We start from the raw sequence: 117,422 nt of genomic DNA, 5'->3' as shown, positions 1-117,422 counted from the left end.
TCTTAGTCATCGGTGATAACTACGTACTTTATTACCCTCTTCGATTCTGTTTGGGCAACTGTTCATTTATTAGGACATTGTCGGGGTACTCAATTATTTAAAAATCAAGAAAAATGATGCATCTTCCAAAAATTTTAATCGAAAGAATCTTTGAGCTTTTAAAATTTTTAAATGTTTAAAATAAAATTGTTGACAGGAATGAATTGTTTATCAGTTTGGAGGATGATTCAAATGAATGGTTTCGGAAGATATAACAAAACTAAAAAATCAATGTTTAGTAATATTATTATTTTGATATGTTTTAAATAATATGATTACGCGTGATTAACTAATAATGTGAAAATTGTATATATAGTTAACAAAATTAAACTTAAAGTAATAAATGATAAAAAGAAGACAATAAGACATAAACGATGAAGTAGGAAAAGTGAAATATTATGAAGATTCCCAAAAGCAACAATTAATTGTGTGGTACATGCAATGTCGTAGGATTATTTTCTCTGCCACGGTTATTGCATAGAAAAGTTGGACGTGTAAGAGTGGTTGCTTTATATTATCGTAACCCTATCCCACTATCTTCTGAATTGGCAAAGGTATTGACAAGTTGAAGTATAAAGGACAGCTACAAGAAAACAAGGTTGTTAAGATAGGTGAGCTTGTATTGACACTAGACATATTCATTTGTCCCCTTCAATTATGTTATATCATGAGATAGATTAGACAACAACATTTTCCGAAAGTAAGAAAGTTTCGTTAGTTCTGAGTTGTTGCATGGAATCAAAATTGTACTAAGTACTAATATATTATGATTGGGAAGCAACAAACACCTATGTTTAGTTCTTGTTTCTTTGCTATCACAGAATGAACTTAATATTTTTTTATACTCCACCAGATTTGGTGAGTTTTGTTCATCTTTTATCGGTGCGTTGGAGCTAAGTTTTGTAGATAATTTTATAAATATATTATTTTTAAATTTATTGACGATCACATCAATTGTTTTTTTTTTTTTCTCTGTCTACCTAATTTCACTTGGTAGGTTTTTAAAGTCAATATATATCCAGGAGTTGTGAGCAATTACACTTTCTAAGTTCGCTGATAAGTGTATATTTTTAGATTTTCACGTCGTTGATTTTAACTAAAGAAAAATTCAGAAGTTATATATAGCATCTTTGTATTAAACCCTAAACCAATCCATGCACATATAAAATATTATAAAATCACATTAGAACAGTCGATTCATAATTGTTTGATTATATGTAAAAAAAAAAAATTGTAATTTAACTTATCCTTATAAGTGTTATCATCAGATGGTGGATAAGTCTAAAAATAATTAATAATTATTATAATATAAGTTCTAATATATTTTCACACTATCTTAAAAAAATAATTTAAAATTAATTCATTCTTACAAAATTAATATATAAATGAGGAATTGATCTTCACTTTGATCTTTACTTATAAACATTATTATATAATCTTATTTTTAAATGATAATGTAGATAGTAGATTGTGCCTTTTAGTTAAAACTTTTCATAAAAATCTTTTCCTAATTTAATTAATTAATTTATTAATAAAAAATGATCAAAAGAATTAAGAAATTAAACATAAAATAGTGGTGTGAAGTGATACAAAATTTGACGATCGATATAATTTTAGAAATCATTGTGGTGTCATCACAGGCTTGAGGCTTCCTTAGAAGTGACTCTTGGGATTCCTGAGCTTGTTTTAAGCCCAGAAAATAGAAATTGTGAATCACTGCATGTCTGAATCTTGGAACCAGGCAACTCTATGGATGTCTCTGACACTCATTGACAGGTGTCAAAAGCTGCAGGCATTACAGAATTGGGTGATCATGAATTGATTGGATGGGATAGCATCACCTTCATTGCGTTCTTGGTCGTTAGGTACTTTTCATTCCATATCTCTGACTCTCACTATATTTGTTGTCTTTGCAGCTCTAGCCATACGTGTAACACATTACTTTAACAGATTTCCTTCTGTTCTATGTTCTATAAAAATAAAAATAAAAATAAATCAATAATGTTGTGCTTCTAACAGAATCATACCACTATTTTTTATTATTATTTATTTTATCTCTTTTCCATCACATTACACGTCTTATATTTTTGTGTAGAGGAGGGCTTAAGGCCCAAAACAAACAAAAAAAACCAAGATGAATCCGCTCCTGAGAACTAATAACAAATAAATAAATAAATTAAATGAAAAGTTCAAATATTCATAATCGAATCTTATCACAAATGATCAATATAAAGATACAGAAGTTATGTAAAAATAAAAATTTAAAAATTTTAAAAACTCTCATGACTCTTTTAAGTGTTTAATGAAAAAATTGTTAGATAATATTGCATTACTAAATATATATAGTTTCAATCAATTTCTATATAATATATATTTAATTTTTTAATTTATAAAAAATAATTAATAACATTCAACTATATATCATATAAAAATTAGTTAAAAGTTATAATGATGTCGAATTACTTAATAATTTCTCGTTCACATTAAATATTTATAATCTATGTATGATTAGATAACTCATTTTTATTTTTCTCATTTTCATTAAATATGATTCTTTCACTAAATATAACTGGATACGCGTATATATAATTTTCTCTTTCCCCTTGCCACCAAGAATATCCATCATGTTATCTTTTTTTTTTTTTTAACAGCCATCATGTTATCTAGTGTGTTAGGTCGACGAAAAATATAAAAAGAAAAAAATATATATTTCAACTGTATTTTATTCAAAATTTCGAAGAAGAGGAAGGAATATAACAAGACAACTAAAATCCACTCTTCTTCCTTTTAACAAAGAAAGAATTTGAAAGTGAATATTTGAAATTTTATTCCATCTATCATATTACTATTTATAGTGCCATAATGTATTATTTATATTTTTCCTTCTTTTTCCTATCAACGGTAATATTTTTCCCCTTCCTACCATTTCCTTCAACCAAACCAAACAATTTGTTTACGTGCACTTCTTGTTCTTGATCGATAATCTTCAAAGCTTTGACAATGACCACTAATTAATATGATAACTGTGAACTAAACATTGCTCCTCTGCCAGACTTTTGGTTTAACTAATTAAATCAAATTCCTAAAGTGCCACAACTTTCTTTGCATAGCTTATAGTCTCAGAATCTGTCTGGAAAATTTCTACAACCTGAGTAGCAATAATAATATATTTTAAAAATAAATTTAAAAAAAAAAAGAAAAAAAAAACTTCAGAATACATTTAGGGGGATGTGCAAGGCCCATGCAAGAGCCCAATAGCAAGATAATGTTATATATTATTTCCCCTTCTTCTTCACTTGATCCACATGGGTCTTCCCAACTATACTGCTTCACGCCCATGTTCACGTTATTAGCAGGAAAAATAGACATTTCTTACTTCTTAATTTTTAAAAAATTATAAATAAGTTAATAAAGAAATAAATTGAATGGATGGTTGTTGATGGTTACTTAAAAAAATATGAACAATTATTTAATTATTTTTTTAATAAGTGAAGGGTATAATGATCTATTAGAAGTGAAGATTAAAAATAATTTTTTACTATATATTTCAATAGATATAGATTAATATTTTTTTTATTCGTAAGTGTGATACCCTCTATCTCATATATTATAATAATTATAATATGGAAACGCTTAAATCAAAAGCTGAAGTCATACATAAATAACCAATTAAACAATATCAAATCTGGAAATGAATATCATATTACAACTAAACATATATATCACTACACCAATAGTAGTCTCTAAATAAAACATCATGAAATAAGTCTAATGTTATGTGTCCTAAGATACGAATAAACATCATGATGAGCCTCACTTACAATCACATATATACTAGAATAACATAGAGTAAGAAACATTTCACTCTATTTCACAACATAGAATAAGGTCGAATAGTAAAAAAACACAACAAAATATAATATCATCATTTATTTTTTATATGTATATCACCCAAGTTTGCAATTTAAAATTGAGTTCATCATATGACTATACAATGATAAGCATAATGCAATGGACACAAACCTCATGTACGTATGCATGTGATGCTAGTCAAATATTTTAACATTGCTCGAGGGCGAAATTTTGTGTACGATTGTAAAATGGTTCATGCACATGATGCATGCTCTACATAAAAGACTCAATGCTATATTATATTATCAAAGTATATTATCTCATACTCATAAATACAACTCATCTTAAGCAATTAATGAAGGTGGTAACATTAAAAGGATAAAAAAGATAAGGAATGAATGAGAAAAACAAACAAAATGATGAGTCACTATAATGACTCACCAATTACAATCGTGACACTGGTCAAACCTATCATTAGCTCAATGTTTCTAAAAAGGTAATGATCAGGACAGATCATAGTCATGACCCACCAATCACATCCACGATGTTGATCACGCTTGTGATTGACCAATCAAACCTGTTACGAACTTTAATTATTCAGACCTTGTGTCTCATCTCATCACAAAATTTCATCAAAAGTGATCATTCAGTTGATAGAATCATATATTAAAAGTCTAAACTCACTGTATTAAGTCATTAATTACATATATTCATATGTTCATACCAATTCCCTATACAAATACCAAAATGCATTTTCTTAGGATTCTCATATGAACCTATGAGTAATCCAAGATTAATTTAATGTGCGAATTTAACCATGCATATATGTTAATGACATCAATTAGAGTACTGAATAATCATATGGAAGATAAAAATGTTATATAAGTCACAAATTGAGATTCTCCTTTATACAACACATACAATAGAAAGGAAATTGGGGTTAATCTCACAACCCAACAATTATCTCATACCTAGAGTGAGATTACTCACTCTACATTACCTTAGTGAACACTAATTGAAGGATTCAAATCTTCAGGTGATCTCCAATGATTTCTATTTCTTCCCCTAAATCTTCAAAGTGCAAATGTAAAAGTAAAATAAGAATTATAAAAAAAATAAGTTATGGTAACCCCTCCCTTCAAACCTTAACTCACACTTAACCCTTTAACAAACAATTTTAATTATGATTCACTTCCTTCTCTCAAATATTAATTATAACATATTGATAAAAAAAATCCAAATATTTTATATAAATAAAATACATTTTAAAAAAATCAGCCCAAAATATTTTATCAAAATATTTTTTAATAATAAAGTAAAAATATTGGAGTATTACAATAAAAATCAAATTTAACATAAAAAATTTACAATAATTAAAGCACATCGTTGATTGTTGAATTAACTAAATTAGATTTCTTAGTTATCTATTATTATTTACACGTGTATAAACTGTATTTAATGCTATAAAAGAAGAAGAAAAAAAACTTTTAAAAATTGGTTAACCGATAAGAGGTAGAGACCAACACTCCACTCCATCAATGACCACAAGAGAAGATAGATGCTCTTCCACGCTTCTTCATTGACATTGCAAAAATGATGGGTATTGTAATTAATAATCTAATTTAATTTGATTTGGTTTATGATTTAGTTTTCATTCAAATCAACATTCACATTTTATAAACTTTTCTAAATAAATTAAACCACGGGATTGTATAAATAGAAGAATATTAATGAATTAAATTTTAATTTGTAGCTTGATCAGATTTTTAAGTTTAAAGTAAACTACACTTTTTATAGTAGGTTTGAATAGGGTAGGTTTCGGACACATTTAGGCCTAAAATTCTAAAATCGATTAAAAAAAAAAAAAAACCTCCTTCATTTGTAATCCATAACCAAATGATTATTACATTGGGTAAGTCGAACGATTTTCAAAGGTTCATTGGATGGGTTATTTAGTTTGTCATAAAATTCCACAGCGGAACAAAGCAATAAAGGGAGAGGGATATTGATGGTTTCATACTTCATTTGTTCCAACTTGAAATTGACGGTACTTAACCGTTTTTAATGTATTTTCAAATTGATTAAAATCCGTAACTTGATTATTTCGCACTTAACTGTTTTTAATGTATTTTTAAACTGATTAAAATTCATAACCTGATTATCTCCATCTAATTTCTTATTTCTTTTCGGGTTTAACAGGTCCAGTCGGGGCAATAAATATTGTTCAACCCTACTTTATAGTACTTTGAAAAATATATGTGAATTCATTTTGTTTATATATATTTACAACAATGGTGAAATTGAAGAAAAGTAAACGTTTAATTTTTACATAATGTGAGTGTAAAGACTTTTAAAATATCAACTAATTATCAGATGTAATAATGAATAAAAGAATATCAAATTTAAATTAAAAGGAATTTAGATTTCATCAAGTCAAATCATAAATTCTCAACTTTCATGAATAAAATGACTACATATAAAAAAAATTAGACTTAAATATATTTTTAGTTTTTTAAATTTAAGATAAATTTATTTTTGATTCTTTAAATTTAAAATTAATTTTTTAGTCTCTATAACTTTTAAAATTATTGTTTTAATCATTCAGATCATCAATAACATATTTAAAAGTAATAAATTGAGACAGTTATGCAGAATCAATCATTTAATATAATATTTTTACTAATAAGAACATTAATATCTAAATTTTATACAATAATATTTGATATATTTTCTCATAAAATTTAAGTATAAAGATTAAAATAAAATTTAGGGTTTAGGATTTTTAAAATAAGATTTTAAAAATTATAGAAAATAAAAAATTACTAATTTATCTAATAATAAATTTATTAATTTTTTTATAATACTTATCTTAAAAATCAAACAAACAATATGGATTGATAATGGAAAAAAAAAATTACACCAAGATTTCATCATATTTTAAAATTTCAAATTAATTTGTTGTAGTTATGAAATTTTGTAATACATATAATGCTCGTACCCCCAAACAATAAGCGACCTTCTTGTAATTATGAATCGGTAAAGTTACTATTTATTTATTTATCTCTAATGCAATCTTTTATATTTTTTTTTCTTCTTCTTGAAACTAGTTTACCATTGGGTGATCCAAACTAAAGTACGATTAAATTTTTTTCAAAAACTAATTAAAAATTCTCAAATGATATTTAAAATTAAGAAAATAGAATTTAATATTCCTAAACTTTATTTTTTTAACAAATAAACATTCTAAACTCAAATCTTATTCTAATTGATTTTTAGATTTTTTAGTTAATTTTTTTTGACACCTTCATTTAAACTAATCTTTAGAACTTTTTTTTTCAAATAATTATTTTCTTCAAATTAGGATTAAATTATTTATATTAAATTTCATTTCTTCATGAATATTTATCTTTTTTTTTACAATTTTTTTTCATATATTAAAATATAATAAAATACAAATTTAGAAAAGACTAATAAATAATAATAATAATAATAATAAGTAAAATGATTAATTTTTCAATTCTACATTTTATTGTGTTTTGATGTTTGCAAAAGTAATTTATAAAGATAATAAATGATTGAGATTAAAATAAATAAATGAAAATTTAAATTTAAAATGAATAAATGAAAATTTATTTTGTTTTTAGTAATTTAGTATGAGAAATAATAAATTATTTATATATAAAAAGATATATTTTATGAATTAATTAAGATGACATCAAAATTAAAATGTGTATGTATAAAAGAAATTTAATTCCTTTTTAGACATAAAAGTCACTTAATTAGAATATGTCTCTCTATACAATATTATACATATGCATCTTCTATAATAAAACTCCTATTAACATGTGTAAGAAGCTTAACTATCAACTAACTTTAATAGACTGTGAGATAAAATTTAAGAATTAATTAAACAAATTCGACATAAAATTCACTTAAATAAAAATATGTATCTTTATAAAGTATTATACATATGCATATTTCATAATATAACTCCTATTAACTATGGACTAAATTTAATGCACTTTAAGATGAAATTTAAAGGTCAATTAAACAAATTAAGTTTAAGATATTATTTGAATAAAGATACAAACCTAAAGGGTGTTGTTTATTTATAAAAGGATAATGTCAGATAGAGTAAACATAATTTTTCCTATAATAATAATCTACAATAACATATTAAAGATACTTTCTTTCAATTATTTTTGTCTTTATTTTTAATGAGACTATTTTATTCTTTACAACTTTCTTAACAAATAAATTAATTTATTTATATTTAAATTTTTGGTTTTATATTTTAAATTTTTTAATCTTTTTTAATAATTAAAAGATATATCTCTATTATAAATGAAAACTTTTTACTATTCATATAATTTTTTTTTCTTACTATAATTGATATATAATTACTTTTGAAGTTTTTTTTATTTATAAAAAATAAATAGAAATATGAAATAATTCGAATCCAAATAATAATAATAAGTACCACATTATTTTTTGAAGTTAATAATAATAAGTATTATTCTAAGTAAGATTGACATGGATTAAATGATTAAGGTAGATTAAATATGCATATTAATACTCATTAGAGATTGAAGGAATAAATCTCATTATATAAACATTAGTAAGATTAAAGTACTTCATATCTCTATTATATATAAAATAAAAATAAATAAATATTATAATTAATTTATTAGTTTCGAGTTTTTGAATTTAATTAAAAATATTAATTTTTTTTAATTTTTTAAAATAAAAGAATATATTAATAAACTGTGGTAATTACTTAAAAAAATATATTCCTTTTATATATTAGTATCGCAGCATTTTCCAGAACAAATATAAGATTATAGGAAAATCCTAAATTAATTTATTTATAGAAAAAAGAAAAAACTTTGTGAGCAGAATGATTTAGATCAGAGTCGTGGATTCACTGGCGCCATGTAATACTAATAGGGAGTTGGTTGAAATTCTTCTCCAAATACAACACTGATCATTCTATTTGCAAATGCACAAAGGAAAACTGGATTCTGTCTCCGTCCTCAGTTCCCTTCCTGAAGATGTTGCCATCAAAATTGCTTCGATGCTTCAGGTTCCCCCTTTCGATTCTATTCTGATCACCAATTTCAATTTACCTGACATCCGAAAGCTTTGATTTTTTCCTGACCCTTCTGTATTGTTTTCAATTTGATGCAAAAAAAAAAAAAAAAAAGGTGCGGGATTTGTGTGCCTTAGGTTGCTGTTCGAGGTTCTGGAGGGAACTCTGCTTCTCAGATTGCATTTGGGAGTCTCTTGTCAGAAATAGATGGCCCTTATTCTCTTCCTCCCATTGCCCTTCTTCTTCTTCTTCCTCTTCCACCCACTCTCCCAATTTCAAGGTATTAATCAACTGATTCTGTTCTTTTTTAAGGAACACCCTATTTGTTATTCAACCTTAATTAAACAAAGTTTGGTACTTTTCTTTATTGGTTTCTGAATTGGGATTCTGGGTAATCATCACCTTAGCCCTAAATTTGTTATTTTTTTTCCTAAGTCGTTTTTTTAATCTTTGAAGGAAAGAACATGGCCCCTTGTTATTTAATTGAGTAAATTGTATGTAAATTAACGGTGTAAAAGATTGTTATATTGTCAATGAATAAGAAATGGTGATGTATGGCAATATTACTGACTTTTTACAAGTCATTCTTAGCTTGATCGATCTCTGATTAGTTGAGTAAGAGCATAAGCTCTACTAAATTATGGTTCTATGGTGTTGATGTTTTGGTGGTTGAATGCATGGTAATTGTTGTTTGGAAATTGGGTTACAGAAGTGGAGGAAATTGTACTTGGAGAGGCACGTGGAATTGGGTGTTAGAGCAAAGTCTGTTGAGAAGTTTCTCGAAGCTTGTTCACGTTCTGAATCACTCGAGGTTGGGGACTATCTGAAAGCTGTTGACACCTTGATTGGTACGAGGTTTGGTTTTGAAGACGTGCAGAGATTTTTGTTCAACCCTCAAATGAATGTGCTGATTAACTTGGTTGGGGTACATTATTGCCTCACAACCCTTGGGATTCGGGTATTCTCTTTCTTTGACACCCTATTTTGATTTAGTTTATTTACAATTTAACTAGATAAACTCCTTTTTGAGATCCCATATATTTTTGGTTCCTTTATAAGGGAATTGCTTCGAGTGTGTTTGGAACTCAATTTAGTTAAACTAAACGCCAATGAATCAGCCTCATTCCTTTTACATTTGCTGCTTTAGCAAGTGCCAAAGTGGTAACTTCCGTTTACAAGGTTGGAAATGGTTTCCAAACACACCCTTCACCTTTGTTTAACTTGCTGATAATATGGATAATTACTATGCATCAGTTAATTAAACTGTCTTTGGCATATTGGCGACGGTATACATGCTACAGTTAACTTTTATTTGCTGCAAGGCTGCAACTAGAAAACATGATTAAATAAGGTTTGGCATTTTCCAACTGTGAATCCGAATGGATGTTTTATTGTGTGTATCTGACTTTATTCAAGTTTAGCTCAGCTAACCATTTGTGCAAAATTTATTGTGCTTGTTTCCTTTACACCACATTTAATCGAGAAAGTTGTTTATTTGTTTCCTCAATGCTTCAATTTTTTCATAGCTTTTCATAAGCTTCTAATTCTATCAATCAAATAAAATATCTTTTGGTCAGTGTTAATATCATTGGGTAATAGTGTTGTGTGCATTTTATGTTTGTTGAAAATAAGATAATATGCCATTTAACGTGACAAATCTTTTGTCATTCGTTGCTCTTTTCCCAAGTTTGTACTGTTGAAACCTTTAGTAATAAGTGGTGTCTTTTCATCTTTTACCTGTTTCCTTTTCCTTTGAATTTCATTCCTATCCTTTATTCTTTGATCGAGAAATATGAGAAATACATAGGATAAAGTTGAACAATGTTCTGTAATATATGTTTTCTCGTTTCTCTTTTCTCGTTCCCAATAAATCGTTTACATAGAAATTGTTATATAAGATGGTACAGCACACGGTGCATCGAATATTTAATTGAATAGATTTGTTTAGGGTTCTGGGCACTTGAAGTAGGTAAACAAGTGGATCAAATAATGTAGATACCTCTTAATGTGGTTGATCTAAATTGGTCTCATACTCTGTTACACATTTAACAATTAAGCCTATTTAACACTCGAGTCTTCAGCCTTGATGATGGAAAGCATATGAAACCTTTTGAAGGAGTAAACCAGAGTGTTATGTATTTTACATGCAAATGTTTCCATTGGCAGGGTGATAATCTTGTAGAAGCTCTTCAGACACGCGAGATATCAGATCGGCGTGTCTGCGTGAAGTGGTGGAAAGTTGGTAGATGGTTCTATGGCTTCCGTATGAGGGACGAATCACATTCTAGGTGGGTTTCTTTGGCAGGTTTGGCAACAGAAGATGATGAACATGTTCTGGGAGTGCTTCGCCGAGGTACTATTCATGAGGTTTTACGTGTTCAGATCTCTGTGGTTGGTCGTACATCAACATCTTGGTCCTTCCAGGTTACCCAAAGATTGGAATAGCTGTAGGGAAATCAACTAAAGTTTTAATGTCTTTCGGTATTTATGTGTATAGTTGTTGTTTTAAAAATTCTGTTGTAACTTGTAATATTACATGTATAGTATGTCATCAATGATAACACAATAATAAGTTCATAATTTTTATTATCTTCTTCACATGGCATATTTGAACTCCGTATCTCGTTGTATATAACTCAGACTTCACCAACTTGGCAACTTGATTCATTGCAACATCTCATAAAATGAAAAAAAATGCATGAAGGTTTGGTAATGTTTACTCAAATTTAGGAGTTATCTTGTATAAACATACTGCAAATGCTGTAACTTGTGTAGGGAAAATTCTCATTTTGTTTCTTGCATTGGAGAGTAGAGAGACCGACCAACAACTACAGTGCAAATCATTAAAGATATAAAATCTGTTTGGATAACTTTATCAGGATCAGGATCTACTTCTAGAAGAAAAAATAGAAAAAGTAAAATATTTTTTTTTAAGTTAAAATTAGTTTATGCATAGTTTAATTTGTAAAAGTTTTCTCATGTTAATTTCTTTTAAAATGTATTTTTAACTTGTACATAAGTTATTTTTAGTTCATGAAAAATTTATCTTATTTTGTTTTTTATTTTTTCTCTTAGAGGTGTAACTGAGTGATTTTATCTATTCAGTGAATTATTTATCCTACTTTGTATTTGTGCGAGCATGTAGAATTAATAACTTCAATCATTTATGGCACGAATGACATGTAAAATACAACTGAGTCCTTATACTGAATTACAAAAAAAAATAATTAACACGATTGAAGCAACACATTAAGTCATCTACACACTTGACAATTACTGAGAGAACACTAATCGATGTTCCTTCCATTCCATCTACTTGGGGACTCGGCTATGAATGCTGTAAGCTGAAAGGCAAATGAGCAAGACTGTGACAATGCTTCCAAACAAACCCACGCCTACGGCGCCACCAACATGCCTACAGAACTTGTCAAAAACATTGCAAATTTTGTTCCAACCATTCACGTGTTTATTTCCCTTCAAACCCAAATATGCCATGCCCCCTGCTGTGCCTACTGCTGAGGCTATTATGCCCAGTATCACCTGCCAACACTCATGTTGGTTATGCTTTGATTTTGATTTATAAATAAATGAAACCAAGTGAGTTGAGAAAGAAAGATTACTTACCGCATCCCACAAGACATAGTAGAGGAGCAACTTCGTTTTGAGGGTTGGATTTTTAATAGCAGAGAGTGATGCAATAGTTGTAATGATGCTGTAAAGGCCAGAAACGGAGAATGCAGCCACAAAATACCTGCACGTATATTATTACATTATAATATGTCAAACTACAACCAACATTGACAATACTTGTTTGACAAAAAAACATCTCGGTCAAAATAGGGCATTTTAATAAATAAATTGATAGTTATATGTAAATGGAAAACTTTGGATCTATAATTAACATAAATATAAAAACAAGCGAATGCCTTAAAATCATGACATCAGGAAATTAGAACAGAGAGAGAAAAAAATGGACATACAAGAAAATAACACATTGAATATTGAGCAAAGCCATCATGGACGACTTTTCCTTTAAAAGGGGATTTTAGCTTTGCAACTTGTGTCAAGTTTTAGATGCTACAGAAGAAACACAACGGCCGTTTGAAAATTTCATGGATGTTCACAAGGAATCAAAAAATAAAAAATAAAAACTTCCCCCCCCTTGGAAGCACTTAATTATATTAGATATGATAGACGTACGGCGGTTTGAAATTTCATGCACGTTCACAAGGGCAAAACATCAAAGCAACAATTCCCCAAAAAGATGTAATACTAAAGAAAACCAACATGTGTTGGTCTGAAATATGGAACTTGCGTCCTTTAAGTACATAGTGTGTGTTTCGTTCAAATTCTGGATATGATTTGTCACGTCAAAATGGAAATCCTCAGTTGTAACTCTTGCACCATGGATGTGAATATTTATGATCCAATCCATGTTTTGGACATATTCCCAAACACGCATTTAGTCTTGGATTCTCAAGATTCATATATGTAGGGAGAAAAAACACTCTTGACAGAGGAAACAATTCATACATATGTCTTTTTTGTCGTTAGCAGGTATCCTTAACATTCAAATCGATTCTTATAATTGGTTCTTCATGAAAATAAATGTCATATCATATGGTCACATGTTGCAAATAAGCACAATAAAAAGGCATATACTCACATATATATCAAAGCAAAACATTAGCTTGCAGCACTTTGTTTGCATGAAGAAAAGAAGAGTTATAATTAAAATAAATGTAGTAGGAATTTGGAGGGAACATACACAAAGGATGGTGAGTATCTGAACTTGGCTGACAGTGGCAGAGGAATATTTAATGTTTGATTACCCGTGACCATGACCACAACAGATACCAGTGATGCTGCAAACAAGAGAAACCTTAGGATGACATCAAATTTAAAGTAATCAACACCAGCGGGAGCTGAAGCATGAAGTACTGGAGTTGAAGATGATTTGTATTCAGATTCAACAGGCTTGTTTGTAGAAGCCATGTGGTTTGAATTGACGATAATCTTAGAGGAAACAAAGTGGTAGGAGATAAAGGTAATGGTATTGTGAAAAAATATATATAGATGGATATGGGAAAGGCAATGTAAAAACAAATGAGTTGTAGTTTCCTACACGCAAGAGTTGGTGTGAACGTGATGAGCCTCACCCACACACAGCTGATATTTTATATTAGAATATTTGAAATGCGTAATCTCAAGGTTTACATGGAAAATTAATTTTAGGGCATACATTTCAAACAAATGATATGTTTGAACATCTTCGTTCTTGCAATCTTGTATTAGAATCTTGTATAGACATAAGTGTTGCATTACATGCATGACTAACCTTGTGGCCCTCCCTCTTAAAACAAGTTTCTTGTAGAGCTAGCTTTTCTAGCTCCCTGGCTAAATTTCTGCTAGGAAGATAAGAACTCATTGTCTTATGTACGTGGCATCCATTTACAACATGAAAACAATTTAGAGTATGGATTTTCTACGTTTTTCAGTTTTCTTTTCCGTAAAAGGAGAACTAAGTCAAACGCGCTCGAATATGAATCCATAAAATTAAGTTTATTTTTATATAAAAAAAAAGTGAAAAAAAAAGTAATTTTAATTGAACTAACTTTTAAAATTAAACTACATACCTAATTAGTCCCTCGAGCTCTCATCTTAAACTAACCAATGCCTTAAAAATAAGCCACACACTTTAGTTTTCCTCTGACCAGACAATGAAATGAAACTTTTAGTTTAAATTAAGTTTTTATGTTAAAATTGTCTAAAGTTCTTACTTTAATTTTAAAAAAATTTAAAATTAAATTAATATAATTACTACAATGGACCTGGTGTGCGATTGAAGTAAATACATAAATTTAAATTCGATTCTCGTTATCGAAGTTTTAATTTTTCCTACCGATAGAAAAATAAACTTAAATTTAATAGACCTAACTGTATTTAATATTGAATTAAATAACGCAAGTAATACTATTTATTATACAATTTTGATGATTAATATTATTTTGGCTAAAAACCTAATTTGGTCCCTTATAATATTTTAAAGTTTCAATTTAGTCCTACTTTAATTTTTGGTTTCAATTTGGTCTCTAATAATTTAAATTACTGCAATGTCAGACTTTCGTCCAAATTTCTTAAACGGAGTTAACTGTTGATCATGTGGATGCTACGTAGATGCATAGGTGGCAAGGTCCCATACGTATGTTGTTGTCCTCCTATGCATTCTATGTGATATCTACGTGGCATCCACGTAGCTAATAGTTAATTCCGTTTAAGAAATTTGGACGGAAGTCCGACATTGCAATAATTTAAATTATTAGAGACAAAATTAAAACAAAAAATTAAGGTGAGACTAAATTAAAACTTTAAAATATATTATAAGAGACCAAATTAGATTTTTAGCCTAAAATATATTTCGTGAACAATAATAATTAAAAATAATAATTTTATAAAGGGACAAATTTACTTTGAGGGTAGTGGGGGCACTTGCCCCACTACCATGTTACCCATACATATTTTTTCTATCAAAAAATAATATTTTAAAAAATAAATTATATTCTAATAAAATAAATATATATTTAAATTATTGTATGTATAAAATATAAATCTAGAACAAATGTTCATTTATTTGATATTTGTTAAACTTTTGAAAGAGATTAGTTATTATATATGATAAAGAATATTTTTTAATAATGAATCAATTTTTTTAAAGTTTAATTATAATATATATATATATATATATATATATATATATATATATATATTAATGCTCACATACATAATGTAAAATATTAAAAATTTTAATTTTTGATAAAATAAATTTTACAACATGCATATTTACCTTTTGTGTTTTCTAATTATTACATATTTTGATTAAAAAAATAAAAATAGTAAAGATTGTAAGATTGTATACATTGATTAAAAAAAATCAAAATAGAAAAGATTGAAAGATTTATGTTCTATTTAGAATTTTTATTATAAAATATGTTTTAAAATAAATTATTATCTAAAAATTTATATTAGATATTTAAAACATGTTTATATCATAAATAAATTAAACTTAATTTTTATAAAATTTAACATACTTACTTTTATATTTTTATTAGTGCTGAATTATTATAAAGTAAGTCTTTAGGATTATAGTTTTAATCAAACATTTAAAAAATATATCTATAACAAATAAATAAGTAATATTTAGCACATGTATTTTTAAATAAAGTTATATTCAAACCTACTAACTTATAATATAACTTAAACTGGTCTAATTTATTTTCATCCTTAATCGTAATCATAAATATAAAAGTTTGTAAAAAATAATTATAATATATATTTACAATTTTAAAAGTTATATGTAAAAAATTTAATATTTTAAATATATGAATAAGTATTGTCCCCACTATATAAAATTTATGGATCCGTCACCAATTTTATAGATATGTAGTTGAATATAGAATAATTCATAATATTTATTTTATTTAATAATTATATTAAAGAATATATCTAATGAACATGACATTTGAGAAAGGTCATCATTCTAAAATTTTGAAAAAGAAAAACACTTCCAAGTTTATGATACATGGTTTAAAAAGTCACATGAATGATTTAATAAAGACAAACCATGGATAATTATTTTTTTTATGTGAATTGTTTAAGAATCCTTTTGTTATAGGATTGAAAAATCCTAACCTTATCTCTTTCACTAGGGTACTGAAAAATAGTTTAAAGTCGACTCCATAGTAAAATAAAGTATTTTTAAATGAATAATCTCATTTTAGGTTACAATAATTGATTCTCTTCGAGTGAAGTTGATTCCTACAAAGTGGAATCGAGTTATAAGTAAAGGAACCAATTTTTGAACATAGGATTTTATAAGATAATCAATTCCCTTTGGAAATAGTCGATTCCCACAAAAAGGATTTCATTCCATCCTAATAGAATTGATTTCCACAAGTTGAACATTTTTTTTAAGAATACCTTTATCTTTTCTTTTTCTAGTTATTTCGAAATAGAGAGATATAATTAATACTATAAAGAGATGTAGTTGATAAAAATATAAGATATATAAATAACATTTTAGCATAGACATGTTTATTATATATAATTAAAATTTATAATAAATTATATATAAATAAATATTATGTTTGAATATAAATTATATTTAAAATTTATATAAATAAATATTTTTAAATATATAAATTATATTTTTATTTATAATAAATAACTTTTATTGTTGCACAAAAATATTTTATGTGTTGATAATTAATTTATAAATATTAAAATTTAATTTATAAATAATTATAAAAAAATTAAATTAGATAAGAAGTTAAAAAGAAATTCTACAGATTATCTCGTTGAAGAAAAGTATTTTAAAACATTTATATATAATATAATAATTAATGTTTAATATATAGGAGTTAATTAAATTAGAAAATAATTTTATTTCTAAAACACTTCTACTGAGTTTAGTGGAGAGAGTAAAAGTTAAAGAAGAATGAAAGTCAAACAATAGTGCTTCAATTTATATAATCTCTAGTTTTTAGAATGGTGTCTTGCTTTGAAGAAACTCCTAGGATGGGTTCTATTATTGGTGGTTCTAAGCATTAGTAAAAAAGTGAGAAGCATCCTGAGTTGGGTTGTTAAGATGAGTTCCTTAATTTTATAAGATTTATTATTCTGAAAACTGTAATCAATTAGCCAAAAAATATCTCAACTGTGACGTCAAGACCGACTGTAAGCCTCTCAATTTGGACCAAACCAATATAAATTATAATGTAAATTTTCTAACCCTTATTTTTTTCTTATTGGTCCCTAACCGTTTTACATTATTAATTTAAATTGAATTCTAAATTAAAGGTTCCTTCTAAATCAATTCACTCTCATATTGACTTATTGAGGACACACACACAAACAATATATATATATATATATATATATATATATATATATATATATATATAAGTTAAAATTTAATATGTATATTTTTTGTTTCAAATATTAAAATATATGTAAAGGAAGCTTGAACAAATTATAGTTGACAATTGAAACTTTAACTTTACAATGGTCCTTGAATGAATGTAATTAAATTTATTAGACCTAATTGAGTTTAATGTCTAATTAAATTCATCACAACAATGTTATTTATTATATAATTTTGATAACTTAAATATTAAATTTTTTTTTAAAAAGTAACATATTGCTCATTTTTTTTAATGAATAAACATTAATTTTAATATTAAGTAATTTTTTTTTACTATTTTACTACTAGTGCTGACTCTTTCTTTTAATTATTTTCTTTAAAATATGTTTCATGAACAATAGTAGAAAGTGGTGATTTTATAAATATGTTAAATTTTAAAATAAATCACAATATGTTATTGTACTTAATGACAAACGATTGTTTTCGTAATAACATCTTTAGGAATTTTTTTTACAAGATTGTCTTTAGAGATTTTTTTAATTTCATATCTTATTTGATTTTTTAATTATCATAATTATTTATAAACTAAATTTTAATATTTTTAAAATAAATTATTAATAAATAAAAATAATTTTATATAAATTATATATAATAAATCTAAAATATAATTTATATGTTTAAAAATATTTATTTATACAAATTTTGAATATAATTTGTATATTCAAATATAGTAGTGTTTATGTGTATATTATTATAAATTTTTAATTTGTGCATTACAAGTATTAAAATATTAATAATTAAAAATATAATTTACGCACATATATCAGTGTTTATTTTTTTATAATTTAGTTATTAAAATGTATGTTAAAAGAAACTTAAACAAAAATTAAAAGTTGATTAAAACTTGTGCTCATATTAACATTAATAGTTGATTGAAAATTTAAATTTACAGTATCCCATTTAAAAGGAAGATGATATTTCTACTTACAATTCTATATTCAAATTAAATATCAAATCTCAATTTTTTATTAAAAAAATATAAATATTAAACTATTTAAACTAAGTACCTAATTATATTTATGGGTGTAAATTTCTCAACGAAGAACAGTAAATAAAAGTAATAATTTTAAAAATGATATTTGTTTAATATAATAAAATTAATACTTTTTAATGAAATTATGAGTGTATTTTTTACACAATATATATTTATAATTTAAATATTTATAAATAATAAAAACATTTTTCATAATAATCTAACCTTACCTATTATTTTAACACAAATCATAAAATAAAGATCAATCCTAAGAAGACATTTGTTTCAGGTTATCTTGAAAATATAAAAGATAACAATGTTTATTCTCATATTTATTAAAAAGTCATATAATAATATTTTTTAATATCTTTTATTTATAAAAAAAATTGATATTTTCATAATAAGTAGGAGAGGTTTATTCCCATGATAAAGAAGTAGATAAGTGATATTTTTATAAAAATATTGAAAATTATTTTTTATAACCATTATAACTTTCATTTTTATTTAAATTATTTTAAATTTTAAAAGATTCTCTAAATAAATATTAAAATGAACTAAATATCTTTTCTTATATTCTTTAAAGTAACATTCAATCTGAGTTATATTAATCTTAAAAATATGATTATCAAAAATATAATATCATTTCTTAGAACAAATGCTCCTAAATTAGCAGAAGCAATCACGAACTTTATTAATATCCTTTGATTATTGTTATATTTTATCTTCAGATGAAGAAACAATCTAATAATATGTTAATGGTTAAAATCTTTATTTGGTCTCTTATAATATTTTTTTTTTGTTTTAATTTAGTTCTATTTTAATTTTTTTTTTCAATTTGGTCCCCAATAATTTAAATCATTGCAATTTGGGACTTCCGTCGAAAATGATCTAAACGGAGTTAATTGTTGGCCACGTGGATGTCAGGTGGATGCCACGTAGATGCATAGGTGGATGCCAAATTTCATGAATACACCTGGAACCAGAACAACCCGTTTTGAAAGCAGAACGACCCGTTCTGCTTGCACATGTTATGTGTTAATTTTGTAACTGGAACGAGCCGTTCCAAATGCAAATTTAACACACCATGAGTGCAATAGAACAAGTCGTTCCAGAACGCCAACTTTATGCATACGTTGACCAAAATGCGGCAATGTGATTCAAAAATTGAAAATAAAAATTCATAACATATCATAAATTCAAAGACAGAAACATGGTTCAGAAACTGAAAACCAAAATTCAGAACATAAAATATACTAAAAAAGTTCAAAGAAATTACTGAGAAAGGAAATCATCTGGGTAACGCTGATGAGAAACCCTAAACCACAAAAATTCAGGTTGTACCTCCTCAAGAACAGGTTGTTATTATTGGGGTACATCGTCAATGACTTCAAGGAGAAACACTGTTTCGTTTTCATCCTTGACTGTATAGTGTCAATTTGGTAGTAAGTGGTTCACTCCAATTTGACTAACAATGAAATAAAACCTGCTACCATTGTCCTTAGTGATACACTGCATCGTCCTTAATGATACACTGTATAGCCCAAATGTTTAGCAATTGAAGTTATCAATCCTATTAACAATATTACCAAATCTAGTGTTTGAAATACTTTGTACCTTGAGTCTTTTTCCTTGCACGATTCACAACTGTGAGATATAATCATCGACTATTTTGGATCAGAACGACCCTTTTCTGAAACTAGAACGGCCCATTCTGGTTACACTATTGGTGTGTTAATTTTGTATCTGGAACGGCCCGTTCCAGGTGCAAAATTAACACACCCAGAGTGCAACCAGAACGGGCCGTTCTGGTTTCAGAACGGGCTGTTCTGGTTCTAGGTGTATTCAAGAAATTTAGCGTCTACCTACGTATTTACGTGACATCCACCTGGTATCCACGTAACCAAATTAACTCTGTTTAAATCATTTGAACGAAAGTTCCAAATTGCAATAATTTAAATTATTAGGGACCAAATTAAAACAAAAAATTAAAGTAAAACTAAATTGAAACAAAAAAATATTATAAGGAACTAAATAAGAATTTTAAACTATGTTAATTTAATCAATAACACTATGTGAAATATCGGAACTTAATTAATGTTGACTTGACGATGCTGCGTATTTAGACCAGACCATCAATCTTATATCATCCTATGGTTCTTTAATATATATTAAAAATAAACAAAGACAAAAGAAAGGGAAACCAGATTTTATATATTGGTCCCAAAAAAAGAAAAATGGAATCTCCTTGTTCTCCTTTCAAATTTTCTTTTCGTTCATCATCATAAATTTTGAATATACGCATTTAACTATGGTTTCAGTTAATGTTTGAGTCGGCCAGTTTTTCTGGATTAAAATTAATAAAGTCTGCCATTCTTTTTGTGCACCATTTGTAGACTTTCAATATGAAATTCAACCATCGAGGAAATCCAAAGATTATCTATACGGATATATAGCACGATCATTGTCCAACACAACGGTGATTGGTGAATGTCGTATGCATAACGTCACAGTAGGATAAGTTCCATCTTCCTCAATTACATGTTGAAAGATACTTTTGTTTTTCAAGCATACGGATAAAAATTTGATGTCTCAAGTCTCGACTATAGAAAAAGTACCAAATTATTTTAACTTAATTAATAATTTTTAATTTGGATATTGAATAAAAATATTTAAGAGGAGATATTTTTAGTAAAAACAGAAATTGGTTTTCACTTTCCAGATAATTTGATGTCATGTACTTTTTTTTGATAATCATAATATTCAGTAACCATAATATTGAAATCTTAGATATTTGAATTAAAAGTTAGAAATTGCTTTTATCTGTATCAACCAACATTAATTATATCGTGTCTATATACTGTATATAAATACATTAGGCCTGGTGATGGTTGAAGGACAACGCAATTGAATTGAACAACTATAATAGTTTGGGCCACATTGAGCCAAATGACCAAGTCTCGTAGGGTATGTTAATAAAATAATCGTGGGATGGGTACAAATTAATCAATTAATTTTCCCGATACGTTCACACTGACACAGGCAAGAAAGTTGACCAAAAACTTGCATTGACATGTCATTTTGGTTAAGACTTGAGAACTGGGTTACATAACTCTAGAAGCAAAAGAAAATATAATATATTTAATTTGCATATATGGATAATCGCTTTCGTTGTAGGATTTCTAGAGTTTCGATGATTAATTGCTTGTAGTTTGAAATTTGGATTTTGTTTGGCTAGGTTTCAGTGATCAATTATGAAGAGTTTCTCATCTCACCCAACATACAGATAACACTGAATTGAAAGTGGAAAATAATGTTAGTTGTGCGTCATAGTCTTCATCAATATATGGTAATAAATATCAGGATTGAAGGTTTGACACTCATCACACAGATACTACAATTGGACTTAGAACACATCTGCATAATTGGTGGAAAATCTTATTAAAAATTAAAAATGAATTTGCTACAGCTTAGGTTTGGGAATGTAAGAGTGGAGAGGTATATATCTTACATCATAATCGTAATAATTAAATAACACCAAGGTAGACTTATTCCATTGTTGCATAATCGTAAAGTCTGGCATCCATTGTAGCTCACAATCATATCATAATTATTGATTGAAGAAAAAGAGATGTGTTGTTTGCATGCGTTGACAAATCAACCTAGCCATGAGAGGATTTGTAATCTTGATATGAAAATGAAAATAAATAAGTTATGTATATGTGGAGGTGAAGGATGATACGATGCCATCACTCATGACTCATGAGATATGCTTTCTTTTAATTGCCTTCACTGCCATGCTTTGCTATTGCCTGGCAACCGCCAACTGGGCTAATTTAATATGCTATCATAATCTTTTATTTTCTTATAAAACATTCTTATTAAGTTATTTCTACTCAAATACATAATAATTTGGACACTAATTTAATATGCTCTACTGTATTCTTAATTTTCTTTTTCTCTTCTTTCATTTGCATGTACATTTTGCACACTATTACACAACTAGCAAATTAACTGACTCATTTTTTTTTCATCATTTACTCTTCTAAATTATTTATCCTTTTCAATCTATTTTTTATTTTTCTCTATCTCTAAATTGTATTTCAATAATTTTTTCTTTAAAGATTGTCACAGGACGATAAAAATATATTAAAAAATAGGAAGTTTTTATTAATGTTTATTTTAAGAATAACATTGAAAAAATCATATAATAAAACAAATTCAAGTTTGGAATTCAATTATGTGTTGGAAAAATATTAATAATTGTGTTTATTTTATTTTAATGAAAACTAAAGTTATTATTATCATAATTGTTATGAAAAAAAAAGTATCAATAGTACTATTTTTTATTTTATGGCTTGATAGAAATGATTTTTCTACTCTTATGTATCTTTATGTATAATGAAGAATCATAATCACATAAATCTTTTGATAGAAAATAATTGTATGCTAATTTTTTATTTAAATGTGTTAAATTTTAGAATTTATGAATTGTCATAGTTCATGCGTCTAATTTATAAAATTGACAAAAATATACTATCAAATCAATCTATTTGAATATTTTAATCATTATTTTTATAATAAAAGGATTATAAAAATTAATCAAATGAGAAATTTGAGTATTTTGTCCGAGTAAGAAATCTTCAAATTTTCTAGAAACTTTCCGATTTAGAAGCATTTAGTAAGGATAAACTCTTTATTTTTTGGAGACGAGGAAACAACAAGATAAAAGGAGATACATACAAGGTATGACAATGAAGATAATAAAGAATGACTTGTTATGCAAGTTAATTAAATGAATGTTTCAAAAGATATGGTTTAAAATTAAGTCAATTGACAAGTTAAATTGTGAAAAAATTTATATTATTGGACAAAAATTAATTAACTATAAGTGAGAATGACTTCTTCATGTTATATTTGATTATTTTTCTTGTGTTCCTCTTTCTTCCTTTTTTTCTTTTGAGACATTGCATGGATTTGTTGTTTAACATCTTTGAAAGAAAATAATCAATTTAGTTAGTTTTTTGTTTTGTTTTGCTAAGCTAAAATGACATTAGTGAACAATCAACTGAGTTTTGATTTAAGTGGATAGAGTAACCTAAAGATGGTTTTACAAAGATTAAACATCAACATGCAAAATATAAGTAAGAAAGATGATTAGATATGCCTAAGGAGTGAATTTGCCTATATCATTATTACTTAATTTGAATGATGCTCATGTTTTATTCCTGAATGTCATGCAAAACTATGAAATTATTGAACACTATGATATATATTTTAAGACTAAATGTTAAAGTGAAATGGTGAGCCTAACTTAAATTAGATGAAGAGAATATATATATTTTTTTAAAACTTATAAAGTTAATGACGACACTTACAAATTTTAATCAAAGCATCTTATCATAAAATACAAATATGCACCCAACTTCTAATCCACCTAACTTGCAAAATGAATAATTAATTAATATATATATATATATATATATATATATATAAAACAATAGGTTATTTATCCTATGATTCAAATATAAAACATATTCACAAAGCACACAAAATATAATATGCTTAATGAAATAAACTATATACAACAAAATAGACAAGAAGGAGAAAATCAAAGGGTGAGATAAATAAATTAAAAGTTACAAATAATTTACTTAATTAATTTTGAAAAGGCTTGTCTTTAAAAAATTATCAGTGTAGCAACCAGGATCACCACCAGACAACAAAAATATATTAAAAAACAGGGAATCATTACCGATATTTGTTTAAATTTTTTTGAAAAACCCATATAAAATAAAATGGTTTACCAAAAACATATTTGAGTTCAAAAGTCGATTATGTATAAGAAAGATATTAACACTCTATAACTTACATCATAAAGATGATTATCTCTAATTAATTAAATAAATTATTTATAATTTTTAAAATAATTCTCACACAAATTAATTATGACAATTAAATATAAAATTAATTATGATATTTAATATTTTTTATTTAACAAATGTGTTTATTTTATTTTAATAAAAACTAAAATTATTGTTATTATTATTATTATATAAGATTGTTATAAATAATGTGAGATTTTTAGTTAAGTAAAAAATAAAATAGAACTTAAACATTTATTTAACAAATGATTAATTTTTATAAAGAAGATAAATTTTAGTTTTTATACTAGAAATAATAATTATAAATTTATTGTGAAGCCTCCCCAATGCAAATAAACTGCGTAAAATACTGTAATTATTTAGAACTATCATACAATGAGTTATGAGTAGGACCCAATCCTAAAATCAAGGGATCATGAAAACAAAGAAAGCCACAAATGAAAGACCTATTCATTTAAATGAACATGAAGTGGTTGACGAAGTAGGAGTATATTTATTGGTTTCGCAAAACTTAGGTAATGCAATTAAGTCCTCGTGATCTCGTAACATGCAATTTTTCCTCACTAAATTAACGTCACCAGCTTCAGTTTAAATTTCAAGAATTTAAAACAAAAGAAAATCATCTAAATTTGTGCAATCGTCTTTTATTTTTCTTTCCACCTCTATTTCTTTTAGACAATCTTATTTGAAATATCGGTAAACATTAATAATTTTTTCAATAAAAATAAATCTTACTTTTTTTTTTACATTGTGAAAGCTTATAATCAATATTTTAACTTGTATATTACATAAAATAAATGTTTATTTTCATGTAACTGAAATTCGTAATAAATAAATAATAAAATTATATTATAACTATAATTTATAATAAAAATATCTTTAAATATATAAATTATATTTTATATTTATCCTAAATAATTTGATACACATGTATAAAAGTTATTGACAAAGGATAAGATATTTACTTGTTAGAAGAATCTGGATACGGCCTCAGTGATTTTATCTATATAGTTTTTTAAGGATATATAGGTACGATGACATTTATTTTTTCCTGTATAATGTTATCATATTTGGACTGAAAAATGATTTAATTGAGGCATTGAGTTAAAGAATCATTGGTTCAAAGTAAAAAGATATATAAAATAATTTAAATATATAAATATTTGATATATATGTATATATATTTATTTATATATTTATACAATACCGTGGAGATATTCTTGTCCAAACATTTTATTTTTGAAAATTTTCACACATTCTCTTATAAGAGAGTAAAATTAAATTCCCATAGATCCTACTACAATTTTCTCTTAAATCTAATTATTATCTCTTCCACACATTAATTTTTTGATAATTCCTCCATTTTTTTTTCATTCCTTACTAAATCTCCTCTTCTAAACATATCATAAGTGTGAAATCAATAATTACGGAACCATTCATTATCATCCCAAATGTTCTAAGATGACTGAAATCAGAGAAAATAACATTAATTGAACATTTCATGATAAAATAGAATAAAATTTATGTTAAATGGCTTATTAATATTTCTCTATAAACTTTTAATGAAATTAAAATAAAATATTTGTGCATATTAATCACAATATTTTTATTTAGAAAATGTGCTTGAACTAATTTAATTTTAAAGTTACTTTTCAGTTTTTTTTTAATTAATTTCTACCTAAACACTAAGTCAATGATGAGTTACTATATATATATTTTTTCAGTCTGTTTAAAGTTTTTTAAAAGTGCTTCTTAAAAAGTCAGAAAATAAATTTTTAAGAAATAAATAAAAATTACTTCTTAAAAATTAAAAAAGATCTTCAAAAATAATTTAGACAAGTGTATGAAAACATATAGAATTGCTTATTTTATTAAAAAAAAATTTCTTAAAACATAAATACTTGTCTCTTATTTAAATTATTTAAGTGGATTAATTAAATATATAACTAGAATATAGTATTCAACTACATAATATATATTTATTTTGTAATATTTGGTTGAACTAAATATATATTTATTTTGTGTGTGTGAATCTTTGTACTTTTGTGTGGACTCCTGCACCCCTAAACGTTGCACTGTCCCATTTGGGCTGTATCAATCTTTACGGTTGGCAAGTTGGAAATGTTTCTAAGCATTCATTCATATCAATTGCTTTGCTTTGCCTACTCTCTCACTCTCAGGCCAATCACTGCTTATCCACACCTACAACGTCTTTTAATTAATTGCATCATTTCTTTTTCCTCTTAAATGCCTTTCCACATTTCTCTGAAGCAGCTTAGCTGTCAAAATAAAAAGGTGGAGGTATGTATATGTTATTTTGAATAGCTAATATGGGCAAATTAAAGTTCCCTTTCCCGGTTTGTATTGGTTGAAAAAATGAAGACCCCCCTTGTCCTTGTGTATTTAAGAGGGATGGTGCCCCTTTTCCACATTTGAGTCATAAAGTTTGTAGTGTTGCGTTGCTAAGATGGAAGGAGAGCATAAGAGCAGCAGTTATGGGGTGACAAAAGCAGGTTCTGTGAGTGTTTGTGATTTGCTTATGAGGCTTTTGGCCTTAACACTCACTCTCGTTGCTGCTATAGTTATTGGCCTGGATAAGCAGACCAAGGTTGTTCCCATCAAATTTATAGATTCTTTACCACCTCTTCATGTTCCTCTTACTGCTAAATGGAACCAAATGTCTGCCATTCTGTAAGTTCTCTCTCTCTCTTTCAAACTAGAAATAAAAACATTTTTTTTTAATTATCTAAAAAACGTCGACAGCAGGGTTCGAACCTTCAAGTCTGTCTCCTTAACCACTCGGACATATCGACTATGATTTGTTTAGAAATAACAGTCTAAATTATTTAAATGTATTTTGCACTCAGAGTATTAGCCTCAGTTGTTGGCTGACAAATCAGTTACTGTTTGCCCATGAGGTTTCTAGTTCTAGCTAGCCTCTTGTTTGATTTGACCTCTTTATCTCTTCCAAAATGATAATAATAATTTGTCACTATATTATTTTATTAGAATCCTTTCTCAAAATTATGTATTTCATATCCAGAAAACTCAAATCTAAAATCGCAATCAGCAGATCTAAACTTAATTACTCAGACTATTCACTTGTTATTAGTTTATCTTGATCAAAATTGGTTATGCTATCAGAATCATATTAAAACAAAAAAAAAAAAAATTGCAGGAGAGATCCAAATTCTATTATACCAAGTTTTTTGATACAAAGGTGATTAATTGAGATAGATATGTAGGTGAATGTTAACTTTGAGTTATACTATGCAGGTACTTTTTTGTGGCGAATGCAATAGCATGCACGTATGCAGCCTTGAGTCTATTGGTTGGCGTGGTAAATAGAGGCAAAAGCAAAGGGCTATGGATATTGATCGTTGTCCTGGACGCATTCATGGTGGCTTTGCTCTTTTCCGGCAACGGTGCCGCCGCCGCAGCGGGTGTCCTTGGGTACAAAGGGAACTCTCACGTGCATTGGAACAAGGTGTGCAATGTCTTTGACAAATTTTGTCATCAAATGGCTGCTTCTATTGCCTTCTCACTGCTTGGATCATTACTATTCCTCTTACTCCTCCTTCTTCCTGTCGTAAGGCTTCATCGGAGACCTTAGTTAATCAATTCAAAAATAATAAACCTTGTTTTATTTTATTTATTAACCATCTTTCTTACTGTAATGTGTCTCAGAATTTTTATTCTTGTCAACTCAGGTTCCCGTCTATTATGTATTCTCTATAACAGACTTGTTCAGTAAATTGTTTTAATTGCTCCAAATTAACTATTTACTCTATTTAGTGAATAAATATATATATTTATCTCCATTTTATATTTCAAGACAAATTTAAATATTATCTACGTATATATAAATTTAGTTCTCATCTCTAGGATGAATGAATGGGTCATAGAATGGGCTCATGGGATCAAAACTGGGCCCCCTAGTAAGCCACACGCTAAGCCCAATGCGAAATGCATGGCATTCTAGACTTGTGTCACTTTACGCTATTAACGTAAGGAGAAATGGAAGGGAAAGAAATGCATAACACGATGGTGATATGATTTAAAATTAACCAAAAAAACAGCTAAATAGTCTCGTTGAACCGTTGAATTAGTACAATTTTCTGTTGTGTTATTTCTTGGCATTCTAACTCCCATCATTGAGAACTAAATTGGTTGAAAGCTTGAAAAGGGAACTGATCATCAGCCTCCAAATAAAACCTCTCCTTAGAACTACAAAATTATCAAGAAGGTAACAAAAGCAATAGACATGAACAAATAAAGGGAAAAGAAAATTAAGTAGCCTGTGCTTGTCCTTACATATTCCGATTGCTTTATAGGACAGACAATAAAATTCTCATTCTCATCTCATACAACACGACACACAAGGAATAAGGAATTAAAGTTTGTAAATTTTGAGCATGAAAATGGATTCATTTAATTTCGTTCTTAAACATGATTCAAATCCATTATTTGAAGAAAAAGTGACTACTAAATTATGAATGTTTGTCAAGTTAATAATTGTATGGTACAAAAAAAGTAACACTTAACAAGTAACCAAGGTAATTTTTTTATAAACCAAAATATTAGTAATTTGATATAAAATATCTATTGATTTTGTTGATATTTAAATTTTATCAGAAAACTTGATTGACTATATTTAATAGACCATCATTTTCCAAATTTTAATCATGAATATTTTTTTTATTTACAATTTTGTTTAAAAAAATTGAACTTAATACTACTATTTCCAACAACTTGTAGATAAACAAGGTTAATAGAATGTAATGTAATAATAATTGACCAATGCATTTTTACCCAACTTGCTTAGACGATCTTGAGATGAAAACAGCCCCCGACACCAGCAATTGGCCTATGCTATACTTTGTTTCCTTGACTTCCCATTCCAAAACAAACTTCTCTTTTCACTTTTATTGTTCATCACTTTGTGGGGCCCACGAAGTCTGTTATTTTAGTCTCTGCTGCTTTATCCCACTCATACGGTTACTCTGCGATCTGCATGGATGATGATAAAGGAAGGTGTCACTGTCACATGGCCATGGGAATCTAATCAATTACCCTCTCTACCTATTTCCCTACTGTTCCTGCGTAAGAACACTCCTCTCCTTGATCCTTCCTAGCTGCCTCCAAGTCCTTCTGAATCTTCCGTGCCGACCGAACACTAGCTCCGAGTGGTGGGAGAGGGTACCTGCAAAGGCACTCCGACGATCAAGTCAGTGTTCGGTTCAGAGCAATAAATGCATTAGCGGGAATAGTAACGTACCTCATTTATGTCACATCACCTGTATATTTATAGTGACATATGTGGGCCTGATGGACCTTCATCCTTGGGAGATGAGTAATACATGACTTAACCTTAATCCTGTCTTAATCTGGTATGGTAATTAATGCATAGTAGGCATTTGGCTTGCCACGTGTTTATCATAGGCTCTTTCTTCAGGTTTTCGGTTAAGCATAAGGCCGAAGGGGTGCTCGGCCAAGCTTGGGGCCGAAGGGGTGTTCGGCCAAGCTTGGGGCCGAAGGGGTGTTTTGAATAGCTTCAGATCCCTTCTCTTTGGGTTTTTGACTACCCACGAGACCGAGGGAGTGTTCGGCCAAGCCTGAGGTCGAGGGGGTGTTCGGCCAAGCTCGGGGCCGAAGGGGGTGATGTGTTTCATCGGCTAGGGCACCCCTTTCGGTCTATTGCCTGACCTGAGGGGTTAGTTGATGCGGTTCCTCGGTTCGGGCCCCCCTTTCGGCCTATTGTCTGACCGAAGGGGTGCCAATTAGTGCGTTTCATTAGTTTGGGCACCCCTTTCGGCCTATTGCATGACCGAAAGGGTGCTTACTAGTACACCTACCCAATGGAACCATTTTGTGCTAGTGTCAAGCCCTAACATTATAATACAGTTTTAGAATGGCTCTTTCCTTAATTAGTTTTATTTCAATTGAGAAAATGAAATCCTTCCACGCAAGTATAGACTATAGATAATGACAATAACAAACATAACATTAATAGAAAATAACGAAAATGAAGAAGAAAGAAAAAAGCATAATATCTCCCAAGAAGGAGCATATATCTTTTTACTGCAATCATGTACTAACAGCACCCTTAATACAAAATCGTTTGGTATATAAACAATATAAACATAAGAGGGGTGAGAGAATAAGAGAGATAAACGAAATAAGATGGAAGGGCACACTGAAACAGACTCAACCATGCCACCACTCTCTCAAATCCCACCTTCTTCTTCTTCTCTGCTCGGTCCTTCAATAACCAATGGTGAAAACCCCAGAAAGCGTGTTAGAAGATTGGATGACACCAATTGCGAGAGCCTCAACATGGAACGTGAAAGAAGGTCCAAGATGACTCACATGTTCACTCAGCTTCGAACCACTATCCCCGGTGTCTTTCCTCAGGTTCATCAATGCCCTTTTCAACATTTTATGTGGTTTCAATAATACATGTCACATATTGCATGTTTTGTACGTTTTGGTTACATGGGTTTTGAATTTTAATGTCAAAACTCAATATTTGATATTTTCTCCCTTTTGGGTGTATTTGGGACACATAGGCAACAAGGGAGGTGATTATAAACGAGACGATTCGGTACATTAAGGAGCTTGAGAAGAAGAAGGAAAGGTTGGAGGAGTTGAAGGAGTCGATGAAATTGAAAGGGGTACAAGGGTTGAGGATTGCATGCGGTAATAATAATAATAATAACAACAGGAATTGCTCCATCACGGTTACTGTGTCTGCCAATGTTGTATTCTTTGGCATTCAATCCTTGGCTCGACCCGGTTTGATAACGGTAATTTTGAAGGTGTTTTACAAGTACCAAACTGAGGTTTTGGCTGCCAATGTATCCGTTGATGATGGGAATTTGATATTGGCGATCACGGCGTTGGTGCAAAATGGTGGTGATGGAAACGATGTCGTTGAGAATATTAAAAGAGAAATTATGAGTTTGTAGGTTCAACTTGTTAGGATATTAATTACATGGTGTTTGATTTTGGTACCATGTGTGTGTTTGGTTGCACACAGGGAGATACAATACAACCCAATATACAGAGCAAAGACCATTTAAGTTGCTTTTGTCCTAAGAAAGGCGCTTCAATTAATGTCCAAAATCCATATTATGGGATGGACTCCACAGACATAATACGCCTATCTCTTTTTTATTTTTGCTGCTAATAATACCCAGTAATCGTATTACAACTTTGTAACCCAAGATGAAGCCATTACTGTTCAACTTTTGTTTTCCAACAGAAACATATTCAATAGTTTCGCTGTTTCAGGGCGACCTTTTTTGGGGTAAAATGTTGAAATAGACTAAATCCATTTTAAAATGTTTCACATTGCGAGATTTTCAATTTTTTTTTTTAAATATTGTGTTCAATAAAACATTGATAACTCATTGTCTCATGATTTTGAGATGAGTGTATAAAAATATAAATTGTGAGAAATATAAACAATTATAAATGAAAGTATATATTGTATATTAAACTTTTTTTAGATGTATGGCAACAATCACAACACCTGCAACTTTTAACTAACTAACTGTTAGAGAATAAAAAATTAGGGAGAATGTAAAAGAGCATTTGAGATGAGAAGAAAGAAAAATAGCAGAAATAAAAGTTGTTTAATTAAAATGAAATAAAATTGAAGTTAATTTTTTTAGGTTATTTAATATATATATAAAAGGAGGAATCACATTATTTTAAGAATAATTATAATTAAAGTTACTTTGTTTAATATTAATCATGTATGTTAAATTTCAATGATCTAACTATTAAATCAAAAGTTCTTTATGTCCTACAAATGTTTAAAAATTTTGAAAAATTATTTAATATTTTATTTTATTAATTTAAATTGACAGATAATTATAAAAATATTTTATATGGTATTTGAATTTATATAATAATGTATTATATGATTTTCAAATTTTTAAAAATTGATAAACTTATTTATATATTAAGAATTTTTAATTTAACAGTTGAATCATTGAAATTCAACAAAATTATGTCTAATTTTGCCATGATTTTGCTTTACGTAGATCCCCCAAAGAATCGACTATAGTGTCTTCCCCTCCGTAAATGCGTGTTTGGCAACACAACCAAAAATCGATCCATCTTAAGTAAAACAAAATACTTTCCTTTTTTTTTCCCCAAATTTAATAATTTTTTTTTAGAATCTCGAGTTGGATAAACACACCATAAGAGATGTTGCCTCGGTAGAACCACTCATGCACCAGCTTGTTTCAATAGCTCTTAAACTCTGGTTAAACTTTTGCATGGAAATGGTAGTTAGACATGCGCATGTTACAATTTATGTACCCTGCAATTGTAATTTTAACTGTATTGAAAATATTTTTCTCTCCCAAATCAAACTTTTTTGTTTCTTTCATTTTATTCTATTATTCACAATCCTTTTACCACATATTCCCTCGTCTCAATGCCGGTCATTGTTGGTGAGGAAGGCAGCTCCAATAACTTTGGGACAACGGCAGTTAACATAGTGGTTCTCTAGAGGCCGTCGTAACGAGGCATTGAGTAGGTCATAAATATCTGCAATGGAAATGGTAGATTTGGTTAAAATTAGAACCTAGAATGAGTTAAGGACAAGACATAAAAAAATTTTGTACGATTTTGCTTCTTGGTCCATGAATCCAGCAACTTGCCTCACTTAGATAAATGTATTCAAGTGGTAAATGAGTCTATTAGAGAAATCTGATTCTATAATTTCTATTTCAATGTTGTTAGTTAGATGTGATGGTCTAGCTTAGGTTCCTAGTTATGGAACGGTATTTTTAGTTCACATGTAATATTTTATAATGGGAGGGACGGAGCCAGGATTTCAATACTGGGGGTGCCATATAGGGGGTGCCATATAGTAATATACATATGAGTTTATATTAAAAATATGAGTTTATATTAAAAATAGGGGGTGCCATATAGTAATATATATGTATATAAAAAAAAATTAAAATTGTTGGGGGGGCCGTGGCACCCGTAGGTCCCCCCTTGGCTCCGTCCTTGGGTTAGAATACCCTTTGTACTTCTTTTATTTTCAATTATTTGGATTATCAAAAAAATAAAAAGTAGGCCATAACTATAATTATTTCAGGGCTGAAAATTTTGTTTGGCCTAGGAGAAATGGATGGTTTCGAATTTAGATTGAGACAACGGCAGTTAACATTGTGGTTTAATGTTCATAAGATGGTGTTACAAAATTGTATTATTCTCTTTTGAGATCTAAGAGCTCCTTTGTATGTGAGTATTGTTGGGTTGCCCTTTGAGCTTTTCAATCAAGGTTCCTTTGACCAAAAAAAAAACTTGGGTTGACAAAGGAATACGTATGCAGTAGGCCACTACGAACACAATCATTTAGCATTTAAATAATCAAATTAACCCATATTACCTAGAATCCAAGAAGAAAAAAAAATTTAGTCGTTCAAGACTACAAGTCGAACAATTTAATGTTACACCGGACATTGCTCGACCGGTTCACAAAAATTGCAAATTTCAGATCTCAAAACACTAACTAAATCTAACTGATATGCTACCAAAGCCTCAAGCACTTGTTGGACATAAAATAACAAATGGTAAGAATGGAAGCAAAATAATAATTTTAATTTAGTAATCAACATTTGCTATGATCGCAGGCTCGGTATCAAACCAGGGCTAGAAAGCATCCTGCTAAGGAGTTACTCCGCAAACAAGCACATTCTAAAACATAATGTCATCAAATTCTGAGCTCCATGCTATTGTGGAACACCTTCCTTCTTGTCTAGGTCTTCCAAACTTACATTTGCCTCAAGCCCCAAGCTCAGTAACTCACTAACCATAGCAAGGATATCAGATTTCAAAGAGGCTGCTAATGCCTGTCGGAAAAGCCACTTGTAAGAGTTATAACACCACAACTGAACCAAAACGTAAAAAGAAAATTTTCTTCACGACCAAGATAGTATACCTTTCTGTCCTCTTCTTTTTGGTGCTTAATAACTTCCAAAGGCCACTCAGATACAAGCTTCTGAAGTTCACCCTTGATGCCTGACTTTTTTGCATCAGACAGGGTCTAGCAACAGTTGATTCAAAAGAAGTAAATTATATATACCAAACAATGCAAAGAAAAATATGAACTTCCATTGGGTATGCTAGCAGACATTATAATCAATAGTTCAATACAACCATCACGAAATTGAACACGATATAATATATGCGAACTGTGAAGGATTAACATTATCATAAAATCAATCCAATGCCTCACATCATCCAAGTCATACCTACTCAATTCTATCATAAGTTCATCACCTACAATGATCATATTCATATCATATCAAAGCCAGGCAACAACAAACGTTTTAACAAATATAACTAATGATATATAGTTCCTTCAATTCCATGTTATTGGAACTAATTTGATTTTGAAGTTCCTTTCCGAAAAACTTATAAATTTAGCTACAAAACATATGGCCTTATCTAAACTGATTTTTATTTCAAGCAACGTTTTCAGGGTAATAACCTAGCAATTTTATCTCCCATTGTTTTACTTCCTATTGCAGAAGCATTTCTTAGTTTCACTCTTTAGCAATGAAATTTATAACAGGTGAACATGTTCAAGAACATACAGTCCATACCTGATTTAGAACTTGAATGACAGCAACTGCACCACTGGGATTACGTTCCAACAGATGACCCTGTAAAAATATTAAAAAATAAAAAGCTTAGGCTTACTTCCAAGAAATGCGGGTATGACCCAGCCCATTCACTGGAACCTTAAATGAGACAAATGTAATATTAGATAAACAAATAAGAAAATTAAGAAGCATTTTTTTTCAAGAGCAACTAAACTATTTTTAAGGATAACATGTTAATGAATTAAAACAAGCCAAAAACACGAGAAACTTTGTGCAATATGACATGTTTTCACAGAGCACAATATCTACTGCTCAAAACTCATTGAAATTTTGTGTAATATACAACACATAGCATCTAAACCTGGTAACTGCAATATAATCAAAATTAATTGTCAAATCAGGCAATAGTGTAGATGGATTTGCTACCTTGGCACAAGAAAATCCAGTTGCCAAAGTGTGTGGCTTCATTGAATCAGATCTCAATTTTTCTATTTTCCACAATGACTCGGTGTCTCCTACAAAGAAGATAATGAAATACACAGATGATTAAATCAGCATAAAGATATTCACAGAGCTTTTTTATCTGGTACTATTCAATAAGTCCAGTGTTTTTCAAAACTAGAAGACACAAACGGATGAACACAATCAGTTGATCATCATCCTTCAAATATTTAAAGTGTTTATCAAGTAAGCCAAATTTACTATGGATATTCTATTAACTAGGTTACAAACTAGCTCATTTACATATCTAAAACAAACTTCCAAATGTCTATACAGAAGACAATATTATAAGGCCAAAATGTAAGCTATCAAATAAATAAAGTGGAAGAATTCAAATCATTTGTCTAAAACTACGACATATCCCAGACCCACTTAACAAAGTTAGCACCTGCCCTCTATTGCCACCGAATAACAGCATAAATCAGTTATCTAAATTTTTCTACAACCAAAACCCCACTTGGGCTAGCTAGAGGGCATTCATTTGAAGAAAAATTGCATGAAACCAGTGCAAGTGCAACAGCCGCCAGTAAATTAAAATACCAATGGTAGAGCCAGATCTATGTAGTCTATTTTTTGGGCTTCTGACAATTTTTTTCAGGAATAAGAAACAACAGCTTTGCCACCATAACAACTGATAAATTTCCATAGGTTTGTGGGTGTCTCAATGTTCAATAAAGGAATCCACTTGACAAACTTATATTGCATTAAAGCTGAAAAAAGCTCACAAAATTAGGCAAACAAGAAAAATATGAAATAGAAAAGAAATCTCAAAATATGTATACCTCTTTTGGCAGCGAAATTCATCCATGTTTCAAATGAGGTTTGTCGCAATTTTACACCAGCCTTAACAAACCTTTTTGCATACTTATTGATCAACTCCCAGTCATCTGTATTATAACATATGCTGCATATGATCAACCAGGGTAATGGGTCAGAGGCATATATGGAGGAGAACAGAAGAATCATAACAAGAAGGCTTAACCCAAATGAGTATAATATAAGTTCCTGTACTTATATCAAATGCTTTAAGGTCGGGAAATATCAAAATATTAAAGAAAACCTTTGTAGGTGCGAAGAAAAGGCTAAGTTTTCTCTTTTTGTCTTGATTTGCTTAACTTTCAGCTTCAAAGAAAGGTTTGTGGTACGAAATACATTGTATGATGATGCATTCATGCTATTGCAATCTCAGAAATTTATACAAACCAACTGTATTTTTGACTTATAACCTTCCACATATACAGGCACCAGTTGCTTTCACACAATCAATATACTGTTTTGGGGGACTAACAACAAGATAGGATTCGAAATGAGTGTATGCCAGCTAGAAACTGAGAGAATAATTATATCTAATAAAAGTTTAGTGACTAGTTTTGGAGGTAAAAACCACATTCAAATTTAAAAGACTACTCTTTTACAGAAGACCCTGTGCACTGCAAAACAAAAGCGATAAAATGTTAGAATTTCAATATACCTGAAAACTATATCTGCTGTGCCTGGTTGCAATGGTAAATCATTCCTTCTAATAAGTTTCATTACATCCACCAATAGTTTAGTATCATTGTGGTCCTTAGCATACAGCTGCAGCATTGACAGTAACTCACAAATTAAAAATCAGATACAGAGTCAAAGAACTGAGAACATCAATACGCCAACAATACCAGTAAATGGTGAGCAGATGCAATATTTGGGGTCAGACCAAAGACATTATGCTTCCACAAAGCCTTCTTTCCTGTGCACACATTTAAGCCACACAGCCTCAATATCTCATGTGTTTTAAGTTTCACAAATGGAAAAAACACAAGTAGAGGCACCAGTAAAATGCGCATACCAAAATCAAGAGCTCCTGCATGAACACAAGCCTTGGCAACTTCTCGACAGAGATTGCAATTAAAATTGTCATGAATTCGAAGATTGGACAACCTCTGCTCACAGAAAAAAAAAAAAAAAAAAAGGTTAAAACTCATGACCAAAATAACAATAATTTGCAGCAGAAAGTGAACGAATAGAAACTAACAAATCTGCGGAGGTTCTGCAAAATGTCGAATAGAAGGCTAATATCGTGATGGTGTTTGCAATTTGCAATCATTGACCACAGCCAAGCATTCGGAGGCATCGACCGTTTAACCTTTACAGAGTCAATCATTTTATCATATAATTCCTTCACATCCTCTGCAGCGACATTCAACATCATATAAACCAAACATAAACGAAATCTGAAGAGCAATTTATGCGAAACGAGCGACCGAAGAACCTGTAGGAGCTCCTTGAACGGTATCCACTCCAGTAGAGTAAAAAGCCTTCGACAAGAAGCAGTGTATTGGATCAGTTGACACTCGCCGGCAATCACGTTGCGTAAACCCTGTCTAATTCAGTAACTATCGTATTATTAAATCGTTCGATTGAAAAATGGATTTCAAAAAGTGATTGGTTAATTTTCTCTATGAGAGAAGAAAGTAGAAGTGACCTGAGAAAAGGGAGAGAGCTTCGGAGTTTCGGAGATGAGGCGAAAGGAAGAGCCGAGAAACTCGGCGAGCGTTGGAGACGACTTGCATGGTTCAATGTGAAGGAAGCGAGTCACGACTCAGTTGGCAGTTCCGGGTGGGCGAACTCGGTAGGTTAAGGGAGGAAGATGCTACGAATGGAACCCTTTGGGTTCAGGGTTTACGAGACAACGGTGAAAGAGAGAGCGATTTGGTGGAACAGTCTACATCATTGTTAACATGGACTCGCATTCAAATTACACTTTTTTCTTCTTCTTTTAATTCGTTATTTCAGCAATATTTTAACTAAAATGTGACTTTTTATAAATAAAAATATTATAATAATGTTATGGAAAAGTGACTATTTATCTTGATTATTATTTTTTTAAAACTTTTTATTTTTCTTATATTATTGACTTTTATATATTAAATACGAATCATTATAAATATTTTTTTAAAAATAGATTATAAGAAATTTTTTTAATTTTAAATGTAATTTAATTATTAATTATCATAATTATTTTTAAATAATATATTAATATTTTATATAAATTATCAATAAATAAAATAATTGTGTATTATAATATAAATTATTTGTCATAAATTTAAAATATTATTTATATATTTTAAAATATTTATTTAATATTTATACAAAATTTACATATAACTTCTATATTCAAATATAGAATTTATTTATATTTAATTTATTATAAATTTAAATTATATATAACGGTAAAGTATTAGTTTCTTTGTTATTTTTTAAGTTTAAAGAGTTGGAAACTAAATATAAAAATAAGAGTAATTTGGGCTGAGGAAGTTGAAATTCCTTCTCTTTCTTTTTGTTATACGACAAAATTTAAATGCAGTTTTATGTTAGGATGTCGTTATTCTTCAATCAAAAGTTTTTTTTTTTAAATTTTAGTAATGTGTAAAAAAAATATTAATTGATATCAATATATACTAATTCTTTAATCTATGCAATGCATGTATATATTTATTATATATAATTAAAATTTATAATAAATTAAATATAATAAATGTTATGTTTTAATATATAAATTATATCTAAAATTTGTATGAATATTAAATAAATATTTTAAACATATAAATAATATTTTATATTTATAATAAATAGTTTATATTATAATATAAATTTATTTTATTTATTGATAATTTATATAAAATATTAATTTTTTCATAGATAATTATGATAAATAATAACTAAATTAAAAAAGAAGTTAAAAAAAATTCTACAATCCTAAACAAATCTTCCTACATCTATATATAAACATTGGTTTATCAAGAATAACTAAAAAATAGATAAATCTTTCTTTTTCTTTGTCTTAAATCTATGAATATTTTTAATTAAAATATCTCCTATATTGATAATACACATTCTAATTGACCAAATCTAATTTAAATTATTTTATTTCTAAGTAAAGAGAGTCAAAGAAAGTTTTGTAAAAACATTCTCATGCAAAATAGAGATTTATATTTAATATATAAGATTATTAAAATAAAATTTTTATTTTAATTGAAAAATAATATCAAAATTACGGATTGCATTGTTTTTAGCTATATGCTTTGCTCGTTGCCACTTCAATTAGGAACGAAATGTATGTTTGAATTATAATTGAGAAAACTAAAAATAATTTTAATCCAAAAGTAATAATGTTTTTCTTTCTTCATTTTATGTATTAGAATTTACAATAATTCATTAAAATTTGTAAAAGAATTTTTCCAAATGTATATTTTAGAATCTAAAATGAATATTTACTCCGTTAACAGTTTCAATGCATGTTTTTCAAGTCATCTACCCCCTAATGGATTCATAAATAATAAATTAGTTATTAGAGGTAGTCATAATCCAATTCAAATTGTTTTCAATAGCCAAACCAATTTAAAAAAACCATTAACTAAAATAAATCAAATAATTGATTTTTATGTGGTTCAGACTTTGATTATTATGCATAAAATCAGATCAAACAACACACTTATTATGAAATTTTATGTAATATGTCTCCTCCAAACATCTTATGTCTAAATTTTCTCTACATTTGTCAAGGCAAGTTCGAGTTTCAAGCAACACATTAATATTATTGTCATGTATGCTTTGAATATTCATGATGTAGGGACATTGTTTCAATAAAATTGATGTTGCGATAAATTGGTCTACTTTCGTCACTGTAAACTTTGCAAGTTGTTTATAAATCTTTAATTTTTTTACTTCTGTCAAGTTTGTTTATAGTGTTAACTCTAAAAAATAAATACAAAAATAAAATAAACCAATACAATCTAAACCATAATAAATCGGATAAAATTAAATTTGATTTGAAATTATATTCAAATTTATCCAATTTAAATCGCATTGCAACTAGTTTTTTTTTTTTTTTTTGCCATAACTTGACTGCTTGTAAACATATAATCTTAAAAGTGGATAGCTAAAAAGAATGTTTTCTTTTATGAAATTGAAATAAGAATGAGTTATAAGAATAAAAGTATGATGGATGAATTTAAAAAATAATAATATAGCATCAAATTGCCTACTTGTAAGGAACGGTCAATTCAAGTTGAAAATGAGAGAACGATTATTTCTGCTTTTGTGAAATCATGGCTGGGAATAGCATAATAAAAACCAACAATCATAACGGGTGAGACAGAATAGATGGATCAAATAAGACGAACCAAACTCTAGTGAGGTTCAGGACTACAATGAAGGAGATTGTGTTCCCCGTCCTTCATAAAATAAATGTGGCGTGATTCCATGGAACGCAATGAAGGTATGTATGTGAATATGGGTGACCATGCAATCAAATCATTCAGTAGCAATACATCACTATTACCAGCAGTCCGTGATGGGAAAATAGTTTTCCCTGTATGTATACAGATGTTTATATCTGCTCAATAATGAAGACACACCAATCCTACTCCATATGTTGGAGGAAGAATTACCAAAGAAAACTATCCAGGAAACAATACACCAATTACTTTTGATGATGAATTTAATTCAATAACCCTTTATCATAACCGGGTTGGAGCTAACTTTAATTTTCTGCCTCACATTGTTGCCTTCTTGAATGGTCATTGAGGAAGAACTGGAGGTGCAACTGCACGAGTATTATATGAATTGCAGTGACCGCATTTTTGGCCAAGAATGTGGAAGTAAACCTCGGTTGTGTCATTGCAGTCATTACATAGAATCCAAACCTACAATGGAGGATTCTTAGTCTCTTTGGTACGGGGATGCTTAGCTATATTCTTATGTATACATGTGTAATTGATATGCACAGGAAGATTCTGTACCATTTCAACACATCCTATAATTACATATTAAAATGGCATCATCCATATATTACACATGTAAGCTTTCTCTTGAATATCAAACCATTTTTTTTATAATAAATTTGCCAGGTTATTTGGCTACATAGGCGCATAAAGGACTAAAAGGTGCATTCATGCTCAGAAGCACTTTTCATTTTTCCATTCACAGCTGGAGATAAACAGAGGTAGCTATTAAAAGCATTTCAAAGAATGAAACTTTACCTTTCTGAATCGATAATCTTCAGGCATGACAGTTGCTTCAATCTAATATCACATGAAAATAAAGAGATCATCAAGAAATCCTAACTGAACTGAAGCACAATATTTATGCAAGCAATATTCTTGACTAGATAATAGCACGATATAAAATCTACAAATCAAGTGAAGGAAAGCATCTATGCGCTTTAATTAAATCAACTACCTCTTCATCAATTCTCTTCCACATCCTAGACATGTCAATCACCGACTTGGAGCATATGGGACAACAATATCTAACCCAAGTACCAAAAGCAAGTTAACTGTTAAGCATGTGCATGTTTATAGACCAAAGAATTCTCAAAAATTGAAGATACTCACTTGTCACGTTTCATCATCTCTTGGTAACATTCATGGTGCATTGTGTGACCACATCTCATAACAATAGTGTCTTTCAATGAATCGAAAAGGTACTACACAAACAGAATAAAGTCCCATCACTTAACATATTAATCTCAGTTTCCAATGACACAAATAAGAAAATCCATGTATGGCTGGAAACCAAAGCCAAGGTGAAGGAAGAATAAAGCAGGCACCTCGTAACAAATGGGACAGTGATGCCTCATGGAGTTCTCCACACATACATGTTTATCACGCAGAGCAATTGAATAACAAGACCCTGCAACTCAAAATGTTAATCACTAAAGAAAACCTTGAACAAAAATTATTGAGCAATGTATTTCATTTGTTGCCAAAAGAAGAAAAAAAAAATTCATTAATTCACTAATGTGATATATTATCATATCAGCCTCCAGATTCAAACGTTAGGAAATAATCTACATAGAGGACTGCATGGCAAATTATTGTTAGAGAGGGAAATCTGTTCAAACTCTAATCTCAAAAGAATGCCCGAGCAGTAAGAACAAGTGGTTCACCTTTACCGAACCTAAAACATTCTAATCAGAAAATTTTAAAATCAGCATATACTGGATTTAGTCATTAAACTTTGCTTAAGAGGAATGAAGCCTTCTTATTTTAACATGCAAACTATACCAATTATTATTACTTAAATCTATCAAATAAACTACAATGGTGGCCTTGGTGATGAATGCATACCGCACTTCTTGCAGTGGAAAAAATTATGTCGACCACCAACCCTGTTGCCAAAATTAGTTTGCGTGTCATAAATTTTGGGAAACTTAATTGTGAACATGACATGACAGAAGGATATATACTCAAACACACTGTACAGTAGTAAGCCAACGCACCTGCAGATCCCACAATCATCACAATGAAACACTTCTTTTTCTGTCTGCATCACCACAAAACATCAGTCAGCATCACCACAAAACAACAACAATCAAAATCCAGGATCATACAACAAGTTCAGTCTAGTCCATCTCTAAAGAGTAAAGAGTAAAGGCCAAAGTAGAAATAGATCAATGACATTCAAGAAGTCTAAAACAATCGGATACTGCCGATTTATTCAGTTCAGTGAATCATTACATCATCATCAAAGAATTTGCAGATGTCGCAGAAATATTCTCCCATTCTGACGCCACAGTTTGTGCAAACTTGAGCAACCTTCATAAGAAACAAAAGCAACAGAGAAAAAAAATTATAAAAGAAAAAAAACAGAAATAATATCAGGAGTCCATCGGACCAAATCATCCCTCTAACAAAAACCAAGAAAATAAAGAATCAAAATATGATTAAATGAATACATACAGGCTGTTCAGTGTCACAAACCGAACAAACAACCTGAAACAACAAAAAGATGTAAAAAGTGCATTAGTCTTATTATCATCTCCATTTGATAACCTACATACATATATATTTTTTTATTTATAAAAAAAGTGTGGAAAATGGAAAGTATTATTGTCCTTACTTGTTGAACATCTTGGCGAACGAGTTCGTGGCGATCAAAGGGATTGTTGAAGAAGGTCTGATGGGGAAAAGAAGAGAGAGCCGGATGAGATAAAAGCAAAAAGACAAAACCTTGGAAAAGGGAAATGAAATACCGTTGCTTCGTTATGACAGTGACGGCATGAGTAGATCTCGTTGCAGCAGGGAGCACGAATACTGCATCTTCTCCTGTAATGGTTGCACCTGTGAAGAAAAGGAGTGAGACATTGAAAAGAAGGAAAACGGAATAGGAATAGGAAAACGGAATACCCATATCCCATCTTCCCAAAATCAAGACGTTCGGCTTCCATGGGGTTGGGCGTGTGCGAGAAGAGAGTTTCCCGATTTGGGAAGATATATGATATACGATTGTGGCGTTATCCCAAAAAGAGAAAGACGGCGATCCCATCATCTTCATATTTAACTTAAATGGACCATTTTCTCTCTCCCCTTTTTTCTCATTTTTTTAATCCCACTTGGAGTTCCATGCTCATGGGCCATGGCGGGACGCAGGGGTTACTTGAGCACCAGGGAAACCAATTTCCCCCAATGGGGTTCATTCCACATATTAATCCCTTTTTCCACTCTCTATCTCTAACAACTACTTGTTATCTTTAACTTGTCACTTGCAAGCACAATTCATAGGAATAATTACCACCTTAAAAATATCTTTTAATTATCAAAATACTAATATAACTTTTCTAACAACAACTCAAATAGATACAACCTTTTTAGTATATTCAATTCTTATTTTTTTATTTAGGGTCGAAAGAATTATTTATTTCATTTTCTCTCCTTACATCTGTAATAAGTATTGGTATTTATCCAGATTTTATTTTTTCATTTTTGTCTGGTTGACATTCAAGTTAATGAATGCAAGGGGTGACGAGAGACATTAATTGAGATAGTATACATACCTAATATCGTGTGCTTACTTGGTGTAATGTTGTACACAACTAATTTCCCCATGGAATCGCATGTTGGGCTTTGTCTCTATTAGAACAACATGTTGGCCCTGTATTCCTACACTAGTTATATGGGCCGAGATGGGAGCAAGGTAATAGTCTAAAATATATTTCAAATTAAAGTCTGGTAAGTTTTAAACATTCAAATAATTTGTCCATATTTTTATACCTCTACTCAAAATATATATGTTAAAGAAATCAGCTTTTGAAATTAATATTATTGTTAAAATGAATAGAAATAGAATTAATCCAGTCTGCATATTTATGTATCATGTAAGAGTCCCAAAAGGATTCACCTTTGACGACTCAAAAGCCTTACAAAATATAACTTTCTTTCAAGATAAATTAAATAAACGGTGTAAGTTGTCACCATCGTCCATCGCCCAAACAAATATTTTATTAATTAACACCGGCAATTAGGGGTGGGCAAAAAAAACTAAACTGAGCTGAACTGAACTGAACTGGTGGTGAACTGTGCTATAAAAAACTGAACTGTTTGTAAAAAAAACTGAACTGAACTATTTAAAAAAAACTGAACTGAACTGAACTGTTGTAAAGTTGAACTGTACTGAACTATAAAAACTGAACTGAATTATAAAAATTGAACTATTTTTATAAAAGAATAAAAATTAAATGTGTTTAACATGTTATGTCTTAATAGATTAGCTCGATAGTCTAATAACCAAAATTTTAGAAAAAAAGTGATTTGAAAAAAAATTATATCAATTTTGTTGAACTTAATGGATCAATTGAGCTATGTTGAACTACTTATTTTTAGGCTTAAAATTCACTGAGTTTGTTTGACTTAATTTTATATTTTTTTCCTTTGAAAAATTTAAATAAAATGGAAAATAAAATAAAGTTGACAAACGTGTCCTATTTTGATAGATCAATGAGTCAAAATTGTTCAATTCAAAATATCATAACAGTTTAGTGCAGTTTAAATTGCAGTTCAGTTCAAGTTTTTATAGTATAGTTCAGTTCAGTTCAATGACACAAAAGAATAGTTCAGTTCAGTTCGTCTGAACTAATATTTAGTTTAGCTCAGTTCATATGAACTACTTTTAAGTTCAGTATAGTTTTTATAAGTTCAGTTCAGTTCAGTTCGTTTTGCCCACTCCTACCGGCAATCCCTTGCATCTAACTTGCATTTTATTACCGATTTATAGACCAAGGCAGTGCTCGGGAGATTTTAAGAGGATCCAATGAAATGATTTATAATTGAATAGGGTAAAACAATATTTTTTTTTAAGTAATGCAATGAAATGTGATTTTTTATATTTAATTCTAACATCACATTTTTATGTGATTTATATATATGGCATTGGGTAATTGGGTTTATTATTAACGAAGCACCGTCCATGGGAGTCTCCATGGATCCATGCATCCAAACGCACGAAAACAGGGGAGTGGAATGGGAACCTTTGTTTCCTAGTTATTATCACTATATTAATTATTATAAGCAACAATTGCATTGGTCCAAATCCATTGTTATTTTGTGGTTTCTTCGATGATAACAACTAAAGTTGGCATACAAGACAGCGGAAAAAACGGTTTGGCTCTCCTATTCCATGCAGGCCACGGCTACACCACTAAATCATAACAACGTCAAAACCACACTCTCTCTCTCAATTCCTTATATAACTACGTTTAGAGGGATTCTTCCATTATTCCAACCTTCGCATCAACCTTCCCTTTCTTCTCTCTCTAACCGTGTTATTTTCCCACAACCAAATTCACACCCAAAAAAAGAGAAAAAAAAATGGGTTGTGGGAAATCCAAACACGACGTAGCTTCAGGAAACACCGTCCTCCAGAAGAAATCCAGTGCTGATTCCAAGGAAAAGGAGGTGCAAAACGTGGACAAAAGCAACGAGGTTAATGTTGAGAAGGTAGGCTTAGAAGTGGAACAGAAGAACAACGAGAAGGCCAGAGAGGTCGAAGCCAAAGTTCCTGAGATAACTAAGGTGGAAGAAAATAAGGCATTGGAGAAGGGCCAGGAAACTGAAGCTGAAGAGAAAAAGACAGAGGAAGTTGTTGATGCAGAGGGGCCAAAGGAGGAGTCCCAAGCTGTCAAAGACAGGTCGTTGGAAAGGAATGATCAAGAACTGAAGGATGTTGCTGAAGAGCAACAACCAACTGAACAAAACAAAGATCAAAATGAAAAACAAAAAGGTGTGTAAATGATGAATCAACCCTTTATACTTTAATTTTAATCACTCTAAAGTTTTAAATAGTATTAGACATTAGTACAATTCTTCCATCATAATTAAAATTTTACTTCAATAAGATATGTTAATATTTATTATTCATTTCATTGTAATAAAGTTTCAATTGAAGAACAATATCATTTAAGTTTTTTTTTTTTAATTATGACCATATAATATTCTTCACATTGTGGGAAATTATAGATAAATGTAACTCATGGTTGTAATAATTCAAACAATGTTAAAATTGTGGTTAAAATTGCTGGTCCTTTTTAAAACCTATTGAGTATTGAGACAACCCTTTGGTAGGCTTGGCTTAATTTTTCCTCAACTTATATTACTGACTTGAATTTGTTTTTACTTGCGTGTGTGCGCAGAGGATGTGAGTTCAGTGGAAGAGACCTTGGTGAAGGAAGAAGAAAGCAAAGACACAAATGAGGAGGCGTTAGCCAAGGAAGAAGAAAGCAAAGACACAAAAGAAGTGGTGTTGGCCAAGGAAGAAGAAACCATAGAAACAGAACAGGAAAAGACTTTGGTCAAGTGTGATGAAACCCAAGAAGCAAATGTTTCAACTACAACCTCCTAAAATGAGCAGAAAGATTTGAAAGTTGAGGAGGTATGTGGGGTTAACAAGATGAAGATGTTCATTAGTCAAGTCGTAACCAATAGGGATGAATGAATTTAATCAAATTATGTTAATTTGTGATGGCAGGAACAACAGAGAATGAGACAACCAGAAAAGATAAAAGGGGATTAGAGGGTCAACACAAATTATTCTGGTTGCATTGCAAGTCCAGGGTGTTTCCGGTTCATTAGTCTATTCCGAAGCTAATTGAGTTGGAAATAGCTTGGATATAGTGTCGTGTATGCATGTCTATGGTCATAAGCTTTTGTTCATTGTGTTCGTCTTGCATTGAATTTTCCTTTCCTTGGTCTTACAAAATTATACTAATACAATTCATATGGGTTGCTACACTGGAATACCATTTTTATCTTGTACCCATCTCGGTGAATTTATAATTTATAAGCACTCTATTTGTTAAATGAACCTAGAATTATAAGCACTAGTAATCATCTGAGATACTCCAGCAACTAGCACCCTTATCTTTAAATTAATCCGCTATGATACATATTATCTGAGTTTTTTTTTTCCCCTTAAATCCTTATTATCTAAAATTACTTTCAATCTACGCTGATCTAAGTTTGATAAACCCATTTAAGGAAATAAAATGTTTTTACTTTTTAGTACTTATTCTCTTCATTCTTAAAATTCATATTTGAAATGTTGCTTCGAGAATATTGAGCACTAATGAAGAGTTTTAACTATAAGTTTAAACGCTCGTAATTACTTTTTATAATTTTAAAAATATGTGTATTTGGTTATAATAATGTCATTAGAGCGCAATATACTAGTTGAAAAATAAAAAGTCGAATTTCTTTTTTCTGTATAATTTATGTACTTCTATAAACTTCTACTTAAATTCACACTGTTTATCTTTAGAACATGATTGTTACGAGTGGATTTAATGATTTAATGGGCAGGATTGGGCCACTTCAATTTTTTATATTATAATTATCATTATATTATACAAAATTTTACTTTTATATAAAAACATATAATTTAGTATTTAATTTGATATTTATTGTCCAACATTATGCTATTATTTGTATTAGTAGGACAATTTCACTATATTAATAGCTTTATTTTATTTTTTAAATGATATTGTAACAAAAGTAGGTGTAGCGCATAATTAGTTTTTCCTTTTAATACAATATGTTATTCTTTATAATGTATTTTATAGTTTTGCTTATTTACGATTGTTTCCCTCTATGTTTTTTCAACATCCGCCTCTTGGTCAATATATATATAAAAGGATGATTAAATTACTTTTAAGAATAATTATTAATAAATTTATTTTATTTAATAACTCATAATATATATTTAATTTTAATTATTCAATTGTAAAATAAATTTTTTTAATATATAGATCAAGTTTATAGATTTTTAAAAATTTAAAAATTATTTAATATTTTATTTTATTAGTTAAAATGAAAGGATAATCATAAATATTTTTTATACGTTGATTTAAATTTATGTATAAAAGTATCATATGATCAAATTTTTAAAATTTTTGTAGATTATATATACATTAAAAAATTAATTTAACGATTGAATGATTAAAAATTAATATATACTATGAGTTGCTGAATGAAATGTTTTTACCAAAAGTTACTCTTTAAGTAATTTGATCCCTCTCTCTGTACATAGAGATGATGGATAAACTTATTCTGAGAGTAAGTTTTCCTAAATTCATTTCACTTAATAACTTGTGTTTTATATTAAATTCCAATGATTTAACCGTTAAATTAAAATATCTTAATACATAGATTAATTATACAAATTTAAAAAATATTTGAAAACCTTATAATATTTCGTTACGTAAATTCAAAAGAATGTATAAAATATTTTTATGATTATTCATCAATTTAAATTAATGAAATTAAATATTAAATAATTTTCAATTTTTAAATTTTTTTTATCTATACATTAAAAACTTTTAATTTAATTGTTAGATTATTGAATTTTAACATAGAACATAAATTATTAAGTAGAGTAAATTTATCATATATATATTTACTCTTAAATAAGTAAATATGTACTCATATATATATATATATATATATATATATATATATATATATATTCATACATATATATATATATATATATATTCATACATGTTGTATAAATAAATATGACTATTGACCAATTATATCCTCTTAAATAAATTTGTGAATTTTTATAATTGTTAAGTTAGTTAAAAAATGCTAGTGAGATTCTCTTCCTGATATTTTATATTGGGCCTATTTCTTTAAACTTAAAAAAAAGTGTTTCTAAATAAGTATTTTTAAAAAATAATTATTTAAAAAGCATATATGAGTTACTTCTAAAAAAAAAGGCAAAAAAATTGTTTATTTTAAAAGAAATAAGTTTAAACAAAGACGTAAAAAAAATAAACAAGTGATTATTTTATTTAAAAAAATGTTTCTATAAGTAAAAAATAGGTTCAAGCAAATAGACCCATTTTTGAAAATTATAAATTTTAATATTATATTATGATAGAGACTCGTTAAATAATTTTTAAAATTAATAAATTTGTGATTTTCAATCAATTTTAGCTAACAATAAAGTGAGTAAAAAAAATAGTTATAAAAAGTGTCGATAGTATTTCTCAAGTTAATTTATATATATTATTAGATTGTAAGTTTGAGAGCATTTCTGGTATGATCCCATAGTCTTCTTCAATGAGAAAGGTCCAAGTTTCATCTTGACCAGAAAATAAAATAAAATAAATATATACGTAAAAAACAATTATCATCTTAGAAAAGAATTTTGTAAAATAAAGTTAGATTCACACCTATATTTAAAACAATACAAGAGTCAATTATAAATATATTAATTAATATCCTGTATCAAATCCAATATTATTCATATATTAGAAAAACATTAAATTATATATCCATTAGAGATAAAGCTAAAAGTACATTTTAGTAGGAGATAACTCTGATTTACAAATTAGCTTGTGGGATTAAATTAAACTAAGATTTACAGTTTTAAGATCTCATATTGTACCTGCATACAGGGTGCAAGGATAATCTTCTAAGCCTTTTACCCTGTTCCACGTCTCGGATCCTCAATGCGTTTTACCGAAAGAGAGAAAATAAATGTATTTGCAAAAGACATGGATAAGGATGATGCAATAAATACGGGTTAAACATATATTTTTACCTTACTAAAATTACTATTTATAACCTGTGTATAAATCTTCGAGCTTTTATCCAACATAACGATTTATAATGAGTAATTATCCTTAATCGTAATGCTTATTTCTAGACTCTCAACATCTCCTCCATTTAGACTTTCTGCTTGGAAATGGAAATATTGATTGGGCTTTGACTGGTCCTGGACCTTGACTTCTTGATTAAGCCTTCGGCCTTGACTCATCCTCGTTCCTGTTTTGGCCTTCGACTGTACACGTATCATTCACTTTGTGACTTTTCACACAAATGAAAACGTGTTGGGTGGTCCAAAGAGAGTTGTGATCAGTGGCATAGTTTTGGGACAACCTCAAACTATGAATTTTTGGATTTCCTTGGTTCATTGGTTAATGTGATATCATATAAGCCGAACACATGACTATCTTCAAAGATCTTAATCCATGTGAAATTTAGGGTATAGGAAGGTAATTATCTACTCGTACAATATCCTTAATTCACTTCAGCTGGTGTCATAATCATCATGAACATTAAGAACCTCCTCATTCTTGGCTGAATTGGGAAGAGAACTTATGTGTTGATTTTATAGTTAAGAAGTCAGAACTTTGAGTTTGTCTATTGGTCTTTTCCCACCGCAGTTATCTCTGAGACTATTTTTGTAGTGACCGGGTGAAGCCCCGACAAAAGCCCAGAAAGAAAAGGTGTGGCCCAGCGACTCGGCCCAAACTCACCCAATTCAATGTAAAGCAAGCGGGAAAGTTACGTTTCCCCAATCCCATTATTGGCGCGAAATATTCGGTTCGCTTCCACTTTGTTGGAGCCGCAGATCTCACTATTCAAATCAGACGGCCACAAACGCATTGTTGAATGATCATCACCCCACCCACAATTTCCATCACGCTTTAAAAATAAAAACTCGCTCGCGCTCTCTCTCTCTCTCTTTCTTTAATTTCTCACACACCCAAACGACACACTCTTCGCGAAACCCTTGATCTGAGAAAAATACCAATGGGGAGGCCGTCCAAAACTAAGGTTTCCAACGACTCATCTTCTTCCTCCGAGGAGGAGGACGACGACGCCCCCGCCGCCAACCACCAGATCGAAGACGACGACGAGGAGCTCGAAGCGGTGGCTCGCTCCGCCAGCTCCAACGACGGCGATAATTCGTCAGACGAAGCCGCTCAAGATGACGACGAGGACAAACAGGTAAAACCTTACCTTACATTTGCGAATCTTCGTTCGCGACTCTCGGATTCCGCCTCGCGTGCTGTTTTTTCATGTTTTCGTTTGCGCCGAATTTCGTGCGCCGCGTTTTGATGATTTCGCTTGCTACTCCGTTTGGATTTCGCTTTGGGTCTTCCTGTGCAGCATTTTGGTGTTTTCGCTTGTGGTTTTGTTTGCGCTTGGGATTTCAGTTTTCGCACTGTTTTTGTTCATTGGAGTGTGGTTTTCATTTTATTTGTGGTTTTTTACTGTTTCGTTTTAGGAGGAGAGTAATGCTGATCCTGAAGTTAGCAAGCGTGAGAAGGCCAGATTGAGAGAAATGCAGCAATTGAAGAAACAGAAAATTCAGGAGATATTGGACGCGCAGAATGCGTCCATTGATGCTGATATGGTTCGTCTGTTAATTATTCACTGTACTCGGGATGGTTTTTCTTCCTTGTATTATTATAATTTGATGTTTGAATTGGGTGATTTTTATATTGAATGTAGAATAATAGAGGAAAGGGCCGATTGAACTATCTCCTACAGCAAACTGAACTCTTTGCTCATTTTGCCAAAGGTGACCAATCTTCTCAAAAGAAGAAGACAAAGGGGAGGTACTATCTGAAAATTCGTGAATATGATGACAATTGCATGTTATTTTTATCATCTTGAGTTGTAATTCTATTAGTGATTGTGTTTTCATGCTTTTGAAGTTCTTTTAAGAGTTTGTGAAATTTATATACTATGCCCCTGAAATGCTGAAAGCAAACTAGCATTAAATATTTCATGTGGCGGAGTTTTTTTTTACCAAACTGCTTGAAATCTGGGAGTAGAAGCTATTTTATCTTCCTTATCCAATATAGATGAACAATTTCTGCTAATGTTTCCTTTCAAATTCCATTGCATCTTATAGATAATAATCACAAGAAAAAGCAAACAATGAATTTTGTTCCTCAATTTCTACTGTTGGTTGGCAATGTTCAGACAAGCAATAAAAAGTGGTGATTGATCTGGTTCTGAATTTGTGCATTTTCAAAGAACTTATATTGCTTAAACCACTGTCTATTTTAGGGGGCGCCATGCATCAAAAGTAACTGAAGAAGAGGAAGATGAAGAATACCTTAAAGAAGAAGAAGATGGTTTAGCAAGCACACGGCTGGTGACTCAACCATCATGTAATTGCTTTTTTATTTTTTCTGCTTATCTGCATACTTGCAAGGCCACATTGCTCTATTTTAGTTTATTATATTTGTGGTTAAGCTCATGTCTCCAATCCTAGCTTCCTTTGTATCTATAATTTGTATCCTCATATCTCCTTTGCTCATGTGGAAGAATATTGGGATCTCAGCTTTTCTGTCATAATACTGGTTAAGGATTCTTAGGTTGTGAAAATATTGAAGTTTTATTTTTGCTACTGGCAGAAGGCTTTCATTCTGCTTGCTGGATTTTTCATTGGAGCCACATGTTGTTCTAAATTAAATACATTTTTTTTCTACTTTATATGCACAGTTTTTCTATCACATGGATTCTTTGTATCCATATCTAATGATTTTGTTAACTTTAATGTGAAATGGCTTGTTTGTTTAACAGGTATTCAAGGGAAGATGAGAGATTACCAGCTTGCTGGGCTAAACTGGCTCATACGGTTGTATGAGAATGGCATAAATGGAATTCTGGCAGATGAAATGGTGGGTAGTAGATGCTGACCTTGGAGATATATCTTCATTAAGTAACTGCATTTGAATACAAGTAGCATGCAACATGTAATTTGATGAAATATGAGTTGTTTTATAAAAGCCATGATGAAATGACTAAATATATTGTCTTGCAGGGGCTTGGCAAAACCTTACAAACAATATCTTTGTTAGGCTACTTACATGAGTTCAGAGGAATAACAGGCCCTCATATGGTGGTTGCTCCAAAATCTACTCTTGGAAATTGGATGAATGAAATTCGGCGCTTTTGCCCTGTTTTACGTGCAATAAAGTTCCTTGGCAACCCTGATGAAAGGGTGAGACTTGCTTTGCTTGACCAAATTATTTGTTGAAAATTGCAATTAATGCTTGCTTCTGACACCTTTGTCTAATGGATTTAAATAACTGCAGAAGCACATACGAGAGGAGTTACTCGTTGCTGGTAAGTTTGATGTGTGTGTTACAAGTTTTGAAATGGTAATCAAGGAGAAGTCTGCTTTACGGCGATTTAGTTGGCGCTACATAATTATTGATGAGGCCCATCGTATCAAGAATGAGAACTCACTCCTGTCCAAAACAATGAGGCTATACAATACAAACTATCGACTCCTCATAACAGGCACACCATTACAGGTATAACTTGTTTATCATACACAATGGTGTTGTTATTCTTGAAGAACGGTATTTTTTAGTCTATATCATGTGTTTAATTCAAACTCAACATGGCAGTGATGAAAATTTGTTAGATGAGTAGACATACTGGATTAGATAGGATTAGGAATAAATTCATTAGAGAAAAAAGCTGGAGAAGCATCTATTGTAGAAAAGACAGTGAAAACTTTAGCACATGGTATCTTGGTAAATTGTAATTAGAGGAAAGGTTGACCATCTCATATTAATTTATAGTGAATTATAACTTCGGTTCAACTGCTAGAGCTTTTATTATTATATGCAAGGTTGTCAATCTCGAGAGTTTACGTAATCTCGTGAAGGCTCCGTAAACTCGTATCGTAAACTCGTCTCGTAAACTCGTAAAAGATTACTCAATAAACAAAATTATAAAAATAATTAAAAATTATATAATAATTAAACATTTTAACTTTATATTAAAGAGTAAAATAACAAATTATATTAATAATAAAATAATTTATTAAATATAGCAAGATTACACTATTCTAATTTATTTTTATATATATATATATAAATATTAGATAATTTATAATACAAATAATTAACAATATACATATAAAAATAAAAATATAACTATTTATACATTAAATATTTTTAATAATAAAAATTTATAGTAGTTAAATAAAATAAAAAAATTAAGAAAACAAAATATTTAAGGTCTTATATTAAATTTTGTATTACTTAAAATATTATCTAAATTATAATAATAATAATTAATAATTAATAAAGAGAGGTTACTTTCTAAAAAAAATAATGAAGTAAAAACCCTCTTAACCAAATCAAAACAAAAAATAAAACTTGGCCCATTTGGCCCATATTCCAACCCTAATTATTTTTCCTGCAATGCAACCCTTCCTCAAGCCGTCGCCGCTGCCTTCCCTCTTAGAAGAAGACAGATCTGCAGATGCCGGGGAAGACAGAGCCACTGTCAGAGAGGATAGATCGGCGGAGATTCGTCGGAGAGGAGAGGAGACTCGCGGAGGTGTCGCGCGGAGAGGAAAGGAGACGCGCGGAGGTGTCGCGCGAAGGAGGTGAGGCGCGAAGGAGGAGAGCCGTGGAAGAGGCGTTGCGGAGGTCTGGAGTGGAGAGGAGAGTAGGAGAGGTCTGGTCTGGAGTGAAAGTTCCCTAACACACAACACAAAACGTGCGTTTTGTGTGTGAAAAAAAAAAAACGGTGATCTCTTAATATCGGAGGTAGTCTCGCGAGTTTACACGAGTTTACCCGAGTTCACCGAGATCGCTCCGAGTTCACTAAAAAACGAGTTTACCTCCGAGTTGTACAGGTAAGCTCTTGTAAACTCGTAAACTCGTACGAGTTTACGAGTTGTCACTAGAGATTGACAACCATGATTATATGTATTATTACAATTTTATCTTCTGCTTTGGTTTATATATTTGAAATATAAGTTCTGAGATGTGGCTTATTTTGAAATCTGAATCTTAATTCCCTTTCTTTGGTTGCACGTATAGTAATAATGTTAATACACTCGAGTAATTAATGTGATTTGTTTCTTTTGATGTTGCAGAACAATCTGCATGAACTCTGGGCTCTTCTCAACTTTCTTTTGCCTGAAATATTTAGTTCTGCAGAAACTTTTGATGAATGGTTTCAAATCTCTGGTGAAAATGATGAACATGAGGTTGTTCAGCAGTTACACAAGGTAAGCCTTTAAGCTTTTTTTGGTTGCTTAGTGTCTATTGTGATAATATATGATATATGGTAATGTTTTCATTTTTTGTGTATAATTAAGGTCCTACGTCCATTTCTTCTTCGGAGGTTGAAGTCAGACGTTGAGAAAGGGTTGCCACCGAAAAAGGAAACCATTCTCAAAGTAGGAATGTCACAAATGCAGAAACAGTATTATAAGGCATTACTGCAGAAGGATTTGGAGGTTGTGAATGCAGGTGGAGAACGGAAACGTCTCCTAAATATAGCAATGCAACTACGTAAATGTTGTAATCACCCATATCTCTTCCAAGGTGCTGAACCTGGTCCTCCATATACAACTGGAGACCATCTCATTACAAATGCTGGTAAACTTAGTTTATATTAGTAGTACTTTAAAAGTCTTTTTTTAGGATGATCTAATAGATCTGAGAATGAGATCATATCATTTTTTTAATAAAATATTTCATTTGCAGGTAAAATGGTTCTACTGGATAAGCTACTTCCTAAGCTAAAAGAGCGGGATTCTAGGGTCCTTATATTTTCACAGGTCAGTTCTGTGTAAGATTCTTGTCACTGATAGAAATGGTTCTACACTTCTACTGGATAAGTTACTTCCTAAACTATGTCATTTCATTTAAACTAGTGTATTTTCTTCATTCTTGCCTAATTTGTGGCTCTTCTTCAGATGACTAGGCTGCTAGACATACTTGAAGATTATCTCATGTTTCGTGGATACCAATATTGTCGCATAGATGGCAATACTGGTGGAGAAGATCGGGATGCTTCCATTGAGGTTTTCAACAAACCAGGAAGTGAAAAATTTGTCTTCTTGTTATCTACTCGGGCTGGAGGTCTTGGCATTAATCTTGCTACTGCTGATGTTGTTATTCTTTATGACAGTGACTGGTGAGTTTTCTAATTGATTGTGTCAACAGCCTTCTGAATTGTGCTGGTACCTTAAGTTCACGACTAATTATCTGTTGATAATGATGTTATAACAGGAACCCACAAGTTGACTTGCAAGCTCAAGATCGTGCTCATAGGATTGGTCAAAAGAAAGAAGTTCAAGTTTTCCGGTTTTGCACTGAGGTCTATTAGTCTACAGTTTTATACTTTATTATTATTCTGTTCATCGTTAATTATGTTTCTATCTAGAATCACTAATACTAGAACTGTACTTGGATATGAGATGTCACTTGGATGTGGATACAGAAATTCTAAAAAAATATGTCTGAGCCTAAGTTACAACATATAAAATTAATATGTTATCCTAAGTTCAAGATGTGTGTTTGACATGATATGACATCCATTTTAAAGTGTTGGTGCTTCCTAGTTCTTATTTACTATTTCTGTCAAAAGCTCATTTCACTGTAATTACACAGTATACAATTGAGGAAAAAGTCATTGAAAGGGCTTACAAAAAGCTTGCACTTGATGCTCTGGTGATTCAGCAAGGGCGTTTAGCTGAACAGAAGAGTAAGGGTTTTCAGGTTTTATTTATTTCTTTGTTGCAAGATTTATGGATTATTTAATATGGTATAATGCTTTTATGTATGCAGCTGTTAATAAAGATGAGTTGCTTCAAATGGTTAGATTTGGTGCTGAAATGGTTTTTAGTTCCAAGGACAGTACAATTACAGATGAGGATATTGACAGAATTATTGCTAAAGGAGAGGAAGCAACAGCTGAGCTTGATGCTAAGATGAAAAAATTTACTGAAGATGCTATCAAATTTAAGATGGATGACAGTATGTAATCTTTGAATATAAATTCTGCTTTGCTAACAATAGTTTGATTGATGTCTTTAAAAATCTATTTTGTTGTTTTAATTCGTGTAGTGTATAGCCATCAGTTTTATATTTTGCTCTGCATATTTGTTAACATCATTCAAAAGAGAGAAAATAAATCCTGTTGAAGACTTATCCTTATGATGGAAAAGTGAACTAGTTAATGTGTCATGGTTTTTGTTTCGTATATTAGTTTTGGTTGCAGTTACATAAAAGGTAGAAGTTATTTGTTTCTACACTTAATGTTTATGGAGGCTTCAACTGTTGTTATTAGAACTTGCATACAAGCTAAAGTTTTCAACTGTTGTTTAGGTATTTAATATTGTCTTTAACTTGTTTGAATGTTTGAAGTTACTAACATTAATATTTTTTTATCTTGTAGCTGCTGAGTTGTATGATTTTGATGATGCGAAGGTAAGTTGACATTTTATATTTGCTAACTATGGACTATGAATTTATGCATCAACTCTTTCCTGCCTCTTTGTTTTTAACTGACCTCTGGGTTTTTTTTCTTTAAATGCAGGATGAGAACAAATTTGATTTCAAAAAAATTGTGAGTGAAAACTGGGTTGAGCCACCAAGAAGAGAACGGAAGCGCAAGTAAACATTGGCCTTCGTTCTGTATATTGAGTTATTGATTTTCTTTTTCTGCAATGATGTATAATTTAATTAATTTTTTTTCTCTTTTTTTGGTGGTGGTGGCTCTAGTTACTCGGAGTCTGAATACTTCAAGCAAACTATGCGGCAAGGTGGTCCTACTAAACCAAAAGAGCCCCGTATTCCTAGGATGCCTCAATTGTAAGTTTCTTATAGAAACTTTTTTCCCTCTTCCCCGATTTTGTAATAGTGCATCTTCTATTTTGACTGTTTTTAATTCTGTTTTTTTCAGGCATGATTTCCAGTTTTTCAACACACAAAGGTTGAGTGAGCTGTATGAAAAGGAAGTTCGCTACCTCATGGTGGGTAACTTGTAATGATTAAACAATTTCAGGTTTAGCTCACTATGTGTATAAATGCTGGTGCTTATATTCTTTTGAAATAAATTCAGCAAACACATCAGAAGAATCAGGTGAAAGATTCCATAGATGTTGATGAACCAGAAGGTACGGAAGTACTCAACAGACTAGTTTTTTGCCTTATTGTCTGTATATAATTAATTGGTTAAATTACACTCCTCTGAAAGATAATTTAATTACAGTGCTCTCTCCCCAATGTTAGACTTTAGTCTATTTTAGGGCGAATAAGCCTCTTAGGAGTGTTCTCTCCTAATATAAAATGTTTTCATCCCTAAAGGGTTGTTTACATTAAATTGAACTAAGTACAGCAGATTCCTGCCTTTAGAAGAGGTGATTGTAATTTTTAAAATTATTAAGGGAGGAAATGTAATTTAAGCATCCCTCGGATGGAAATGTGCTAATTACTTAAATCATGAAATACGTGTTGTATGTTTAGAGGTGGGAGATCCATTGACTGCTGAAGAGTTAGAAGAAAAGGAGCAGTTGCTAGAGGAGGTGAGCGAATTTCTTTATAGTAATTTATAAACTAAGGTTTGGCACTGTTCTATTTGTTACTAATTTTTAAATTCTGATATTTTATGAACATAGGGATTTTCATCATGGAGCCGGAAGGATTTCAATGCTTTCATTAGGGCCTGTGAAAAGTATGGCCGAAATGATATAAGAAGTATTGCTTCTGAGATGGAAGGAAAAACACAGGAGGAAGTTGAAAGATATGCAAGAGTCTTCAAAGAAAGATACAAGGAATTAAATGGTAAGTTACATCCAATATGAACGTGGTAAATGCTGAAAGTACTTCATAGAATCCAAAATGAGAATTATAACTGTAATTTTACATTGTTTTTTTCTAAAATTAATTTGATTGTTTTATATTGTCGATAATAAGGATTTTTGATATATGGGCTGGCTAGTATTGAGTTAAACTAGTGCTGTGTCTTCATTCTTTTTAATGTGTGTGAAATGTTGATTTGTCAAATGAATCCTGAATTTTCTTTCCCATTAAAATATCAAGGGTTTGATGTATGTTGATTTGCCAAATAAAAATTGAATATGATTTCCCATTAAATAACCAATGGTCTGTCTGATTTTTTCCTTTTGACTTATTGTTTGTAGATTATGATAGAATAATTAAAAACATCGAAAGAGGGGAGGCAAGAATATCCCGGAAAGATGAGATCATGAAAGCTATTGGGAAGAAGTTGGACCGCTACAAGAATCCTTGGCTGGAATTGAAGATACAATATGGGCAAAACAAAGGGAAGTTATACAATGAAGAATGTGATCGATTCATGGTGTGAATCTTATTTCTTTTTGCCAAAATTTATTTCTTTTCGTTTATGTTCAGTTTCTTATTTAGTCTGGTGTTTTCCTAACATAACTTTTGTGTCGTCTGACTTCATATGAAATTTGCAGATATGCATGATTCACAAACTTGGCTATGGTAATTGGGATGAGTTGAAGGCAGCTTTTCGAATGTCACCCTTGTTTCGTTTTGATTGGTTTGTCAAGTCTCGCACAACACAGGAACTTACAAGGAGGTGTGACACCCTCATTCGGCTGGTAGAGAAGGAAAACCAAGAATATGATGAGAGGGAGAGACAAGCTCGTAAAGAGAAGAAACTTGCGGCCAAGGTTTGTATTTCCTTTTTAACCTAAAACATACGTGTTATTTGAATTACGTTCGCGTCAACTGTTGTTTAAGCCAAGTTGGTGAACCGTACAGAGCATGACCCCGTCGAAGCGTTCCTTGCCTAGACAGACTGAGAGTCCCTCTCTGAAGAAGCGGAAACAGTTAACCATGGATGACTATTTAGGCTCGGTATATTTCTTGCTAACATGTTTTGTTTATTTCATCATCTTGTTTACGCAGAAGTCTCAGCGATTTCCTGAAACTGACTCTGTTATTGTGGCAGGGGAAGAAGAAAAAATAAACTGATAGTTACTGGCCTCCTTATTTTTTGGTGGATCGTTTGGTGATTGATATGGCCCGGTGTGGCTTCTCAAGTCCAGTGCTACTGGCCTCCTTATTTTTTGGTTTAGTTTTAGTTTGAAAGGGTATTTAGGGAAGATTTAGAAGAAATTGAATATTGAAATTTTGTAAATCTACTAACAAACTGATAGATTAGATGTCCATTTTATTTTAATTGCGCTGCCGGTTCAACATATGTAATTCTTTCTTCATGCTATCTTGAAGTTGAAATTACATTGGTCATACTATTGCTTGTGTTTCATTAACTAGTCTATTGGATTTGAAATTCAAATGAGGTGACGATCCATTCTTGTTTTTTGATTGTTATAATCAGTTCAGTTTGGTGTCAATCCTTTTCCTTTGTATTAGAAAAATTAAATAGATGCTGCATTTGTAATTGTTTCAGTTCTGAATTTTAGTTAGTGATGTCATTGAGACGTATTTGAGACCTCACGTTCATTTGGGAGTCATTTTTTATTCAATTTTATTGTGGGGGATAAAATAATAACTTTATTCAGTAATGAAAAAAATAGTTAACTAATACATAAATTTATGATTGTAATGTATGTTTGCATAATAAGGACCGTTTTTTTTTTATTGATTGAAGAGTCACTAAATGTGTTAAATGTATGTTCGATAATTCATGTGTTTTAATCAAAAAATATTAAATAATTTAAATAATTGACTTTTAGAAAACTTTAGTTAATAAATTGTGTTTTGAAAGTCAAATTTGATCAAAAAATACTAAATAATTGACTTTTAGAAAACTTTAGTTAAAGAATTAGAAAATTGCTCAAAGATCAAAATGCAACATTGCTTTATTTTTTCTTTTAAAAAATGAAAATCAACTTATAGTATTTATGTTTAATTTATTTTTTACTTCAAGTGTAAATTTATTGTCAATGAATATTGTTATGTATTGTTAAAATATATATTTAACAGTTACAATATATTTGAATTATTAAATATTTTTATGTATTTTGAATGTCAAATTATTTTATTTAATTTTTACTACTATGAAAGTATGATTTATTAGAATTAAATTATTTAATTTTATATCTTAACGAGTTTAGTGATTGTTCTAATAATAAGGTGGAACTAAATGGAATTAGATTTTCTGCGGTTGGGCTAATCTCCACCGCTGACGTACATGATTAGTGCATTTAAATGGTATATGAAAGTATGCTGAATTGACGTACATGGTTAGTGCATTTAAATGTAGTAATACGTAGTTATTTCCTACGAGCCTTGTTTTTATTTTGAACGGTGTATATGAATACATGATTCAAGTAGCCGAATGACATGAGTTGGATACACAAATCCTAACTTTGCAAATTTGTCTCTATTAATGTGACTAAAAAGTGAACAGCAAAATAAATGGGTGTGTTTACTCATTTGTAGAACTGGTGGGTCTCTGTGATTGCTGACTTTCTTCTACATTTGTAGAACTGGTGGGTCTCTGTGATTGCTGACTTTCTTCTACAATTTCACTGGTGTTTAACTGTGTTCCAGCATTTGTGGGAGTGTCAATCTGTCCAGCATCTTCTCTATTTCCAGCTGCTGTTGATGAACCAGCTCCATCATGTTCATCTGCACCCAGAAATGTGAGAGCACTAACAACATCTGGCATGACAGGCCTTGCATCAGGGTTGTGCTGCACACACATTGCTGCAACAGCAAGTGCATTGTAAAGTGATCGCTTTGGATAATTCCCCCCAAGTAGAGGGTCAGCAAGTGTTTGGAACATCTTGCGGTCTTTAAAAAGAGGTCTTCCCCACAAAACAAGATGTCGCTCATCAGGTGGACGGCTACCATCAACAGCCTTGCGCCCCGTAATAAGTTCGAGGATGACCACTCCGAATGCATACACATCACATTTGGGAGTTAGATGACCAGTCATGAGATATTCTGGTGCACAGTAGCCATATGTTCCCTTCACCAGGGTGGATACATGAGTCTGATCACCCACCGGACCGCTTCTTGCTAAGCCAAAATCTGATAACTTTGGATGATAATCCTCCCCCAGTAGGATGTTGGATGACTTCAAGTCTCTAAATATGACACTCCTCTCATGCAAATATTCTAACCCCTTTGCTGCTCCAAATGCTATTTTCATCCTGGTCTTCCAGTCAAGTGGCTGCCTGTCAGGAGCAAGCTCATATAAATGATTCTCCAAAGACCCCAATTCCATGTATTCGTAAACCAGTAGTCGCTGATCACCCTCCGAACAGTATCCAACTAGGTTCACAAGATTTGGGTGATGCAAGAGGCTCAGCATGTTAACTTCCGCCATAAATTCTTGGTTTCCTTGTTGGCTTTCCTGATCAAGCTGTTTCACTGCAACTATTTCTCCCCTAAGTTCACCTCTGTACACACGCCCGAACCCTCCTTGACCTAAAAAATTTTGTTGCCCAAAATGCTCTGTAGCAACTATCAGCTCTCGGAATGTAAATGTTGCTGCTGTTGACCCAACAACAACACGATTCTCTTGTCGTCCTCTTCTTCTATCTAAATAAATAATAATCAACTCAAAAATATGTACGTACAAATTACATAACACAAGCTGTAAATAATTATGCCATGCTGTCACAGCCATATAAAACTACTCCCTCCATTTCACATAGATAAAAAAGTTAAATTGTATGGATTGTAAATAATTTTCAGTTTCATCTCAAGAAACTTAACGTTTGACTTGATAAGGCATTCGGAGCGATCTTGATAAAAATCATACAAGATTGCAATATAATCATTCAGAAAATTACATACTTGAATTAATGCATGTTTCTTGCATGCTAGAATTGCTAAAAAGTTGAAATCGTTATCGAACATTGTGTTATTCTTGTTACTTGTAACTCTTAACAATAGTGAAATGCAAGAAAGTGAAGCAATGTGTGAAATAAGATGAATGAAAAAGAAAGATAGTTGACCTGTACTAGGCCTGGCAGAGCGAACAATAGTAACTTGGCTGTTCCCACTTCCACTTCCACTTCCAGATTGTGATTCCTCTCCCCTGTTGGAAAATGCTTGATTAATACAAGAAACACACCCACCCATATCAAAATCCAAGAAAATCACTCACTCTATCTTTCTTTTTCTCTTTCAACAGAATCTTTATCACACATTCAATATTGATCAAAGAAACTCTCATACTCTTCTAACACGACGTAAAAGAAAACAAACTGTAAAATACAATTTAATAATATATATATATATATAGAAAGGGGAAGAAGGTCTGAGACAAGTGTTGGCCTATAACTTCTACTTTATTGTTATAGATAATTCAGTATCTTAGCTTTAAATTCAATAATATTATTGTCATAATAATATATCAAATATCTTATTTTGAATAAAAACTTACTAGATTTATTTTTTTTTTAAAAATAATTATATCCATATGAAATGATGTGTTATATATATATTATTTTTTAATTTTTAGTGTCAAGTTATAGATTATTGAGTTTTTCAGAAAAAAATATACATTATTGAGTTTTAAAATTTTCAAAGTAAATATTTTTTTATTAAATTATAGTTTTTTTTAATTATTAAATATACAAGTTAAAATTATTAGTTTAATTATTATTATAAATATAACAATACTATAAGTGTAATGTTTTCATTGAATGTTAAAACTCACTTTGTGAAATTTTTTGTGTGTTTTGAAAGTCTTAGACCCCCTTAGAGAGTAAGAGATTTCATTGAGAACAATTTGAAACTTCATAGTTGAGAAGAAAATAATGAGATACTTGAACATTTTTCTTTATCAAATAATTTGGGATTGATTTTTTATTATTATATAAAAATAAAAATAAAATTTGTTTTTTATGTTAGAGACTATAATTCTAAGTCTTTTGTCAAGTTTTTCGATAACACAAAAAATACAATGATAACTGTAATTCTAGATAGACGTTATAAATTTATAATGTTAACATAAAAACTTTAATTTTTTTTGAGTAAATTATTTACTTATACAAAAATACACATACATCTCATTTATCATATTTTTATAACTTTTTTTTATTTTTAATTATTATTATTTTTTCTTTCAAATTTTATTATTTTCAGATGAAATCGGATTATTACATAAATAAATGTTACTGATTTAAATCTTAGCGTCTATCAAAATTTATTTTGTATTTAGTTTGAAAAAACTTTTGTGCAAGCCTTCTAGTGATTGGATTAGAACGGTAAAGGTGACCTAATGCCTAGTGAATAAGTAATTTAATATATTTATTAAGTAAATTATAGTAATTTATTTATTGAAATACACTTAATTTACATAATAATATTTTATTTAATACTATTATTTACGGTCTTTGAATAATTAATAATATAAATAAAATTTGTATTTACATATTTTATAAGCCTGTTGATTGCAAGGAAAATAATTATAGTATTAACTAATAATGATGCTACTTGATACCACAATTGATTTGTTGTCTAAAATTCTACTATTTTATGATTTAAAATTTACAGAGAAACTGGTGGAAAGCATGGATTAATAGATATGATTCTGTATGGACTTAACTATTTGAGTTCTATAGAGTCTTATATTTTCGGCTTAAAAAATTTTGTAAAAGAAAAAAGTAAAAGAAGACATGCAGTTTGTACAGTAAAGTTCACCAATAAAAATTGTTGGACTTATTTTAATTAAAATTAGGTTGATGATATATACACCACCTTTTTATTATAAGTATATATATATATTTATTTTTTTTAAAAATATTTTTAATTTTTTACTCTGTATTTTTTTTAATTTTAATTTTTTATTGTTTAATTTATAATTTTTTTCTCATTTTTTTTACATTCATAATATTTCAAGAATTTATTTTTAAAAAAAAAAAGAAAAGGAGGTGTACTTAATATATATATATATATATATATATATATATATATATATATATATATATATATAATCCAAAGAAAAAGAAAGATGTATGTAAAAGAATAAAAAAATATTAAATTAAAAATTAAATATCTAAAAATAAAAATACAAAATACAAAATTAAATATATTTTAAGAAATTTTTTTTAAAAAAAGTATACTTATCATAGAAATGAAAGTGCATATATCATAAGCCTTAAAATTATGGGCTGATGTAAAATAGATATAGGCTTACCAATGCACCTGTTCTTCATTCCTAAGTAAATGGGCCTCTTTTATTGTATATTGACAATGAGTTTATTTTTAAAACACCCCAGTTTTACTTTTCACACCTCATTTTTAATTTGTTAGTACAATTTCTCGCTCCTTAAACATTTTCAATGCGTTAACTTGTATTTTCAAATTTTATTTTTTAATTACAAAATTGTTATATTGTTTACAATTTGTTTTTTATATTCAAAGATTTGTAAGGAAATATGAAATCGTAAAAGATTAAAATTAAAACATAAATATATAATTTTTTAAGTGATCATATTTTTTTAAAATTTTTTTTAATCATAGCCAATTAATTATATATAATTGTGTCGTCTAGATTTACTTCTTTTACTCTCATACGAAAACTCCTCTTATGAGTTTTCATATCCCTTTATACCTTGAGGGAAAGAAAAATCATCTCAGTTTATCCCTTTATACTCATAAGGAAATGAATTAAATTAAAATATCATTTTCTTACGTGCAGAGAGTAAGTTAATCGTATTTGTTTTAATTTCCTTTTCAATATGAATTAATTTTATGATAAAACATGAACTTCCTTAAAGTGTGATGTATATCTTAGACACTAATTAAAGTTGTTCATCAGGAAATTAATAATTAAAATCTTAATTATATAAGTTATTGGATCAGTTTGTTTAAACAATTTTTTTTTAAAGAAACAGATAGAATTTTTTTTAAAAAAAAATACTTATTTTTAAAATAAAGAGATAAAAAATAGAAAATAATTTATTTTATTAAAAAAATCAAGTTTAAACTATTGGGCCCATTGTTACGTAGATGTACATGTATTTTTGTAACAAGTTTAATAGTTCAATTGTTCATGTTTCAATTAACAATTTTATATATTTCTTTTTTAAAGTATACCTTAAGTCCAAATCATTACAATCAGCCCAAATCTGCTCTTGTATAAGATTGATTTAATTATGTTAGTTGTTAGTTATGCTCTAATTAAAAAGGAATCTGATATTGACCTCAATATTTGGACATGAATCAGTGAAAAAGTGTCACGGCAGAGTCACTTCGTTTGATTCATGAAATTCGATAAGATAAATTTGATGAATACTTGGCAACGTACATTAAATTTCCATGCACAATGCATATATATAGATGAACATGAGACAATATAATGGTATAACTTTCCAGATTATTAGATAATTTGGAATCTATTCCATCACTCAAGTTATTAGATAGATGTACACTATGTGAATATTGGCCAATCTTAGCTTTTCTAACACAAATTTAGTAGCACTACCTTCTGTTTGTTCTCATTCTTTTTAGCATCTTTAATTTGCCGCCAAAAAACAAAATATGGCCAAACATCAGCTATACAGACAGGTCTACGAGAATAATCATCAACTTTAAATTATATTATAAAATTCTTAATGGGTCGTTATTAAATGAGAGATATCACTGAACTACTTCAAATTTCATAGTGAGAATTTTTGTTATCTATAATAATCTTTATAGATATAGATTAAGAACAAAGTTATCTACGGTGGAAAGAAAAAAGTGATCGAAGTATTTTTTGTTATCTATTAAAAAAATTAAATCTTTTTTAAGAATAATTCTCTCTTTTTTTTAGTAGGCTGGGCCTAAGGAGTCCAAGAAAATAAAATTAAGTGATTGAAATATCGTATAAATTGGACTTAAGATATTATTTATAATATTAATTTAATTTATTTTTTAAAAGGTTTATAATGAAACTTGTATTTGTATATGTTCATTATTCAATAGTTGACATCAATTAAGTTATAGAAGTATTTGTTTATGTTTTATCTTCTAATTAGTGTATGAAGTCTTTTTTACATTGATTATTTTAAAATTGTGGAATTGATGTTATTTCCATTAATATTAAAAAGAGAATATTTTGACATGATTATTGTACCATCGATGTAAAAAAAATTATAAAATATTTTGGTTTGGAAATAATTTATGTCAAATTTGTAAACAAATCTCATGCAAATAACTTACCATTAATGGCAGAAAATGAAAATGAAAGTTAAACAAAATTTGGAGGAAACAAATAAGCAAAAAATATATATGAAACAAAAACAATAAGTAAAAAATTATTATAATGGCATAAATGACATACCCAGTGATAGTGGCTAGGACAAAATTTGTAGATGTTTGATCAAACAAGTACCTTAAGGGTCTCTTACAAATAATGTCTCCATAATTTCAGGATAAACGTTATTGTATTCAACTTTAGATTATGGGTAGGGTATCTATCTCATGCTCCTTAAGCTATCTATCTACGTACATAAGTTACTACTTTATCTTTTGCATATCAATATTCTTAAACTCATCTTAGAAGCATTGTTTTTTACACCAAGAAGCATCATAAATTCTTGAAATTATAAAAAAAATATTACATAATAAATAAATAAAAACCGATTTTTATGACAATCACAACAATAATAATAATAATAAATATTATCACATAGCTTCAGCCAATATATAGAATTTACTTAGATTTAATATTATTTACTACTGTTGATTAAATATGCTATTTAGTTAATGAGATCCATTCTGTTTTCGATTTTTATTTTTATTTTTTAATTTTACATTAGTGTTATAAGGTTTTATCTTAAATTATTTTAGTTTAGTCGAAAGATAAGTAAAGTCTGGTCATAGTTTATTTCTGTCAAAGATCAAATTTAAATTATTTACTACTGTTTGATTAAATTGATTAGTGCATATTAACAACTTCTCCCTGGATTTGTTTTCTTTAAAGTAATGGAATACATTTTAGTTGTAACGTAGTTTAGTATTTAGAGCTTAAATTGATACTATTATAATTAGATAAAAATTAATCTTATACGGTTGATTTTAATTGTAGCAATATTAATAATTTATAATGATATGAATATTTTTATTTTCCCTCGTGTCAATATATATGACTTTTCAAAATCTAAAACCAAGTTCAAAGCAATTAATGCTTGGAATATTGTTTGATAAACTTCTCTATCAAACAATAATCTTTATCCCAAAAATTTGACCATCAAGAAGTAGTGTTAATTCTGAATTCTCTAACAAATTACGGAAATTCCATAACTTTTTTGAAATGCTGCACAAATCAAAGTAGAACTTAAATTAGACCAACATATACGCATGCATTTGTGGAGCACAAGTTAGAAGAAAAAGTGAATATTGACGGGAAAATTTGCACTTTGGTGGTTTAGGAACTCCATTAGGATGATGATGTATATTCCCCAAAACTTAGCTTGGTAAATGGTTCTTTGGAATATCTCATTCTGAAGCTATGAAAGGCTAATTTTCTAGAGTTTTGTATGCATGCATGACTGGTTAATTAAGTTGCCAAACATCTTAACTTATTGTTTGACAATGACACAAGACGAACTTCCCTTCGATTTTTGACTCTATGCATTCGTAAACGATGACTCATTTGATCCATAGCATCATAAGCCTTTTGTTTTCTTTTTCATTTTAATTAACCTTTTTTATTATTATAACTTTCTGATGATGCCTATCTCCTATGTATACATATAGTTAATAAAATAAAATTCTTTCATGCTTATGGTACCGACATAAAATAACTTTAAATATATCATATCAAACAAATAAATTTTGAATTTAATCATAAGTGCAAGTATATTATATGAGTGACAAGTAGTGTAAAAGGAAAAATCCCCTCCCATTTATTCTCGAAATTTATACATAGTATATATATAAGTTACCTAGTGGCGGAGCTGGATGTAGATAGGGTGATGCATTTACACCTTATAAGTTATAACTTCAAGAATAATACAAATATTTATCTTAGAGTTATGATTTTGCGTTCCTTCTAAATTTATATTTTGAAATTACTGTCTTTAATTTATCAATTTTTGTTAACTTTTATCTTTTATTAATTAGTTTATTTTTAATATTTTGATCGCTTTTCAGCTTAATTTTCATTTTTAATAAGTATTTTGTACTATATATATATATATATATATATATATATATATATATAATATTTTTATTTTTTAAATAAATTTTTTCCACCGGCTAAAATCAGGTCCAATACTAAAACAAACTATTATTAATGATACAATCAATGAAAATACTTCACTTTAAACTTTACACTCAATCGTTACACCCGGATGAAATTATATATATAATTCAGCAATTATATAGTAGTTTTGAGATAATATCAAATTATTTATTTTTATGGTTTAATTAGCTTTAGGTAATTAATTAATAATTATAATTTCATAAAATTTACCTTTAACTTTATTTATAATTAAAAATATTTTATTTTATTCTTTATAAATAACATTTTTTTAAATCACTAGGTCAATCTTAGTAATGAGAAGTTTGGGATATAACGCATATAACCTTATATTTGAAATTTGAGTTAGGTTTGACTTAAACACTAAAAAAATTTGATCCAAATTTATTGGGTCATTTTGGATTATTTCGAGTTAGTTTGAGTTCATAAATTACCCGTGTTACATTCCAAATACTTTTAACTATAGGAACTAAAAGATAAAATTTATAAAATTATAGAGATCAAAAATTAATTAAACTTATTTATTTATTTTCACTCAACATACCGGTAAAAAAAAATAACATGAAAACATGCATTATATTGATTCGTAGGAAACTAATGTAACAAGTAAAACAATATATTTATGTAATATTCCTATTAATTAACGTTTACTACTAGAATTTCTCTTATTATATGCGATGTTTTCTGCGAATTTTTATGAAAAATCGCAAGAAATATTGTTCTTACAAATTTTTCTACAAAATTTTGTTTGCAAGTAATACTTTCGTGAATAATATATTTTTGCGAATTTAAAAATTCCTGCGAAAAAAAATTGCAGGAAAGTTTTCTGCAAAAAAAAATTGCAGGAAAGTTTCCTGCAAAAAAAATTTGCAGGAAATTTTCCTGCAAAAAAAAATTCGCAAGAAATTTTGCAGGAATATTTTTTACGAAAAAAATTAAAAAAATTACTATAAATTCCATTTTTAAAGAATTCATAATCTTTTATTTCCATGCCTCGAACATATGATACATAATCTTTTAAATTATAAGATTGTAGATTATAAGCCTAACTCTCGACCATATAAATCAACTTATTATAAGGTAAGTGTTGCCCCAACTTATATACTCTTTAATTATTTTATTTTCAATCGATGTGGGACTTGAAGTTTTTTTAAAATATTAGACTTATGAATTTAAATATTTTTTATTTTTCCTGCGAATTAAAATTTGTAGGAAAATTCGCAGAAAAATTACTTGCAAAATTTTTCTACCATTTAGTAAATATTTTTTACATCAATTATGCTAATTACGAATCAATGTAGAAAGTACATACTACATAACTTTTTCAAATTTTTATGTGACTTTTTAAATTGATGGTATAAAGAATCGATAAAGAAAGACTTTTTAAACTGATTGTACAAAGAATCGATATGGAAAATACTTAACGATACAATTCTTTGTACAACCATCGCAAAACTAATTTAGAAAATATTTTTTACACCGGTTAATAATAAAGTTGATTTAGAAAAATCATTATAAGATTTTTAACTTCATAGTGCATTCATAGATTATTTAATTTTTAAAGTTTCATTTTCTACTTTCAAGATGTCTTTTGAAAAGAATAATCAGACTCACACACTCTTTAACAACATTAATATTATAATAATAGTTAAATATATCAATATCTTTTATCCAATTTAGATACTTATTTGAGCATATCTTATGCTTTAGAATCTTGATTTCATAAAAAATTAGTTGTTAATTTTATCTTCTTAATTAGTATATTCTTTTTTATTTTAGGTATTTTTAATGGTTTTTTTGTTAGTTTTGAGATATAGGGAGGAATGCATATTGTCATTAAGCAACTTTATGCTCACTTAAGCATGTCATCTACTTTCCTGGAGCACCATAAAAAGTTCACTTAAATGAGTTATCTAAGTGCTTTGGTTGAACTAAAATAACAATGTCAATGAGAATATGTCGTCAAGCTCACTTAAGCAAGTCTGTGTAGAAAAAAATCCATTTAAATCATTATAAAATTAGGGCTTGCAGAATTCCTTGGACACTTCATTTTTTTTTCTTATTTCAATATTACTCAGAGATTAGAGAGGATGAGAATGATAGTCTTGTAATCAAGAATCTTTGAAAGATCCTCATTTGTATTAATATTGTGAGCAAATTTCTTAACTATTAACGATTATGTTTATTGTTGTTGGGGATTGATGTAGGTATCCTACTCGTATAACTCTTTCATATTCTTATTTAATAAGATTTTTATTTAGTTAATTATTATTATTCTATTCTTAATGCATGTTTTGGCTTAGCCATCCTCTCCATAATTCAATATGACTAATAATTGTTATTATTATTTTTGTTGGTTATATTGATAACTTAATAATTATTGAAATTAAAGAATAATTAAAAAGGATACATATGAGGAATATTAGTGAAATCAACTGACATCTTTTATTCTTTAATTTTAATATTTAATTCATTCTTATTCTTTAAACTCTACAAAATGCGTTCTTTACTCTTTTTTATTCTTTAAACAAATATTTTATAATTATTTTTCTTAAATAGTATTAAATTATATTAATAAATTGTAGAGTAAATTTCTATATATTCAATATTTAATTTTTTTTTGTCTATTTTACTATTTACAACGGTGTTCATCTTCCTTTTATATAATTAGTATGACTTCAATCAACATTAGCTTTTATGCATTTTTCGTTTCTAAATGTGTATTTTTATTAGTGTGCTTGCCGTTCATTCAAATATTAGTGTCATTAGATGCATCGTATTTGCTTATTCATGAGGTAATGTTCTTTATCTTATAATGTTTTTAAATCATAACCTAGCTTGTTATATCTCTCTTTTAGATGACATGGTGGAGTAATGCTTAGAGACCTTTAAATAGTGTGTTCAAAAGGAAAAACATTGTCATCAACCCCTCACAAAGCTTCTTCTAGTTACATGGGACGCATGCAAGAAATTTCGTTGCTGATATATACATTTTTTTTTTCAAGAGTCGTGACATTTTATGAGTTTAAGATGAAATAATTAATAGATAAAGGTCTTTAATATATTCAAGTATTCTAAAATATGCATATAGTTAATAGAAATAAACAGATAATTTTATTAAAAATAATATATTTTATTACAAAAAAGAAGTATTTCCTTAGTTATAATTAAATACATTTAAATACAAAATATTAAATGTGAATAAGCGTTTAATTTTTCCTACAAATGTTAAAGTTGTTTGGGATTGTTTTTGGGGCTCACTACGGCCGGGTCTAGGGCTATTGCCTCTGCTGAACATCAATCAGATTTAGCTAGATTTTTGTTTGATCAAATAGTTAGGAATGAAAACTCCTTTCAAGTTACCACTTATTCTCTATTTTGTACCATATATTTTTTTAATATATTTTTTTATTATAAGCCTCTCGATTGAGTTTTGTTTATTCTCATCTTTGTTAAAATTTACTTTCAAAGCATAAGTGAAAGCTTAAATAGAAATAAACGAATATTTATCGGGTGAGAGATTTATAGTAACACAAATGTAGAAAAAGAGAGAAGAAGATCAAGCTAACTTGATGGAAGGAATTGATGTAGTTATTGTATCAAATAAAGACAAAAATAATGAACAATCATTTTTTTATTTTTAATTTTTGCATTTGGCTCATGTTATACTAAATAAAAGAGAAGGTTTATATGGTTACTTCCTAATAGAAAAATTGTTAACATGTTTTTATTTAGTTTATTCGTTAACATGTTTTTAATTATTTTATTCCTCATAATAGGAAAATCATACTTTTTTTTAATATATGATATATATGTATCATATTTCAATTTCAAATCTACAAATACAAGATCAAAGATAGATATAGAAAAAATTTAGAAGACGAATCTATTTTTTTCGAGAGTAAATCTATTATACTTCACTCAATAACTTATATTCTACATCAATTTTTAACAATCCAATCGTTGAATTAAAATTTTTTAATGTATAGATCAAGTTTGTAAAGTTTTAAAAATTTTAAAATTATTTGATATTTTATTTAATTAATTCAAATTGATGAATCTACCTTCAAGAGTAGGTTTATATAAACTTACTTCAATCAATAAAATTTGAATTAATGAAATAGAGTATAAAATTGTATTTAAATTTTTTAGAAAAATTTGTAAACTTGATCTATATATTAAATAATTTTAATTTAACAGATATATAGATTGTTAAAATTTAATGTAAAACATAAGTTATTGAGTAGAGTAAATCTAAATAAATTTACTCTTGGAGTAAGTGAATCCATCTTTCTTTCTCTCTCTATATATATTATAACAATTTTTTTATTTAGAAATTTACAGTTTGATTCTTGATACTTCCACTTAGGCATGGCAACGGGGCGGGGCGGGGGCGGGCCCCGCAAATTTAAACCGCCCCCCGCACCCGCCCCCGATACCCGCCGGGGGTAAAATCTAGGTCCCCATCCTCGCCCCCGGCGGGGTTCGGGTTTCCCCGCCCCGTCCTCGCCCCCGCTCCTATTTTTTTTCTTCTTTTTTTCTTCTTTTTTTCTTTTAAATAAATATGAATAATTTTAAAAAAATAAAAGAAAAGAAAAATAATATAAATTTTTACATATAAATATTTTTAATTTTGGTTTATATATATATAAATAATTTTTTAATTATATTATTAAGCGGGGCGGGGGCGGGTATGGGTGCGGGGGCGGGGTGGGTATTAACATCCCCGTCCCCGCCCCGCCCCCGATTTTATCAATCGGGGAAAACCCGAACCCGATAAACACGGGTTTTCCCCGTCCAAATCGGGGCGAGTTCAGGCGAGTACCCACGGGGACGGGTTAGATTGCCATGCCTACTTCCACTCTTGCTATTTTGACATAGTAAAATTTTGGAATAAGGAGATTGTATGTCACTTTTAAGACCAAAAAAAAAAAAAAAGAAGAAGAAGAATTTAATTAATATATATATATATATATATATATATATTTCTTTTTTGAAGATATGATTTTTTTTTTTACGTTGACATATAATTTAGATTATTGTGTATTATAATTTATAAATTTATTAACTTTTACGATATTTTTTTATATATTAGAATAGTGTTTCATTGATTAATAATATAAAAATTGTTATACTAACAATATATATAAAAATAAATAAACTTTTTTATTACAATTGTTTTTACACATTTAATTTATCCAAGAAATTGCAGCGATCGATACGGGAGACTGTATTTTATTTTACTTGAACATCACTCCCTTAAACTTAAAATTTCACTCTCTAGCTCTTTCAATTCAATAAAGAAAACAGCATAACCAAAATAGTTAAGCTTAATAAATTTATTGTTTTATAAGGTGACTAAGAAAGTAAGAATTATCGCAGTAAAGTGTATATTCCAAAAGCACCATATATTGCATAAAAAAAGAAGAAGAAGATATTTTTATGTCTTATATATATATATATATATATATATATATTTACACTATCTTTAGTTAACACCTTTTGGTTTTCCTCAAAGAAGGTTGTGTAAAGAAAAGATGATAAAAAAAAGGAAGTGCTAATATCTTTTGCCTCCCTCCAAAAAGTAGCAGGATATGGTATTATATAATTATAGAACTAAAGTAATCTTAATCGCATGGTTTAGGTATTTGTCGCTGTTTGCGGGAGCATATGATGTGAGGTGACGTAGGTTAATGACGTGTTGTTCTAAAGCCAGAGTGCTCCAGCATCTCTTAGCATTTTCTTTAGCGAGCCATTGAGGTGAAGGGTCATCACAGTGTTGGCTGAACCAACAAACTTGCCACCAATGAACACTGCTGGCACAGAGGGGTTGCACCCTAACCTCATCAAGCACCACTCTATTTCCTTCCCCCGTGACTCTTCGTCCACCTCGTATATTGCGGGACCCACCCCAAGCTCATAAAATAGTCTCTTAATCGCGTGGCACATCCCACACGAGCTCTTGCTGAAGATCACCACTGCCTTTTGTGAGGCCAATTTCGCTACACGATCCATCTCTATGAGGCACTATGTCTATGTGTAAGGTTACTTATATTAGGTGGGGAAGTTGTTAGTGTAATGAGATGTGTGAGAGAAAAGAAATAAAGGGTTTGGTGTGGTTTGTGATGTCATTTAGGGTTGAAGGGGTTTAGTATTTATATATGAAGGAGTAGTGAGGATAAAGACACATGATGATGAAAAGGGTTCTTATTAATTGTGCATTGTTTGGTATCGATCGATCGGAATTAAAGAGGAGGGGGGGTGGAAAGATGAAGGTTCTTCCCATTGATTTGATAGGGACTTTTGTGGTGTGTTAGTTGCAAACTCGTAGCTAGTTGTGTGAGAGAGAATCTCATAGGCCATAAAGATAGGGCAAACAGTGCCGAAAGATGAGAATTAGAAGCAAAGATATTGAGGTGCATGCGTACGTAAAGGAATGTCAACTATATATGGATGGGTGGATGGGGGAATGGAGAACGTGGGAAGAGCATGGAAGTAATTGTAGAAGTGACTCATGGCGGATACCAATAGTCGCATCCCATCCCATGAGCATGAGGTGATCAAGATTTGATGTGTCCAATGAATTGCAAAAAAAGTTCTTGTCCCAAACCATGCCAAGCTCCTTAATTAATTTGGATTATTGAAAATATGTAATTGAGGTTTTCAAAGGGCTAAACCTTCTTATGTGTCTTTCTCATAAGGAGTAATTATGTTCTAACTTAAACATTAATATGGTGAAACTATAGTTTTCTATATCAGGGGTGATTCGTTGTGGTTTGATGATGATAACACGAGTTAAAGGTTGCAACAAACTTAATTGAAGAAATTCGATCGTAATAATTTTATTTTTATTGATCGAGTGCTTGAGTTTACCAGCTGATTCTAACCTTTGGAAGACTATAAAGCTTTTTTTATTTTTTATTTTTTATTAGTAAGTATAGATTAAAGACTTAAATAAAATACGAGTTGACAATATAATATGATTCTTGCATGATAAAGTCTAATTAATTAAACTTGAAATATTTTAGGAATATATACTATTTTAGGATTTTTTTATTAGTTGATTATGAATATTAGGTTAGCTTTCACCCAACAGTTGAATTTGGAATATTATTTCAGAGAAATTACATATGTATCGATCATTTGAATAAATCACTTATTAGGATCTCTCTTATCTTATGAATAGCTTCAGTTTAATTGCTTATGCATGTTATCATTGTTATGTCAATTTTTTAATAAAAATATATTTGAGAATCTATAATACTCATGTAACTTTTAATGAAAAAAAATCAGCAATTCTTCAAAATATTTTATTACTCCTTCTTAAGTTAAAATTATTATTTTTAATTACAAAAATAACTCTAAAAAAATATCACTGAATTATAATTACATATAATACATATAAATTAATTGACACATTATATTCATGAACAAACTCTCTTCTATATGTATTCTAGGAAAGAGTAGAGATTTTTATTTATTTATATAAAACTAAAAGATATTATATATTTTTCAATAATATCAATATTGATAAATAAAAACAAATTAAAAAATTTGGCAAGTGAAACTTTTATGATTCCGTTACTAATATCAAAATTATTATATTTTATATATAATATCTTATAATTTTATGTAAATATATAAAATAAAATAAAAAACTCCACTTTCCAAGAATACATATAAAAGGGAGCTTACTCTTGAGTATAAGGTGTCAATTAATATATATGTATATATATATATATATATATATATATATATATATATATATATGGGAATGCTAATATACTTTCACCTATTTTTTAGTGGGAGTATGTTAGCAACCTATACCAAAATTTTAGGACAAAAAAATCACTCATTTCTTTTGATTTGGTTAATTTGTATAAAGGATATTATAGTAATTTAATTTAATTTTAAATAAAAATAAAATATTTTCTCTCTCTTATTAATTTCATTCTCTAATTCATTTCTCTCTCCTATTAAATTTTTTCCCCAATTCATTTATCTTTCCTATTAAATTCTTTTTCTAACTTATTTATCTCTCTCCTATTAAATTCTTTCTTTAACTCATTTCGCTCTCATCTCTCATGATGTCTCCCCTCTCTCTCTATATAAATAAAAATTAATTAATAGAAAAAATAAATGAATTGAAGAATGAAATTATTAAGAGAGAAAAAATATTTTATTTTCATTTTAAATTAAATTAAATTAAATTACTATAATATTCTTTGTACGAATTAACCAAATCAAAAGAAATGAACAGTTTTTTTGTCATAAAATTTTGGTGTAGGTTGCTAACATACTCCCACTAAAAAATAGGTGGGAGTATATTAGCATTCCACATATATATATATATGTAGAGAGAGAGAGAGAGAAGAGGGACCCATTTTTTTTTAAGATTAAGTCTACTTAGACTTATTATATCCAATAATTCGTGTTTTACATCAACTTTCAATGATCAAACCATTGAATTAAAAATTCTTAATACATGAATCAAATTTATAAAATTTTAACATATAGATCAAGTCTACAAATTTTTTTAAAAAATAAAAATTATTTGATATTTCGCTTCATTAATTAAAATTGATGAATAATCATAAAAATATTTTTATCATTATTATGTCAATTTTTTAATAAAAATATATTTGAGAATCTATAATACTCATGTAAGTTTTAATGAAAAAAAATCAGCAATTCTTCAAAATATTTTATTACTACTTCTTAAGTTAAAATTATTATTTTTAATTACAAAAATAACTCTAAAAAAAATCTCACTGAATTATAATTACATATAATACATATAAATTAATTGACACATTATATTCATGAACAAACTCTCTTCTATATGTATTCTAGAGATTTTTATTTATTTATATAAAACTACAAGATATTATATATTTTTCAATAATATCAATATTGATAAATAACAACAAATCAAAAAATTTGGCAAGTGAAACTTTTATGATTCCGTTACTAATATCAAAATTATTAGATTTTATATATAATATCTTATAGTTTTATGTAAATATAAAAAAAAAACTCCACTTTCTAAGAACACATATAAAAGGGAGTTTACTCTTGAGTATAAGGTGTCAATTAATATATATATATATATATATATATATATATATATATATATATATATATATATATATATATATATATATATATATAGATAGATAGATAGATAGATAGATAGAAAGAGAGAAGAGGGGCCCACTTTTTTTAAGATTAAGTCTACTTAAACTTATTATATCCAATAATTCGTGTTTTACATCAACTTTCAATGATCAAATTATTGAATTAAAAATTCTTAATACATGAATCAAATCTATAAATTTTTAATATATAGATCAAGTCTACAAAGTTTTTTAAAAAATAAAAATTATTTGATATTTTGCTTCATTAATTAAAATTGATGAATAATCATAAAAATATTTTTATACATTAATTTGAATCTATATAACGAAGTAACATACGATTTTAAAATTTTGTAAAAATTTGTTAACTTAATCTATATATTAAAAACTTTTAGTTAAATGATTGGATTGTTAAAATTTAATGTAAAACATGAATTATTGAGTGAAGTAAATTTACCAAAACTTACTCTTAAAATAAGTGGATCTTTTGGCTTAAGAACCAGAATAAATAAAAATAAAAAAAAAATTTCTAAAATAAATTAATAAAAAACTATTTAAAGAAGAAAACGTCATACACAGTGACGATTTGTGAAAAACGTCACTCTGAATGACGTGTTGACACTATTCAATATAAAAAATGTAAAGAAAACGTTAATAAGGTTGACGTTTTCTGTATAAATTAAAAATTTTAAAATTAAATGAAAAACGAACGTTTTTGGCTTCGAAACACAACCAGAATGGCTCGTTCTGGTTTCAGAACGGGCCGTTCCGATTCACTCTTTATGTGTTGCATATGATCCTGGAACGGCCCGTTTCAACTGTAAATTTAACACACAAAAAGTGAATCGGAACGGCCCGTTCTGAAACCAGAACGGGCCGTTCCAGGTTATTCTGAATTAAAAAAATTACAATTTTTTAACATAAATTGTGCTTTTGATTTTCTTATGATATTTAATTTATGATTTTTGTTTCTCAATTTTTAGTCTCTCAATTTTATTTTTTTAATTTGTTCGTCCCTAGAGTATCACCGCGCTAGGAGGCACCTCAAAGGGTAAGATAACTGACCCTAAGATTTAACGCGACTGTATACATAAGGCAGAATTCGAACTCCTGACCTTGCTTAAAGGTGGATCAACCCCTACCACTAAACCACACGCTTGGAATTTAATTTTAATTTTATTAATAAATATTATCTATTAACTATTAAAGTTATAACATTCATTATGAATTTATATATTAAGTAGATGATTAGATAATTAATATCTAATGATATTTAGATTAAATTATACATTAAATTTTCATTTTTATCCTAATTTTATTTTTATCTTGATAAAAATAAAAATTGAAAGTATATTTTAGTTTAATTATTATATGATTTATATATTTTTAATGTTATAACTTCAAGAGATAATGAACAACCATTTAATAGTGAGATAAAAATTGTAAAGTTTATACAATTAGAGCAAATTTATAAAATTATAAGTCAGGGAAACAAAATCGCATATTAAATATTATAGGGATAAAAAGTTAAAAATGAAACGATAGTATAATATTTTTGATAATGTGACAATTAATGAGGTGAATTTTTTTTAATAATGTGGCATTTTTATGACAAAACACTAGACATGCCAATAGGTAGAACAAAGGTGAGTTTTGCTTTTAGTTCTCATCTTTGTCCTCGTAAAAGATCAACGATTTCTGATTTGGATAAACTCATAGGGAAATTTTAGTACTTTTTTATAATTTTAATTTAGTTCAAAAATTTTAAATAAATTATATTTTATGTTATTATTTATATGTAATTCAAAAATATATAAAATTAATAAATAATGAATAATTTTAAATAAAAAATTTAAGAATGAAATTATATAATTTTTTTTTCATGAACCTGGAACGGCCCGTTCTGAAACCAGAACGGGCCGTTCTGATATCACTATTTGTGTGTTAATTTTATAATTGAAATGGGCCGTTCCAGGATCAAATGCAACACACAAAGAGTAAATTGGAACGGCCCGTTCTGGTTGTGTTAAGAAGTCAAAAACATTCGTTTTTCATTTAATTTTAAAATTTTTAATTTATACAGAAAACGTCAATCTTATTGACGTTTTCTTTACATTTTTCATATTGAACAGTGTCAAAACGTCATTCAAAACCTTATTAATTTATTTTAGAATTTTTTTTTATTTATAGTGGTCAAAATGCCGGATCTTTTCTCACACTTATTCCAATATATTCGGATCAAGGTTAAACTTTGGAATTAACCTCGTGTCCTGAGCTTAGCATTGTGTTGCAAAACCTTTTGTCATGCAACTAATAATATTTTCATTTTTCGGTTCAATAATGCATATTTGTTGTTCATTACTAAAGTTTAGTGTATAAAGGACATTAATATTTCCATAATTGACATTTAATGTCTTTATACACTCAAAAAATATAGAAAACGAACAAGAAATAAAGAAGATATACAACCTTAACTCCAATCTTCAAATTTGTCTTCCATTAACTAAATTTGCAATTTGGTCTTTTTTTTATCACAAATCCACAATCAATCATTTGCTCTGTGCTTGGGGGTTGATTTAGAGGTATTTGAGGAGAATGAATTTGTGTAGAATTGAAGGTGAGTCTTATGAGTTAAAAAGTTATCCTCGGAGGAATTGTTGTAAAATTTACTCGAAAAATAAATATAATATTTTATGTAGAGCAGCAACATAATATATATGATAAGTGAGTAATGTATTATCTTGCTAATTATATTCAAATATGTTACTATATTGTATGTATAAAAAAATATATAATATCTCTTCTATAAAGTAACATAATTGGTTATGTTAATTAATATAACAAAATATGTTACTATATTATATAAAAAATATGTTTAATTTTTATATTTGAATATGAAGAGAGGAACAAAGTAGTAATTATATATATTATTTATTTTAATATTAAAATTTAATTATATAAAAATAAATTTAAAACATTAATTTATCTCTATTTCTCATCTAAATATTTCACTCTATCACATATATAACTATAAATTTTATTTTTATTTATTTTCTACCAAAATAATTCTCACATATTTTTTTTCATTCACTTCGATTTCCTTCTAACACACCATCATTATTTGCAATGGTGATGGATTAAAAAAAATAATGGGGACAAAAATAATATTATTAGATCGATATATTTAAGTAAAAAAATCTATGAAAGCAATTGTCCTCATAGTGTTTAACATACATTTGCCTAGTGTATTTGATGGACTGAAATTTTAGTGGAGGGGACGAAGAGCTTAGAATTTCAAGGAATGACATTGTCCATTTATGTTTGGGAGCAACGAAATAGCTTGAAATTACATGAAATTTCGATGGGACTCACGACCAAAAGAATTTCACACTGAGATAGCTGGATTTGCATGAATTTTACTGTCTAAAATAATTATAAAAAATTATTAAATAATCGTAAAAATATTTTATATATTGATTTAAATTAATAAAATAAAGTATTAAATAATTTTAAAAATTTTTAAAAATTTATAGACCTGATCTATGATTTAAAAATTTTAATTTTAAATGTTAGATTGTTAAAATTTGATGTAAAATATGAGTTATTGAACGAAATATTTTTGAAATAAACAGATTTCTTTTTATATATACATATGAAATTTTAAATATATAATTTAAAATAAAATATAAAATAATAATAATAACTATTATAGTAAAAATTTAATAATATGTTTGAATTAATTAATGTTAAATAATATAAATCAAAATTTAATAAAAAAATTTTACAAAATAACAATTTTATTCAATAGAAAGTTGTTTAAATAATTTTTTTTTCAAAATTTTTAACTATATAAAATATAACTTTAATACATTATTTTTTCCCTTTCTCCCCTAATTTTACACTATTAAATAATTACAAATTTAATTTACTTTATTTTCTATTTACTTTTCACCAAATCATTTCTCATATCTCTCTATAATTTCATCCCATCTCCCAAACAGAGTATAAGTATTTGTGACGTTAATCCTAAACCTAGGTTGGAGGGATGAATTGATGATCCCCGTAATGATTGAAAGAATCCAAAAAAAGTTTAAAATAATTTTGAACAAAATATTTTTCAATTAATTTATTTGTATATTTTTGAGTAATTATATACAATAGAATAATTTTCTGTGTAATTTTTTGAAATTCAATATTTTAAAAATCTTAATTGTATAGTAACTTTTTAGTTTTCCATCTTACTACTCGTTTAACTGTAGTGGATGGGTCACATGATTATTTTTCGATTTACCTTAATTACGTAGTAAATAGTATGATGATTGTTCTTTATTATTATACGAACACATTGTTTACTTTATTATCTCTCTCTAATTTTGTGGATGAAATAATATTAAGATAAGATAAATAAGATATATAATTTATGTATTTATTAAAAAAAATCCTTCTATCTTTCGTAATATTGATGTTATCCTTAGTAATTTTTCATCTCAAAATGTTTGAATAAATCACGTTTTATGATAAACTATGTATTTATTTTGCATGTGGTAAGGAGCAAAATTAATGGTAAATCATTAATTTTATTTATTATTACTCTTTTAATTTATCACGTATCGTGACTCGGTTTAACTTTACGGTATTATTAATTTATTATGGAGATCATATTTTATGTTTTTATTATATTTTATTTGTATTTAAAAATATTATGTTGTTCTATTATAAATATATCACTTTTGTCACTAATTTTGGACACAATCAAATAAAAAAAAATGAAATTGTAATTAGCTAAGTTTTTAATCTTTTTTATTTTTTTTATTTTTCCTTCTATGTTCGTTGTTTTGTGAAGCCAACATAGTACAAGTGCACATGCACGTTTGTGTTAGGAAAAACATGGAATAAAACGTTGTGCCGAAAAAAAAAAGGTAATAAAATCCTATCATATCATATCACAATCGCAGTGTCAAGTGGCAACTATGTAATGTAGTGTAACAATATTTGATATTTGAATTGGTAAGAGAGTTTGCAATCAAATCCAACCTTATCAGAAAATCAGAATATGGTAACTCATTCTATCTACTCACAACATCACATGACATGATTCATCTTCTGTCCAATCCGCGTTCACATAAACACCATTTAATCAAATTATTAATTATAGAATAATTAAAGTGCACTATCCATCCCTAAACCCCAATTTTTCTGCAAACAAATCATTCCGATTACTCTCATTAAATGAGTTTCTAAATTCAATTTTTGTTTATAAAAAATCTATAATTAAAAAAATTATTAAAAAATAGTTAATTAAATACTTTTAATAAAAAAATAGTTATTATAGTAAAATAATAAATATTTCTTACCAATAATATAATTATAAAATAAAACTAAGCAAATCAATTTCTAGGATGCTCTCAGGCGCATATTAACACCAATTTCACTCCTCTAATATAACGGACATTAATTTGGTAGTACAAAAAATGAGACTAAAATATTTTAAATATCACTTCATTTTTTTTTTCAATCTCTCTCTCTCTATCATATCATCTACTTTTATCTATTACTTTTTTCCCCCTCTCTTTTTAGGTGTATACCGAGTATTGACATATTACGTATCCAAGACGTATTTTTCAAAAAGAAATATGTAAAAAATAAAGATGAAAATAAAAATATAAATGAAATATATCACTTCATTTTTAATAATTATTTATTAATAATAAAACTTTTTAATTAAATAGATAATATTTTATATAATAATGCTATATTTTTAACGATGCTATTTATTTTAAAATATATTATAAAATAAAATTTAATTTAATTCTTAGAAGAGACAAAAATGTTTCGCAATAAATAGAAAATTGTTTACCCCTACTCAAGAGTATACTTCTTTATTTTAGAAGAAATAAATCTTATAAATAGAATATTTTTGATAGTCAAACTTTTGCAAATTAGAACTCACTAAGTTTTATATTGAGGAAAGGGAAAAAAGAAGAAAAAAAACTCTTAATAATTTTTTATTATATCATTAAATTTATAATCCATCCTTTTTTTTACCAGTTTTTACTTTAGTTTCATTCTTATAAAACTAAGTCATGTATTATGGTTATGTTTGAATAAATAATTGTTATAATTAATAAATACTTATAAAAGAAATAAACGGGTAAAATAAATTAATTTTTGTATAAGTTAAATTAACTTATATGTAAAGAAATTAAACAAACGACATTTTATAAAAATCAAAGTGCATAAATTGATTTCAAAGGGAGAAACTTAATTTATTTTAATCTCTTACTTTTCTTAATAAATATTTATTAAAAATTATCCAAACCAAAATCTATATATAATCCATAATTAGACCAGATCTTATATACATTTATCTTGTCTCCGGACTGTGGGCTGGTTCAATTTTTTTTAAGTATTTAATATCTGATCGTGTTGTGAATAAGGTCTCTCATAGAAAATTACATGTGAGGAAATAATACAGAATTGTCTGAAATAAAAAGGAAAGTGAGAATTGAAGATGTGGAATAAATAAAAGAACCGGAGATGAATTTTGAACTACGTACCTAGGCACAAATATATATATAACCATATGTTTGTTGATTAATAAGGTCGGCATCAGATATATGCCATGCCGCAATCAAAGACAAATCATAATGCTCGTGGGAATCATAGTCAGGCAATCTTAATAAAATCTTCGAATATTTTGTTTGTTATAATTAGCGAATAAATCAATTTTATAAATGGCAAAAGTTCAAAATCATCCATATATTTTATTCCCCACGCGAAAAAAAGAGAGAAAAATAAGAGAATTTTTCTTTTCGATTTTTGCCTTTTGGAGGGTTTTGGATACTTCGCGAGAGGCTAAGCTATTCAATTCTCTTTGTCTCGTATCTTATAAAGCAACAGCGAAGGCAAAAGGGTATATATTATATCACTTAACGTGCTTCTTTTATTTATTTATTTTTGATAAGATGGTTCTTTGATTTGGTCCTTTTCTTCCCCTTGTAGTGAAAAATAATGTATATCTTATATACAGGGACGGAACCAGGATTTCAATACTGGGGGGCCGAGAATTGGAATGATCAAATGAGGCGCTACATTTTTTTAAAAAAAAAAAAATTCCAAAGTGATACCACATAGCAGGCCGTACCAGAAGTCCAAAAGTTGAATAAAAAAATAAATTTAGATTATTCATTTAATTATACATATGAGTTTATATTAAAAATAGGGGGTGCCATATAGTAATATATATGTATATAAAAAAAAATTAAAATTGTTGGGGGGGCCGTGGCACCCGTAGGTCCCCCCTTGGCTCCGTCCTTGCTTATATACAGTTATATTATCTTTCTTATAGCAACGTCTACAGTTGTGTACTTCAACTCTCAAAACCCTAATTTTGCGACCCGTCATCGCATTTTTTTATCAATCTTTTTCCAACTTATGATAAAGTCAACATTCTTTCTTCTTTTTCTGTTCGCCATATCTTTCCTCTCTTTCACACGTATATTGGTCCATCTCTATTTATATATGTACGCTATAATAAACAATAAAAAGTACTCTTCATTTGAGTATTTAAGACAACTATTTACTTAAATTATTGGTTATGTTAAAACAATCTTACTTCATTTGATTTACCTTCAATGTAATTAACTATCTAGACACGTTAGTGCTTTGTTCTGTAATTGGGCACAAGAATGCATTAATAATTTATGTTGCTGTATATGTTCCATATAAGTAGGCGAGCATGCACGTACGTTACGTACGGTGCACATATAATATAACCAAGAAGAAGAGGATGGCCCTTGGGTTGTAAGTAGAGCCAGTTTTAGGGAGACTAAAGTACCTTAAATCTGTTGGGGGAGTCCTCTACGTATGCTATTGCTTTGCACCCTTTTTTGTTTTTGGTGTGCATCAAGTTGCTATAGCTACAGAACGTGGCGCCATGTTAGATTAGACAAACACACAAGGGTATATGTAAAAGTGAAACACTAGTAGTTTTGGAAGTGAACATCACTTGCATTGCACCACACCAAGATTATTCCTTTAGTGACAACCAAGCATGTTCCATGCATGCATTATCTAGAAATTTCCCAGAATATTTTTCGTCGTTATATTATATATATACAACGTACAAGTTCTAGAGTTGCTACTAAAAATATTATTCGATACGTAATTAGTTGCAACTTCTTCGCCCATACAGTATGGTCGTAGTGAGAATTTTTTACTAAAATAAAATTTTTTTAAAAAAAATTTACTAAAAAAGAACCTGTACCACTTTATTTACCCAAATAGCACATTTCACTGTTCACGTTCAGAATTCGGTTTCCGGGAATATTTGTGATTCACAATGATCTCAATTCTTTGTAATTTTGTAAAATTAATATAGCCATGCAACTGCAAACAATTTTGTTAGGAAATGTTTAATGCTACGGATAAATTGTAAAAGTGAAAAAACTTTGGTTGTTTATAGAATTTAATTTTAATATAGAAAAATTAATGAACGTTATTTTCAAAAACTTTACCCATCAAAATTAAACTCGTAATTTTTTTTGGCTTTCATGATATATGGGACGGAAAGTGTTAAAAAGACGAAGAAAGGACATGTATCTTTCATTTAATTATGGTCCAATTGATTTATATTTTGATAAAATTAATAATGGAATTGATTTTAAAATAATTAATAGTTTAAGAATTATATTCAATAAGTGATCGGTTTAGAGAATTATCCCCAGCACATGAAATGTGGCACTTATCTAGCCTATATGAGAATAAAATTAGTGAATAATTTAATAGTCTTTATTTATTTATTTAAATTAATCCTTTAGTAATTTTACTCACCAAAGAATTAATTTCAATGATTAAAAAGTTGACAAAACCACTTAAATCACAATGCAAATCCCATTTTTGTTGAAGCAAATGTAATCTTGTTGCTATCTAATTGATACAAACAACTTATTTTTTGATCCAGAACATCAATCCTCGAATTATATCTCATTGTTTTCGTAGCCTGACTTATAAATATTCGATTCGATTAAAAATTACTTTTCTCTATTTAGTTCTCATATAGAAAATTGAATATTAGTTATAGTTTGGCTTGCCCAAAAAGTTGGCATTGCAAAATAATTTTGTAATATTAATTATGTGATGATGGCAAAAAGATAAGAGGCTCTGACAATCCTTGGAAAACATTCATTTAGGAAATGTTTGGTTATAGGGGATAAATTTTTTCATATTCAGGAACTAGAAATTATAAATCCTGGATTCTTGGAAATAGTTCAAATATATTTAGTTATTCATAAACGTTCAAGGAAATATTCATAAGTTATTTTTATAAATTAAAAATTTTCATGTTTTATTATAATAGTATATTATATAAATATTTTTTTACAAAAATATCCTTTATTGCAATAAATGCATTAGATATATTTATTTACTTAAATCTTATTATAAATATGATATTAAATTATTTTAAAAAGTTAAAAATTTATAGTTAAAATTATTTAAATACAAAATTTAACAAAAAAAATAACTAAAGAAAAATGATACATAATAATTAAGACGGATAAAAATATATTATTTCATTTTATTCAAATAAAAATAATAATAATTACCATTAATTATAAAAACAAAAAATATTTTAATAATATTAATTATTAAAATTGACAAAATCAATAAATAATAAAACAGAAAAAAGAGAGAGAAATAGAGATATGGGAAGAAGAGATGCGAGAGGGAGAGAGGAAGGGAGGGGAAGTGAAAGTGAGAGAGAGAGAAAGAAAAAGAGAAATAAAAGTAGAGATAGAAAGAGAGAGATTTTTTATTTTAAAAAAAAATACTATATTTTTTTCATATACATGAATCTTTCTCTCTAACTCGAAAAAGTTAGATTTTAACTCCTTCATAAGAATATTTTTGTGAAAAAAATATTTCATGTATTAAATACTTCCTTAATTAAGGTAAATCAATATACACATGTTCATGGGATAGAAATCATTACTATCAAATTTATCCTTAAAAAGATGTGTTATTTATTAAGAGAAAATTAATGCAAATATTATTATTATTATTATAATTATATATCATCATCTAGCTATATCACAAATAATTATTTTTCATTTCTACTCCTTGACATACAGCTTCAATGATATTTCCCTTTCTAGAATTGGATGCGAATCTTTTAGTAGCGAAAAAGAGGTCCCAATTGGATAAATTCAACTTTTCTTCCAACGCAGCAGATGCCCCAAAGATAGATAAGGCAGAAACTTCACCATTAGGAAAAGAAAATGTATTATTGATGTCATGGTCATGCCAGATGAAGTGAGATCTGCTAAATGCAAAGCTTCTCGTAATACTTGGAAAAGTAGAACCTCTTAATAAATATAATAATATAATCTTTACCATGATTGGGAAATTAATAAAATCAAATAGCTTAATTAATTTATTATTCTATGTTCTGTACTATATATATACTATTCCTCATTTCCCAAACGGGAGTCATACGTATATATGCAATCGTGTAAAAACAAAACACGAAAACCGTTGATTTTGTCCTTAGAATCAAATAACAGTGTACATGAAAAAACAAAAAGTAACAATATATATGTGCATAATTTTTTTTGAAGCCGTACCAAGGACTCGTCTTTATGTTTTCCGTATGCATGCATGGATAGATCGAGAGATTCGTTTGTAGTAAAAGGAAGAGTTGGATCAATCACTTTCAACAAATGATCAAATAAAATTTTGAAACCGACCCAAATATCTCATCTATGATTCTCCACTTTTCTCCTCAGGCCTCAGCCACCCCATCTTTTTCTTTGCTTAGCGATGCCAATCCTCGACAGTCCACAGCATCCAAAATGCTTCAAACCCCTATATAAGCATGCCACATGTGGCTCAACTCATCAAGCAAACCACATACATTCCTCACTTGCTTCCTTGCTTCTTCATTTCAAGTATCACATTCTACCTCATTCACAAACTAGTCCTTCCATTTGGCATTGTTGCACAAACACAATGGATAGGGTGACAAAGATGGTATCAGAGAGGGCAGTGGTGATCTTCAGCAAGAGCTCGTGCTGCATGAGCCACACCATCAAGACCCTCTTCTGTGACTTTGGTGTGAATCCAGCGGTTCATGAGCTTGATGAGATCCCTAGAGGCAGAGACATTGAGCAAGCTCTTTCAAGACTTGGCTGTAGTCCTTCTGTGCCTGCTGTGTTCATTGGTGGTGAGCTTGTTGGTGGAGCCAATGAAGTCATGAGTCTTCACCTTAATCGCTCTCTCATTCCAATGCTTAAGAAAGCAGGAGCACTTTGGGTTTGATCAACGTATCTTCACCCTTCTCATCACCCACGCATGCACGCTACCTATATTAATAAACACGTTTTGGTTATAGGGGCTAATTATGAGGAAACTATATATATCCATGTTATTAGTATAGACTATAGAGTATGGCACTGGCTATGTAATAATAATAAGGCTAACTTAACTGATCCGAGTGTAGTTTAGCCTTTTTTTTGGGGGTTAATCTTAAATGTAATGTTATCGTTTTGATAGTTGTAATAAACTAGATGGAGTTGTAGCCTTAGCCTACATGATGAAATTTATCATTTTATTTTTAAGCATCAATCAGTAAATTAAAGTATCAGACGTACTTTCATAAAAAACTGTTTACAGATTTAGGTTATATATTCACCAACCTTCCGATTTATGACTAAAGAAGATCTAGAGAAAGAGAAAAATAATTAAATGTCCTTTCTTTTTTTTTTTCTAGACAATAGGTATATATGTTGTACTGGAAGCAATATATAGAATCATAGGGCAAGGCTCTCCCTTTTTCGGCCGGTAATAAATTGAGAAATTACAGAAGTAAAAGGAGAACACAGAGATGTAACCATCACTTTTCATAATTTCATTGGCCATCTACATTGGATTAGATACAATACTACTGGTGTTATACTGTTATACACTGTGCAAGTATCTTATTAGCTAGTGAAAATAATGGTGATTGGATTCTACTTCTAGTCCTTCGTTCAATTATTAACCCTGTTGTTATTCCTTGTTGAAGGAATGGCGATACTGGAATTATATAGTTACATCAATTAATTAATTAAACCAGAACAAAATCGTAAGAGCTAAAAGTGGAATATTTATAAGACAAAATTATATATTAATCAGAACAAAATCTTACTAGTTAAAAGTGGAATATTTATAAGACAAAATTACTGGCGCATGCGATTCGGTTACAAGCATTTATGAATTAGTTGATAGAGTACGTAACGTTATTTGTACATGAAATGTTTAGAACTAATTATAAAGGAAAGAGAAATATGTAATAAGAAGATAATAGATGCGGTGGAGAGAAACAGAGAGAAAAAGTAAATGTATAGAAATGAGATTATTCTAGCTGATAAGGGACAAATGCAGAAAATAGAATATATATATATAAACGCATTGGTTGAAGTGAATTCGACATATGAGTAATGTGGATTCCCTTTGATCATGAGTGGAGTTCAAATAGACGAAAGCATGGCTCGTGGAGCTTGAGAATGGACATGACGGAAACTGTTGTTAAGAAAATAACATGCACCAAAGAATTTGTAATCCATGTGAATATTATTTCTATGAATAAGAGATAGCCACATAAAATTAGGCTCATCAATTGTCATAAACCCATTTTACAAAAATGAATAATGACATCAGCTTTTCACGTCGTCATCTCATGGCTTTCCAACAAGTCCTCAGATGAAATGTAAAAAAAAAAAAAGATTAATATTTTATTAGAACATTCAAGGGAGTATTACAGGCCTTTCGCGCGTGCCGATATCTATAGGACTTGAATTGGAATTATCAACCAATTCAAATTTTCGAAGTAAAGGAGAGAAAGAAACATTATAAAGATGAACTGTTTCACTATTAAATTGGATCTAATACACATGAGAAATTAGTTGATAGTTGGGATTATTAATTACGTATTTATAGTTTAACCAAGATATAATAATAATAATTTATATAACATTATTTTTATATTTATCTCTTTTTATCGTCAATAAATGTTAGAAATGATATGACAAATTAGTTGATAGTGATAAATAAGAAAACACATTCAAAAAAAGACAAGACAACTATAATTGTTCATATAAATTTGTAGGGACTTATACAAATCATATATAGTAATATATATATGTGGCGTAGGCCCCCGACGGAAGAAAAAAATCCGTGTTATACGGAGCAAAACAATGACCTGACACTGACAGTGCTAACGTGCGCATCCTTTCTCTCTTTCACCGCTCCTCTTTTCCACTTCATGTCCATTAATTTCATCAATCTTCTTATTTTCTTATTCTTTCCTCCACACAAGCTCACCTGCATTATTGTTACCAGATATTAGTATTTCTATATTTATTTTAAATTATTTTAAAATTATCAATATTTATTAAATAAATTGATAGGGTCTAATATTTGAATTTGAAGATTTTGAATTTATAAAAATCATTATTTTTTATTTTTATTTTTTATTATTTAAAATTTTAAAAGATAAAATAATTTAAAAATTATCTACACAAAAATAAAAAATAATTTTTATATATAGATATAAACTATTATTATTATTATCATTATTCAAATTTTCTGAATATTCGTTCTAAAATTTAACAACTATATCTTTATATTATTATTATTTTCAAACCTCATTATTCATATAAATTACTCATTTTATTGAATATTATATTGTCACATCACAGTACAAGTTTAACTAAACACTCCATAAGTAACTCACTATATTTTTACTTCAATACCAAAATTTAAAAAATTATTACTCTTTTTTTATGATTTACCTTCCCCCCCCCCCCCCCCTTTTTTTTCTTCTTGGTTTCATAGTGTAAAAATAACTTTTCTTATTATTTATCATTACATTCTCGCAGAAAAAATGAAGATATTAACTATATATCAATACCGATAATAATTGACTTATAAATATTTTATTTTCATTATTCAAAGATAAATACAAATATTCACAATTTAATAAGAATATATAGTGAAATAAAAAATAATATTTTATTAAAATTATAAAATATCTTATAAAAAATATTACTAATTTCTTTTGATTAAGAAATGTTTACAATATACTTTTGTTCATTCGTATTACATGCAAAGAAAGTTTATAGTCATGACGATTATAATAAACGATGATAACGAAACTTATTTAAATATTGTTTTAGAAGCTTTAATTTATTTATTTATATTTTATTTTAATGTTTTCCCTCCATCACATATTGTATATCCGATTATTTAGATTTGTCCCAAAATGCATACAACTCTAGAAAACTTGGAACTTTTTTCTTTTCCCTATACTATTGTTAGAATGTAGACCTATCTCAATATGACAAAATTGACTTAATATATGTGTAATATTTGATATTTTCTTCATTTGTTATATGCATGTATATACATTAGTATATTTGTGGATGAGAATATGTTTCAATTCATTTACTCAAAACAAATTATGATTTAAGTTTTATTGAATCGAAGTACCAAAATTTGATCACTAACTGTTTTCATAAGAACTTGGTGCTACTTGAATCAAAGTTCTAGTACAAATAAAAATATTTTTAATGTGTTAGAAAATAGATCGCAGTATTAACTTTAATTTGAGATTTATACAAAACTTGAACCTCACTCAAGGAATTAATTGCCCGATATAGATAGAATTAATAACTAAATATCATATATACTTACACACCGTGCTTCTTGATACGACATAATGGCAAAAAACAAAGAAAATAAATACAGTACTTGTATGGTGATTCCCTGATCAAATACATATACACATGGAATTTTTAAGTGGAGATAGCTACTTCAAATATCCACTTCACTGCACGTGAAACGGTTTCCTGGGTGTAGTAGATGCTCGGTTTTCCATTGATTGCAATCTCTGTTTGAGATGAAAAACTTCATACTGTACAACATCCAACAAGTCCAATAAAGTTTGGTCAAAACATTATAGCATAATGAACCGGACACAGACAAGTGGAAAACTTTAATTGAATAAATAACACCAAGAAACACCAAACACAACCAGCTTCCCAGACCCCTCAATTCAAACTTTGGCATATAAAACAAAAAAGGTTAAAACAGCTAAAGCCAACCAAATATGTACCTGTAGTTGGAATGCCCTTGCTTTTTCTCCTGTAATAACTCCTCTTGTGGAATGCAACTCCTACAACAAATTTTAATCAGCCAATAATAATAACCATGTATACAAGGATGCAAAAGCTTCCATAAATTAAAGTGTCACGCATGTATGAGTCTGTTTAGATACAAGTTAAAAATACTTTTGAACTTCTGTATTGGAAATAAAAAAGTATTTTGCAATGGAAAAATTCTCAAAAGGACTTCTAAGCTTGTATTCAAACTCTATGTACCTTCTGTGTGTCATCTAGAACAGCCTTCAGGAAGGCCACATCATGCTCAAGCCGTACATTATCAGCATGCACAATGTTTGATAGGTTGTTGGCCTCTTCCTGGGCTAACTCAAGACCAGCCAGCTTCTCTCTCATCAATTCCATCTCCTTCATTGCATCCGCAAATTTCCTCTCCATTTCCTGCCTGCTTTTAAGAACAGATGCCAAGCTTTTCTCTGCAGCTTCTTTGTTCGCCAGGGAAGCTGCCAATTGTCCCTCCAGAATTCCATTTTTCCTTAATAGGGCAGCCACTTTACTTTCATAGTAATGATAGACATTTGAAGTAGACAGTGATCCTGATTTATTGTTTTCAGTAAATGGTACATTATCACTTTCTAGCATGTCATTTTCAAATACAAGATTTTGTTGGATTGGAATTCCAGATGCCAAGGCTTGTTCCTCCATATTGGTCTTGACTCCACAAGTGTTCATCTGTTTACCATTGTCATTTTCGTTTGCTCTGAAATCTGCTGCCTGAAATTTATCACAAATAAAAATTCCATGCTCCATTATTTTTTTGCCATACATGTTAGGATGAGGATTGGAGTAGGAATTATTGCTGATGCATGAGTTGACATTGGACTTTCAAAAATTATAAAATAACATTTCTACACGCAATGAAGGGTTAGGAGGGGCGATAGATGCCAACATCGGAGCAAAAAACCCCACCATAGAAATATGGCACTTTATCTAGCAAACATTAGTTGCACCATAATCAGCTCATTATCAACACTCTAGGCAATTCATGCAAATATGAAATGGAATCGCAATGATATAGATGTTTGTTACAATTTGCACATTACTTCTCACATCTGAATGTTAGAACTACGACTTAATTGTTTTCCCTTAATGCAACAAAGTGAGACTCAAAGGGAACTAGACATAAGAGACTTATTTAGAGGGAGAAAACAGAACCCTGTGAAAGAACATAGGGCATGACATAATCAGAAAAGAAGCTAATTACATAAATGTATTTGCGCGTACGTGTTAGGAATATGTTAACGATGGAGGGTTAATAACATCAGACAATCTTTCTAGCAAGCACATAATATAAACAAATCTCATTCTTTTACACATGCTGAAACAAGATGCAGATAACTCGTTAAAATTTGTCAGGTAAATGCCTAAGGTGAGTCCATCCTGTTTTAAAAACACATTCGAAAAGTATCAAATGCTTTGAGATGTCCAACAATTTTTTATATTAGAACACAACGCTAATAAAATAAATGTTTTACCCAAGGAAAAGAACTTTCATCTGAGCTCTTATCCATCTTGAAATCAGTATTGTATTCTTCATCATGATCAAATTGCTTACGAAGGGAGGTGTTTGAGGGGGGAAAATTGGGATCAACAGCCAGGGATTCTGATAGAGATCTCCTTCCAGAACCATGTTCAATTGCAGAAGCTAGATTTTGTCTAGCAACTGAGTCAACTAAACGTTGGGAACAATCATTAAGCGAAGCCAATCTAGTGGATGATGAATGTTTTTCAAGTAGTACAGATGCTGAACATTTACTGGGAGTTGATTGTCTTCCCAGTGGTAGTTCATTCTTTTCCATTATCAACACCTCCACCTGTTAGGTCAAGAAGAAAAAGGTTACAAGTTCAATAAGAATGAACTCAAATATTAATTTCATACTTTCTATCAAACCTGATTTGATGGCTCTTTTTTGGATCCCCCAAATGCAACGAGAAAGTCCTTTTCCTTGTGCTGCACGAGCACCATGCTGAAACCCTGGTAATTCAACAGATCTTATAAAATGGTTTTAATCAATCATTAAGAAAAAATGGCCATGCACTGCATACCAGAAATATTTTGACCAAAAGTCATATGTGAAGAATGCCAAGGACCTTTGCCGATGAAATAGAATCATCAAATTATTAAAAAATTAATTTGTTATTATTTATTTAATAACCTTTTAATTAAATAATAAAGGACAGTTGCAAAAAATAAGGCCAGTAAGTGAAGGTCTTGTTCCTAACTTCACTGCCCACCACTATCATCTTATTCCCAATGACTTACTGCAAGTGATCAATAGAATCATCGTATCACAAGGCATACCTTGTTTGTAGTGATAGAAGATGGGGGTGAAGTGATTGCCACAGACCATTCATTTTTTATAATATCAAATATCACAGTCTCTCCGTGTCCTGGAATGAAGAAGAAAGAAATTTTAAAAACAAATAGAATAAGTTCATAGTGTGAAATAATGTACAGACCATTGTTTAATGCATAACAGCATAACACTAGAAAAGAAAGGCAAGAGTAACAAGCATGATTAGAGAGTAAAGCACTTCAGATCAATGTATAAATTATTACTCCACAATTGAAACAGCAGAAGTTCAAAACACAAATCAATTGTAGGTTTAATATCATGAACAGATGCTTCTTCCATCATAAAACATACTCTTTTTCCTGCTTCCACCCCCTGTAATATACCATTTAGTACCGCGTAGGATGCCACAACAACCCGCTCTAGGTGATGGATGAAAACCTCGTATCTTTACTCTTGACCATGCCATCTGAAGAAATATATATTTTAATCAAATTATGCGGTCGATGAAGATTTCATCTACACTGTTCTGTGAAGAAATCAAGCAGTTATACTGCACGGTATTGAAATATATTTGAACTTATAGAGCTCACTCACCTTTTCAAAATTAAATGAATATAAATCATTTAATGTCCTGGATTTTGATGATCCTCCAAATATATAAAGAATTTTGTCATCATAAAGAGTAGCTACATGGTTGAGTCTTGGAGAAGGTGCTGTTCCACTGCAAGTAATATAATTTCAAAAGCAACATAACATCAGGGTATTGGGAGATTATGTAGGGATAATCACAACTAAGTCCAACTTTTTCTTTTCAAAATTACTTTCATTTTAACAACTTACAACTTACGTGTAGTCAAGTGGAACCCATGTCAAGGTCTTGAGATCAAATATATGTAGATCATTCAATTTCCTCCTTTTTGCATCCTCACCGCCAAACAATATTAAGATCGAGCCAGCTCTAACAACACTGTGACCACTACGAGCAACCTACCAAGAAGAAATTCTTTGTTCAGTACTAATGTGCCGTTACAGGTTATGTTTCTATCATTTCTCACGATTCCATATATAAATAAAGACGATGCACTAGCAATTTCTATCACTGCATCATTTGCACAGTTATGAGACGAATGTCCTACCGGTATGTTTCCCTTGGCCTCCATGAGTGACCAGCACTCTGTCTCTGTATCAAATGCCCATACTATAAAAGCACCAAAATTATAATCAGAACAATTTCACAACAATAAACAGGACAGAACTAACACATGTAGACAACATGAAATTGAACCTGAAATTCTGTCACTTCCTGGGTCTGTTTTCCCTCCAATGAGGAGTACCTTTTTCCCCCAGGACACCTTGCCAATTTATAATCAAATAAGTGTAAGAGAGACTAGAAAGAAAGCACAAATCATCACCAATTATTATTATAAACTTAAAACAAGAGGCATTTCAACACAAAACACTTGATTACGAAAAGTAATATACAAAAGATACAAAGCTCAAATACAAGAGTATATTGAAGTAGAGAAGTAGCTATGGTACTTTTCTTGTTCCTCATTGTCAAGTTTCTATTAACTACTTTGAACCAAATTACTTATAGATTTTCTTTTTTAATATAGGAAAATAGTGTCTTTTCCTTTTTAAATTCTCCGCTCATATTTCTTTTTATGAACTTTATATTCAAAGTTATAGGGCCCAAATTTTTCATATCATATATAATTAATTTGATGAGGAGCATTCCAAACTCTTAATACTAGTTCGTCCACTTGCATTGTCTGATTAAGGGGTCGTGCGATGAGATCTGATTGATCAAACCAATATTAAGCAGAACATTTGTTGATTGAAGATAGAACTTGCTGATGAATAGTGTGTTTTTGGAGACACAAGGGTGCACTGCAGGAAAGTGATTTGCTCTTTCCACTATTTTGAGGAATTCAATAGTATATTGAGAGATATGTTATTCCATGTCTTTCACAATGAAACAATGCAAAATGTGATAGTGAAGAAAAGAGAAGAGTATTCTCGAGAACACTAAATGGAAAATGATTGATAAGCCACGGTGCTAAGAATATGTTGCTAATAGCACATACGTACCAAACTATGGCCCTTGCATGCTGGAATCTTCAGTGGCAGACTGCTTGGTGACAAGTATAGCTTTGACAACGCAGTGGTCCATGAAAATCTGTCAAAACTCAGCACCTGGCAACAAGAATGAACACCATCCAGTGGTTGAGATGAACTAACAAGCAAGCAATTACTAAATAATATTGATGTTGCTGCTCATAACCTCAGCAACAATCTCCCCCACTTATACCTGCACGTCATCCAACAATCCAGTTCCAGATTCACCGCCAACCACTATCATCTTATTCCCAATGACTGCTGCTGCATGCTACTCACAATTCACAATGAATAACAACACTTCAGTCTTTTTACCTTTACTGACTATATATGAGGATTAGTGAGCAATTCACTTCAGAGAGTAAAGTAAGTAATTGAGGAGAGAATCTATAGTTGATTTGATGTTAACGCACATGCATTAGAGGAGACATATCAACAATTAAAATTACTTATTTTATGATTGGTCACGCATTTTAGGAAGAAAATCCCTATATATGAGTAGTAAATAGTAACCTAAAAGTAATAATAATAGTTGCAGTTGGAGAAAAAGATAGAAAAGCAAAAGAAAAATGAGATTACAGACATTGGATCTAGGAGTGGGTATATCCCCAGCAATAGACAGCACCATCCAGTTCTCTGAGCTGCCAGATGCACAACTACTTATCTCAGTTGAAGGCTGGCAATCACCTTCACCAGAATGGCCACTTGACCCTGCATCTACTTCTCCCTGGAACAACCTTAAAACTTAGGAACACCCCTTTGTTTGAATGAAGATGAAAATGCGTTAAAAATGCAACATTGACTGGTGATATGGCTAAAAGAAATTGTAAGAAAGAAAACGCTACATTGGAGCTTCCACTTCGTTTGGAGTGCCTGACGGGAGTTCTGGTTCCCTGATTGGCCTCAGAAAGCTGCACCTTCAATCTGACACACACACCAATGTTAAGTTAAATGCTTGCAAGTGATGTTAGGAATAGGAAATAAAGTGATTTACCTGCCAAGTTTCATACGGCGACGAGAGAAGCCAAACATGATGAAGCTGAATGCGAGAGAGGAAGAAGAAAGTGGAGAGTAACCCTAGAACTAGAAGGGAAGAAAGGGAAGAAGGTACATTACATTATGACAACATCATCACAAGTCACAACTCGGAAATGAGAGAAAAAGGGTGTTTGAAAACAAGATGGATATGATATCTGTGTTTGTAAGAATGAAGAAGGAAGAAGCATGAAAGTTGAGAAGTGAAGAAGCAAAGAGTAGAGACAGAAGAAACATAAATGAGACAGAGGATGCGCACGTTAGCAAGATGTCAGTGTCTGTGTCCACAAAAGAAGGATTTGGTTGGATACGATACGCCCTACACTACTGTTTACGCTTTCCAAGTTACCGTTGCTTCAGTCACCACGGAAATTAACCCATCCTTTTATTAATTCTTTTTTCTTAAATATTCAAATACTCATTTTTTTTTTAATTTTTATAAAATATATGACTTACTCAAAATAATTTCTTCCTACTTTTTCATGGATAACATTCTTTCAAAATTTTGTATTTTTATAAACTTTTATTATTTAATTTGTATTCTAATAATAATACTTATTTAAAAATTATTATCTATTTTTAAGTAATTTTTGTGTTATATTATCGTACTTTAATTGAAGAAGTTGCTAATAAGTATTATTATTTATGAATAAAATACTCTATAAATTCTCTCCATTAAAAATGTTCTTAAAAACTAAAATAAAATTATAACTCTCACCATTTTTTTTAGATTTATATTTTAAATTACTTAAAATTAATATTAAACTTAACATGTACTACTAATCATTATCATTAGATTAACGAATAAATAGAAAATTTATAATACTTTGTTTATAATTATAACATTTTAAAACTAAATTACACTCTTTAAAGTTAATTAATTTAGATAAGAGTATTAAATTTTTAATAATTTAAATTATTTTTTCATTCAATCATTTTTATCTAATTAATTAATATATATTTTTAAAATATCTATATATCAATTCATCCTTTCTAATTTTAATAAGAGGATATTTATCTAATTAATTTCAAGTATTTATTATTTTTTTGAAAAATTATTTATAAAATAAAAATATTTTTAAATATATATAATTAATAGTCTCAAGCGTGTGGTTCAGCAGTAGGGGTTGATCCACGCTTAAGCAAGGTCAGGGGTTCAAATCCTGCCTTGTGTATGCAACCGCGTTAAATCTTGGGGTCAGCTATCCCACCCTTTGAGGTGCCTCCAACGTAGCGAGGAGATTAACTACTCTAGGAACGAACCAAAAAATATATATATATATAATTAATATAATTAATAATTAGAAGAAAAAAGTCTTATAAAAATGACAAATAAAAAAGAAGAGAGAAGTTTTATACATACAAACAAAGTAGTATAAAAAATATACTAATAATATGAAATGTCATGTTTTTAGTAAAAGTTTTGTTTTTTTTAATTGTCAATTTCAGCGCGAAGTGGGGTCAGTTGTCTCGGGACTTGGTCGATGAGGAAAAGCATAGACCGTATCACACGTCAGTGTTTGCTTTATGGGCCCCACAGAAAGTAAAAGGACAAAAGCAGACCCTCTATTCAGTTCTTTTTTTTTTTTCAAGTTTAAACATTATTTCCTTTTTTAATAAAAATTAATTACCACAAATTATTTTATACCATCAATACATACTTATTTTTTAAGAGAATCCTTTTATTTTATTATAAGCATATAATTTAAAATGTATTTTAACAACATTAAAATATTTAAAAATAATTTTACCAAATTTAAACGATAATATAGAACCGTGATAAATGTCTACATGGGTGTTCTATGATTAGAGCTGCCATCATTTGAAAACGTCGAGTATCGCAGGTGTCCTTTCCTTTATCACTTTGTTTGGATATACGTAAAAAATATATATTTATTTAGAATGGAAAATAAGACGGAGATTGGGGGGAGGAGGTCACTTTTTTTTGCTGTTTTATTAAAATTAAAGTGTTTTGTAATAAAAAAAATGTGAAAAAAATATAGTAAAAGAATTAATGAGTGGAATGTCTTATGTCATCATTATTAAAAGAAAAATAATAGATGTTCTAAAAATTATTTCGAATTATTAAAAAATTAATTTAAATTATAAAATATTAAATTAAATAATTATTTTATAATAAATTTATTAAAAAGATATTAATATTTTAATATTTCGAAGGATATAACAATCCTCTTACTAAATTATAATTAGGTGTTTGTTGTATGAGGAGAATTTTATCTTATAAAACTTTCAAATCATAACGCTATTATGAATGGAATGAAATGAAATGAAATTTCCATACTATTATTTAAGTATTTTATAATGGAATTAAGTGAAGTTTCTGTTTTATTATTTAGGTTGTGAACTAAACTTTGAGGACTTGATAAATAACCAGTTATTTTCATTTCAAGTCATCTTAACTGGACAGAGGAAAAATAAAGTTAATAAGTTAAATAATTTAATTTGTGCACACTAGCGAGCGTAAAGGTTTCTCTCCATACTTATCGTATTATATATCGTCTTGTAATTAAAAACTAATCATTTTATAATAATTTGTTTAAAATTTATATTTAGCATGTTTTCTATATAATTAATAGTGTATATTTTCTTCACAAATAATATATGAACATTAAACTGTAAATTAGATACTTGTCCAACTACATCCAGGTATCTTGATGATTTTCTTTCCTTCCATATCCATTCTAAACTTCTTGGCATCATGCCATTTTCCAACAGTAGCATATATGCTAGAAAGAAGAGAACAATAACCAGTTGTATCATTCTCCAGCTTAATGCAATGCTGGACAGCTATTTCCCCAAGTTCCACATTATTGTGTAATCTGCATGCATGAAGCAGAGCTCCCCAAACACCACCATTTGGTTGCATTGGCATATTTATTACAAGTTTATATGCTTCATCCAGATATCCTGCCCTCCCCAATAGATCAACCATGATTCCATAATGATCCATTGAAGGCACCAGTCCATAGTTCTTCATGGAGTTAAAGCACTGATAACCTTTTTCAACCATACCAGCATGATTATAAGCAGTTAGGAGTCCAGTGTAGGTTACTAAGTTAGGACCAATGCATTTAGCAAGCATCTGTTCGAATAACTTGATTGCATCATATGCCTTTCCATTAATTCCACAGCCATAGATCATTGCAGAATACGCAACCAAATCTTTCTTTCTCAGGCTATGGAATAGCTCATATGCCTTGTCAATGCTTCCACATTTTGCATACAAGTCTATTAAAGCAGTAGCCAAATGATCATCCAATACAATTCCGAAGTCTTTCATTCGTGACTCAATGCTATACCAGTGTTCCAGATCCCCCAATTGTGAACAAGATGATATAACACTAGTCAAAGTCATCTTATCTGGATGTACATTGATATCTGGTTTAAGCATATCATTGAATAGCTCAAGGGCTTCATTGGGTTTGCTATTTTGAGCATAACAAGCTATCATAGCATTATATGTGAGCAAATCTTTGTGATCCATCTGGTCAAATAGTTTACGAGCAGAGTCAACATCCCCACTCTGTGAATACCCAGCAATCATTGTTATCCAAGAGACACAGTTTCGCCTCGGCATTGCATCGAAAAATTCTCTTGCCGACACTATGCTTCCACAATCAATGAAGCCAGTAATCATTGCATTCCAGGAGGCCAGGTTTCTCTCTGGCATTTGTCGAAACAAAGTACATGCCTGATCCATATTTCCTGTTTTAGCATATCCAGAGATCATAGAGTTCCAAGATATGACATCTTTCCCAGGAATCTCGTAAAAAAAATCTCGAGACTCATCCAAGTTACCAGCTTTTACATAGCCAGACAACAAAGAATTCCAGGAAACCACACTTTTCTCAGCCATTTCATCAAACACCTTCCGAGCAGTTGCCATGTCACCCATTTTTGAGTACAAATCTAGAAGGGAAGTTTGTACATAAACACAGGTATTAAACCCAAACACATGAACTTGCCCATGAATTGACACACCACCCAACATGTTCTGAATCCTAGCACATGACTTGAGAGCAGAGGATATAGCATGTGAAGTTGGACACAAGCTCATCCTGTGCATTTGAACATAGAGAGAAACGGCTTCAGTGAATAGACCCTTTTGAGAGAAGAATCGAATTACACAACCCCACGAGAAAGAATCAGGATTATGTAAATGGTGAAGCATCAAGTAGGCATAGTGTGCCATGGTTCTGTAATTAGTGACATCCCAGAGAAGCATGTGATGGATTAAAAGGGGTTGAAGACGGGTAAGACCATTGATCAATATGTGGGCATGGATTTGCTTTGCCTGCTTCACAGTTGAACATTTTTTCATCAACGTAATCAATTTTGTAACTACCATTTAAGCTTTCTTGGGTTTTCTATAAAAAAGGAAACTTTTAACCACTCAACCCAAGCAAAACCTGACATAGTGGATCTTCTTCCTCAGCATTTCCTTTCACTATTACTTGCCAACAACATTGATGCTGAACACCGACACAAACACCAATTAGTCCCGATTATTGGGATTTTACAGTTATCACTAACAAGTAGGCCAAGTGACATCAAGGCGGACTTAACCATATCCTAAATTTCATTCCTTATGTCTTCATAACAACCTTCATAGTTGACACCCTCTAGCTGAAACATATCCATTTACCGTGTACATCTCTGTTTTTATTTTTACAATTAAGGGGAAAAAAAAAAGTTAAAATAACAATGTCAGGTAATATAATCACTAAAGCACAATGCCAGTCAGGGGACATCAAATATCTTGTGGGTTCCAACTTATAACTAATTTGTTACTGTGTATTTGAGATTTGCAGACCTTTCTCAAGCACTGCAAACAGGAAATAACAGTTTTTTTTTTCTATAGGAAGATTGTATCAGGCAACATCTCGGCATCTAGATGCTCCCCTTCTATCCTTCCAATAACAGCACCAAACGTTCTTTACTCGTTTAGAACATTGAAAACTTGTGTAAAAAACTAATTTCACTACCACATGCAAGTTAAAATCAAAGAGCCAAAAAAAATAGTAGGAAAAACAAACACATTAGACATAGATGTAAATATTATATAAATGGTATATCAACAGAATGAAAGTTCACCAGAGAAGGGCGTGAATATAGCTATAGTAAGGTCCTTTGAAGATCAAAGCATGGAAACAATCATGTCTAATGACTCTGAACAAGTTGGGAGATTGAAGCATACGAAGCAGCTTCGATTTGTTTTTGAATAATGTGGCTCAAGTGGAATCTGAGAAACCGTAGTTTCTGAAAAGTGCAACAACAGTCAGGATTTTTGAGGTTCCGTAAAAGATTGTTGAGGGAATGAGAGGTTGGGTGGGAAGTGGGAACCCTTTGAAATGAAAGTGGTGGTGAAATTCTTATAATTACGGGGCCTGTGCGGTACAACTACAAGGGTTTGGAATTCGATTATTTAACCATCAAGTGAATGGAGGGAACTTGGAACGAAACTTAACCCTAATTTCTGAAGCTCAAGTCACATTGCATGCCTCCGATATCAAAAAGAATAATTTAATTGATAATGAGCCGATGCTCAATAAATTAAGAGTATAAAAAATTATCGACTAACGTTTTAAAATGTAATTTTTTAATAATTATGACAAATAAATAAATATATATTATAATTATGAAACATTTTAAAATATTTTTTTTTTATAATTATGAAAAATATTTTCTTTTATAATTATGACCAAAATAAGACTTCCTCGATTTCTTATGTATACAACGTAGGATTCTCAAAACTTTATTAAAATAAATATGTTGTATTTAAATAATTTAAGGCTTGACTTTGACTTGATATTTCTTACGAATTTTCTTTTTTAAGTTTGATTTGTTCTTTTTAAAACCTTAGTTTGTTGACTTAAAAATCTATTTTCTATTAGTTTTTGAAAGAGTAGGAGGAATTCTTAAATTAGTTAATCAACTAGTAAATTAAAAGAAAAAAAAATTATACAAAACAATTAAAAACATGAAAATTAAAAAAATACTCGGGATGAGATGGGGAAAAATATGTAAATTATACTTTATAAAAGTTTAGCTTAACTTGTTTATAAGATATATGTTTATTTTTAAAATATAATGACTTTGACTATAATTAATTTAAATAATTTAAATTATAATATTAATTAAATAATAAAGTGAGATTATATAACTTATTAAAAAAATTGAATTATTGGACATCACTTAGCAGTTAGCATAGATAACAAAGCAATATCGTACTTTATATCCAATCATCAAAAAGCATTTGGCTATAGTTTAGGATCGAACTTAGAACCAATGGCTACTACTACATACACACTATTTTATGATGTTTTTTACAGTTAACATGCCAAAAAACACAACTAATTCCACAATTAATAATTCAAACATATGAGCGGTGTTACATCCTGTGAGGAATCCTAAGTTGAAATGTATCTGAGACAGCACTTTTATGTTAGCAAGCTCATGATCAGTATCATTCTTCCTCTGGCTCTTCTTCCTCCTGGAGAAGATTTTCTCTGTTGTCATGAGCCCAGAAACCACGCACATCTATGAGCATGCTGGCTACAGTTCCACCCTGTTTGCAGGACAGTAGGTCTGCCAATGTTATCTTGAGTGGATCTGCTGGCTTAACCATATCCCAGATTTCATCTCTTACATCTTCAATACAAAGTTCATAGTTGCCACCCTCTATCCATTTATGGTGTACATCTCTGTTTATTTCACAAGAAAGGGGTCTGTGAGTGAAAAGCTAAACTGACAATGTCAAATTACATAACCATCAAATCACATTGCCAGTTACGGGACATCAAAAATCTCCGGGATTCCATCTTACAACTATTTTGTCACTGTCTATTCGAGACCTACAGTACTTGCTCAAGCGCTGTAAGCAGGAAACAACAGTTTTTCTCTATAGGAAGATTGTATCAGGCAGCATCTTTTCATTTAGATGCTCCCCTTCTATTCTTCCCATGACAGAAATAAACATTAGTTACTTGTTTAGAACATTGAAAATTTATTGTAAAAAAAAAAAAAAACTAATATCAATACCACATGCATGTTAAAATCAAAGAGCCCAAGAAAAATAGTGAAGAAAAAGACTATAGAAAAAGATTTTGGTAAATACTTAATAAATACTAGTATAGCAACATAATGACAATTTACCTGAAAAGGGAATGAATATCAGCTGTAGTGAGGTAACCCCTCCCTTGAAGATCAAGGCACCGAAATAAGTATGTCAATCCTTCTGGGGTGTCTTTATTTTCTAAAGCCAGAACAAAGTCCAAGAAACTCTCGAAATCCATCTCCCGGGCATTCCCACCACCACTCTTTCCACGACGAACGTGTTCATCATATACTACAGGAAGTGCATTTATTTACAAAAGGCAATTAGTATTGAATTATCATTGACAGTCAAGTCACACGTTGCTAAACTAGCCCAAGAAGATGTTACAATCCAGCAGTAAAAGACAATAGCACAGTAAATTAGAGAACAAGGGCATCAAACACAGCTATTGTTACCAATAGGTGGAAATTGAAGGAAGCCGGAATTTGGAGTTCAGAATATGTAAATAGATGTTCGTGCCAAAATTTACACCATAACTGAATAGGGTATTATGGTAATAATCTCTACCTCTCTCAATAAAAATATCAGTCAGAGTCCCATCTGCATATTCTCGCAGCTCCTGCTTGCTTAATGTCCCATTTGTATCTTTATCAAGGGCAAGAAACATGTCTGCAGAAAAATTAAGAATAAACATAAACACAAATTGACAGGAAATAGTTTCAGGTCTAATTATATTTATAATTTCAATTTATCATGAAATCTAGTCCTGTCAACATACGAGTTTAATGAGAAATTTACATAGTAAGAATTTGATAAAATAAAAAAAAAGTTCCTTAACACTATGCCAAACGTATTACAAACAGGCAAAGATGGAGTAGAATGGACCAGAAGCATCTGGTAAATGAGTCTGAATCCTAAAACTACACAGGAAACCCACCACATATACGTTGAGCAGAAGTCAAAGAGAACCAATTTTCGGCTTGCTCTGTGTCTGTGACTTCTTCTTCACTTTCCTGAAATATACAAACAATATACTCAAATAGAGTTTCAAACTTGTATGGAGTTAGAACAAAATATTGTTCACAGTTATTATTAAACAAAGCAAATGAATCATGTGAGGTAATGCATTAAAGGATCAGCGCCAGAAGGTCCATGACAATAGGAACCAAAGGAAAGGGGGAGAACTGAATACTTTGGTGTTTGGTTCTAAAGATATAAAGAGAAGTTCTTAAACAATCTACCTGGTGAAGCTCCATGAGTTCCTGGAGACAATTACTAAGCAGCACTTTCTTGATGCAAGCTTTTCCTATAAGAAAAAATATATATTATCTAGATTTTGATAGTACTAGAGATTAGTAGTAGTAAATTATTTGCAACACAACATCAAATTGAATATTCATGAAGGGAACTAATCAAACTACAAAATCTAGTGCTTATATCCTTTAGTTACAACCCTTAATGACCTGTAATTTATAGTGGTATTCAAGAAACTAATTTGTAATACACGAGCCCGTCACTGTTGCAGTAGATGTAAAATTAAACAATGTCTCAAAAATATTGAATAAGCAACACATAGGGTGGCAGCACCAATATTAGTTATTAATTAGATTCAATAATAAACCCATCAAAGCCATCTTCGACATGTTTTATGGTGCAAAAGATTGGTGGCAAATGATTTGGGATTATAATCTAAGCATCAATAGCCTTTATTTGATGAAACCCCGTGGCAGAGACAAGACATTCTGCGGGGAAATATCTGGGAAGCTTGTGTTTCATCAAGGTTTCCTTTTTCTCATCTGTATTAGCAAATGTAAGATTCTGACTAGATGCAAAATGTTGACTAGAAGCTTCATCAATGGGATTTTCTCAGTGAAATTAAGTTCAATGATTTATTGCTGCCAAGGATATAATATAATAGCTTTCTGGGGTCAACAGTTAACTTCAACAATTGCTAAACAGCATCCCATATTTGAACCATCTATTACAAGATGAATATTGAAAATAACAGGATTGTTGTGAGTAACTATTTACAAACTCCAATGAAAATATTGAAGGGGACTACTTTACATATATTCTGTACTAAATTTCTATCGGTTTTTTCTTTTATTCATAGAACATATTGGAAAGCAGCTATATGGATATGCCCCCATTGGTTTTCCCTCAATAAATTTTTATTTTCTTATTTTAAAATTAGAAAAGCATATCTTTTGTAACCATACAGAAGTCCAAACAGAGAAAATTCAACCATGAAGCAGCATCTAAAAGATATCAGTCATGCAAACCTCTTCTATGAGGATCACAAAAGAAGAAGAATTTGTGTGCAGCAATTCGACAATACATTTGAACAAAGGCTGCGGGCATATCACGTAACTGTGCCAAGTTGGGTATAAGACCTCGTATATAGGCCTCCATTTCCTGAAGATCAAAGTCAAAAATAATAATAACAATTAGCAACAACAAATGAAGGTTAACTTAAAATAATAATATTTGAGCTTATTAAATAAACCACCCTAGAGGTTAGAATTCTCAAATACTTAATATGGCTAAAAAAGGAATTTATTCACTGTATAAAATTAAGGTCAGAATGTAAGAATTATATGCATGTCAATATAAAATGAAATGTGTGATACCACTCCATGAACATGGTTGAACTGTGAAATGCTACTGTTTGAGGAAAAGAGCATATAGAAAATTGAACCAAAGAAATGACTATTTTCAATATAAGAAAAAATATGCATATATGATATATGTACAGCAAAAAAAATAAATAGATGAGAAACCAAACTGATTGTTCAATTTTAAATAATTGGAAGCATAATAGCATTAAGAATTCATACATGTGGCTGAAGGAAACCATCAGAATCCTCATCAAGCTCACTCATATCAATTCTTGCCTGTGTAAGTGATACCTGCACAACCATAATCAGTACTCAGTAGCCGTCATGAACATTAGATAGATTCATCAGGTTCAAGGTGCATGCACACAACATAAAATAAATTTTAATGAAGAAACAAAAGCGGATGCATGTATACTGAAGTATTTTCAGAAGAATTAAACAGCAATGCCAATGAAACAGTAAACACTAGCAGATGACCTACCGTTCGCATCACATAAAGGTAAAAGGGTAGAATGGCAATTCTTCCCTGCTCATCTTTCTCAAACTTCATAAAGTTTGAAGGACTAAAAAACCGCCGGCATTTAGGACCTATTTGTTCTGTACATACAGAGGCAATGTGGCAAAAGTCTTCATAATTCATCTGTAAGAAACAAATTGAAGTATGCATCAGGATTGTTGTAAAAGTGGAGTATGGAGCTAAAATAGCCAAGCATTTAAAAAAAAAAAAGCATGATTCGTAATAAACAATGTTATAGTAATTTTGAGATTATCTGTGGAAATCTTGGCCAAATTATAAATTAGATGAACAACATGAATCACCCATAACAGGAAAAAATAATTTTGATAGACAAAATAGACATAGGTAGAGTATGTTTATATCATCACTAAGAAACAAATAAGAATGCCTCAGAAAAAATCCATAATGGCACACATATCAAACTCCAATAGAAGGATATGCAGAGTGCAAGTCAAATTTCACTTGTTGGAATAATTTCTGATCATGAAAATTATATAAGGATCAAATGACAATTGAGGAACTGTCAAAACCCATAAGCATGGATGGTTATTGAGGATGTGATGTAACAAGCTATTATGTTTGCATGAACACAAGAGTTCAGGAATTCAACTTTGTTTAAGACCAAGGTAGATTGGTTAAGTTAATCCCATCAAGTTCTCATAACTTTTGTAGTGGATTTAAAAGATTCGTCATATTTTTAGGCAAATCCAGTTGAATATTTCATAAAATTTGGAAATATGGAGAAGCAAAACACAAATGTGAAAATGGCAGACCTTTTCTGCACCAGTAGCATCATCAATCACGCAGTTCTCCCTTAAGCACACCCACATTGCATCCAAATCATCAGCATTCAGCAAAAGATCTGATTGTTTCTGTTCAACACACCATGAATGTTACTAATTGAGAAAATATCAAGTGTTTAGGAAAACATAACCAACACAGAGTTAAGCCAGAAAAAGATACCCTTAGGAAGCGATACTTCGCCAATCTCTGGACTCTATGACTGATTGATCCATCTTCAGGTTTCTGAACAAAGAAGAGACATATCAATGCTTGAACCACAGATGGAGGTTCTTACATAAATGCCAAAGAAACCCAAATCTAAAGTCCAAACATCTACAAACCATCCTATATAATCTGTAAAGATTGAAAAAATAACCTTACAAAGTAATACAACAAGTATGAATCTGCCTGCTCTAAATAACAACAGGGCAAAAGTAAATGACAGATATCTTATCAATTTGAATTAAATCCTTAAAATAGTCAATCTGCAAGTGGCTGCTATTGTAATTCACGCGACAGACACTTAAACTAATCACAACAAACATATCCATAAAGGTGCACATCTTAAAAAAAAAAAAAATTAATACACAAGCATGTCTTCAAGAGTCCAGCATCACTAATAAAGTATAAGAACGCAATAATTGTACCGGCTCGAGACGTGCATAAAATACGCAACAAAAATGAGTAGAAATAAGCATCGCTTTGTTTCTTTATTTCACATGCCTTTTTGTAGAAACTCGGAATTGTACCACCTTCGGCGCTTTTCTTCTGCTTTTCTTTAAAAATGTCGAGCAAAATTCTTTTCGTCTCAAGCTCTGCGAAATTAGGGTTTGGGATTGGGAGACAGCGCATCGCATTGAGAAATAAATAGAGCACTCAAATTAACGATTAAAGGATTCCTGAGACAATAGACGATGAATAATGAGGAAGGTGTGCGAATACGAACCCATCAAGGCTTCGGATCCGAGACCGGCGCCGGATCCGATGAAACGGCGAAGATTGCGGACCCAGAGCATGGAGGAGGCCGGGGGAATTTTCCTCTGAGGGGCGTCATGGGCTTCGCCGTCGCTGGAGCCGCTGTACATGGCGAACTGAACCCGTCGGAGAGGATCTGAATCAAACTTGTGTTTCTACTTTTGCTTTTGCTTTTGCTTTTGCTTTCACCCTAACAACATTAACATTAACATTAACATTAACTCACACTCACTCACTCACCTATGCTATTGCTATGCACCTTTCATTTCATCTCATCCATCACTCCATCCGTTTTAAGTTTTAACCCCCACCCCACTACTTCCTCTTTTCCCATCCCAAACTAATTTTTCTACTTTTTTTCTTCTTCATTTTAAAACCAATATTTACCATAATGTTAAAAAGTTAAGGGGTAGTTACTCATACCTCACAACTTAAATCATTTATTCTAACTTTTCACTAATCATTATTAATATATTTTAGTTTAAGTGGTAATAAACTTGAATTTGTTAACTATAAATTTTATATTATTTTTTATAATTATGTTATTAATACTTTAAAAGACCGAATTTAATATTAGTTATACTAAAAGTTTGTTGATAATTAAAAAACTTGATTTGAACTTGGAAAAATCAATTGTGGTTGGAAAGAAAATTTCCTTGAAAATTATCTAACCAAAATCTCATCAAGTATTAGTCGTGTGTTATACTTATAACATATTATAATATAATAATTTAAAAATTATTATAAATTTAAATATTTGTATACGCTAAGATTCTTATTTAAAATAGGTGATATATTAAGGTGTACAGTGTACACTGTCATTTAATTTTAATTACAATTTTGTAATAAAGTTAACTTTTATAATAAATAAATAAGCATACAATAATAATAATAATAATAATAATATATTATCAATTGATAGTATAAAATTATTTTATGGTATAATCATTAAACTTTTCTTACTATAATTTTTTTAGTTAATTTGGTTTTTTATATTCTTTTTTTTTTACTTTATAGTGATCTTTGGACATAATTTACAACAATGATATTAATATTTTATCGACTTTATTATATTTTAATTTAAATTATTATTATGGAGATGCTATTACTTTGAAAATTAAATTAGATTTTTATTTAAAATTATAATTATTATTTTAAATTTAATTTAAGTTACGTTAACTATTAATTATTATTGTATGTTTGTTATTATTATTTTCATATTCAAATTAAATCTTGTTTTATTGATATTTTAAGTTGTAATAAACTTTATTGACTTTAAAATCTCATTTAAATATAAATATATTACTATTTTAAAAATAAGTAAAATTAAATATTATCTTATATAATTAATTCATTCAAAAATAACAAAAAAAATATTTTAATTTTACATAATTAAATAATTATATATAAAAATAATTATTACAATAATTGAAATCTTAATTCCTTATCTTTAATGATATGTTATTTTAGCTTAAAAAATTTAATTTACTATTGATTACGTTTATCAAGCTATATAAAGTTATTCAGACTTAATTAATAGGTTAAAAACCTCTTTTGGTCCCTGATAATATTTTTTTTTCAATTTAGTCTCACTTTAATTTTAGGTCTCAATTTGGTCTTCAATAATTTAAATAATTGTAATTTGGGACTTCTGTCCAAATGATTTAAACGGGGTTAATTCCTGCTGACGTGGATGTCAGGTGGATGCCACGTAGATGCATAGGTGGATGCCAAATGTCATGAATACACCTGGAAAAAGAACGGCCCGTTCTGAAACCAGAACGGCCCGTTCTGCATGCACATGTTATGTGTTAATTTTGCAACTGAAATGGGCCGTTCCAAATGCAAATTTAACACAACATGAGTGCAGTAGAACGGGTCGTTCTGAAACCAGAACGGGTTGTTCTGCTGTTAGAACGGGACGTTCTGAATTCAGAACGGCCCGTTCCAGAACGCCAACTTCATGTTTTTTATTATATTTTTTTTATTATATCTATATTAATAAAAATATAATAAATAAAAAATACAATAAATTAATATTTATTTATGAATAAAATTATAAAAAAAATCAAATAAGATAAAATCTTCCAAAATCCTTCTTTGATTTGAACTTATCCAGTTCAAAATCTTGACTAAAATGCCGCAATATGATTCAAAAATTGAAAATAAAAAATCATAATATATCATAAATTCAAAGACAGAAACATGGTTCAGAAACTGAAAACAAAAATTCAGAACATAACATATACTAAAAAAGTTCAAAGAAATTATTGAGAAAGGAAATCATCTGGGTAACGCTGAAGGGAAACCCTAAACCACAAAAATTCAAGTTGTACCTCCTCAAGAACAGGTTGTTATTGTTCGGGTACATCGTCAATGACTTTAAGGGGAAACACCGTTTCATTTCATCATTGACTGTATAGTGTCAATTTGGTAGTAAGTGATTCACTCCAGTTTGACTAACAACGAAATAAAATTTGTTACCATTGTCCTTAGTGATACACTGCATCGTCCTTAATGATACACTATAGCCCAAATGTTTAGCAATTGAAGTTATCAATCCCCATTAACAATATTACCAAATCTAGTGTTTGAAATGCTTTGTATTTTGATTTTTTTTCACGAAATTCTGGAACCAGAACGACCCGTTCTAGTTACACTGTTGGTGTGTTAATTTTGCATCTGGAACGGCCCGTTCCAGGTACAAAATTTACACACCAATAGTGTAACCAGAACGGGCCGTTCTGGTTTCAGAACGAGCCGTTCTGGTTTTAGAACGGGTCGTTCTGGTTCCAGGTGTATTCAAGCATTTTGGGATCCACTTACGTGGCATCCACTTGACATCCACGTCAGCAGGAATTAACTCTGTTTAAATCATTTAGACGGAAATCCCAAATTGCAATGATATAAATTATTGAGGACCAAATTGAGACTTAAAATTAAATTTAAACTAAATTAAAACAAAAAAATATTATAAAGGACCAAAAGAGGTTTTTAACCTAATTAATATAATGTCAAGTCCGACTTTGCATGAATAAATCTATATAAAATTATTGAAACTTAATCAGTATTCTCAAGTCAAAACTTTTGTTACATTCAATTTAAACATAATTATCTTTCATAAAAGAAATATATGTGGCTTTAAAAACTTATTATTATTTAATTGTAAAAATATTTTATTTTAATTGCTGCTCATGCTATACTTTTTATTTCTCCTTTATATATATATATATATATATATATATATAGGTAAATTTTTTCTTTTTGTATATCAAGATTAAATAGTTAAATTTTTAGTAATACCTAAGTTTGGGTGACGTGAGAAAAACATGTGATAATGAGCGAGGGAAATTTATCGAAAGGGGTATTTTGCAAAAAATTCTGAAAAGGGTATTTCTAAAAAAATCATAATTTCTATTTAAAAAAGAATTCATGCTTAATATCATGACTTTTATTATTTTTATTTTTAAAAAAATTAAAAAGTCGTGCTTTTAAACACAATTTGTTTGTTTTGTTTTTTTTTTTTACGTTAAAATATTTTTTTACATAGTTTTTGTTTAAAAAGAAATTGTGTTTTAAAACAATTTATATTTTAAAATAAAATAGAAGCTGTGACACGACTTTCACTATTTAGAATCTTTTATAATCTAGATAAAATTAAATAAAAATAATAAACAAATAAATAAATATAAATTAAAATTTTAAAAATAAAAAAAAATAAATAAATAAATTATTTATTAAAAAAAATTAAAAAATTAAAAAAAATTAAAAAAAAAACTAGTTGATATATGGAAGTAAACAAGAGGGCTTTCAATGTTGACCAAAGGCCTATAATCAAATATCCTAACTTTAGTCTAATTTTAAGCCTCTAGCAATATCAAGTGATAGACCCGCAAAATGACTATTTATGCCGTGAATACATTGTGGCTTTAATCGAATCGACAATAAAGACCTACTTTATGATATCTAAATGACCTTACTATTTTTACTTAGTCAAGAATACCTTGTTTTATTCAATATTCCTTTTGAATAACTCATATATATGCATGTAGTCCTTTACTGTGATTATTTTATATACATTTGTCGCCTATACATAATAAAACATGAAGGAACATACTTTTATATTATTCAATTTTATTTTGAATATCTCAAATGGAGGCTTGGTATCAATAATGCTTATTGGAATAAGTTTGAAGGTTGGTATCAGTATGGATGAAAATTAACAAATAAATGAATGAAGAAATGATTGTCAGCGGATAAAACAAAGAAATGAACGGAGTTGTCATTCTTATGTCATTTTTATAAATCTTTCTAAAAATCTTTTTCTCACTTTTTTTTGTAACACGTGAAAAATAAACAAAGCAAAACGAAAACTAAAGGGAACTAGAATCAATCTCCACTACGTGTCTTGCTTAATAAAAAATATTAAATCAAAAAACAAAAATATATTTAATGTTTTAAATTTTTTGCATTTAATATTTATCATATAAAGCAAGTAAAAAATATAAGTTGGAAGGTTTAATGTTTTGAACATGTTTAAAGCATTTAATATTTATCATATGAAAATAGTAGAAGTGCCATCTCATTAAGGTATTTACCAAAAAGGTTTGGGCAAAAAGGGCATATAGGGTTTGGGAGATCAAGAGAGAAGAGGAACATGCAAATTATGAAATTCTAGGGTTTATGTTATGATGCCTCACTTTTAGTAATGCAATGCTTATTTCATTTTGAGGGTTAGTATGGAAAATGGAGGGAAAAGGAAGGTTTTTAGAAAGAACATGTGGGAAAAGGAAACGAAGAAGGGAGAAGAGAGAAAGTGAAGTGATGAGACAAATCTAAGACTAGAGGAGTTAACAAAAATGAAGTGATATTTGTTGATAGAGATAATGAAGAAATCATTCTCATGTATTTTTATAAATTTTTCTTAAAATCTTTGTCTTAATGAAAATAGTAAATAAAAATTAATATATTGAATGTTTTAAAATATTTAATGCATTTAATATTTATCGCAAAAGGATTTAGCGGTCTAAAAATATTTACAGCATTTAATATTATTTATCACATAAATAAAGTAGAAAAAGGAATAGGAATGATTTTGAAATATTTTTGTTCGGATAGTTGATGTACGGTATGAGAATGTAGATTGTTTGCAGAAATCACAAATGTAACCAATTTAGAGTGTGTTTTCTATAGTAGACTAAATTTAGTGATAGTGCAGTGGCTAACCTTAAACGCATCCCATGGAACTCTTTTTAATTCTACAATCGCCCAGATTTGGATTTCTTTCGTATTGTCTAACATAGTTCCCACCACTCACACTTCTGACATTCGCATGCCATAAACCTACATTCTTTAAGACAGTTACTGTTAAGTCTTTGGGCTTTCGTGCTTTAATCACAACCCTGCTGTGAGCTAGAATCCCACCCCATGGAGAGGTACCTGATTGTTCATCTCACGCATCTGGAGGAGCAGTTATCTGCCCAACACCAAGCTATATAAAATGAAAGTTTAAATGACTCTTTTTACAAGTTTACGATCCATCAACACCAAGCAAACCCTAACTCATTCCCATATATGGTCTACTCTAGAAGAATTTGTAGCACATATTCCTGGGAGCAGACGTGTTTTCTTGTAGGAAGAGAACCCTATT

General features: G+C 29.4%; 14 protein-coding genes and 2 non-coding genes across 16 annotated transcripts; 6 read left to right on the top strand and 10 right to left on the bottom strand.

Annotated features, from left to right (window-relative positions):
* Nucleotides 1-8,786: 8,786 nt before the first annotated feature.
* On the top strand, nucleotides 8,787-11,578 carry LOC109809479 (F-box-like protein). Its single transcript, XM_020372810.3, has 4 exons — nucleotides 8,787-8,974; nucleotides 9,096-9,260; nucleotides 9,690-9,938; nucleotides 11,147-11,578. Exons 1-4 carry the CDS (start codon nucleotides 8,891-8,893, stop codon nucleotides 11,423-11,425), a joined length of 777 nt encoding a protein of 258 aa, XP_020228399.2. The 5' UTR covers nucleotides 8,787-8,890; the 3' UTR covers nucleotides 11,426-11,578.
* A 544-nt stretch (nucleotides 11,579-12,122) lies between these two features.
* Nucleotides 12,123-14,118, bottom strand: LOC109808677 (CASP-like protein 1D2). The gene is made up of 3 exons (XM_020371774.3): nucleotides 13,749-14,118; nucleotides 12,605-12,731; nucleotides 12,123-12,520 (listed from the first exon to the last, which is right to left on the bottom strand). The coding sequence occupies exons 1-3, from the start codon at nucleotides 13,973-13,975 to the stop codon at nucleotides 12,293-12,295; spliced, it is 582 nt and encodes a 193-aa protein (XP_020227363.1). The 5' UTR covers nucleotides 13,976-14,118; the 3' UTR covers nucleotides 12,123-12,292.
* A 12,992-nt stretch (nucleotides 14,119-27,110) lies between these two features.
* On the top strand, nucleotides 27,111-28,589 carry LOC109809178 (CASP-like protein 1E2). Its single transcript, XM_020372417.3, has 2 exons — nucleotides 27,111-27,506; nucleotides 28,092-28,589. The coding sequence occupies exons 1-2, from the start codon at nucleotides 27,283-27,285 to the stop codon at nucleotides 28,426-28,428; spliced, it is 561 nt and encodes a 186-aa protein (XP_020228006.1). The 5' UTR covers nucleotides 27,111-27,282; the 3' UTR covers nucleotides 28,429-28,589.
* A 175-nt stretch (nucleotides 28,590-28,764) lies between these two features.
* LOC109807478 (uncharacterized) lies at nucleotides 28,765-32,098 on the top strand. The gene is made up of 2 exons (XM_020370007.3): nucleotides 28,765-31,229; nucleotides 31,385-32,098. The coding sequence occupies exons 1-2, from the start codon at nucleotides 30,999-31,001 to the stop codon at nucleotides 31,781-31,783; spliced, it is 630 nt and encodes a 209-aa protein (XP_020225596.2). The 5' UTR covers nucleotides 28,765-30,998; the 3' UTR covers nucleotides 31,784-32,098.
* A 2,075-nt stretch (nucleotides 32,099-34,173) lies between these two features.
* LOC109808435 (adenylyl cyclase) lies at nucleotides 34,174-38,656 on the bottom strand. Its single transcript, XM_020371439.3, has 11 exons — nucleotides 38,415-38,656; nucleotides 38,202-38,309; nucleotides 37,965-38,119; nucleotides 37,779-37,872; nucleotides 37,609-37,679; nucleotides 37,422-37,528; nucleotides 36,733-36,854; nucleotides 35,876-35,964; nucleotides 35,450-35,509; nucleotides 34,783-34,887; nucleotides 34,174-34,693 (listed from the first exon to the last, which is right to left on the bottom strand). Exons 1-11 carry the CDS (start codon nucleotides 38,500-38,502, stop codon nucleotides 34,574-34,576), a joined length of 1,119 nt encoding a protein of 372 aa, XP_020227028.1. The 5' UTR covers nucleotides 38,503-38,656; the 3' UTR covers nucleotides 34,174-34,573.
* A 2,555-nt stretch (nucleotides 38,657-41,211) lies between these two features.
* Nucleotides 41,212-44,401, bottom strand: LOC109809017 (CHY-type/CTCHY-type/RING-type Zinc finger protein). Its single transcript, XM_020372237.3, has 12 exons — nucleotides 44,122-44,401; nucleotides 43,968-44,055; nucleotides 43,835-43,891; nucleotides 43,675-43,707; nucleotides 43,453-43,530; nucleotides 43,215-43,258; nucleotides 43,063-43,103; nucleotides 42,543-42,625; nucleotides 42,328-42,419; nucleotides 42,173-42,242; nucleotides 41,974-42,015; nucleotides 41,212-41,637 (listed from the first exon to the last, which is right to left on the bottom strand). The coding sequence occupies exons 1-12, from the start codon at nucleotides 44,160-44,162 to the stop codon at nucleotides 41,512-41,514; spliced, it is 795 nt and encodes a 264-aa protein (XP_020227826.1). The 5' UTR covers nucleotides 44,163-44,401; the 3' UTR covers nucleotides 41,212-41,511.
* A 2,075-nt stretch (nucleotides 44,402-46,476) lies between these two features.
* On the top strand, nucleotides 46,477-47,997 carry LOC109809018 (kinase-like protein). Its single transcript, XM_020372238.3, has 3 exons — nucleotides 46,477-46,990; nucleotides 47,400-47,638; nucleotides 47,735-47,997. The coding sequence occupies exons 1-2, from the start codon at nucleotides 46,579-46,581 to the stop codon at nucleotides 47,606-47,608; spliced, it is 621 nt and encodes a 206-aa protein (XP_020227827.1). The 5' UTR covers nucleotides 46,477-46,578; the 3' UTR covers nucleotides 47,609-47,638; nucleotides 47,735-47,997.
* A 3,684-nt stretch (nucleotides 47,998-51,681) lies between these two features.
* LOC109809016 (ISWI chromatin-remodeling complex ATPase CHR11) lies at nucleotides 51,682-61,145 on the top strand. Its single transcript, XM_020372235.3, has 25 exons — nucleotides 51,682-52,005; nucleotides 52,286-52,414; nucleotides 52,513-52,619; nucleotides 53,077-53,180; nucleotides 53,596-53,693; nucleotides 53,837-54,016; nucleotides 54,111-54,332; nucleotides 55,916-56,050; nucleotides 56,141-56,423; nucleotides 56,532-56,605; nucleotides 56,744-56,964; nucleotides 57,060-57,147; nucleotides 57,441-57,534; nucleotides 57,618-57,806; nucleotides 58,228-58,259; nucleotides 58,369-58,445; nucleotides 58,554-58,643; nucleotides 58,735-58,804; nucleotides 58,894-58,948; nucleotides 59,298-59,356; nucleotides 59,450-59,615; nucleotides 59,975-60,153; nucleotides 60,275-60,493; nucleotides 60,585-60,680; nucleotides 60,775-61,145. Exons 1-25 carry the CDS (start codon nucleotides 51,808-51,810, stop codon nucleotides 60,790-60,792), a joined length of 3,183 nt encoding a protein of 1,060 aa, XP_020227824.2. The 5' UTR covers nucleotides 51,682-51,807; the 3' UTR covers nucleotides 60,793-61,145.
* A 904-nt stretch (nucleotides 61,146-62,049) lies between these two features.
* On the bottom strand, nucleotides 62,050-64,034 carry LOC109807388 (putative serine/threonine-protein kinase PBL7). The gene is made up of 2 exons (XM_020369905.3): nucleotides 63,758-64,034; nucleotides 62,050-63,338 (listed from the first exon to the last, which is right to left on the bottom strand). Exons 1-2 carry the CDS (start codon nucleotides 63,882-63,884, stop codon nucleotides 62,218-62,220), a joined length of 1,248 nt encoding a protein of 415 aa, XP_020225494.1. The 5' UTR covers nucleotides 63,885-64,034; the 3' UTR covers nucleotides 62,050-62,217.
* Nucleotides 64,035-75,323: 11,289 nt separating this feature from the next.
* LOC109809698 (monothiol glutaredoxin-S10) lies at nucleotides 75,324-76,383 on the bottom strand. The gene has a single exon (XM_020373076.3). The coding sequence runs from the start codon at nucleotides 76,012-76,014 to the stop codon at nucleotides 75,706-75,708; it is 309 nt and encodes a 102-aa protein (XP_020228665.1). The 5' UTR covers nucleotides 76,015-76,383; the 3' UTR covers nucleotides 75,324-75,705.
* A 13,633-nt stretch (nucleotides 76,384-90,016) lies between these two features.
* On the top strand, nucleotides 90,017-90,717 carry LOC109809256 (monothiol glutaredoxin-S2). Its single transcript, XM_020372511.3, has one exon. It carries the CDS (start codon nucleotides 90,144-90,146, stop codon nucleotides 90,450-90,452), a length of 309 nt encoding a protein of 102 aa, XP_020228100.1. The 5' UTR covers nucleotides 90,017-90,143; the 3' UTR covers nucleotides 90,453-90,717.
* Nucleotides 90,718-93,803: 3,086 nt separating this feature from the next.
* LOC109809161 (Galactose oxidase/kelch repeat superfamily protein) lies at nucleotides 93,804-100,056 on the bottom strand. The gene is made up of 16 exons (XM_020372397.3): nucleotides 99,761-100,056; nucleotides 99,612-99,690; nucleotides 99,350-99,493; nucleotides 98,960-99,037; nucleotides 98,740-98,844; nucleotides 97,934-98,000; nucleotides 97,785-97,846; nucleotides 97,496-97,635; nucleotides 97,243-97,369; nucleotides 97,000-97,114; nucleotides 96,654-96,742; nucleotides 96,243-96,326; nucleotides 95,827-96,165; nucleotides 94,553-95,065; nucleotides 94,288-94,347; nucleotides 93,804-94,086 (listed from the first exon to the last, which is right to left on the bottom strand). Exons 1-16 carry the CDS (start codon nucleotides 99,796-99,798, stop codon nucleotides 94,000-94,002), a joined length of 2,127 nt encoding a protein of 708 aa, XP_020227986.1. The 5' UTR covers nucleotides 99,799-100,056; the 3' UTR covers nucleotides 93,804-93,999.
* A 2,286-nt stretch (nucleotides 100,057-102,342) lies between these two features.
* Nucleotides 102,343-105,410, bottom strand: LOC109808819 (Tetratricopeptide repeat (TPR)-like superfamily protein). Its single transcript, XM_020371970.3, has 2 exons — nucleotides 104,917-105,410; nucleotides 102,343-104,478 (listed from the first exon to the last, which is right to left on the bottom strand). The coding sequence occupies exon 2, from the start codon at nucleotides 104,168-104,170 to the stop codon at nucleotides 102,443-102,445; it is 1,728 nt and encodes a 575-aa protein (XP_020227559.1). The 5' UTR covers nucleotides 104,171-104,478; nucleotides 104,917-105,410; the 3' UTR covers nucleotides 102,343-102,442.
* On the bottom strand, nucleotides 104,605-104,725 carry LOC114916596 (small nucleolar RNA snoR104). Its single transcript, XR_003805153.1, has one exon. It is a non-coding gene; the product is annotated as a small nucleolar RNA snoR104 (small nucleolar RNA).
* Nucleotides 105,411-106,030: 620 nt separating the features above from the next.
* On the bottom strand, nucleotides 106,031-112,074 carry FASS (tonneau 2 (TON2)). Its single transcript, XM_020372038.3, has 12 exons — nucleotides 111,744-112,074; nucleotides 111,521-111,612; nucleotides 110,978-111,040; nucleotides 110,788-110,886; nucleotides 109,979-110,137; nucleotides 109,717-109,788; nucleotides 109,162-109,294; nucleotides 108,121-108,185; nucleotides 107,817-107,892; nucleotides 107,447-107,548; nucleotides 106,978-107,170; nucleotides 106,031-106,526 (listed from the first exon to the last, which is right to left on the bottom strand). Exons 1-12 carry the CDS (start codon nucleotides 111,880-111,882, stop codon nucleotides 106,289-106,291), a joined length of 1,431 nt encoding a protein of 476 aa, XP_020227627.2. The 5' UTR covers nucleotides 111,883-112,074; the 3' UTR covers nucleotides 106,031-106,288.
* LOC114916595 (small nucleolar RNA snoR104) lies at nucleotides 106,654-106,771 on the bottom strand. The gene has a single exon (XR_003805152.1). It is a non-coding gene; the product is annotated as a small nucleolar RNA snoR104 (small nucleolar RNA).
* Nucleotides 112,075-117,422: the final 5,348 nt, after the last annotated feature.

This window comes from Cajanus cajan, chromosome 5 (assembly GCF_000230855.2).
Source record: "Cajanus cajan strain Asha chromosome 5, NIPB_CcT2T_4, whole genome shotgun sequence".
Classification (NCBI taxonomy): Eukaryota; Viridiplantae; Streptophyta; class Magnoliopsida; order Fabales; family Fabaceae; genus Cajanus; species Cajanus cajan.
This window is presented reverse-complemented; position numbering and strand designations above follow the sequence as displayed.

Excerpts from the sequence above, each read along its gene's own strand:
- LOC109808819 (XM_020371970.3), bottom strand. The coding sequence starts at position 104,170 with ATGGTAGTTACAAAATTGATTACGTTGATGAAAAAATGTTCAACTGTG.
- LOC109808435 (XM_020371439.3), bottom strand. The coding sequence starts at position 38,502 with ATGCAAGTCGTCTCCAACGCTCGCCGAGTTTCTCGGCTCTTCCTTTCG. Across the intron at positions 37,873-37,964 it reads TGCAGAACCTCCGCAGATTT|AGGTTGTCCAATCTTCGAAT; the intron begins GTTAGTTTCTAT and ends TTCTGTGAGCAG. Across the intron at positions 35,510-35,875 it reads CTGGATTTTCTTGTGCCAAG|GGTCATCTGTTGGAACGTAA; the intron begins GTAGCAAATCCA and ends ATATTTTTACAG.
- LOC109809018 (XM_020372238.3), top strand. The coding sequence starts at position 46,579 with ATGGGTTGTGGGAAATCCAAACACGACGTAGCTTCAGGAAACACCGTC. Across the intron at positions 46,991-47,399 it reads TCAAAATGAAAAACAAAAAG|AGGATGTGAGTTCAGTGGAA; the intron begins GTGTGTAAATGA and ends GTGTGTGCGCAG.
- LOC109807478 (XM_020370007.3), top strand. The coding sequence starts at position 30,999 with ATGGAAGGGCACACTGAAACAGACTCAACCATGCCACCACTCTCTCAA. Across the intron at positions 31,230-31,384 it reads TCCCCGGTGTCTTTCCTCAG|GCAACAAGGGAGGTGATTAT; the intron begins GTTCATCAATGC and ends TGGGACACATAG.
- LOC109809256 (XM_020372511.3), top strand. The coding sequence starts at position 90,144 with ATGGATAGGGTGACAAAGATGGTATCAGAGAGGGCAGTGGTGATCTTC.
- LOC109809017 (XM_020372237.3), bottom strand. The coding sequence starts at position 44,162 with ATGGAAGCCGAACGTCTTGATTTTGGGAAGATGGGATATGG. Across the intron at positions 42,420-42,542 it reads ACTGTCCCATTTGTTACGAG|TACCTTTTCGATTCATTGAA; the intron begins GTGCCTGCTTTA and ends CTGTTTGTGTAG. Across the intron at positions 42,016-42,172 it reads GGAAGAGAATTGATGAAGAG|ATTGAAGCAACTGTCATGCC; the intron begins GTAGTTGATTTA and ends ATGTGATATTAG.
- LOC109809161 (XM_020372397.3), bottom strand. The coding sequence starts at position 99,798 with ATGTTTGGCTTCTCTCGTCGCCGTATGAAACTTGGCAG. Across the intron at positions 98,845-98,959 it reads GATTGTTGGATGACGTGCAG|GTGCTGAGTTTTGACAGATT; the intron begins GTATAAGTGGGG and ends TCTTGTTGCCAG. Across the intron at positions 97,370-97,495 it reads TGGGTTCCACTTGACTACAC|TGGAACAGCACCTTCTCCAA; the intron begins GTAAGTTGTAAG and ends TATTACTTGCAG.
- LOC109809479 (XM_020372810.3), top strand. The coding sequence starts at position 8,891 with ATGCACAAAGGAAAACTGGATTCTGTCTCCGTCCTCAGTTCCCTTCCT. Across the intron at positions 9,261-9,689 it reads CCCACTCTCCCAATTTCAAG|AAGTGGAGGAAATTGTACTT; the intron begins GTATTAATCAAC and ends ATTGGGTTACAG. Across the intron at positions 9,939-11,146 it reads TCACAACCCTTGGGATTCGG|GGTGATAATCTTGTAGAAGC; the intron begins GTATTCTCTTTC and ends TTCCATTGGCAG.
- LOC109809178 (XM_020372417.3), top strand. The coding sequence starts at position 27,283 with ATGGAAGGAGAGCATAAGAGCAGCAGTTATGGGGTGACAAAAGCAGGT. Across the intron at positions 27,507-28,091 it reads AACCAAATGTCTGCCATTCT|GTACTTTTTTGTGGCGAATG; the intron begins GTAAGTTCTCTC and ends TATACTATGCAG.
- LOC109808677 (XM_020371774.3), bottom strand. The coding sequence starts at position 13,975 with ATGGCTTCTACAAACAAGCCTGTTGAATCTGAATACAAATCATCTTCA. Across the intron at positions 12,732-13,748 it reads AGATACTCACCATCCTTTGT|GTATTTTGTGGCTGCATTCT; the intron begins GTATGTTCCCTC and ends ATATACGTGCAG. Across the intron at positions 12,521-12,604 it reads ACTATGTCTTGTGGGATGCG|GTGATACTGGGCATAATAGC; the intron begins GTAAGTAATCTT and ends GAGTGTTGGCAG.
- LOC109807388 (XM_020369905.3), bottom strand. The coding sequence starts at position 63,884 with ATGGGTGGGTGTGTTTCTTGTATTAATCAAGCATTTTCCAACAGGGGA. Across the intron at positions 63,339-63,757 it reads CTCTGCCAGGCCTAGTACAG|ATAGAAGAAGAGGACGACAA; the intron begins GTCAACTATCTT and ends TTATTTATTTAG.
- LOC109809698 (XM_020373076.3), bottom strand. The coding sequence starts at position 76,014 with ATGGATCGTGTAGCGAAATTGGCCTCACAAAAGGCAGTGGTGATCTTC.
- LOC109809016 (XM_020372235.3), top strand. The coding sequence starts at position 51,808 with ATGGGGAGGCCGTCCAAAACTAAGGTTTCCAACGACTCATCTTCTTCC. Across the intron at positions 56,051-56,140 it reads TTGTTCAGCAGTTACACAAG|GTCCTACGTCCATTTCTTCT; the intron begins GTAAGCCTTTAA and ends TGTATAATTAAG. Across the intron at positions 60,154-60,274 it reads AAGAATGTGATCGATTCATG|ATATGCATGATTCACAAACT; the intron begins GTGTGAATCTTA and ends TGAAATTTGCAG.
- FASS (XM_020372038.3), bottom strand. The coding sequence starts at position 111,882 with ATGTACAGCGGCTCCAGCGACGGCGAAGCCCATGACGCCCCTCAGAGG. Across the intron at positions 110,887-110,977 it reads CGAAGTATCGCTTCCTAAGG|AAACAATCAGATCTTTTGCT; the intron begins GTATCTTTTTCT and ends TGTGTTGAACAG. Across the intron at positions 108,186-109,161 it reads TTGTGATCCTCATAGAAGAG|GAAAAGCTTGCATCAAGAAA; the intron begins GTTTGCATGACT and ends TTTTTCTTATAG.